At 39.8% G+C, this 144,179-nt stretch overlaps 3 protein-coding genes across 6 annotated transcripts in view; 1 reads left to right on the plus strand and 2 right to left on the minus strand.

Annotated features, from left to right (window-relative positions):
• Nucleotides 1–594: 594 nt before the first annotated feature.
• On the plus strand, nucleotides 595–42,161 carry LOC130924038 (GPI mannosyltransferase 3-like). Of its 4 annotated transcripts, none has more exons than XM_057850387.1 (14): nucleotides 7,799–8,322; nucleotides 11,871–12,067; nucleotides 14,654–14,801; nucleotides 14,884–15,007; nucleotides 18,899–19,015; nucleotides 19,082–19,187; nucleotides 19,263–19,393; nucleotides 20,927–21,067; nucleotides 21,151–21,202; nucleotides 22,903–23,114; nucleotides 26,602–26,666; nucleotides 35,158–35,362; nucleotides 39,639–39,816; nucleotides 39,886–42,161. In XM_057850387.1, exons 2-14 carry the CDS (start codon nucleotides 12,053–12,055, stop codon nucleotides 40,039–40,041), a joined length of 1,650 nt encoding a protein of 549 aa, XP_057706370.1. In that variant the 5' UTR covers nucleotides 7,799–8,322; nucleotides 11,871–12,052; the 3' UTR covers nucleotides 40,042–42,161. The 4 variants fall into 4 exon arrangements, with proteins under 4 accessions (XP_057706600.1, XP_057706370.1, XP_057706526.1 ...); XM_057850459.1 differs by having other exon boundaries at nucleotides 7,801–8,322; nucleotides 14,650–14,801; XM_057850617.1 differs by lacking the exons at nucleotides 7,799–8,322; nucleotides 11,871–12,067 and adding an exon at nucleotides 595–725 and having other exon boundaries at nucleotides 14,650–14,801.
• Nucleotides 36,260–83,753, minus strand: ccpg1 (cell cycle progression 1). The gene is made up of 10 exons (XM_057850124.1): nucleotides 83,675–83,753; nucleotides 74,754–74,836; nucleotides 68,946–69,063; nucleotides 62,289–62,374; nucleotides 62,085–62,217; nucleotides 61,193–61,483; nucleotides 61,025–61,107; nucleotides 51,534–51,656; nucleotides 44,068–45,095; nucleotides 36,260–40,831 (listed from the first exon to the last, which is right to left on the minus strand). The coding sequence occupies exons 2-10, from the start codon at nucleotides 74,811–74,813 to the stop codon at nucleotides 40,663–40,665; spliced, it is 2,091 nt and encodes a 696-aa protein (XP_057706107.1). The 5' UTR covers nucleotides 74,814–74,836; nucleotides 83,675–83,753; the 3' UTR covers nucleotides 36,260–40,662.
• Nucleotides 83,754–91,442: 7,689 nt separating this feature from the next.
• The window catches only part of prtga (protogenin homolog a (Gallus gallus)), a 72,103-nt gene continuing 19,366 nt past the window's right edge, over nucleotides 91,443–144,179 (minus strand). Inside the window, exons 3-19 of the mRNA XM_057853215.1 lie at nucleotides 142,306–142,450; nucleotides 142,043–142,176; nucleotides 140,006–140,302; nucleotides 136,120–136,279; nucleotides 135,777–136,024; nucleotides 130,371–130,535; nucleotides 128,949–129,254; nucleotides 124,536–124,724; nucleotides 114,765–114,860; nucleotides 111,925–112,111; nucleotides 111,715–111,842; nucleotides 109,717–109,887; nucleotides 105,216–105,395; nucleotides 102,349–102,472; nucleotides 102,144–102,285; nucleotides 99,769–99,882; nucleotides 91,443–97,791 (exon numbers count right to left, since the gene is read on the minus strand). Of these exons, the coding sequence (XP_057709198.1) occupies nucleotides 97,393–97,791; nucleotides 99,769–99,882; nucleotides 102,144–102,285; nucleotides 102,349–102,472; nucleotides 105,216–105,395; nucleotides 109,717–109,887; nucleotides 111,715–111,842; nucleotides 111,925–112,111; nucleotides 114,765–114,860; nucleotides 124,536–124,724; nucleotides 128,949–129,254; nucleotides 130,371–130,535; nucleotides 135,777–136,024; nucleotides 136,120–136,279; nucleotides 140,006–140,302; nucleotides 142,043–142,176; nucleotides 142,306–142,450 (3,185 nt within the window). The 3' untranslated portion in view covers nucleotides 91,443–97,392. The remainder of the gene's footprint in view (nucleotides 97,792–99,768; nucleotides 99,883–102,143; nucleotides 102,286–102,348; nucleotides 102,473–105,215; nucleotides 105,396–109,716; nucleotides 109,888–111,714; nucleotides 111,843–111,924; nucleotides 112,112–114,764; nucleotides 114,861–124,535; nucleotides 124,725–128,948; nucleotides 129,255–130,370; nucleotides 130,536–135,776; nucleotides 136,025–136,119; nucleotides 136,280–140,005; nucleotides 140,303–142,042; nucleotides 142,177–142,305; nucleotides 142,451–144,179) is intronic.

The following is a 144,179-nucleotide window of genomic DNA, read 5'->3' on the forward strand; positions in this document are numbered from 1 at the left end:
GGGTGTCCTAACTTTTTCCTCAGAATATGCATTTTTGTTGATATATTGGATTTATTGAGTAAAGAAAACCAAGATCAGACATAGATATGTGAACATTTCTTAATAAAGAACTGAATATTTTATGGGGTGTTATAATTTTTTCACATGACTGTATATGGCGGAAAACAGACAAGACTGAAAAAGCAGTTTCTGCTCTTGCACCCCTCTTTAAAATAAACTGCTGTATTGTAAGCCAAAAGAACTGTTGTGTTTGATAGAAAAATGTCTATATGCTGCAATAGCAGATTCATGGCGCAATAAGCACCCGAACTATTTTTAATTTGTCCGTTTTACCCTGGAAACCCCTGTTTACAGATTTCGCGCAACAGCTTTTGTTTCAACCTAGCCATAAAAAGAAGGTAAGTTGTCATGTAAGAATGTTTCAGCTATTAATGTTTCATCATATTGCATGTATTAATGTCGCAGCTATTAATGTTTCAGCATATTGCATCACAAAGCTTTCGTCACATGTTACTGTGTACCCTTTATTATGTCACAAAGAACAACTGAGAACACTATATAAGCCTCGAGCAGACAACATCCAGTGTCAGGTCGTCAGCGATTAAGCATATGTTTGCATGCCAACTAGCCATTACCTCTTGACCTAATTGTTTCCTCTGCCTGTCAAAATCAATAAAATCCTGTGTCTGCGATACGCAACTGGTTCCTCCGTCTCGTACATGACAGTACGACCTGACCATAATGGAACCAGCGTATCAACCCTCTGCCCTGGACAGTCTTCACCAAACGGAAGAGGATGTCTCCCGGATGTCTGGTGACATCGCATCGTTAATCCAGATCGGCAACAAACACCAGCAACGGCAAGAACAACTGACTCAGGTGATCCAAACTCTCACCAAACTGGCAACTCCATTGTCACCACAATCCAATGGTCTGGTTCCAGAAGCCCCGGTTCCGGTGAACCCAGCCTTGGCTATTGACGCTCCCGAGCGCAAGATTGGAAACCCCGAAGCTTTAACGGCGACCCAACTCAGGTACGAGCCTTTCTGACAAGTTGCAAAGTCCAATTTTCCCTGCAACCCCGGACCTTTTCAACCGAAGGGGCCAAAGTTGGATACGTCCTCACCTACTCGACTGGTCGGTTTCGGCTTTGGGGAACAGCGGAATTTGAGAGGCAAACACCAGCTTGTAATAACTTCAAAGCCTTTGCCGATGAAATGATCAAAGTGTTCGACATGGGCTTTTCTAACTCCCGAGTAATCCCGCGCCCTTATGACCATCCGTCAAGACAATCAGTCAGTGTCTGAGTATTCGATTGAATTCTGAACTCTGGTGAGGCGCAGCGACTGGAACATGGAAGCCGTGACCGACGCATTCTATCACAGCCTGGCGGACTTCATCAAAGATGAGCTCGTCTCCTATGATCTACCCAGCACCCTTGATAAAGCCATTGCCCTGGTAACCCGCATTGACCGTCGGATTCAGACCCGACGGCGAGAGAGAGGACGTCGGAATACACCCTCTGCCTCGCAGCCTTTTCCAGTTGTTACTCCCACTCATTTAAACCGGCCTGTGCCCATGGAGATTGGCCGTGCTGCCCTAACTCCTGAAGAGTGCCAGCGATGTTTCACCTCTAACCTGTGCCTGTTCTGCGGAGGTGAAGGTCATCGAATCACAACCTGCCCAGCAAAAGCCAGAGCTCACCAGACGTCGGGGAGATTCGGGTGAGCTCAACGTGTCTTCAGTCTCCCCCCATTCGTAAACCCTTGCTCCAAATTCGCCTCCTGCTGACTGGCACCACCCATTCCTTGACCGCTCTCATCGACTCTGGAGCGGAGGCCAACATCATGGATGTGGATCTGGCCCAGCAGCTCGGTATTCGGCGTCACCAACTTTCCCCATCTGTTCCTGCACAAGCTCTGGATGGACATCTACTCGGCACAGTGACCCACATCTCAGCCCCGGTGACCATGCTTCTGTCCGGAAACCACCACGAGTCCATTTAGTTCCATCTGCTCCGCTCACCAGGTCAGTCTCTCATCCTTGGTTATCTGTGGCTGCGCCAGCACAACCCTAACATAGATTGGGAGACTGGAGTGGTACGAGAATGGGGCAGGAGATGCCACCAGACTTGCCTGAAGGAGGCGGTCATACCCACCAACCCTGAATCTGTCAGTCCTGTTAATCCTAAACCTGTCAGTTCTGTTTCAGATATCTCCAACGTGCCTGCCTGCTATCATGGACTCCGTGAGGTCTTTAATAATACCAAGGCCACTTCGCTACCCCCTCACCGACCATATGACTGCGCCATAGACCTCCTGCCTGGCACGGTGCCACCAAAGAGCCGTCTGTATTCCTTATCTGCACCAGAAATAAGCGCCTTAGAGAAGTACATTAATGAATCACTAGCTGCCGGGTTAATCCGTCCGTCGTCCTCGCCTGCTGGAGCTGGATTCTTCTTTGTACCGAAGAAGGATGGCTCTATCTGCCCATGCATAGATTACCGTGGACTCAATGACATAACCATCAAGAACTGCTACCCCCTGCCACTCATGTCATCTGCTTTTGAACTTCTCCAAGGTGCCACTGTGTTCCCTAAACTGGATCTGAGGAGTGCTTATCATCTGGTTCGAATGAAAGAAGGCGATGAGTGGAAGACTGCATTCAACACGCCCTCAGGACACTATAGGTACCTAGTCATGCCCTTTGGCTTAACCAACGCCCCTGCAGTATTTCAGGCTCTGGTAAATGATATCCTGCGAGACATGCTCAATATCTTTGTGTATTTAGATGACATACTGATATTTTCTCAAACCATGCCTGACCCTATCAATCACGTGCAACAGGTTCTGCGCTGTCTCCTGGAAAATTCCCTGTTTGTTAAAGTAGAGAAATGTGAATTCCACGCCAGGTCGGTATCACTTTTGGGACAGATAGTGGCAGAGGGAAGGCTTCAGATGGACCCTGCAAAAGTGACGGCAGTTATAGCCTGGCCTGTACCGGAGAACCGCAAGAAACTGCAACAATTCCTGGGCTTTGCCAACTTCTACAGACGATTCATCCGGAATTACAGCACAGTGGCATCTCCCCTCACTGCGCTTACCAGCACAAGGGTTCCGTTCAGGTGGACTCCGGCAGCCGACAAGGCCTTCGAGACTCTTAAGGCACGTTTCACTTCTGCCCCAATCCTCCAAATGCCCAACCCAGAGCGACAATTTGTGGTAGAGGTGGATGTGTCTGACGTGGGGGTCGGGGCAGTGCTTTCACAGCGCGCAGCATCGGACGGCAAGTTACATCCGTGCGCCTTCTACTCTCGCCAACTGTCCCCGGCAGAGCGGAATTATGACACTGGGAATCGCGAGCTGCTGGCTGTGAAACTCGCTCTACAGGAATGGCGACATTGGCTTGAAGGATCAGCAGTTCCGTTTCTGGTGTGGACCGACCACAAGAACCTTGAATACATAAGAACAGCTCGGTGGTTGAACCCGCGGCAGGCCCGGTGGTCCCTATTCTGCACACATTTCAATTTCACCCTCTCTTACCGCCCTGGTTCCCGGAATGCAAAGCCCGAGCCTCTCTCCCGAGTATTCTAGAAGGATGAAGCACTAGTGGAGGATTTTGAGCCCATTCTCCCGGATTCCTGCCTAGTTACCACGCTGACCTGGGACATTGAGGAGCAGGTTAAAGAAGCCATCCGGGATCAGTCTGGCCCCAGCGCCTGCCCCACTGATTGCCTCTTTGTTCCTGATAATCTGAGGTCCCAGGTGATCCAGTGGGGCCACAACTCCCACCTGGCTTGTCACCCTGGTGTCACACGTACCATCCACCTGCTCTCCCAGCGATTCTGGTGGCCATCGTTGAGAACAGATGTCCAAGACTTCGTGAAAGCCTGCCCCACCTTTAGCCAGAGCAAGACCACCAGCCATTGCCCAGCCGGCTTGCTCCAACCCAAACGCCAGTCCCCAAATGCCCCTGGTCCCATATATCAATGGGCTTTGTAACTGGACTCCTTCCTTCTGAAGGAAACACTGTAGTCCTCACGGTTGTGGACAGGTTCTGCAAGATGGCCCACTTCATCCCGTTGCCAAGATTGCCCACTGCTAAGAAGACGGCACAGGTGGTTATGGAGCAGGTGTTCCGAATTCACGGACTACCAAGGGATGTCGTATCATACCGGGGTCCGCAGTTTGCATCCTCCTTCTGGAAAGAGTTCTGCCGCCTCCTGGGAGCCACAGCGAGCCTCACGTCAGGCTATCACCCCCAGTCTAACGGCCAGTCGGAAAGGCTTAACCAAGAGCTTGAGACATCCCTCCGCTGCATGGCTTCACGCAACCACCATTCTTGGGCGCAACATCTGCTGTGGGTGGAATACGCTCAGAACTCCCTGCCCAGCTCTGCCACTGGCCTGTCTCCCTTTCACGCTGTCTTTGACTATCAACCGCCCCTGTTCGCCAGCCAAGAGGGAGATGCTTCCTGCCCTTCCGCCCAAGCCTGCGTACAGAGATGTCGCCGAATCTGGTCTCAAGCTCGTACCGCTCTTTTAAAGTCTGTTTCTGGTTATGCCATCAGAGCCAACCGACGACGGACCGCAGCCCCTGCTTACCAAGTGGGCCAGAAGGTATGGCTTTCTTCCCGGGATCTGCCACTCCGAGTCAGGGGTGGACTGGGACTAAAAAGCAGCCCTGGACTTTGACTCAGCCCAGCCCAAAAGAATCGCTGTACGAAGGGAAACACAGACCCTCTAGGGGGGTCCGGTTTTTATGTTTAATTGTAAAATGCATCAATTTCGTGCACTTTAAGAGTAAAATGAAGAAAATGTGTCTAGACTGTGACTGTCTGACTTGGGGCGCTCAAAGTACAGCAAGGCTGAACTGGAGTTGGATTCATCCTCTGCCCTAGCTCTATGATCAACCTGAATAAACAAATGAAAGAATTTATTTTTTAAAGCAAGTTTTATGTATCCATTTTAAAGCAAGTTTTATGTATACAATTAATTATAATAACACCTATCCCGTGTCTATAAAATGACTTCATTGTTTATGCCATAATTAATCTTGCCACACAAATAATACATTTCAATGAAAATAAAATAAACATTTCAAGACAAATCCTGTATACATAACCTTCATAGGAAAGTATTAACCAGAAAACAAAACGATGTATAAATGGTTAAAAATATATATCAATTTAATTACCTAAACTCTAAAGTAAAACCATTCATTTTATTAATATTTTGTTATATTTCTTCTGAATTAATATTGCTGCTGCGTGTGCATGCGTTGTTTTACAGCTAAAATAAGAGCCCTTTAGTTGCCATTTATTTCATTTAAATTGTAACTACCTGGTGGATAACAATTGCCAATATCCCTAACAAGTAACCCTCTTCATTCCATCTCAGCCCGGTGGCAACTAGAAAGTCCGCCAAAGCTCTTATCGCTCTCTCCTGCCCCTTTGTGGGCCACAGCAAGTCTTTCAGAGTCACAGTGCCTTGCAGTGATGGCCCACTTCTTCGTTCTCCTCCTATCACATTGGTGGTTAACAGCCAGGCGCATTGCTGCCACCTGTCGGATTAGGTGCGAACTGTAGATAATCATAGAGGATAGGGGGATAAAAACAGTGATGTGTGTATGGCGGCCGCTGGCCGTCCAGAGCACCGGCCATTCTGTGATCCTCCAGAAGCTACAGATTACCAGTCCGCCCCTGCTCCAAGTGGAATCACGTAAACCGGCACCCAGGTTCGCTGGTCCGTTTCCCATGGAGAAGATCATCAGCCCATCAGCTATCCGACTCAAACTACCCAGGTCTATGAAGGTTCACCCAACCTTCCATGTCTCCAAACTAAAGCCAGTCCATGAAAGCCCCCTGGTCCCCAATGCAGCACCACCTCCCCCTCCTTGCCTGGTGGACGGGGGTCCTCTCTACACAGTTCGCCGCCTGCTCAAGTCACGCCGCCGGGGCAGGGTCCTCCAATATCTGGTGGACTGGGAAGGTTATGGTCCTGAGGAGAGGATGTGGGTTCCAGCTGGGCAGATTGTAGATCGAACCCTCATATCAGACTTCCACCGCCTCCATCCGGGCCAAACGTCCTTCCGGCGGGGTCGACCTAGAGCGGCCTGCTCTCAGCCCATGCCTACATCTGACTCTGACTAGTGTTGTATCGGTCGCGAACGATTCGTTCTTTTTGAACGAATTGTTTGGGTGAACGAGACCGAACTAATCACCATCTGCACTGATTCGTTCTATGAAGGTGGTGCTTGTTCGCTGCGTGGGAGGGCGTTGAGCAAGCGACAGCGTCTTCTGACATCGCACACAACCAATCAGACGCCAGCCTCATCGCGGGCAGGGGAGGGAGCGGAAACAGAATCAGGGCGTCTGTCACTCACGTCCATGTGTGGCCAATAAGCAGCCAGCGTGCAGGCAGGGGGGCAAGACTGAGTTTTGTCACTTCCCGTTCAGTGACTCGGTCCTCCGGTTCCTGACCTAGCTTGCTGCTAACTTGATTTTCCAGTAATGACTATGCGGTGAACGAATCAGAAAATGAAAGGAAATGACTTTGTCACATACTTGATAACGTGGAGCCTATCAAATGCTGCTCAAACAGACAAAAACACCACACAAATCTAGCGAGCATGGTTTAGAGTAGTACTTTTCTCAACAAACTCGTGACTGCCTATGACGACATACTATCAAATTTACAGTAGTTTAAAACACGGGTAGCTACGAGGCAAGCAAAAGCTGAGCTGCGGTCGCGTGACGGCAGTGAAGCGGGCAGAGAACTGTCACTATATGGAGGCTTCATGGCAGCGATATTTACCTCATATGTGCACAGAAAAAAATATTTAGTATGATCACCATAATACTGATTTGCAATGAAACTGTAAATACATGTCAATTTTTTCCCGAGTGTTTTATTTTTTTTTTTCGTGTCAGAGCGTGTCGGTTGGTTTGACAAATTATGTCAATCCGTCCATCATGTGCTACTCAAGCGCCCAAAAACAACGCACGCGGACACGGGAGATGTCGCAATATGTCTACATTTTTCTTAACAGGCTAATGAGAGTAGAAAGGCGACATCGTAAAGAGCTAACAATTATTTCTCGTCAGCATTTGACGATCTGAGATGCGGGGTTGACAGGGGAGCTGACCGGATTATTTTATTAATACCAGTGCAAAAATTCAACACAATCATCGTAATACTAAAAAACAAAAATACAACAGAGCGAGATGTAAATATGATGTGTTGGTCGTTCCATATTTAGAAATTAAACTTTCGATGTATTTTTATTTTCGTGACAGCAAGCATGCTGTGTTGGCTGGTAGCAGCAGCATTGTATATGTGATCAAGAACATGCTAAAGAAAGTCCGTGCGCCCCCGCCCCCTACTCCCCTCACAAAAGGAAAATGTTTAACCGTGTCCTAAATCGAAATGCAACCACGAGCCATGACTTTGAGCCCATAGAATTAGGACAGACGACGCGGAAGTTCTCCCTCGCTTTTGCAGCAGCAGGAGGGAGACGAGGCTGTCTGTGAAAGCAGAATGATACCGCCTGTCACTCATTTCTGAAACTACGACGAGCGGTGCCTGTGTGCAAGAGAGGGAGGGACCAAGCAATGTCACTTCTCGTTCAGTTATACTGTGAAGCGGTCTTTGGTGATTCGTTCGGCAACGTCACTTCCCGTTCAGTAACCGAACGATTCGTTTGGGCGGGGAGGGAGATGAGGGGGGCGAACGATTCGTTGAATGATTTGTTTGAACGAATCTTTTTACTGAACGAACCGGAATGGATTCATTTACTCAAGTGAACGACAGATCCCGTCACTAACTCTGACTCTGAACCCGACCCTTTGCCATCGGTAGTTGATTCCTCCACTGGCGAGGAGGAGATTGAGCCAATGCCCACAGTGGATGAGGCCATGGACTCTGATTAGTAGCCCTTGCTGGGCTCAATCCTTGGGACTTCTGGAGCCGTCCTTTGAGAGGGGGGTTCTGTCATGTATTAATGTTTAAGCTATTAATGTTTCATCATATTGCATGTATTAACGTTGCAGCTATTAATGTTTCAGCATATTGCATCACACTCATGCATCACAAAGCTTTCGTCACATGTTACTGTGTACCCTTTATTATGTCACAAAGAGCAACTGAGAACACTATATAAGCCTCGAGCAGACAACATCCAGTGTAAGGTCGTCAGCGATTCAGCATATGTTTGCATGTCAACTAGTCATTACCGCTTGACCTGATTGCTTCCTTTGCCTGTCAAAATCAATAAAATCTTGTGTCTGCAATACGCAACTGGTTCCTCCGTCTCGTACATGACAGTAAGTAATGTATTTATTATTCCAAATGGCTGTCATTTTTAGCTTAGAAACATTAATTGATGTCTAATATTTAGTTGAAAAAAAAAGACTTCAAAAAATTATTCACTCGCATATTTTAAACTTTTAAACAAATTCTGTCACAGTGAAAAAAAATGGCACCTGTAAAAAAGTCAAGGATATCGACCTCATATCAATCGCTTAATTGTATTTTTTTCGTTTCTGTCGCATTTCCCCCAATATTTTAGATGATAAATAATCGGTCCAAACAAAGAAAAATTGAAAAAATAAAAAACGTTTAAAAGGGTAAATATATGAAAATGAAAATCTCAATTACTCCTTGATGTCTGCGATTTATGCATCGCGACCTTTGTTGTATTACCATGTTTCACCCATAAAATCCCCCCAAAATCCAGCTCTGGTCATTTACAGCTGTGTCTTGACACTCGGTGTTTTTGGATCGAAAAGAGGTAAGTACGTGATAATACAGTGCCCTCCATAATTATTGGCACCCCTGGTTAAGATGTGTTTTTTAGCTTCTAATATATACAGTATATTTTTTTCTAAATAATATGGGACCTTAATGGAAAAAAAGAGAAAAATCCAACCTTCAATACAAGTGCATTTATTCCGTGGGGAAAAAATCCCACATAAAGAAATAATTATTTGACATCAAATAATGTGTGTCACAATTATTAGCACCCCTAGTGTTAATACTTTGTACAACCCCCTTTTGCCAATAAAACAGCACCTAATTTTCTCCTATAATGTTGCACAAGATGGGGAAAAGACAGAGGGATCTTCAGCCATTCCGCTTTGAAGAATCTCTCTAAATCATCCAGAGACCTGGGTCCTCTGCTCTGTACTCTCTTCAGCTCTCCCCACAGGTTTTCAATGGGGTTGAGGTCTGGGGACTGAGATGGCCATGGGAGGAGCTTGATTTTGTGTCTGGTGAACCATTTCTGTGTAGATTTGGCCATATGTTTAGGGTCATTGTCTTGCTGAAAGACCCAATGACGACCCATCTTCAGCTTTCGGGCAGAGGGCAACAGATTTTGATTTAAAATGTCCTGGTATTTCAAAGCAGGGTCTCAGAGCGGAACTTCAAGTCACCTGTTTTCCGCCATATGTTAATATTTACACGAGTGAAACTTTGCAGACCAAAGAAAAAAAAGAAATCAAAACCAAGATAGCTAAAATTTTCGCACTGAATGACCAACATCTTATTTTTATATGCAAAACAAAATAATTAAAAGTACTTTGTTTGCAACCTTATTTTGTGCTGCATAACTGATTTGATAAAAAAAAAAAACAAACGCTGGGATTTTTTTCTTCTTCTCCGCTTCTATGAAACTACTGGTGTACTAAAAACTTTTTGTATGGCTCTAGAGTTGGAAAAATTCAAATTAGGAATACAAAGTTTCCCTCCTCCCTTCTTGAATACATAATTGAGGTGAAAATCGGGTGACTTGGACTCAAATACAAAATTATGTTATTGGGATTGGGACATCCCCAATACAGGTATAATGAAGACCTGGCATCCATATACAGTGGGGCAAATAAGTATTTAGTCAACCACCAATTGTGCAAGTTCTCCTACTTGAAAAGATTAGAGAGGCCTGTAATTGTCAACATGGGTAAACCTCAACCATGAGAGACAGAATGTGGAAAAAATAACAGAAAATCACATTGTTTGATTTTTAAAGAATTTATTTCAAAATTAGAGTGGAAAATAAGTATTTGGTCACCTTCTTCTAACAAGGTCTAATGAGGCTCCACTCGTTACCTGTATTAATGGCACCTGTTTTAAGTCATTATCGGTATAAAAGACACCTGTCCACAATCTCAGTCAGTCACACTTCCAACTCCACTATGGCCAAGACCAAAGAGCTGTCGAAGGACACTAGAGACAAAATTGTAGACCTGCTAGAGAGCATTTGGATGATCCAGGAGAGGACTGGGAGAATGTGTTATGGTCAGATGAAACCAAAATAGAACTTTTTGGTAGAAACACTGGTTCTCGTGTTTGGAGGAGAAAGAATACTGAATTGCATCCGAAGAACACCATACCCACTGTGAAGCATTGGGGTGGAAACATGCTTTGGGGCTGTTTTTCTGCAAAGGGACCAGGACGACTGATCTGTGTAAAGGAAAGAATGAATGGGGCCATGTATCAAGAGATTTTGAGGGAAAATCTCCTTCCATCAGCAAGGGCATTGAAGATGAGACGTGGCTGGGTCTTTCAGCATAACAATGAACCCAAACACACAACCAGGGCAATGAAGAAGTGGCTCTGTAATAAGCATTTCAAGGTCCTGGAGTGGCCTAGCCAGTCTCCAGATCTCAACCTCATAGAAAATCTGTGGAGGGAGTTGAAAGTCCGGGTTGCCCAACGACAGCCCCAAAACATCACTGCTCTAGAGGAAATCTGCATGGAGGAATGGGCCAAAATACCAGCAACAGTGTGTTAAAAGCTTGTAAAGAGTTACAGAAACCGTCTGGCCTCCGTTATTGCCAACAAAGGGTACATAACAATATTGAGATGAACTTTTGGTATTGACCAAATACTTATTTTCCACCATGATTTGCAAATAAATTCTTTAAAAATCAAACAATGTGATTTTCTGTTTTTTCTGATGTGTTTTTATCCCACATTCTCTGTCCTGTTGAAGGTTTACCCATGTTGACAATTACAGGCCTCTCTGTAATTGTCCCTAATTGTGCAAGGGAGAACTTGCACAATTAGTGGTTGACTAAATACTTATTTGCCCCACTGGAGATCACATTTTGGGTCACGTAGGGCACATTTGGCTCTGTGGTCGGCATTTCCCTGGACTCTCTGGTGACAGTGGTAGAGAAAAGATCCATGAGGTAACTCCTGGCTATTATGGAAAATGCCAGTCACCTTCTACACACCGTCATCAGCGCACAGAGGAGCTCGTTCAGCAATATGTTGCTCCTTCCCTGGTGCCGAACCAACAGACTGAGAGACTCATTTCTCCCACGAGCCATCAAGCTCCACAACTCTACTTTAGGTGGGAGGGGGAGGGTCAGCAATACACTTTAGCACCTCTGTAACTCTGTTCTCATGCTTGTGTCTGCCTGGTGTGTATTATTTATTTAATGTACTTCTTAAGTAATAGCATATTGTATTCATTTCATTTTTTTAAATTTAATTTTATATTTTTAATCCTTTTTACTCTAGCACTTTTTTTACTATCTTGCACCCTTTACTTTTATCTTGCTGCTGTGGTATTATGGGCACTGGAAACTAATTTCCCTGAGGGAACTCTTCCAAGGGATAAAGTTTATTGAATTGAATTGTATACCAATGGTTAATATTTTTGCCTTGGTTGTTGTATGTGGATGCCAGGTCTTTATGCGGTTAAGTCATTTTTACATTAAAAAAATAATCACATACCCATTATCAAAGAAAGGTGATGTAAAGGTTGTGGGATGTGATGTTCCAGTAAGCCCCACCGACTTGGTTGGAAAGTTGTTTATTTTTCCAAGAAACTATTGAGTCACGCATTCGCTTTTGTTTCGGTTAGGGTGAACGACACGACACACACCTAGGACTGACACACCTTCCTACCTTTGTTCCCGGACAAGTAAGGCACCAGATTGTTGCTCAGGTGCTGCTGACTGTTGCTTGGACGCTGTCAGTTGATGAATCCCCTATCTGGCACTTGTGACTTCGCCGTTCTCCTTTGGGTATTTTCAAGACGTGTGCATGGTTTTGGCTGCCGTAAGTTTTTCCATCTTCCTGAATTGCAACCTCTATTTTGCCCTTGTCTGCAGACCGGTTATGGCAGTGCTCGCTTTGTTTTGCTTTTGCAAGTATTCTCACTGGCGCATTTATCCAATAGGACTTTGTTTTCAACAGTCTTCTAAGTTCTTTATATGAAGAAATGAAATTCTTTTTTTTTTTTATTATTATTTACATTTCATTTATTTATTTATAACAATGTATTTTTTCATTCAGTGTATAGTGTAAAATATAGATGGTAAATTTATGGTATAAAATACTGGTAGCTGTGGTTGCCAGAATTTTACCAATAAATAAATGGGAAAACTAAAATAGACATTAAAAACAGTATAGTGCTTCGGTTTTTAGATTTTGAAATCTTTACTCGTTCATTGCCTGACAGTGGAAAATTGGTAGTGAAAAGCCACATAATAACTGTCCTGTCTCTGTCCCTAGCTTGGTGTTACGCAAAGTGTCTTTATAGTGCTTCTTCTACCCCCGTGAGTACATTGGCCATCCTCTATCTCTGATTACATGGTCTGCTTTGGCAACTTATTGTCCTTCATTTGGACAACATGCCTTGCCCATCTCAGCTTGTTCTTTATTATCATTGCCTCTGTGCTGGTAGTGCTGGCATAGCCAAAGACGCTGGGTTGATAGCACAATAGTTTTGTACACCTTAATTTTGGTATTCTTGAAGATATCTTATTGTTAAAGACACGGAACCGAAGCTTTCCAATTCTCAGTATTGGACTTCCGGGCATTAATGACGTCACCAGCCACAACAAAGCGTTGCCATATTGAAATGGGGGCAAAACACGAGTCACAAGCAGTTGCTCTGTCATGCATTGTAGTACAAACGCGTTGAACTTTTCTCTGATTTGCGGTCTTTTTTTTCCTGTCGGAATGACTAAAAATTGCCGTGTTGCGGGGTGTAACACAAGGAAGAGTTCGGAGCCGCATTTGAAGTTCTTCATTCTTCCTCGTGAGGAGAAAAGGACAAGCAAATGGCTGAAAGCACTCAGTCGAGGAACAATAAAAGAAGACTGTTCCGTGGACCATTTTCGCCAGGGGAACCTAAATCCAGGCACATTTACGTTTGCTGCCGACATTTTATTACTGGTGAATATCCTTTAATTATTTTTTTTGCCCCAATTAGCTGCTGGGATTCAATAGACTAGGCAGTGGTTATTATTACCGTAACCGACAACTCGCAAAGCGTCAATTTTTTTTCCCGTGAACTGCTCCGATTGGTCAATCGGTATATTATTGGCCTGGTGGGAATTGGTTATTTTGCTGTGACGTGACACATGCACTGCATTCTTGCCTCGTTACACCCCATTTAGTTGTACTACCACGGTTCATGGCTAAATAACGCTTGGAGGCGAATTACCGGTTACGGCAGAAATAATCACTCTGTATATACTACTAATTTTCTTAGTTCCACACAGTACATATTCCACATAATTGATAAAAGTCAACTTACTGGGTGACATTATGAGGTAGTTGTAGATGTTTCCGAACTCCACTGCAGGTCATTCCTTTGGATTGTTTATCCAGCTATCAGCTGCAACTTTGTATGGGCAGATTTGCAAGCCAATAAACGCTAATTTTAAGTTGTATCGCCTCCTCGCGCCTGTTGGCAGTGACTTGTGATAATAATAAGTCATGTTTAAGACGTTTTTATGAAAAAAGACGCAAAACACAGCTGAAATTTATGACTTTCAGACAACATTTGTCTACGGATGTTTACCTGTGCATGCCCCCATCTTAAAATGGCGACACGTTGCTATGCGAGATGACGTCATCGTGACATCACGCCGACTGCGAGAATAGCGGTTCTGGCTGATTCTTATTCGTCAGGTGATTTTAGCATCAATATTGGCTTTAGATGAAAGACAACTTCCCAGGTAGTTGAAAGTCACCACATTTTCCAAAGTCTGCCCATTGACCTTCATGGAAATGTCTGGTTTTCTCTTGAGTTGGGCTGAAGGTTATTGCTGATAGAGGACTTGTGTTTTCTTGGTATTGAGTTTTAGGTCTAATACGGTGTACGCATTGTTAAATGTATCCATTGCCGGGATCTTCTGTGTGGGCTACAATGGCATTACCATCAGTGTACTGCAGTTCACATACTGAAGTGATGGAAGTCTCGGTTTTGACTTGAAGTTGGAGGTTGAAGATGTCCCCAAACCTGTACCTGACTTCTATTCCTGCTAGCATATTCTCCCTGGCCAAGTGTAAGATTGCAGTAAGTGCCTGTGAAGACAGCATGAGAGTGGATGTATCCACATGTCGGTGGAAATTAAACAGTTTTAGCTGAAAGAAAACTTATTCTCCGTCAATTATTCCTACGAATGCAACGGTAAGCTGCAACCACCTCAACAGTAGGGCAGACCTTTTACAGTTACAAGATGTAAAACAACAATTAAAATATTTTTTTTTCATGGTACTTTGTTGTTAATTTGACAGTTAACTTTTTACTTCTTTTTTTTTTTTTTTTTTTACAGATTTTTTAATGGTATAATTCTGGCAATCACAGCGTATGCTTCTTTTTCAATTTGCCTCAAATTCCCTTGCAGACAGGTATACATCAACCACATTTTAGGACACAATACCTGCATGGACAATTTGAGACAGCGCTGGCGCTTGGGAAGGAACGCGGACGATGTGAAAGCCGGGAGAAACGAGTCACTACTCTTCAAAAAAGAAGACAACCCTCCACTCAGGAAAGGTGACTTTCCCGGTTGTAGCGATATTATCGTATAACTCCCTTGTGGTTATTGTTTTGCTTACTCTCTTCACCATCCCTACAGAATGGCTGACAATTGCAGTGTTTTCTGTGATTTTCCGTATGGTCAACTGTTTCCTGGTTCAGAGCAGCTTCGTTCCAGATGAGTACTGGCAGTCCGTGGAGGTTGCCCATCACATGGTCTTCAAATATCCTTTCGATACAGTTCATTTTTGCACCAGATATCCAGGCATTTTCGGACTGCCAGTTCACAAATATACGGAACCGAGTACAAAGTAAAACAAAAAAAACAAAACTCTCACAGTGGCACCACCCATATTCAAAAAGCATGTTAATCAAAAGCAGGACAGTTTTTATTCCAAAAAAGAATATAGTATTTAACTCAATGGCAGTTACTTTTTTGGATGCCATTGAAAATGATATCCATCCAATCTATTTTGACTGTGAGGGGCTGGCAGTTAATGAGTTAAAATGTTAGACTTGCTCTGCCATACTCTAGTCTTTCCTGTCCTCTCCTTTAGATTTCTATCGCAGTCAATGGCACTGATTGAGTTGATATCTGGTATTTTTAATAACAGCGTTAGAGTATAACAGCATTTCTACCGGCGTTATTTTTTTCAGTAGTGAGTAATCTAATTATTTACTTTTCCCATCCTTGCAACGCTGTTACCGTTAGGGGCGCGTTACTACAGTTTGGTTGAATGAAGTGCAAGTTGTCTGATTTTGTCACACATCCGCCTGCCTGCCTGCCCTTGAGAGTGCAGCAAATATATACTGTATCTATCGCAAGACCATCAAATAAAACAATAAATAAATCACCAATAATAAACACATTTAAAAACAAACATACAAACAAGGAAATAAATGCAGACCGGCCTGGACCCTTATTCCCAAAGGCAAAATAATGCTTCCTGCAAGATTCGGTCCTGAACAAAAGTAACGTCAGACCTTATATTGTGCCTATGCAAATAAGCAAGTTAGAACAAGCCCATGGGCACAACAAAGGTATAACATGATGAATGGAAAATCACTGAGCGCCTGTAGCTGGACAACATCTACATCCTTATCTGCTTAAACGACAATCTAGGCTTGAGGAAAATCCCCTATTGCATACATAGAAAAACAGCCACTCAGCAACAGAGCAACCACTGATAACAGAATACTGAATTTGTGAATGAGCTAGAAATTAACAAATAGATGTCATTAAATGAAAACATATCTCTTGAAGACCCACTTGAAGTTTTTTTTTTTTTTGTTAAACTCATGAGAGCATAGTAGGGTACCAGCCTGTTTATGAAACAGCTCCGCCTTGGAGCAACTAGCACCTGTTGAGTCCTTAACATCACTGCTATACAGTCAAGAAGAAAAGAAGGGCTTTTTTACACTAGCCTCAGGCTACTGCAATAGTCGTCAAAAGTTTACTAACTTAATTTACACATTGAGTTATATTTTCATGTGCTGTCGAAATCTATGCCAGTGCCCGTCTGTACCCAGGGAAAAGGTTGGGTAATTAGTAAAACTAATTTTCTTCATGAAAGTGTCGCAGCACTAGGCATGTGCCGGTATGAAATACTGACGGGATGATAACCTTAAGCAAAATATCGCGGTATCACAGTATTGCAACTACAGCTCTAAAATGTGTTACTTCGAGATATCTGGGTTAAAAAAAAAAATCCATTGAACAGGATTTTTATTTTTCAAAACATATTAGCAAATTGGAACATAGTATAATGTTAAGTTACAATAAATGAAAAAATATCAAGTATTCTAAACAAAATTAAAATAAATGTGGTCCTTTAGGTGAGCGTAAACCCACAGTCACAGCTTAATATTATCATCAGAACAAAAATAATAAAAATATTTTCCAATAAAAGCACGTGTGTATGACTCGTATCATGTTTACATTACACACACACTCAATACAGACAGTTGTCAGAGAGAAAACGTTTATGATAGTGTTTACTAACCTTTAATTTTGTATGAATGCGAAATCATGTCAGCAGCCACCCTCCACAAACATGTTTTACATGTTGGTTGGCCTTCGTCCTCAAGGACGCGGCCGTCTGTAATTTTTCTGCAGCTTAAGTTTTCCCATACCAGCGATTTTGGTTTTTTCAACGGGGGGAAAAAGTTCAGCAGTTTCACCTCCTCCAGCCATCGTGTAGCATGGCTGACTCACTGACACTGAGCAACAACCAGTAGGAGAGAGTTGAGCCTTGCAGCTGCGAGAGATTTCTTCCTGCATTTACGGTACATAAAGAATAGGTAATACCTTAGGGACGGTATGACGGAAAATTTTTACGGTTTTGAAACCGTGACATTTTCATAAAATGCCTACGCAGCATACACGTCCGATAAATTATCAGCGCCGCACCTGTACGCCAATATAATTATCAATAATAATTAGGGCTGTCAAAGTTATCGCCTTAACAGGCGATAATTAATTTTTTAAATTAATCATGTTAAAATATTTATTAACGCATTTAATGCACATGCTCCGCTCAGATTAAAATGACAGCACAGTGTCATGTCCACTTGTTTCTTGTGTTTTGTCGCCCTCTGCTGGCGCTTGGGTGCGACTGATTTTATGGATTTCAGCACAATGAGCATTGTGTAATTATTGACATCAACAATGGCGAGCTACTAGTTTATTTTTTGATTGAAAATTTTACAAATTTTATTAAAACGAAAACATTAAGAGGTGTTTTAATATAACATTTCTATAACCTGTACTAACATTTATCTTTTAAGAACTACAAGTCTTTCTATCCATGGATCGCTTTAACAAAATGTAAATAATGTTAATGCCATCTTGTTGATTTATTGTTATAATAAACAAATACAGTACTTATGTACCATAAGTTGAATGTATATATCCATCTTGTGTCTTATCATTCCATTCCAACAATAATTTACAGAAAAATATGGCATATTTTATAGATGGTTTGAATTGCTATTAATTACGATTAATTAACTTTTAAGCTGTAATTAACTTGATTAAAAATTTTAATCGTTTGACAGCCCTAATCAGTGGGTTACTAACGCCGTTATTTTTTTCAGTTGTGAGTAATCTAATAAATTACTTTCCTCATCTTGGCAACGTCGTTACCGTTACAGAGGCGGGAAAGGGGTATGTTACTATACGTTACTATGTTGGTTGAATCACGCGAGAAATGTCTGAGAGAGACAGACTAACGGAGACGAGAGATCAGACCAGGAGTGGGGAGCAGGCAAGGGAGTCGTGCTAGGTAGCTCCAATAATACAGGGTGACCCAAAAAGATGCGTACCCATGAAAATTTCAATTGTGACTTTGATTAAAAAGCTATTTATTTCAAATTACAACCACACATTATTCAGTTTATGGAAGACCATTCACCAGATCCCGAAAGAGGAGTGTGTAAAAGTGATTGACAACTTTGTCAGACGAGTACAGGTTTGCTTGCAACGGAATGGTGGACATTTGGAACACATCTTGGGAAAGCCATAAATTGACTAAAAATTGACAGAAATAGCTGAAACTCTGGTGAATGGTCTTCCATAAACTGAATAATGTGTGGTTGTAATTTGAAATAAATAGCTTTTTAATCAAAGTCACAATTGAAATTTTCATGGGTACGCATCTTTTTGGGTCACCCTGTACCTGACTGTAGCCGATAGCCTACAAACGACGCCCACATAATGCTACGATAGATATCACATATAATACGAACAAGACATGAAAACTATCACCAGTTACTTTGCCAAGTAACTACCGGTAATTACTCTTACATTCAGGTAACTGAGTTACTAACGCAATTACTTTTTGGGAGTAGTAATTTGTAACTGTAATTAATTACTTTTTTAAAGTAAGCTTAACAACACTGATATTAATATACTGTTAACTTCACTGTAACGAAAATACAACAGCATTGCGTTGTCTAGAAAGAATAAGCACATTGTGGTCCAGGGGTAGGGACACCCCCCCCCCCCCCCCCCCCTCCCCCCAAGCTCCGCTCCTGCACCAGTGCGCACCCATGCTGTCGGGTCATATTTGGATTCTTTCTTCTCATTTTTATTTTTACAACCTTAACATCTTGACTTATGGCCACCTGACATGGGAATGGAAGGAAGGCATAAGAGGCTACAGCTATCCTCTCTGCTTTGCAGTCATCTATAAAATACTACACTGGATACACTGTGACTCTGCTTATCTCCTGGAAAGTGGTTTGTCCGTCTATATTAGGTAGGATTTCTTATTGAGCATATTTGATTTACCCCCGCAGATATGGCTACCCCGAGTACTTCATGCGCTCGTCACTGCATTTGCAGAGTTCAAATTCTTCTTCCTTGTCAGAGAACTGGAAAAACGAGATGTCGCAAAGTGGACGGTAAATGCAAATTGTTTACCTTGAGGGAGTGTCTGTTTAACTGTGCCTTGATTTTGTCGGTGCATCTGTGTGCAGTTTTTTGCTCATCTGTGCTCGTGGTTCACGTGGTACTCTTGCAGCAGGACGCTGAGCAACAGCGTGGAGGCTGCCATCACCTGCCTGGCTCTGGCCTATTTCCCCTTGCCAGCATCCAAAACACATAGCAGGTCTTTTTAAGACATTTACTTGTATGAGGCGAAATAATTTTATGCAGATTAGCTAACCCTAACCTTTTGGATCCATTGGTAAACTGAAAAAGGGCACTCATTGAATTTATTGGCTGCCAACCCAATCCATTTGGACTTAGTGAGACTGGCAATGAATGATCACTGCCAACCCTTCTAGTCAAAAGGGATTGGATGCATAGGAGGAGTTTGACTTTTGGGCCGGGGGGGCACAACATGTTGATGACCCCAAAACGCAGTGCCGACAATAAAATTAACTTACAAGAATATTTATAATAATAAGTTGAAAATTAGCATTTTTTTCCCCCCATCATTCTTGAGGGGAATTGTAAATCAGGCTGCTTAGGACAGCTAAAATTTTCGGCAAGATCGTCATCCATTGAATATTGTTTGCCCGCCAGTGTCGTGCCAATGTAGTTACCCCAGTCAAAAATTGTATCCCCTGAGCGGAGCCATATTGAGGTAGTTTTGTGTGGTGGTGGTGGTGTTATACTTATATAGCGCTTTTCCCTTGAACCTTTCAAGGTGTCTTCATTATTTGATCAAAAAATGTGTTTGAATGCAAAAATAAATTTGAAATTAAAAAAATTGAATTTGAAAGCAGTTTTTCTTTTTTTTTTTTTTTGATTGAAGTCTTTTTTTTTTTTTTTTTTTTTATTGAAGCAACTTTTTTGATTGAAGTAATGTTTAGTATTTGGGCCATATTTTGGCTAGGACATTTGTGTCTTTATTATTTAATCAAAAAATAAGTTGCTTCAAACAAAAATATATATTTTCAAACAAAAAAAACACTTCAATCAAAAAAAACAAAAACAAATTCAATTATAGAAAAAAGTTATTGAATACGAAAAAATATTTGAGACTGAAATATTTGCATTTGAATACTTGATTTTTAATTTAAAACGTTTTCTTTGATTTTAGCAATCCTTTTTGTGTTCATGCCATATTATGGGTAGGACATTTGTGTCTAAATCATTCAGTCCCCAAAAAAGTTGCTTCAATCAAAAAAAAATATCTTAAAACAAAGAAAAAAATCATTTGAAAAATAAATTGCCCTCCTCTTATTATTAATATTTTTTTTAATAATATGCAAAGCAAATGTCCGTCTAAGGTGCTGGTCACAAGATCTGTTGGAAAAATAATTTTGACCCATTATAAAAATATCATTTTTTTGTTCATTTCATTCATTTTTGTTGTTTGCTTTATTGCTTAACAACTTTTAGTCAAAGTCAATTACTTGCAATGACACTTTTCGGCCACCGAGGAGGGGGGGGTGACCCCCCTGGCTCCCCCTTAAACTCCACTTATGATTGGATGTTTTGCTGACTCATTGGCTGCCACTGACGGCGCTAGTTGATGAGGGTCGAATGAACATTCATTCATTCAATTTCTCATATCATAACAGTTGTTTATTCTCAGCTGACCACTAGAGGTACGCTTTAACATGACAACCCTGTCTCTCCTTTCTATGCATTCTTAACTGATGCCTTTTTTTTATATAATTCCCCTCCTCAGCAAAAAATATTTGAGCCTGGTTGCATTGGCGATCATTGTTCGCCCGACGGCCTTGATCGTCTGGCTTCCGCTGTTGCTGTACCATTTCTGGCAGGATGAAAACAAAGTGAGGCTAGTGGTTCACAACTACATTCCCATAGGGTTAGTTGGGTTTCATATTCGCAGCTTCATATTTCTGTGTTGTTGACTATATAATAGCCACATTTTTTTCTCCTCCCATTTAGTGCTTCAGCCATTTTGATTTCAACAATAATTGACTCCTTCTTTTATGAAAAGGTGAAATGCTTTAAGAGGTGGGACATAATATTTCAGAATGTTTTTGTCATTCATTTGTATTTCTCTGCAACAGAGTGAACTTATCAAATACTCAAATACACATATGATTAAAACGATGACGGGTAAAGAAGTGTAAATATTTACTCTGCACCTCTACACCACTTCAGGCTCTATTGAGGAAAGACAATATATAGGTAGTGATGTTGCTGAAAATATCTCTGTATAGGGCAAATGACTATTTTTGGTCATTTAAAAAAACAGGCTCATAAAGACCTGGCATCCACATACGTGGGCATCACATTTGTCCAATGTTTACAGTTGGTACGACTAGAGCCTGGGTAACCCAAAATCGGATTTCCAAATTTGTGGATCACAGGTATTTTTATGATTAATCTTGATTTTCTTGACTGAATAAAATGATGAATCAATAAAATGTTAATAGGAAAAGTTTAAAGGAATATACACAGAAATACATGCAGAGTTATGGAGCCACCAATAACACTCTAAAATGAATAAATAATCTTTAAAAACTAGCCTAAATAACAACTTTTTTTTTTTTTTTTTATTCCCTCATTTAGCTATTTTTAAGCTACCGTATTGGCCCAAATATAAGACAGCCCTGATAATAAGACGACCCCCTCTTTTTCAAGACTGAAGTTTGAAAAAAAGACTTTTTGAACACCAAATTAATTTTTATACAGAAAATAATTACAGTACATCCGAAACAAATGATTATAACAACACATTTGAGAGAAAAAGCATGTTATCTTGCCTCATTCAAATCTTAATATCTGTACATTTAAAGATGTAAACTAAAGTTCAATCACATTCGTGAATGAATGGCTTCTGCTTTTTGAAATTTAAATAAACCAATCTATTGTGATAAAACAACAAAATTGCAATAGCTGCATTAACCATCAAAGTGAAGTCTTAACTGTAACTGTAATCTTGAAACAAATCTGAATAAGGAAAAACATTGCAATAAAATAATGCAAACTGGTTAAACTTGAGAGTAGCTGACATCTGTCATGACAGAACATCGCTTCAATGATATCTGGCGCCATTTAGCGTCATGAATGGGTATAATGTCTAAACCGCGAATATAAGACGACCCCCACTTTTTCAGTCCTTTTTCAATGCAAAAACACTGTCTTATATTCGGGCCAATACAGCGTTGTTGTTTTTTTTAATAAGAAAAGTAAAACAAATTTATAAGTATACTGTTGGTTCCCCTCTTGATTTTTTTTTTTAAAGAAAAAAAGTTTTTAAAAAAATAGGATGAACAAACAACATTTTAATTAAAAAAAAAATGAGTAAGACAATATTTACAATTAACTCATTGCCTGCAATTGACAGCGATAAACATCTAATTCATATAAACTGTGAGGACTTGCTGTGAGTGCTCATTCTTCAGTGCCATTGACATCTAGCGCTGTCAATGGCAGCCAGTTAATTAAACAAGTGCTCTGTGAATAAAAAAAAAAAAATCAGACGTATGCTAAAATCTATCTTACCTGGGAGTCTTTCCAGTTCTAATGGCATCGACATGTCGTGTCAAATGCCTGCAAATTAATTCACTGAAAAAAATCAGTTGTCAAATAAAACAGCATAATTAGATTTTAGCTCAGCTCTACTCATACAATAGTCCTGTTTGCTACTGATTGTAAACAAACTGCAGTTTTCTCCTTTTTGTTGCGTAGGCGATCCTGGTGCAGTTCAACTTCCTGAAGGTGAATGTCTTGGATGGCGTGGCCGACTTATACGGCACCTACCCCTGGCACTGGTACCTCACTCAGGGCTTCCCGGTAATCATGGGCCCCCACGTGCCATTTTTTTTTCACGGATGCTACCTCGCTTTCAGAAGGTACAGAATTCTCTTTGTGGCCATCGCCTGGACCATCGCCGTCTACAGGTAAACCATTGGAATTCTCTCATTTGTTCGTTGGTCAGATCGACTAATATTAACTTTTTGGCTGCCCTTGAGTGTGATGGATATCCAATCCATTTGAAATGGGACAGCTAGCAGTGAGCATTTCTTGAACACGAATGTTTGCAAACCACCAGACAGCAATTATGTCCCTTTGAAATATTGACTGATTATCAAGGATTATTAAAGATTATAAACCTTCCTTTAACCATTTAAAGGGCATGTGACTTTTGTGCATGTAAACAATCTCATAAAGATTTGGCTTCCACATACCGTCATGTGAAAAAAATAGGACACCCTATTAAATATTCACTTCTTCATTAAGAAATGTTCACATATCAATGTCTGATCTTGTTTTTCTTTATCTCTGGAAACAAAAGTGATTTAATTGCAGGTAAACAATACAAATTAACATTGTTTTACTCATTATAACAAATATATCAACAAAAATGCATATTCTAACCGAGGAAAAAGTTAGGACACCCTACTAGTGTTACCCCCTTGGCTGAAATAACTTCAGTGAGATGCTTTTTGTAGCCATCTAGCCGTCTTTGACATTGGTCTGAAGAAAGTTTGCCCCGCCCCTCAACACAGAATACGCAGTGAGATGTTTGAGTGGTTTCTTGCATGTACAGCCCGTTTCAAGTCACCCCACAGCATCGCGATGAGATTAAGATCTGGGCTTTGACTCGGCCATTCCAGGACTCACCATTTCTTCCTTTTCAGCCAGTCCTTGGTGGATTTACTGGTATGTTTTGGGTCATTGTCATGTTACAGGGTACAAATTTGCCTCTGCTATAATTTTTTTCACAGATGATTGCACATGTTCCTCAAGCACCCTCTGATACACGATAGAATTCATGGTTGATTCTATGATGGTGAGCTGGCCAGGTCCTGTTGTAGCAAAGCATCCCCAAACCATGACACTTCCACCTCTATGCTTCACAGTTAGTATGAGGTTATTTTCCTGGAATGCCGTAGTGGGTTTACGCCAAACATGTCCTCTGTTCTGGTGTCCAAATAATTCAATTTTAGATTCATCTGTCCAAAGAACATTATTCCAGAAGTCCTGGTCTTTGTCTACGTTCCCTGTAGCAAACTTCAGTCTGGCCTTTATGTTATTCTTGGAGAGCAAACTTGTGAAGTCTCTTTCTGATTGTTGAGGCATGCACTTTCACATCAACAGTAGTAAGAGCCTGCTGAACAGTAGCAAGAGCCCGCTGCAGGTCCTGTGGTGACATTGTAGGGTTTTTGGAGACATCTTTTAGAACATTGCGGTCTGCTCTTGGGGTGAACCTGCTTGGAAAGCCAGACCTGGGCATGTTGGCAGTTCTTTTGAATGTCCTCCACTTGTAGACTATTTTCCGGACAGTGGAATGGCTGATTTTATCCCTTACAAGACTCATAAGCATCTACAATCTTCTTCCTAATGGCCTCCGACTGCTCATTTGATCTCACAACGGTGTTTTCTCTCACTTCAACAGTCAGTCACTGTTAAAAGTATTCTGCGTGAAGGAGTGGGGCAAACTTTCTTCAGGCCGATGTCAAAGACTGGTAGATGGCTACGAAAAGTGTCTCATTGAAGTTATTTCAGCCAAAGGGGGTAACACTAGCTATTAGGTGGTAGGGTGTCCTAACTTTTTCCTCAGTTAGAATATGCATTTTTGTTGATATATTTGGTTTAAGGGTAAGGTGAGTAAAACAATGTTAATTTTTGTTGTTTACCTGCAATTAAGTCACTTTCTTTTCCAGAGATAAAGAAAAACAAGATCAGACATTAATATGTGAATGTTTCTTAATAAAGAAATAAATATTTAATGGGGTGTCCTAATTTTTTCACATGACTGTACATGGGCACCATGATTTGGGTTCTGTAGGCTGCAATATTAGGCATACGTGACCAAAAAAGTGATGACCACATACAGTATGTTAGCCTGGAACTCCAGACTCATCTATAGAGTCTGGGACCCAGCTCCTTATTGGCCTCTCGAGCCCGAATGAAATTGTCCGTGCAATCAGATTTGTTTATTCACGTGACGTGTTCTTAACGAGCAAGGTCACTGTTGTGCATCGGAAGTCGTCTCCACAACAACACAGATGGCGAGCGGGAGAGCCGAAAATATGTTCCTGTCTGCGGTAAATTCAGTTTTAAAAGACCAAAAACACATTGAGTCGCTAAAACCAACAGTCTGTCTCGCGCTAGCCATGTTGAATAAACAACTTCATTCTCCGCTCTCTTCGTATGTTTATGTCCTTGCGATAGAGTTTCATGTCGCTTTACCAATGTCACATCCGCCCGTCGCTGATTGGTCCACTCCGCTGTCTGTTTGCTGTGGCTTGCTCCGCCCTGGGATTTTGATCCGCGGAACAGTCGCTAGACTCTATAGCTGGAACAGCGGTGAGTCTGGAGTTGTAGGCTAACAGTATGTATGTGAGTTCAATTAAAGATATATTGTTTTTATATTATTATTAATCATTATTGTGCTTTTAATACTATTTTTATCATTCTTTCATGAATAACTACATTTATGAAATGATTAAAGAAAATTAAGGAAATTGAAATAAAGCAGAGGAGCACTGAGAGAGACCTACAACTAAGCAGCCCAATTCAAAACATTGTATTCCTGAACCCCATGACCTTTGACCTTTTTCTTTTCTCAACATATAACCGACACTACAAATGTGAGTTAAACAGGCTAATCCATGATCAAGTTATCATGAAATTATTTTTCTTACATCTTTGACCTTTGACCTCATTACTAAATTAAATAACCTGTTCTGTTTTATATTGTACACATATGCTGCTTGTTGATACCTCTTTTATTCTTTGGTGAGTTATCCTGGATACAAACATAAAAATCTCTGTGACCTTTGACCTCATTATGCCAAAAGGTCATAATTTCTTTCATTTCATATGACTAACAGAATTTGCAAGTTTGAAAATAATCTATTTAATCAGTCTTGAGGTATCTTAAACACAAACATATGAACAAACAAACATACAGAATTGAATACATAACCTCCGCCTTCTGTCGGTATCATCTATTGGTGGGGATAATAAAACAGAAACTCACTCTGGTATGGCCCTAAAAAAAAAAACTAAATCGGATTTTTTGGGGGGAGGGTGAATTCAAATATACATCCAATTCATTAGAACTGCGAAGAGTTGCTGTGAATGTTGGTCGTTTAGTGCCAATGATTGTGCAAGATGTCCAATCCATTTAGACTGGGAGGGGCGAATAAACGTCAGTCCAAATGGATTGGCCGTCTAGCGCCGTCAATGACAGCCAGTGAGCGCCCAGTAAGGGTTAAGAATTTGAAGAAAAACTTTTTTTATTTTTTAAAATTTTGACTCATCAACAAAGTCCTCGTTCGCTTCTCAGCCCAAACGGATTGGTTGTCTATCGCAGTCAATGGCAGTCAATGTGTTAATCCATCCCATCACCTCACACCATTTTTGGATATTTTTCAGTTTGCTTCCTCACAAGGAGTTTCGATTCATCTACCCTGTGCTTCCCTTTTGTATGATCTTCTGTGGTAAGTGGCACACCTTTAAAAAAAACATACGATTTCATACAGTATATACAAACCATTTAGCTGGATATGGCTGTTGTTTCCCATTTCATCTTTTATTCACACAGAGAAAGGCATTTTAAATATTTGACATGATAAGCCTAGATCTGTGGGCAGACAAAAATTCTAATAAAAGAGGGGATTAATCATGATCCCAGACCTGCCTATAATTCTTGTACGTTTCCCTTGAAACTGCAACCAAACTCTGGCTTGACGAGACAGGAAGACAGGATGATATTACATTGAAAACTCTCAGGGGTTAATTTGTGCTGGAACACGCCGGAACATGATCCGCCACCTCTTGATTTTGGCGTCCCTGTGTTCTGGGACTTATTTGGGCGGATCCGGTACCTCTCGTGCGTATAGAAAATAATACAAAAACTTTTTTAAAAAATGTATTGTATTGTATTGTAACGTTGACAAAGAGTCAAACGCTTAGCTACAGCCCCTTTCACATACTCCGAAACAACGGGAATGTCGCGGGATTAACCCGTGTAGCAGTTGTGTGTCGAATGACACGGAGATTACACGGACATTTCACCCGGGAAGTGGTGTGCGTGAAAGCAGGCGTTAAATTCCAGGGTCACAGCACGATGGCTCATAAAGGTAAATATCATAGCGGGCCGATCGTCACTTCCTCCCTCTTCGCAGTAAAACGCAAAGTGGTAAACAAACATCGCAATTACAAACGTAGCAAGCAGGAAATAGCTGAATTGAACTGAAAACATAACTAATTAAAATGTCCAAATATTACGTTCAGTTCGGGTCGGGCAGGACCGGAGTTCTCACTCGCTAACTTTTTAAAATAAATGTAAATTTACATATGTATACTTAAACGATTTATGGATGTTAAACTAAGAAATACTCGCTATAAGTAAATAATTTGGATAAAAAAGCGAAGGCGCTATATGCTCATTGCATACAGTATAAGTGCAGAACCAGAGCGTGCCATGCCCCCTTTTTAATCTTTCCCTCTGTGTGTCCGCAAAACCGCATCTGTTTATTTATATTTAACAGACTTTTCCAGCTTTATTTCATTGTTTAAATGCATTTATAATCATCATAAAAATATGCAGACTTTTTTAGGGCTGTCCCAAACGACTAATTTTCTCCCGATTAGTCAGCCGACTATTTTTATGATTAGTCGACTTATCTAATAATTAAATTTTTATTTTATTTATTTATTTTTAAAAAAAAACTAATTTAGCAATGAAATTTTTGTTGACGCTTATCAATTAAAAAAAAAACATATTGGAACACTCAAATCATTTATTAAAGTACAAATAAACAAGTAAATAACAATAAAAAATCACAAATAAACAATGAGTTCAAATGCTGATAGAATTAACTAATGTAGCATCCCGATTGAAAAGATGGTCTCTTAAACTGATGGTTTACAACTTTTATTCCATCCTTGATGTAAACACACCGTAAGAGCTACGGTGCACACAAATAAAGCAACACAATTAGAAATTAACAAAAACTTTTCACCTTTTTCCTTTTAAACCTTATTTATATATCAATGAATTGCCTATATGAATTGCCTTTACCTTATTACCTGATCATTGACAATCTCTCCCTTGAGTGCAATCACTGTATATACTGTATATATTTATGACCTTTTAACCTTATATAATTTTCTATACCATAAAATAAACCATAACATGAAATAAACCTTTCAATTAGCATTAAGAACAATACTAATAGCACTTATAGGCCCATTGTCAATGAAACATTATTATTTAGTAAGGCGACAGCACCCTCTGGTGTACAAAAAATGAAAAAAAAACAAAAAAACAAAACCTCACAAACTGCGTGAAGGCGTTTGAGGTGTTTATTCACGGCCGACGTGCAGCCAAGCTTGGCACTGAAGAGACAGGACAGAAGAGTGTACTCTTTGTTTCTTTGAAATAAGTCAATGTTTTGGACACTCTGGTGCGCTTTTTTTTGGCTTTGTGCCGCTTTCCCTGCTTGCAAACAGAGCATCCGACATTCTAACTTTCCACGCATATATTTTTTTAACCCTTCATTAACCGTCGACTACGTCGACTAGTCGGGACAGCTCTAGACTTTTTAAACATTAAGAAAACTTAAGTTTTTTTTTTCTACCAACTGGGAATTCGTTACAAAAGGCACAGGCGTCGTCACAAATGTGATCACACAAAACGCAACCAGTCCATTTTCCCAAGCAGCAAGCAGTGCTGACCAGGTCTGACTGGTGCCTCCCATCCTTTTCATCCTTGTCCTGAGTCCTCACAAATAAAACATAAAATTTCGGGGGTTTGGGGTTTCGGGCTTGAGCCTACAAATGAAATATAAAATTTTGTTGTTTTTTTTCGGTCCGGAGCTTATAAATAAAAGATAAAATTTCGGGGGGGGGGTTCGGGCTCGGGCCTACAAATCAAGTTAATTGACTGGGCTCGGGCCAGGTCGGGCTTTAATGCCCACAGACCGGCTTGGGTTGGGCTGTATTTTTTAGGCCCCATTTTACCACTTGCCACCACTTACAGTCTTGGTGAGCTTAAATTGGCTGGAGTTATGACGTTGGGAACGCTCCCTCCGGAACAAAACATGATTTGACCAACGTTGTGACAGCCGATGCCGACCAAAAATGACGTATATGTCCGGTTTATAAAATCGCACCAGCAGCCCTCCCCGCACAGAGAGCACCAGTGGGCAACACGGGACAAGTCTGTGAAAGCGTCCAACCCGCTTCATTCTCGGGACATCTTTTCATGCGTGAAAGCAATGACCCAAGCAAATCCCGCGTCACCTAAAACGAGAATTTCACTGCATATGAGTGTGAAAAGGGCTGTAGTTATACATTTAGTGATGAGTCCCTAGCCATGGATTAATCATCTATAGCCAGGGGTGAAAGTGGGCCAGAACAGTCAGGAATGCAGTTCCGGTATAAGATTCCGGGTCGGAACTCAGTTCTGGTATAAGATTCAGTGCCGGTATGCTGTTCTGGTACACGGTGCTTTGATTTCGAAAATATGACGGCAACTGTCAAAACGCTATGTAAAAAAAAAAAAAAAAGAAAAATGCTAAGCTGTCACACACGCATTTCATCTCCAAAAAGAAAACCATCTAACAACATAAGATTTACAAGTGTTAACAACCAGCATAATAAAGTGCTTGTGTAGCATAATCCGTTTCCACCGATATTTATGATTGATTTTATTCCACGGACGGCATGGAGTTTTCCTCAGCTGCTGCAGTTATCTGACTTTGACGATAATAAGTCACATCAATGTGCGAATGCACCCAGCAAAGCAAAATGCCTGGAGTCATTTATCCGTTCAATTGGCTGACATACTGACATGTGATCAGCAGAGATACAGTAGTTAGCTCTGATTGGTTCAAATGTGCATGTTTTCTGGAACAGCAAAAAAAAAAAAAAAGTTTGTTGAATTTATGCGACAAAAAAGGGAAATGCAACAGAAAATGGATCAAATCTTTAAGTGCAGAGAAAGAGTTGAGGAGGCTTATTTATCATATTTAGTTTTATTTCCTCTGATGCGGAGGTTCAGAGCATCTTATCCGTCCATGTGCACTTTGGACTTATATTTGTTCATTTATGTTAGGCTACTTATTCATTTCCTTATGATCTAAAAAAGTAAATGTTTGCGCAATCTTCAAAATATATTCCATTTCACTCTGCATAATATACAGTGCCCTCCATAATTATTGCCACCCCTGAAAAAGATATGTTTTTCAGCTTCTAATATATATATATATATATTTTTTTCAAATAATATGGAACCTTAATGGAAAAAAAGAGAAAAATCCAACCTTCAATACAAGTGCATTCATTCAGTGAGGAAAAAATCCCACATGAAGAAAAAAATTATTTGACATCAAATAATGTGTGTCACAATTATTAGCACCCCTGGTGTTACTACTTTGTAGGGCTGTCCCAAACGACTAATTTTCTCCCGATTAGTCAGCCGACTATTTTTACGATTAGTCGACTAATCTAATAATTTAAAAAAAAAAAAAAAAAAAAATATATATATATATATATATATATATATATATATATATATATATATATTTTTTTTTTTTTTTTTTTTACTAATTTAGCAATGAAATTTTTGTTGACGCTTATCAATTCACAAAAAAATATATTGGAACACTTAAGTTATTTATTAAAGTACAAATAAACACGTAAATAACAATAATAAATACAAATAAACAATGAGTTCAAATGCTGATAGAATTAACTAGTGTAGCATCCCGATTGGAAAGATGGTCTCTTAAACTGATGGTTTACAACTTTTATTCCATCCTTGATGTAAACACACTGTAAGAGCTACAGTGGGGAGAACAAGTATTTGATACACTGCCATTGGGAAAACCCATTGGCAGTGTATCAAATACTTGTTCTCCCCACTGTACGGTGCACACAAATAAAACAACAAAATTAGAAATTAACAAAAACTTTTCACCTTTTTCCTTTGAAACCTTATTTATATATCATTGAATTGCTTATATGAATACCTTAAATTATTACATTATCATTGACAATCTCTCCCTTGAGTGCAGTCACTGTATATACTGTATATATTTATGACCTTTTAACCTTATATAATTTTCTATACCATAAAATAAACCATAACATGAAATAAACCTTTCAATTAGCATTAAGAACAATACTAATAGCACTTATAGGCCCATTGTCAATGAAACATTATTTAGTAAGGCGACAACACCCTCTGGTGTACAAAAAATGAAAAAAAAAAAATTACAAACTGGGTGACGGCAATTGGTGTTTATTCACGGCCGATGTGCAGCCAAGCTTGGCATTGAAGAGACAGGACAGAAGAGTGTAGGAGTGGGAACCTCAGGGCACCTCACGATACGATACGATTCGCGATACAAGGCTCACGATAACGATTATATCACGATACAGCGAATATCGATATATTGGTCAGAAATTGGATACATGACATTCTACGATACAACTGTTGAAACGAAAAAAAAAAAATATTTAAAAATAGAAAAAATACTGTTTAAGTCATTTATTAAACAGTGACACCTTTTCTGTGCAACATTGCTGTAAAATATAAATCTACTGCAAATTGTGCCCCTGCACATATAGAGGAAACCAACCACGACCACTGATATCGCTTGGAGAGATCATGATGAATGGCACCCTTAATTTCTTTAAAGTTTTAATCTTAAAAAAAAATACATAAATAAAAAGTGCCGTGGGTGTCAGCAGTTGAGCTTGGAGTGGGGCAATAATAAAATTGGTGGGTCTTTTCTTCGTATATGACCTTTGTTGCTTGGTTTGAGCACTTCCGCTATCTGCTTCAGCATTTAAGATGTCAGACTTGCTCAGTCACAGTCTTCCTCACCTTAAAAACAACAAAATAAAACAAAAAATATTAGCTACTTCATAGTGTTTGAGTTGAAATCCTGATTTTTTTTTGTGTTGGAAGTATTGAATTTAAAAAAATATGAATTGAATGTATAGAAATTAAAAATTCAATAATTACCTATTTTTAATATGTAGGCTACATCAATAATAACCTATTTTTAATATGTAGGCTACATTAATTATCATGCACATCACTTTATATATCTTGGAACCTATTCAAACCATTTTTATAGCTTATTGTATCAAAATGACAGTAATACCAGTTTGTGTAGTAAACTAGATGGAAATTGGTTCTCAAATAAATCGGTAAATTCATGTGGGCTTGTTCGATATTCATTTTCATCCAGTTTAGGGTCCTGGTTTATTTTATATCATTCAACACCAAATGTCATCAAAATAATACATGTAAATTAAAAAGTCAATTACATTGCAAAACTTTCTTACCTCAAGTGATGAAAGCAAAGCTCACAAACTCCAGTGTCCACTACGTCACCAGCTCCCAGTGAAACTTATTTTTCTTAGACAATTCTTGCATACAGCAAAGTCCTTGTTCACCTTACTTCCTTTCTTGTTGGTGTAAAATCTAAAGTGTGTCCCCATGTGTGATTTGTAGCAATATTTTTCTCATTTTTTCCTCCACCGTTCTCACGGAGCTTTTTTATTTTTTCAACCAGCTTGGAGCTTCCTCTTCTTCTTCTCTAGACAACTTGTGCGCACTTTACCCTCACCGCCACTCCCGAGCGCCCCTAGTGGACCGCCAAGGAATTGCTCAACAAACATTGAGCAGTTTACAGCGTCCATACTCCATTGTATGGCCAATATGTTAAATAAAAGTATCGATTCTTGGCGGGAGCTTATCGATAACCCATCGGGTTGAAAAATATCGCGATATATCGCTGTATCGAGATATTGTCACACTCTTAGAAGAGTGTACCCTCCTTTGTTTCTTTGAAATAAGTCAATGTTTTGGACACTCTGGTGCACTTTTTTTTGGCTTTGTGACGCTTTCCCCGCTTGCATACTGAGCATCCAACATTCTGAACTTTCTACACATATATATATTTTTAACCCTTCATTAACCGTCGACGGGATGTTGTGCTCGTCGACGGATTTACGTCATCGATGACGTCGACTATGTCGACTAGTCGGGACAGCTCTACTACTTTGTACAACCTCCTTTTGCCAACAAAACAAGGTCTGGGGACTGAGATCTCACACAAAAATACACACGGTCCCAGGCTTCAATTGGGACCGTGTGCTTTGGTCAGATGAGACCAAGATTTAGCTTTTTGGCAACACAAGTGGGTCTGGCGTGCCACGAAAGATGCACATGCTGAAAAGCACCTCATACCCACTGTGAAGTATGGGGGTGGGTCAGTGATGCTGTGGGGCTGTTTCGATTCCAAAGGCCCTGGGAACCTTGTTAGGGTGCATGGCATCATGAATGCTTTGAAATACCAGGACATTTTAAATCAAAATCTGTTGCCCTCTGTCCGAAAGCTGAAGATGGGTCGTCACTGGGTCTTTCAGCAAGACAATGACCCTAAACATATGGCCAAGGCTACACAGAAATGGTTCACCAGAAACAAAATCAAGCTCCTTCCATGGCCATTTCAGTCCCCGGACTTTGTTTTGTTGGCAAAAGGGGGTTGTACAAAGTATTAACGCCAGGGGTGATAATAATTGTGACACAGGTTATTTGATGTCAAATAATTTTTTCTATATGTGGGATTTTTTCTCCACTGAATGAATGCCCTTGTATTGAAGGTTGGATTTTTCTGTTTGTTTCCACTAAGGTCCCATATTATTTGAATTAAAAAAAAATATTAGAAGCTAAAAAACACATCTTTTTCAAGGGTGCCAATAATTATGGAGGGCACTGTAAGTCATTTGTACTTATTTTTCTGAATGCATGTTACTTATATCTTTATTATTATTTAAAAAAAAGAAAAAGTAAATGTTTACATTAACTTCAATTTTAATATACATCCTGTGTTCTTAAGTAGTTAAAATTTAAATTTGGCATTTAGTATGTGAGGAAATGAGGGAAAATAAAAATTAGGAGATGGGGGTTGGGGTTATTGCTGTTTTGTTGTTGTTGCTTTTATTTTGCAAATCATTGACAAAATACAATTTTGAATGAAAATCAGTTTTTGTATGTGTTATAGCAATAACTGCCCAAAAAAAAGTTTTCTTTGCATTTCAGTAGTTTTAGGAGGTTTGACCCCCCCCCTCCAAATAAAAATAAATAAATAAATTAATTAATTAAAAGATTCTGGCTCCGTCACCCCTGTCTGTAGCCATGTTATATCACTGACTGTTTACTGTAAGTCCCACCTGTGTTTATATGGGCAATTGCCCGTGCTGTGCAGAGTATAGCCTAAAAAATTTTGTAAATTGTTGTCATAGCATTTATACCATGGATATTATCTGAAATTGATGCTTATAAGTCCCACAGCATGGCAAATGGGCATTTGCGTGTTGTTTCAGCACAATTTTCTCTATATTCCGGGACCTGTGTCCGTCTCGTCATCCCTGCGTTGTCATTTGTACTTTGCGTTCCGGCACCATATGATTTACAAATTAAGCACTGCTCAAGATTGACCGGAACTCAAACCAGTGGTTTACAAACATTTTACGCCAAGTACCACCTTTGATATTATTCGGCTATCCAAGTACGGTACCACCATCCTCACCAATATTTAAATACAATATTGTAGTAACAAGACAATGATTCTTATTTTTTAACCCAGCCTGAACATTAACAGTGTACTTAGATTTCAGAGGGAAAAACTGGTATTGTAGTTAACCCTTTGTAGGGCAAATAACTATTTTTGAGAATCAAAAAAATAAAACGTCCACCTACGTAGGTGGACATCACATTTTTAGCCACGTAGGCTATAATATTACCATGTTGTAAGTGTGGCCTACATAACCCAAAATGTGTCCTCATGAGGACATCAGGTTTCAATTACATATTATTACTATTGTATTTATTATTAATCCTTATTTTACATATTTATATGGTCGCAATTTTATATTTTTCGCACACTGTACATGTATTTCCAGGTGTGTCACTGGCTCATATGCGAGCGTGGCGTCAAGCAGCTGCTTGGGGTCTGTTGGTGTCCAACCTGATCCTCGCCCTCTACACGGGCCTGGTTCACCAGCGTGGAGTTTTGGACATTATGAGCCATGTCCGCGCACTTTGTGACAACACGTCAGAGGCGGATGTCCTCTTCGCTATGTCCTGCCATTCCACGCCGTACTACAGGTTAACAACTTCACCAAAGTTTTCAGAGTGTTAACTTTTTCATTTTTGTTGTGATTCAGCCTAAAAGCATGACAGAGGCCATGAATGTCCATAGACTTGTATCTAAATTTAAAGTGCTTTTATGAGGGCAATCATTGGCTTCCATTGACATTTAGCACCATCAAAGGCACTGAAGGATGAGCATTCACATACAACATGAGAAAAAAAAATCTAGTGTTAGTTAAGCCTGTCGCAATATGCAATAATTCCATTTATTGCACGATAAATAAAACTGAAGGCGGTAATTTTTCCGCTGCGATTTATCGCCTTGCGTGCACATGCGTGCGTGCGGCAGATGTGCTGTTAAAAGTTCGGATTCCTTGTTACCAACTGCGCAAAATGCATCTTCGTTCCAGGTCCGTTGTTCTGACAAATTTTGCAATACTTTGCGGTTCTGCGCATGCATGTTGCTGACCATGTCCATTCATGTATGACCACAATGTACCCAACTTCTGATGGCTACTTTCAGCAGGATAATGCACCATGTCATAAAGCTGGAATCATCTCAGACTGGTTTCTTGAACAAGACAATGAGTTCACTGTACTCAAATGGCCTCCACAGTCACCAGATCTCAATCCAATAGAGCATCTTTGGGATGTGGTGGAACGGGTGATTTGCATGATGGATGTGCAGCCGATAAATCTGCACCAACTGTGTGATGCCATCGTGTCAATATTGACCAAACTCTCTGAGGAATGCTTCCAGCACCTTGTTGAAACTATGCCACGAAGAATTGAGGCAGTTCTGAAGGCAAAAGGGGGTCCAACCTGTTACTAGCATGGTGTACCTAATAAAGTGGCCGGTGAGTGTAGTCAAGTCATTGACAAGGTTAGAAATAAGGATTTTTATTTGAAATAATACTTTTCTCCTTCATACTTGCTCTCATCCAACAAGTAACAATTACAGCTTTGCAGACCAATGACGTACTAGCTGTTAATTTGTTGAGGTAATCTGGAGAAATTTCCCTCCACGCTTCCAGAAGAACCTCCTACAAGTTTGATTGACTTGATGAGCACTGCTTGCATACCATACGATCAAGCTGCTCCCACAACAGCCCAATGAGGTTGATATGCTGGCCACTCCATTATAGATAGAATACCAGCTGCCTGCTTCTGCCTAAATAGTTCTTGCATAATTTGGAGGTGTGCTTTAGGTGATTGTCCTGTTGTAGGATGAAATTGGCACTTTCAAACGGAGTGATAGCCTTCCTTAGGGGTGTAACGGTACAGAAAAATCTCGGTTCGGTACGTACCTCGGTTTTGAGGTCACGGTTCGGTTCATTTTCGACAGCAGACAGCAGTAAATCAACAAAGACAAGTCAACTGTGCCCCGATCTACCACTCAAGAAATCTGATGGGACTCAAAAAGTGGGTTACGATTGCATATTAGTTTGAAAATCGACCGGATCCACCGTATTTTTACACGAGTGACTTCCGGTCTGCCCGATCCTAGCTATCGGTAGTAGTATTGACACAGGAGGGTCGCGTCTCGCGTCAAACAATAAACTCTGCCGTTCTTTTCGCGTGCGTCGTGTTGAACCGCTTCTGGGTCGCGACTGGTTTGCATTGGCTGATTGACTTTAACGCTCGCGTTTCACTGCGTTCTCGCGGCAGCCACGTTGTCGCGCCGTTGACGTTTCTGGGTTATACTCTCCTACGGTGTTGGTCCTCATTATAGTAGAGAAGACAGAGTAAATATAAACTACACAAAGAAACTGTAACCCGATCGACTCACAGCCTCGAAAAGTAAGGGTTACCTTACGTCAGAAACTCGTTCGGTACGCCTCCGTTCTGAACCGAGCACCACGTACCGAAACGTTTCAATACAAATACATGTACCGTTACACCCTTAGCCTTCCTTATTTAAAATCCTGTTTACCTTGTACAACTCTTCCACTTTACCAGCTCCAAAGCAACCTAGACCAACACATTACCTCCACCATGCTTGGCAAATGGCATCAGGCACTCTTCCAGTATCTTTTCAGTTGCTCTGCATCTCACAAATGTTCTTTTCTGTGATCCAAACACCTCAAGCTTTGTCTGTTTGATTTGTCTGTCCATAAGTTTTTTCCAGTCTTCCTTTGTCTGCATTCTTTTGCCCATATTCATCATTTCTTTAATCATTTTGCGGGTATTATTTAACGAAGCTGCTAGATGAGAACCTGTGAGGCATCTGTTTCTCATACAGTCTCTAATGTACTTGTCTTCTTGCTCAGTTGTGCAGCATGGCTTACCACATCTCTTTCTACTCTGATTAGATCCTGTCTGTGCTGCTCTCTGAAGGTTGTAGGAAATATTCAATTTCTTGGGAATTTCTCTTATGCAATAGACAGTCAAATTTCACATGAAAGTTCTTTTTACCCACCAATTTGATAGTTGCAGTGTATCACAAAAGTGAGTACCTCCCTTGCATTTCTGCAGATATTTAAGTATATCATTTCATGGGACAACTGACAAAATTACACTTTGACACAATGAAAAGAAACCCCGCAAACAGTTTGCTGAAGACATGTCAACAAAGCACATGGATTACTGGAACTGTGTCCTATGGTCTGATGAGACGGGCGGGCTTTCTTGTGTACCGTCTTCAGGGGTGACAGCCATGCACACCAATTTGATGTATAGTCTGAGCACTAACAGGCTTACCCCCCACCTCTCCAATCTCTGCAGCAATGCTGACAGCACTCTTGTAATGAGTCACATGACAGTTTGGAGGGAAAATGACAAGCAGTACTCAATTTGGACTTTTAGGGATGTACGTTTTTTCAAAGGGGTGTGCTCAATTTTGTTGCCAGGGGTTTAGATATTAAGGGCTATATTTTAGGGGAAAATAAATTAACTCTATTATATAAGCTGCACACAGACTACTTATCATTGTGTCAGAAGTGTCATTTTGTCAGTGTTGTCCCATGAAAAGATATACTGTACTTAAATATCTGCAGAAATGCGAGGGGTGTATTCACTTTTGTGATACACTGTATACTAATATCAATCAATATTGTGGCTTACATGAGCCAAAATGTTATGGAGCCAAAATGTTATGTCAATGTATATTGTCTTTGTTTTTTCTAATTGGTCAAAAAAAGTTAATTTGCATTAAAACTAGGGTTGTCAAAATTATTGCGTTAACGCGCGGTAATTAATTTTTAAAATTAATCACGTTAAAATATTTGACGCAATTAACGCACATGTCCCGCTCAGACAGTATTCTGCCTTTTGGTAAGTTTTACAGCAAGGCTTTTTGTGCTGTCTAACAGCGAACTCTTGTGGTCGCTTCGCGACATGGTTTATTGTTTACTTGCCAGTTCAATATGGCTGCACGACGTCTCGGGCTGATAATGTTGTGCTTATATGATCCTTGGACAAGATTTGTCCGTAAGTATGGTTGTTGTAAAGAATGTACATATTATGTTAGTAAGCGAAATGTAATATTTTTTGTATGAGACACTTTTTTTGTTTAGTGAACCTGTATAGCATGCTAAGCTAACGTTGTTGCTAATGCAATGCTTGTGTACATTTTTTTGTTGTAGTTTTACGACGGTCTAAAGAGGACAATAGTTTGAGGCCATTTTATTCATAAATCAGATGAAAAAGGAAGAAGTCTGATTATTAAGGCGTCGTTCACTAGCTGTCTAGCTTTGGAAAAAGTAGACGCTTCGGAGTGAGGACAGCATAGACAGATTTAAATGACAGTAATGTGAAATGCCCACTACAGTCCTTTGTACTGTATGTTGAATGTATATATCCATCTTGTGTCTTATCTTTCCATTCCAACAATTTATTTTACAGAATATATAATTTACAGAAAAATATGGCATATTTTATAGCTGGTTTGAATTGCGATTAATTACGATTAATTAATTTTTAAGCTGTAATTAACTCGATTAAAAATTTTAATCGCTTGACAGCCCTAATTAAAACCCTTTATAGGCCACCTCTCCTGCTAATTTATGAGAACTCTATACTGCTTTTTTAAATTTATTTTTTGCTTTTGTAACTTGAACAGTGGTTTCTTATCAAAATCATTTGGGAATGGCTGCCGATAGCAAAATAATATGTTTAGCAATAGACATGCAGCGATGAGCGGCGCTAACTCAGCAACTGGCATGCCAGTACCTCCGAAACCCCCAAAAAATATGTAGAAAAAAGCGAACCCCTCTGAATACTTTGCGTTGCCTGTACAGGAGACCTGGATGAGTTTTTCTTCTTTAAGCTTCTTTTTCTTCTCCCCTTTCAGCCACGTCCACTGCCCACTCAAAATGCGGTTCCTGGAGTGCCCGCCTGATCTGGGCCAGCCAAACTACGAAAACGAATCGGACAGATTCAACGAGAACCCCCTACTTTGGCTCAGGATTTCGTATCCGCACGCACATTCTCTTCCGACGCATCTGATTCTCTTTGACGTTATGGAGAAGGTAAGACGAGCGTCGACGGATCCGCCAACAAGCAGACGCGACTTGACGCCGCTTTGTCTTATATTGTAGAAGATCTCAACATTTCTGCACAAAAACAACTACACCAGGACAACAGACATTTTTCACACTCATTTTCCCGAGGGAGGAGTTGGAGGAAGAATCTTTATTTATGAACGACACCGTCAACTGTCCAATGTCACGCGAAAGCTGACCGAATGGGTCTAATGGTAAAGTGCAAAAAATAATTTAGAATCCAGAAAAAAAGTGAGAGCTAGCAGTTTTTTTTCTCCCTCCACATGCACATGAACTCCTTCACTTCCATTGATGAGCTGGCAGTGAATTTTTAAGAATGAAAAATAAAAGGAATGTAAGAAAGCAATTGCGTCAAACAAACTTACCGTTGGAATCACACATTTCCCCCCCCTCAGAGAATTTAGTTTGCAACTGGTAGATGTCCAGTCCATTTGAACTGTGAGGGTTGAAATGGATTGGACGTCTATTGCTGTCAGTGTCACCCAAAGTCAAATCAGGTCAGACCAACACAACGTTACAATTAAAGAACATTTGAAATTCCAGACTGGACTCAAAAAACAGCATGTGAACAATAATTGAAGTACTATTTTTCAAGGCTTTTCCCTACAGACCGAATTTTGTGCCTTCAAACAAAGTTGCTCATTCCAAATCCACATGAAGCCAATGTCAAGACATTTAAAGTGCGTCTGAAAATGTTCCCACGGAAGCAACGCAAAACCACCCATAGGACAGTCAGTAGCATTAAAACATTAGAACATGGTGCAAACTAACAAAGAGCGCAGTACAATTCCTCCCCAAACAGTCCAGAAGTGTTCAGTATTTGGGACCCAATGGCACGGGGCCCAGTTCGATTTTGACGTCAGCCACGGGCCCGTTTCTCCGCTCGCTGTGATGCCGCGCCCTTTGTCTCTGCTGCCGACGACCTTGATGCTTGGTCCTCGACTGCTCCTTGGTGTACGGGCCCGGTCGTTCCAGAGGCCCGCTGTAGTATTACATGGAAAAATACAAGGAGAGGACAGTCATTGCCCATGGTTGTTTGAACCCTTATCAGGCAACTCAGAACGTGTCTACGGCGACAAGTTTACGCATATCATCTTTGAAGCCTCATTGTTTCATTTTTAAAGATTTTTTTCCCAAATCAGAGTGGAAAATAAGTATTTGGTCACCTACAAACAAGCAAGATTCCTGGCTGTCAAAGAAGTCTAACTTCTTCTAACGAGGTCTAACAAGGCTCCAACCGTTACCTGTATTAATGGCACGTGTTTTAACTCATTAACTGTATACAAGACACCTGTCCACAATCTCAGTCAGTCACACACCAAACTCCACTATGGCCAAGACCAAAGAGCTGTCGAAGGACACCAGAGACAAAATTTTGGACCTGCACCAGGCTGGGAAGACTGAATCTGCAATAGGTAAAACGCTTGGTGTAAAGAAATCAACTGTGGGAGCAATTATTAGAAAATGGAAGACATACAAGACCACTGATAATCTCCCTCGATCTGGGGCTCCATGCAAGATCTCACCCCGTGGCGTCAAAATGATAACAAGAACGGTGAGCAAAACCACACAGGGGGACCTAGTGAATAACCTACAGAGAGCTGGGACCACAGTAACAAAGGCTCCTACTCAGTAACACAATGCGCCGCCAGGGGCTCAAATCCTGCACTGCCAGATGTATCCCCCTGCTGAAGCCAGTACACATCCAGGCCCGTCTGTGGTTCGCTAGAGAGCATTTGGATGATCCAGAAGAGGCCTGGGAGAATATGTCAGATATCAGATGAAACCAAAATAGAACTTTTTGGTAGAAACACAGGTTCTCGTGTTTGGAGGAGAAAGAATACTGAATTGCATTCGAAGAACACCATACCCATCATGCTTTTGGGCTGTTTTTCTGCAAAGGGACCAGGACGACTGATCTGTGTAAAGGAAAGAATGAATGGGGCCATGTATCGAGATCTCCTTCCATCAGCAAGCTTTCAACATGACAATGATCCCAAACACACAGCCCTTCGTAAGAAGCATTTCAAGGTCCTAGACTGGCAGCCAGTCTCAAGATCTCAACCCCATAGAAAATCTGTGGAGGGAGTTGATAGTCCGTGTTGCCCAACGACAGCCCCAAAACATCACTGCTCTAGAGGGGATCTGCATGGAGGAATGGGGCAAAATACCAGCAACAGCGTGTGAAAAGCTTGTGAAGAGTTACAGAAAACGTTTGGCCTCCGTTATTGCCAACAAAGGGTACATAACAAAGTATTCAGATGAACTTTTGGTATTGACCAAATACTTATTTTTTTTATAAAAATCAAACAATGTGATTTTCTGTTTTTTTTTTTCCACATTCGGTCTCTCGTGGTTGAGGTTTACCAATGTTGACAATTACAGGCCTCTGTAATATTTTTAAGTGGGAGAACTTGCACAATTAGTGGTTGACTAAATACTTACAGTGCCCTATTATGTGTCTTTTAGCTTCTAATATTTTTTTTTCTAAATAATATGGGACCTTAATGGAAAAAATGAGAAAAATCCAACCTTCAATACAAGTGCATTTAATCAGTGGGGGAAAAATCCCACATAAAGAAATAATTATTTAAATCAACAAAGACAAGTCAACTGTGCCCCGATCTAAGAGATCTGATGGACTCATAAAGTAGCTTACGATTGCATATTAGTTTGAAAATCGACCAGATCCACCGTATTATTACACGAGTGACTTCCGGCCCGATCCTAGCTAGTAGTATTGACGCTGGAGGGCCGCATCTCGCGTCAAATAATAAACTGCCGTTCTTTTCGCGTGCGTCGCGTTGAGCTGCTTCTGGGACGCATCTAACACGCGGCCGCACTGCGACTGGTGTGCATTGGCTGATTGACTCTAACGCCCGCGGTTCACTGCGTTCTCACGGCGGCCACGTTGTCGCGCCATTGACCTTTCTGGACTGTCCTACCGTGTTGGTCCTCATTTATAGTAGAGAAGACGGAGTAAATATAATCTACACAAAGAAACTGTACCCCGATCGACTCACAGCCTCGAAAAGTAAGGGTTATATTACGTCAGAAACTCGTTCGGTACGCGTCCGTTCCGAACCGACTACCACGTACCACAACGGTTCAATACTATTACATGTACCGTTACACCCTTAATGCATGGTACGAAAAATATGATACCTACCCTGAATCCGAGACAATCCTTCCTATTTGTATGCGGGACAGCTTTCGTACTTTTTTAACCTAAATCTGGTATTGGATCGCTGCATGTGTTTGAGAATAACTTCAACCGACCGAAGCAGAGTGTGGGACGCCCCCCTACTTGAAGGCGTGGTGCAGTGTCTGGGGAATGAGTCCCGTGAATATCATGATAAAGTCTTTGTATCCGTTAATATCTTTTGTTGTAAATCTTCGAAAGGCCAGAATAAAACTTGGAAACGTCGCTCGGTTTGGGTTAGCATGTCGGCTAGCTGTCACGCCTCCTGGTTTGTTTACGCTCTCCGGAACAGGGAAATGACAAAAGCCAGACTAGCTCCGGTTGCATAAAATATCGTTCGGGAGGTGGAAGAAGTTGACAGTTTTGACCATTATGGAGTAATGTTACCAAGTCGTACTGAATAAATGCATTTTTAATACTTCATATTCCATTCAGCACAAGACTGTTATTTGTCACGACCATACCATTTATTTAAAAATTGGGGAAAATACTTAGATAAGTAAAAATATTGGCGCAGAGAGATTGAAACAATGACATTTTGGTGATCTTTTCGTCGCATTTTCCTCGTTCTGAATAATTCCCCCTCATTGGGCTGAATTCTAAATCAGATTAAATTGTGACCCTGCCGAAGTCATCTTCCAACTGGGGACGCTAGAACGCTATAATGACAGGTAGGGACTAAACAGCAGATTAAAAGACTAATTTCTCGTCATCTGCGCTTTGCCAAATTGTTGTATGTAGTCGAATCGTCTCAAAATGTGATTGTAATTCACATAATAATGTTATTTAAGATTTTTTTTATGATGTCAGAGGCACTTTAAATCTGTTTTACATTAATATGACTTCATCATGAGGCTAATCCAGAAAAGAGCAAACCAAATTAAATTTGATTTGTCACTCGTAGATCCATTTGAACCGGGAGTGATGGCAAATGAAGGAATGTTCATTCACTGCCATCCTTGCCAGTTTAAATGAATTGGACGTCTATTGCCGTTAATGGCAGAAAATGAGCTTACCGTGGCGCGTGGCCGTGAGAGTGCGGCTCCCCGAACAGATTTCTGAAGATGAAGTCGTCGACGTCCCCGAAGACGTCGTCGTAGAGGCCGCGGTACTCGGGCATGTCGGCCAGGTAGCGTTCCAAGCTGCTGACAAAGTCGGCGAAGAGCATGCGGTCGTGGACGAAGAGGCCGTCGATGAAGAAGCCATCGATGAAGCTCTCCAGTTCCTTCCAGTGGGAGAAGTGGCGGACTTCCTGCCGTAGGTAGCTCCGGAGTAGCCGGTGGACATCGTCGGCTCGCACGGGCTCAGCTGCTCGGTCGAAGTCTCTGACCGACTCCTGGTAGGTGCAGTCGAAGACTCTCTGACAAGCTTTGGGCCCAGAGGCTCGCTCTCCTGATTTGCGAGTGTCGGGTCGAGCTTTTTTTTTCTCTGTTGACTCGTCTCGGTAGAACCTCTTGCCTTTTCTCTTCACGTTGTCTATGAAGGTGGACGCCGAATCCTTGAAGCGGCGGAAAGTCGATTTGACCGAATCGGAGAACTTGCGCAGGTTTTCCTTCACGGCTTCCTTAGCGTTCTTAATCTGCTCTTTGTGATGGCGGACGAAATCCTTGGTGGAGTTCTTGACTGCGTCGAAGGTCTTCTTGATCATCCCTGGCTTACGTGCATTGTCGTCTGTCGTGTCTCCTTTGGCCCGCTGGTCTTTGGTTTCCAAGTAGAGCCTCTCCCACATGTCGGAGCGCTGCTGCTCAAATTCCAGCCTCTTCTCCAACTGCCTCAGACGCTGCTCCGCTTCGGACGCCAGCTCCCTCTCCTCGTCCAGCTGCTTCTTCAGCTCCTCCCCTCGTTCCAGCTCACCCTTCAGTCTCCGGTTTTCCGCCTCCAGGTCTCGCTTCCTGGAGCGCAGGCTCGTCAGCGTCTTGCGCAAGGTGGAGAGGGACTTTTCTTCTTCCCCCAAGGTTCTTTGCAGCTGCTCATTCATGACGGTCAACCTCTGCTTCTCCTCCTCCGCCCGTCTCACTTGTACTCCGTGGCCTACTCGTAGAGCCTGGTTAGGATTAGACAACATCGAATGGAACATGAAAACAGCTTCTTCACTCAAGTCACTAGTCATGACAACAAATTTCTTGTAATGTGTGGTGTTTAAAAACTAAATTAAAACACTTTAAATGAGTTTATCCATAGTAGACGTCCAATACCACTTCAAATGGATTTGACGTCCAACGCCGTCAATGGCAGCTAATGAATTCACCAGGATAATGCAGAAATATTAAGTGTTAGCTGAAAAAAGCATTTTAAAATCACATCGGATAATATCGACATCGGTCTTTCATTATTTGTTTTAGGCTAATATCTGTGAATGGCAATGCTCTCATGTCCTCTTATTGCCTGCCTGTGTTTCTGATGTTTTTTTGCCCCCTGCTGGCGCTTAGGTGTATGTACATTTGACAATCCCATCACTTCTGCTGACGTAATCATACGTCGAAGGCAGCTAATTGCGAATAGAGAGAGCTAAATAGACAAGCTAACGTCTGCAGCCACTGTAACATAGCAGTTCTTGCCATCTCACCACGTTGTTTGTGCCTTATACAAGCATCGCTTATATTCTTCCTTTGTTATAAATTCATAGGCGTTGTGTAGTATATTGGAGATGTGCATATTTCGTTTTGTTTGCATTTGTGTTAAAGTGCATGTGACACAAAAAAGCATGTTTATTTCATAATACACGCGGTATTTTATGCTTCTGAATGATATGGACCGCTTGGATGTGTGTGGAAGCGATCGCTATATTTATTTAGTTGTTTGAATCTCGCGCCATGAAAATGAGTGACTTCCGGCTTCGGTCTTGCATTGATTGAGGAGGAGGGCGCTGTGACGTGTACGGTAGAAGGCGTCCTCTTCACTCTACAGCGTACTGTTGTGTATGAGGACGAAGGATTCAGCTGATTTTGCGGATTAATACGTTTATTTTTCGCATCACGCCAGCCAAACGGCTGCAGAAAAATCATTCTGTATGAGGGAGAGGCGTATGCGCCTTTTTTGAGTTTCAAAAGGTTCCCATTCACCGTGGATATTGTCTAAAACAAGCCCGACTACAGTGGGACCATTGGACTTACGAGGAAGTGAGTAAACATCTTGTTTAGTATTATGTCAAATATTAATAAAGCTATTACAAAGTAAACACTAAAAACTTTCTTTAAATGAAGGACTACTTATGTTTGATCATTGATAGGCATGTAAAAAGCTCCCCTCATGCACATTAGAAGCACGTTAGCTGAACAACAACTGCAGCCACCCTCCTCTGGGGAACGAACTGTAAATTGTTCTCCGCTGGGCGGTTTGCCGATCCACAAAGACAATCAACAACCCAGTCGTCATGTCAAATAATCCAGGCGAGTTATGTGCGATTTTCCGCTTCGAAGACTTTGAAACATCACTCGGTTCGGGTTAGCATGTCGGCTAGCTGTCAAGCCTTTTGATTTGTTTACATTCTCCGAAGCCGGGGAAGGGAACTGACATATGTCCGATTTAGGTGTCATAAAATATCGTTCGGGAGGTGCGACAGTAAAGGTGAAGTCGACAGTTTTGACCATTATGGAGTAATTTTGCCATGTCGTCCTGAATAAATGCATTTTTATTATTTCATATTCCATTTAGCACAAGACTGTTATTTGTCATGACCATGCCGTTTATTTTGCAATTGGGGAAAATACTTGGATAAAAAGAATATCCAGTAAAAATATTGGAGTAGAGAGACTGAAACAATGACATTTTGCGGCTCTCTTCGTCGCGTTTTCCTCGTTCTGAATAATTCCCCCTCAATGGGCTGAATAGTAAAACCGATGAGCCCAGTCTACCGCTGATGTCATCCACCTGTTGGAGACGCTAAAGCCCTATAATGGTAGGCGTGGCTAACCGGCAGATTAAAAGACTAATTTCTCGTCATCTGCGCTTTGCTAAATTGTTGTATATAGTCGAACCGTCTTAAAATATGATTCTAATTCACATAATAATGCCATTTAAGACTTTTTTTCTCATGTCATATGCTCTTTAAAATGGGGTTACATTATTTCATTGCCACGGTTGCTATTCAAATCGACATGTGTTGTATACTTTGCTTTTGATTTTATTTCATATTATTGACAATGTTTTGTTTTTAATTTTGCAAAAAAGTATCAGTGCTCTTGTCAAGAGAAAAATGACCGCGGTAAAGCCAATTCAGCTTTACTTCTCTTAAGAGCCTGATTCGTTCACTATCTGTCCATTTGTGTACCTCCACACTTTGTAATAGGGACGGAGAAACCAAGGCTTTCCGAAACAAACCACTTTTGAGACAATTGCCTTAAATTGAGTCACTGCTTCGAGGCATTTGACACACTGCAAGAGCTCTATCTGCTGGATAAACAGTGCAAGTTTCTTTTTAAAACTAATGTTCTTAAATTGCCTTAGCATTACAATATCTTCAATAGAATTACCATAATTTTCGGACTATAAGCCGCTACTTTTTTCCTTGATTTTGAATCCTGCGGCTTATAGTCCGGTGCGGCTTATTTGTTGATTTATTTAAATTAATAGGTAACACATGCCTCCTAGCATGCATTGCAGCGCTACAGATGTAAAAAAAAAAAAAAAAATCAAAATTCATGTTCTGTGCTAATTATTTATTCAGTTACTGTTCCAGTTGTTTCATTAATAGTTAGTTATGGTATTTGGTAACACTTATTTGACAGCGGCATCATAAGACTGTCATAAAACTGTCATAATTATGACATGACACTATTCTGGGCATTACTGAATGCTCATGACAGATGTGATTACGTGTCATCCAGCAAATTATGTTACTAACTCCAATTTATGTCCAGCTCGGATCTTTTACATCCATTCAAAAGAGGTAATTTGCCAGATAACACTAAAAACTAACATGTTATTAGCATTTATTAATGCTCGTGACAGTATCATGTCATAATTATGATTGTTTAATGAAAGTCTTATTGCGCCACTGTCAAATAGAGTGTTACCAAATACCATAACTAGCAATTAATGAAACAACTGGAACACTACCTGTATAAAATATTAGCACATAACATGAATTTTGATGGCGGCACGGTGGCTGAGTGGTTAGCACGTCTGCCTCACAGTTCTGATATCAAGGGTTCAATCCCGGGCTTCGGCCTTCCTCATGCATGGTAGGCTGATTGAACACTCTAAATTGTCCGTAGGTATGAGTGTGCGCGTGAATGGTTGTATGTCTCCTTGTGCCCTGCGATTGGCTGGCAACCAGTTCAGGGTGTCCCCTGCCTACTGCCCGTAGTTTGCTGGGATAGGCTCCAGCACCTCCGCGACCCTCGTGAGGAAAAGCGGCATGGAAAATGAATGAATGAATGAATGAATTTTGATTGATAATTATATCTGGAGCGCTGCAATGCATGCTAGGAGGCACGTTGGATAACAACAGTGTTGACAGCAGGTGGCAGCAGAGGTTGACTGTCTCCCCCAAGAGAACAGTGATGGCCACATTGAAGCTTCTTGGAGCATAGAAGCTTGATTTAAGTTAGGCATTAAGTGGATGTCGTAGATCTCTTTCAACTGTGGGATTGTGTTATTGTTAAGTGTGATTTACATAATTAAAGTTGACCTTTTTAAGTGTCATTGCTTTGTCTGTGAAGATGTGTTCAAAGTAGGGCTGTCAACATTATCGCGTTAACGGGCGTTAATTAATTTTTTACATTAATCCCGTTAAAAAATTTGACGCAATTAACGCACTTGGCCCAGCTCAGACAGATTTAAATGACAGAGGAGTGAAAGGCACACTTGTTAATTGTGTTTTGCGGAGTTTTGCTGCCCTCTGCTGGCGCTTGGGTGCGACTGATTTTATAGTGTAAGTAATTATTGCCATCAACAATGGCGGGCTACAAGTTTATTTTTTGATTGAAAATTTTATTAAAACAAAAACATTAAGAGGGGTTTTAATATAAAATTTCTATAACTTGTACTAACATTTTTCATAAAGAACTACAAGTCTTTCTATCCATGGATCACTTTGGTTGGTTGGTTGGTTGGTTGGTGTTATGCTTTTAACAGAATGTTAATAATGTTAATGCCATCTTGTTGATTTATTGTAAAATAAACAAATACAGTCCTTAAGTACTGCATGCTGAATATATATATATATCCATCTTGCGTCTTATCTTTCCATTCCAACAATAATTTACGGAAAAATATGGCATATTATATAGATGGTTTGAATTGCGATTAATTGCGATTAATTACGATTAATTAATTTTTAAGCTGTAATTAACTCGATTAAAATTTTTAATCGTTTGACAGCCCTAGTTCAAAGCAGTATTTGTAATACATGACAGTGCGAGTCTTGTAAGTGGCTCGTCCTAGATGTTTGGGAGTAACTCCGTAATGTTAGATTTTTATAAGTAGTACAGTACAGTAAGCACAGTGCTTGGGAACAGGTATATTATTTATTGCATAGTATAAGGATTTCAAAAATCATAACATGGAAATAATTGAGCCGAATATAATGAAGAAAATGTTAGTGAATTAATTTTTTTAAGTATATTTTCTGGGGGGCCTTGTCGTGTCATATGTATGTATCTATTCTAAATATATAATCTACTATCACCACCTAGTGTATAACATTGTGAATGAATTTAATGAAATTAAAGTGATAATGATATTCTCACGGCTGACTTCGAAGTGAGAAAATGTTTGTAGCACTCGCGACAATTCCTCCTCTAAAAAAAAACGCCGAATAACCGCGTTACGCTGCCACTTTTTAATGGGTTCCCACCGATTGAGCCAGCCCGAGCGGGGCGGGCTCCCATCGAGTTTTAATTTTCTTGTTGCTGCTGACACGTCTGTAACGTTCGAGGCCTCGTCTGCAGTAGTCACTAGAGGAGTTCCAAAAAAATCGATTATTACATGCATCGCGATTCGACACGTGACGATTCGATTACGATTCATAAAGGTTCAAAAACGATATTTTTCCCTCATAACTTTATGGCAGCCGCTCGTAGCAGAACAAAATTCAAGACACGTCTGCCGCCAGGGACCGTTAACAGGCGCGCGCACGTTATGATGGATGCTGCCGGTTACTGAGAGAGAGATTAACTCCTTTTTAAAAGACTGGAAAATGAATTTGTGTATGAGAGAAGCAGGTACAGAAGCGCAACCCGGTGGTCGCGCTTTTAGAGCAAGAGGGGAAGAGAGTTCGTTGCTCCTTGTCATTTAGATGTCCAGCAGTAGTTTTAAGGCATTTCAATTGAAAAATGTCCTGAGTGTGTTGCTAAGACCCGTGTGCATTTAAAAGAGGTGAGTACACGAACCCCTCTTGTACTGTTTAGCCTTTATTGTTGTTGTTTTTGAGGTGTTAATAGTTAGCGCCGAGCGCTAAGCTAATTAGCTAATTCGCTAACGTGCATTTCATATGCAGAATGTGTAAAACCACGATTAAATACAGCGGTAACGCTACAAACATGCGAAATAGTACAGAGTTCTGTGAAAACAAAGTATATTGGTTAAAAGAAGTTTTATTTCCAAAGACACTTTGTTTCCAGAAAATGTGGAATTCATTCCATCTGCGTAAATTTTATTGTATTGTTGAGAGAAACAAGTACTCCCTTTAAAATGGTTAATGTTTTTTCACTTTCTTGTAAAAAATAAATAAATTTTTAAAAAGCAGCTTAAGGGGAGCTTTTTGTTGTATGAGCATGTTTCCATCGTTTCTGTTGAATGATTAGGATATTTTAAGTAAATAATGGACATAAATTTGTTTGGCTACTGTATTAAGTAGTAATGTACGATGTATCGATAATCGCGATAACCGCAATCATCGTCAATACCGCAATCATTGTTTAATAATCGGATCGTAGCACCCTGAATCGTAATCGAATCGAATCGGTGGGTGTCTAAGATGGCACACCCCTAGTAGTCACGTGATTTTTGGCTGGCTCAACGCCGTTTTTTGACACGCCTCTACTTCATTTGCTCGAATCAGATTCGAGCAGGAAGGCTCCAGCGTAACATCTCTACTTTGTACTAGCACTTGATACAAAAACGGATGTTTGCGCTATTTTTATTTCAACAATAAATATAGTGGTGCAATAGACTTGACAAGGACAGTACAATGACGTATAATACATGTTTTTGGATAGTTATTTTGGGATTTTTATATTTAGGGGGTATTAGGGGTATTTAAAGGGTTCATTCCGATTTACACAGAAATTTGGGTTACATGGCAAGCATAATAACGGAACTTGTTCGTAATCCGGGGACTACCAGTAAATTTGCATCTGATGGATGGGGGGTCAACGCCACGGTGGTGTGTGATTGTGGTAAGTTGTTTGTGTACGTGTGCCCTGTGATTGTCTGGCAACTATTTCAGGGTGTTATCCCGCCTCCTGCCCGATGTCAGCGGAGAAATGCTCCATTTCAGTGGTATTCAAAATAAATGAAATCAGGGAATGGAAGTTACCTGAACGGTTTCCTGCTTGAAGGTAAGCTCCTTATTCTCTGCACTCATATTCTTGATGACTTCTGTGAGCAATGATATAACATTCTGTTCATTCAGTTCGTCCTGGGCAAGGTCGCTCTTGACCTGCAAAAAAAGGTATAAATAAAAATCACCTAACAATATAAGAACGTAAAACTTATCTCCATTTTTTAAAAACAATTCTTTATGTGAGGAATGCAAAACTGAATTCGTTTTTTTCTTATCATGTCAGGTTTAACCCTTAATTATGGCAAGTGATGTATGATGATATTTGGCTAACATTCGCTGCCAGCCTCTGCGAGTCAAAATGGATTCGATGTTTAGCGCCATCAATGGCAGCCAGTGAGTTAAATAAGTGCCCTACAGAGGGTTGAAAATATGAAAATCACTATTTTATGTGCTTTTTTTATTGTTCAAAATTTGACATTCAATGAAATATGGAAGAAACAGGCATGAAAACAATGATTAACACTGTTTTTCCAAAAGATATGGCTAGTTGTGCACATAATGTCAAAACTAAAACTTAAAATTATTCACGCCAACTTAAAGGGAACCACGGGCTTAAAGACTTGTAGGCTTTAAAAAGCCACAATTGTTCTCTTTACTTAAATATGTTATTAGAATCATATATTATTGCCATTGATTAAAAAATCTAAATATCTTGTAAATGTTTTGACCGCCATGTTTACGCGCGCAATGCATGCTGGGTGTGATGACGCAGTTGGGCTGACTGGGAGAATGGCTGTGCTCTATAAATGCGAAGCTAGTATGACGACTGGCATGATTTTTTCACATTATGCTGCTGGTCAGATTGTTTTGTTACAGAGCTGTGGGATGATTTCCCGACATAGTAGCTGCATCCAATTCCAGCTCATCAGCAGTGTCTTTAAACCGATCCTAGGCGGCTTGCTGAGATATTGACTTGCTGCCATTTGACAGTTTGTATACCCCTTTGTTGGTTGTTGCACCCTTCCCTTGGATTTTTTCGTTTGTCTGCGCCTCACCGGGTTTTTCCCCCATTTTTTTTTTTTTTAAAGAGATCCCGACCTACTGTCACGGACCCTTTCTTTGTCTCCCTTTTTGCGATCGCGTGTTTTTTTTGTGTGTGTTCAATAAACCCTTTTACACAATCCCTCTGTTATTGTTGTCTGTTTGCTTCCACAGTCACGTACTGTAACAGATTTGTTGGTTTTCATCTGAGGACCTGTTACTGATTGCAGCTAATAGATAAAAAACAATACACATACTACCGATGTAGAAAAAAAATAACATGGTCCTTGTGGTGTTAGTTAATGTTACTAAATGTTGTGTTCTTGAACGCTACCTGCATGCAGCGACAGTGCAGTGTCCGCAGCTGTCACAAGACAAACACTAAAGGGGTTCAGCAATTCCTTCCTACGAGGCGAGTCTACACACAAGTGCGCACATCGGTTAAAAGCGGCGAGTACTTGCTACTTACTTTGAGTTTTTATTGAGTCTTTTATTCAGGCATGAAAATGGGTCAGGGGTTAAAAAGGTGAGAACAGTGTGGAGGACATACAGTATGTTCCGGCATTTTGCCAAAATGTCTACATCGGCGATGAGGCAAATTTGACACACCAAGTACCACCATGTGCTCTTAACTTGTTTTGTTTAGATGCATAGAGGCAGAACGTACTAAAAAATGCCTTAAGAAAGACTTAAATGTAGTTATATCAAATAAGGACGGTTTAAATACGCTTCGTGACTAATGTGGTCAACTGCTTTAAAGCTACCACAAAAAAACACAATGGTTAAAAGTATGGGAGGGTAATACATGCAAAAAGTATTTTTGAGGGAGTGAAAAGTTCATAAAAAAACTCAGTAAAAACAAAAATAGTGAGTACTTGCCGCTTTTAACTGATGTGCGCATGCGTGCGAATGTTTGCGTAACTGCGCTGAGCATTGTGTACAGCGATATTAGAAAGAAGCTTACGTATCTTTTATATTACCGTTAAATACACAAGCTTGACGCTAACTTAATGGGAGCTATTTTTTTACTGGAGATTTGGCTAGCTCTGGCAGTGTTCGACGCAAGTTGCAACAAACGGCAGTAACTTTGTTATACAGCCAAATACGAAAAGGATTGAAACCGTTACTCACCAAATCCAATATGCTGGCAAATGCATTCATCTGAAAAAAATATTGGGAGTGAGACCTCCTCTCGTCCAGCGAACGTGAAATTTTTTTTTTTTTTTTAACCTGTCCTGTTCATCTGTTTGACACAGAGAATGGAAGTCTAAGTGCCCAGGTTGTCTGAACAGTTTTAATGTTTCACATTGAAAGTCTGATATACTCCCAATGTGATCATTCAAAATACCTTTTTATTATGACAAAGCAGCGAACAGGAAGGGCTTATGGGGGAAAGAAGAAAAGCAACACAAAAGAAGAAAGAAAAGAAACACATCCACAAACAACAACAAGAAATACATAGAACATCTAGACTAATTATTAATATGCTAGTGCCATCGTCAGCGAGATGTATTTCCGGTTTACACCATGTGGGGGCCTATTGGCCAGTGAAAGAGGGGGACGGGGGTGGGGGTGTCTATAAGCTAAGTGATTGAAAGAGAGTGTACACAAATCAGTTCTGTGATCTAGAACCCAGTAATCATGTGAATCTCTTATGAATGTAAGCCCGTTGGCGACCAACCCTACGTCGCCCCATCGCCAATCCCGGCACCAGGACCCCCCAACCCGAGCATGCCCTACCGCATCCAGCAGTACGCGACCCCCACCGGGCGCACGACAGCCACGCAGACGGGCAGAGAAGCCGCGCGGGCGCCAACCCAGGGCCACGGCCCCCACCCAGCCAGCCCGGGGAGGGAAGGAGGGCAGGCGGGGGGTCTTTGGGGGGTCAAGCGCAGCCCATCCCTCCTCCCGCCGCCCAGCAAAGGAGCCATCGCGGGATCCAGGGTGGTCCCCTGGGCCACCCGCGCACCCATCAACCGGCCTTCAGGGATGGCAGGAGGGGACGCACCACCAACCCCACGTCTGCCCCCACGAAAGCCCGCCCCCCAGCTGGCACGGCACGCCACGGGACCCCCAGCGGCCCACCAAGCCCAAGGCAGGGCAGGGCCCCCCGCCGGTGCAGGCAACACCCAGCTGATACACCGGACGTGAATTTGTGCTTAGGGCAAGATCATCTGTCGCAATTAGCGATCTTTGACGCTATCCGTTTTTCCACTTCAAGCTTGTTTCTCACTTAGCGGTTGTGAGACTTAAAACCTCGACGAAGTTGCTCTTCCAGCTAAGCCTAGGCTAACATTAGTCTTTGTAAGTTTTTAATTACAGTGGTACCTCTACATACGATCGCTTCAACACACGAACTTTTCGACATCCGACGTAAAATTTGACTCGCCATTTGTTTCTACATCCGACGACGTGCTCGAAATACGACGACAATGGCAGCACCGCAGACGAATGCACGGCGGATTTTCTTGTGTGACAAATCAACACAGGTTTCAGAAAAGGTTGATACAGGTGGGGAAACAAGGAAAAAGTTGATGCTTACCTTCTAAATGAAGATGCAAATGACAGAAAAATATGAGCGTGGGGTGGGCATCCGTGAAATGGCTCAACAATACATCTCCACGGTCCTCCTCCGACCATCGTTCGCCAGTCTTTATAAGTTAAGCTGACAATTCTTATTGTGGTAACATCTCCAAAGAAATCGCCAGCTTCGCCACGTTTTCATCATTTCTTTCACAACTTATTCAACACAAAACGCCTGCTGTCTGCCGCAATTGACGGTGTTCTCAAGAGAACATTCAAAGTGAAAGTGAAACTCAAGCTCACCGGTCCGTCTCTGGCACGTCAGCGCCGCGGTGCGTTCAGGTACACAAAAAAACGTCCGCCTTATTAGAACCCGATTCGTTACACTATTACAGGAATTCTTCTTCTTCTTTTTATTATATTATTCCAATTTTGATTTATAATTTATTTGTTTTGCTACGTGTAATTGCCATTTGTAATAGCACCAGCAGTATTTTTTAAGGATTTAGTGCAGGTTTTTGGGCTGTGGAACGAATTAATGGAATTATAATGTATTCCTATGGGAAAATCCTGCTCGACATACGACCATTTCGACTTACAAACAAGGTCCTGGAACGGATTAACTTCGTATGTAGAGGTACCACTGTAGTTTGTATTGTGAATTTGAAAGGAAAATGTGTTGTTTTTGGTGCTTTTTTTTTCATAGTGCTAATCAGTTGAAGCTACTCACACATGGAAAAATACTATTGTACAACCTTTTAAATGTATCCATTTCGTATATTTCAGTTACCACGATCTGAGAGCTCAATAAATTGAAGACATGTACGCCTTGTGTTTTGTTTTTGGGTTCGCTGGAATAGCGTCACTGACACACAAAGCAACAAACAGGGGCAGGGGTGAGCGCTGCCGCACCACTTTTGGCTGCATTTTTGACACATGAAAAATAATAGCGAATCATGTACTACGGTGTGACAGATAATTTTAGTGGTTTTGAAAACTCGACATTTTTATACCATGGTAAACCGTGACACCGGAAACCGGCACATGCCTACTCCCGACCCCCCACCCTCCTTAAAAAGTTTCTCCTCGGATCTACACGATTCACGTAGGTCACCCTTTCTGACTTCAAAACGGCGAATCTCGCCGAAAGGTGAGAGATTTTCATGCCTGTTTATTACCTTTTCATTGCCTCAAAATACTTTTAGCTTTAAAGCAGATTGTTGATCTGTTGACCACATTAGTCACGTAGCGTATTTAAACCACTCTTATCTGATATTACTACCTTTAAGTATTTTCTGAAGGCATTTTTAGTACCTTCTGCCTGTATGCATTTAAGCAAAACAAGCTGAAAGAGCACGGTAGTACTTTGGGTGTCAAATTTGCCTCTTGTAGAACATTTTTGCAGAACACCGGTTTTGTTTACTCTCGTCTTTCCTGTTTATTTTGCTTCTACAGCTCGTTTTGTGAAATATCGACAGCGCTGTCCTTCTTATTAATGTTCCTACCGGGTTCAAATTGAAAGAGCTGAATGGATGACATGTTTATGTCGTTAAGAGTCTTACCCTGAAAGCGCGGCAGAACCACCCGTTAATGTCAACACCCACAGTGCATCGCGGCGTCAACAACAAGGGCGACCTACTTGTTAAACTAATTTTACAAACTTTATAAATATGAAAACATCAAAAGGGGTTTTAATATCAAATTATTATAAGTCACACTAACATTTAAATTTTAAGAACTACAAGTCTTTCTATCTGTAGTTCCCTTCAAGATTTTAATACCATATAATTGAGACTATAAATCACACCTGAGTATGAGTTGCACCAACCAAAAAATGCGCAATGAAGAGAGAAAAAAAAAACATATATAAGTCTCATTTTGGGGGGAAATTTATTTGATAAAATCCAACACCAAGAACAGACATGTCATCTTGAAAGTCAATTAAAAAAAAAAATACAATAGTGAATAACAAGCTGATATATGAGGGGCCGTACAAGACATTTTTCATTCTGGCCCTCTCACACACATACATTCTCCTTTCACATACATATATATTCATTCTCACACACATACATTCTCCTCTCACATGCATACATTCTCCTTTCACATCCATACATATTTACTTTCACATTCATACATTTTCACTCTCACATTCATACATTTTCACTCTCACATTCATACATTTTCACTCTCACATTCATACATTTTTACTTTCACATTCATACATTTTCACTCTCACATTCATACATTTTTACTTTCACATTTATACATTTTTACTTTCACGTTTATACATTTTCTCTCTCACGTTCATACATTTTCACTCTTATATTCATACATGTTTACTCTCACATTCACACATTTTTAGTCTGTGAAATGTATGTTTGTATAAATAAAATATATGTGTATAAGAGTGAATATATATGTATGTAAGGAAAGATATCAGCCAGATTTTTTTTAATCAATTTTTGAAATCAGGCGAAATGACAGCTAAAATAGGCAATTTTCAAAGTACTTTTGTTTTGAAATGATACATCAGAATTTTATCAGAGTACTTTAGTTCGAGTCTTGGGGTCGTCCAGTATACCCCAGAAGTGGAACCGTCCCGGGATATCAGCCAGATTTTTTTTAATCCATTTTTTAAATCAGGCGAAATTACAGCAAAAATGGGCAATTTTCAAAGTACTTTTATTTTGAAATGATACATCGGAGTTTTATCAGAGTACTTTAGTTCGAGTCTTGGGGTCGTCTAGTATACCTCAGAAGTGGATCCGTCCTGGGATATCAGCCAGATATTTTTAAATTAATATTTGAAATAAGGGTAAATGACAGAAATAACTAGCAATTTTCTAAGTAGTATTACTCGGAATTCCTAAATTATTTTTTATATCACAATACTTTAGTTTTGGTCTCGGGGTGCTCGAGTGCCTCTCTCAAGTGGACCCGCTCTTGGGTGGCTTCCCGTTTTTTATTTATTCATATTTATTTTTTTCAATAAAGGGACTAGCGCTGTGAAGCCTCCGGGGGACTTGCGCTGTGAAGCCACCGCGTTCCATTATGAAGCCAGCGCGTTGCATTACTGTAATGCACACAATGCAAACAATGATCCAAATGAGGGGCGGCTAGCTTGACTTCGTTTTTACGAGTGGAAGGTGGCTTGACCGCAGTAGTTTACGAGCGGGTCATATTAGCTCTCGCTTGGACAGTTGAAGAGGTTCGAGAGTTGCTCGGTCTAAAAATGTCTCTCATTTCACTTTCAACTGCGTCATAATTAGCATTGTTGGGTGCAGTTGATTGTGTCCTTTGCCGCCGCTCGAGACAGGAAGCCAAAGAAGTTACAGTTTCTAGGGTCGACAAAATGTTTTGCAAAAGTCCAACTGCTTGCCGAAGTGATTGTGCGTCCTCTTCCATGCTTGCTGACCCTTAGTTGTTATTTTATGAACAGTAACCCGCGTCAGGTTCTCAGCCAATCAGAGCTTACCAGTCAGAGCTAGCCAATCAGAGCTGGCTTCCGCTTCAACTAGACTCCTTCCGTTTTCACTATACTTTCACTCATACATACATACATTCTCCTCTCACGTTCATACATCCTTTCCTCACATACATATATATATTCACTCTTATACACATATATTTTATTTATACAAACATACATTTCACAGACTAAAAATGAGTGAATGTGAGAGTAAACATGTATGAATATAAGAGTGAAAATGTATGAACGTGAGAGAGAAAATATATAAACGTGAAAGTAAAAATGTATAAATGTGAAAGTAAAAATGTATGAATGTGAGAGTGAAAATGTATAAATGTGAAAGTAAAAATGTATGAATATAAGAGTGAAAATGTATGAACGTGACAGAGAAAATGTATGAACGTGAAAGTAAAAATGTATAAATGTGAACGTAAAAATGTATGAATGTGAAAGTAAAAATGTATAAATGTGAAAGTAAAAATGTATGAATGTGAGAGTGAAAATGTATGAATGTGAGAGTGAAAATGTATGAATGTGAGAGTGAAAATGTATGAATGTGAAAGTAAAAATGTATGAATGTGAAAGTAAATATGTATGGATGTGAAAGGAGAATGTATGCATGTGAGAGGAGAATGTATGTGTGTGAGAGTGAATATATATGTATGTGAAAGGAGAATGTATGTGTGTGAGAGGGCCAGAATGAAAAATGTCTTGTACGGCCCCTCATACTGATAAGTGTAAGGTATGCTAACGTTACATGACGCATAAACAACGAACCCGGTATGTTAATGTAACATAGCAATTAACAGTTATTCAGATAACTATAGCATAGGTTAATGTTATAAACTTAAAATTTTGTCAACTTAAAATGTTGTGTCCAAAAAACTTAACAGAATAGAATCTAACACTCTGTTTTTGAGCATACCTAACTCATTTATCAAGTTAATATTATAAACTTAAAATTTAGTTTACTTAAAATGTTGCATTCTAACAATTAACAGAATAAAGAATATAAATATTAAGTGTTAACAGATAATTTGAGTTTTCCATTAAAAGGGTCTTGTTATTTTGAGTATTCCCATGTCATGTAAAGGAAATCCAGTTCCCTTAATATGCAGTTTTAATTAGAATTTTAGTTTGAATTTTCTTTTTGTTGAGTTTTCCATCATAGTTGAAAATTCAAGTTATTTTGGTTGACTTGCAATTTCAAGTTGTGCCAATAGTTTTTACAGTGTTAAAGTAAAGCCCCTTTCACACACATATACCGGTAAATTCCCGTTTAAGGTGACACGGGATTTACTCGTGTCATTGCTTTCACACATGGAGATATATCTCATGAATGACAGGGGGTTGGACACTTTCACAGACTTGTCCTTTGTTGCGACTCGGCGCTCTATGTGGGGACTCTGGGGACGGCTGCTGACGCGATTTTATAACCTGGACATGACGTCGTTTTTGGTCGGCATCGGCCGTCACATTCTGTTAGTCAGATCCTGTTTTGGTACACTTTGCAGCCAAGTCAAGATCATCAAGACTGTATTTAAGCCCAGGCGATCCAAGAAAAGGGTGCCGAGATATTAACTTGCTGGGTGCTATTCGACACCTTGAACTCTCCAATTTCGTGCATTTGCTAGCTTGTTCGTCTGCCACCCTTGTTTTGAAATATCTTACGTTGTGCTGGCATTTGAGTAAATTTGTTTTGTTGTCTTATCGGCTCTCTGCCAACCGCTTTAGTTAGTATTATTGATCCCCATCGACTTACTGTTACGGACCCATTTTTTTATTCCCCCGCTTCCGCGACGCATGTATTTTTGTTTGTATTTGATAAACCCTTGAACGCGTCCCTCCATTGTTTTTTGCTTTGATGTACAACCTTGTTTCCACAGTTGCGGACCCCAACATCGGCAACAAAATAAACCACACATTTCCAAAGATGGTCGATGGACTCTCTTCCTCGGCTCTACGATCCAGTAGCAATTTAATTTCGTTCTGTTTTCACTTTAATATTGCCATTTCCAGTTTGCCATGTTGATGGTTGTGATGTTTGTTTACCGCATTTAGTCTTACTGCGAAGAAATAGGAAATGACAATCGGTCCGCCATGATATTTACATCATCAGCCATCGTGATGTTACCCGGGAATCAAACGCGTATTTTCACACATGCCTCGTCCAGGAAAAGTCCTGGACATCATACTAAGATGCGACCCGTTAAATGTCCGCGAAATCTCCGTGTCAGTCGACCTGGGAAATTGCTTTCATACACAAGGGCTACCCGTTTAAATCCTGGAATTTTAACGGTGTTCAGGTAGATGTGAAAGGGGCTCAAGTACGCTATAGGAGGGAAAATTACAAGATTGAGAAAATGGCAAAAATTTGTGAATCAGACCTCTAAAATATCTTTCAAATTTTTGCCCAGTATTTTCCAAGAGTACAATTCCAGCATTGTACTTAAAATAATTATTGTCAAAAGAATGAAAGTTCTCTTACATGATATTGAAGCACATCCCGCACACTGTCGAGATCACGTTCTCTGACTTTGTTTGCTGTTTTCGGCCTCTCTTGCATGGTACCTTTAAATAAGATTAAAAAAATGCTTTTCCATTCATTCCTCAAATTAAGCTCAATGTGTAAAACTGCAAAATGGTTTAATCTTACCGTAGTAGTGTCCAAGGCCTATGCTGAGTGCGAAGAGGAGGACGAGCAAAATGTAACCGCGGTGGTTTTCGTCGCCATTGCCTCGAATGGGTCCGACATCGGTCCGCTCCACCCGTCGCTCCTGGTCTTCGCCGACTTCCGCCAGCGTCGTCTCATCCTCTTCGCAAGACTCTGTACCGGCATTTGCTGTACTCCTCCTGACCCTGCGTCTTCGCACCGTGACGTTGGGGTTGGTTTCACTCTCGCTACTGCTTGAGTTTGTAGCGGCGGCCGGTCGTCCGGCAGGTAAAACTTTGGGAGACACATGCAAAGATCACACGTTCAGTATCGGTGTGTAAACAAAATACAAATACATACATGCATACACACGCCAGTTTCTTCATGCAAAATCATGCATTTGTGCCATCGACTATCAAATTAGTCAACGACTACTGTATTAATTAACACTGTGAACTATTTTAACTGCAAATTAACCCATTGTGAGTGATTACAGCAGCTAATCATGGAAGCTGCCATCCCTCCCACTTCAAATGGATTGGACATCTAAAGCCATCAATGGCAGCCAATGAGTGTCCTTCAAAGCTTTGTTAAAATAAATGCATAAAACAAAGACAAAATTAGTTTGTGTACGTGACTTGAAATATTTCCCGTGTCAATTAGTTGTTTGTGAACAAGCTTTTAAATGTCACACTTTGAATGGGGCCACCTGTAAAAGTGTAGCCGCCCGTGAGCCGACGTTGCAGACGGCAGCCTAAATTCAACAGGCTGCGACCAACTTTCCAGCGACTCGAACTCATATCTGCGTCGGTACCGTAAAATGAAGGAAAAAATAACCGAGAAGGGGACATTTTTCGAAGAAAGGCGAAGAAAAGGCGAGGCCTTGAATTCCTACCGGTCTCTGCGGCGGTGAAGGTGTACTGGCTGCTGCAGGACATGCCCATGAACGAGCCCTCGTCTCCTGTCGCTGCCGCGCCCTCTCTAAGCTCCTGTAGCGTCACGATGTCCGAGTGGTCGCTAGCTCCAGCCTGTAGGTGGCGAGGTAACATATGTAGATAAAGTTCTGTGTGGCTGCGGGGTTTTCACGTGATGTTCTCACCTCTGAGGCGCGCAGAGTATTGTCCTCGGTTTGTTCTCCCAGCATATCGTCCAGTAAGACGTCAACTTTTCCATCCTTACATCCAGCTAAAAATGTGTGATATGTTGAATTATACCCCAATGTGGATTTACAAGCGAATAAATTACAAAAGTACATCTGAAATAAGTATTCAGGTTTATACAGTTTGGAGTTATTAAATATGGATACAATTATATGGTTGAAAATTGCCACTTGTCTAATTATTGTATTAATGCAACACTAGGTAACTTTTCAACCTTAAAATGAAAAAATTAAAAGAATATTTTCATAACATTTGTGCTAATATGTCGACTGACAACTAGTTAAATGACACCTTTTAGTTCTTGAGGGGTCTGTATCACTTTCCCCGGCACTAATTAACTTCTGAGGAGGGTGGCAGGAACACTGCCTCACAAAAAAAATTACAAATGTGCTGACTGCTTTACGGCATACATGACTTCCCCATATCCCCATTCATTGTAAAGACGGAAGTCGATGCGAACGCTTTCACGCGATTTCTTCAAAAATGGCAGAGTAACAAAAGAGACCAAAAAAAATTGTCCGAGGAGGAAAAAAAGGGTAGGCCACCAGAATATACAGAATAAACATTGCCCCGGCTTTCACTCGCTGGCGTCACGCCCCCCCAACCGAAGTCGTCAGGGCTACACGGTTGCTAACCGTCATATGCTATTGTTAGCCACGTCTGGACTGATTAGCTTATTATTATTAATCCTTCATACAGCCGCTGAAAACAGAAATATTGTTTAATCCATCTGCAGGCGACCGGGAGATTCGTTTTTAACCGATTGATGATTTTATGACACTGTGCGGGTGTACGCTGGTCCCCATGGAAAAACAGCGCTGGTCCTCATGTAAAACACAAGTCTTTCTTAAAGTGCATGTGACACGAAAAAGCATGTTTATTTCATAATACACGCGGTATTTTATGCTCCTGAATGATATGGACCGCTTGGATGTGTGTGGAAGCAATCGCTATATTTATTTAGTTTTTTTAATTCCGCGCCATGAAAATGAGCGACTTCCGCCTTCGGTCTTGCATTGAGGAGGAGGGCGCTGTGACGTGTGCGGATGAAGGCTTCCTCTTCACTATACAGCGTACCGTTGTGTATGAGGACTAAGGATTCAGCTGATTTTGCGGATTAATACGTTTATTTTTCGCATCACGCCAGCCAAACGGCTGCAGAAAAATCTTGCTGTATGAGGGAGAGGCGTGTGCACCTTTTTGGAGGTTCAAAAGGTTCCCATTCACCGTGGATATTGGCCAAAACAAGCCCTACTACTGTGGGACCATTGGACTTAGGAGGAAGTGAGTAAACAATTTGTTTTGTGGTATGTCAAATACGAATACAACGATTACAAAGTAAACACTACAAACTTTCTTTAAATAAAGGACTACTTACGTTTGATCATTGATAGGCATGTAAAAAGCTCTCCTCATGCACATTAGCTGCACAACAACTGCAGCCGCCCTCCTCCGGGGAACGAGCTGTAAATTGCTCTCCGCCGAGCGGTTTGCCGATCCGCGAAGACAATCGACAACCCAGTCGTCATGTCAAATAATCCGGGTTAGTTATGTGCGATTTACCGCTTCGAAGACTTTGAAACATCACTCGGTTCGGGTTAGCATGTCGGCTAGCTGTCGTGCCTCTTGGTTTGTTTACTTTCTCCGAAGCCGGGGAAGGGAAATGACATATGTCCGATGTAGGTGTCATAAAATATCGTCCGGGAGGTGCAACAGTAAAGGTGAAGTCGACAGTTTTGACCATTATGGAGTAATTTTGCCATGTCGTCCTGAATAAATGCATTTTTATCATTTCATATCCCATTTAGCACAAGACTCTTATTTGTCATTACCATGCCATTTATTTAGCAATTGGGGAAAATACTTGGATAAAAAGAATATCTTGTAAAAATATTGAAGTAAAGAGACAGAAACAATGATATTTTGCAGCTCTCTTCGCGTTTTCCTCGTTCTGAATAATTCCCCCTCAATGGGCTGAATAGTAAAACCGATGAGATCAGTCTCCTGCTGACGTCATCCACCTGTTGGGGACGCTAGAGCCATATAATGGTAGGCGTGGCTAACCAGAAGTTTAAAGACTAATTTCTCGTTAGCTGCGCTTTGCTTAATTGTTGTATATAGTCGAATCGTCTCAAAATATGATTCTAATTCACATGATAATCCTATTTAAGACTTTTTTTCTCCTGTCGTATGCTCGTTAAGGCAAAACACTAGTGCTTTTGTCCACCAGCATCGCAAAAATCGACCAAACCCGAAAGGTTACCAAGTGTTGCTTTAATAATATTAATAATATATTAGGGGTGCAACAGTACACAGTAAAATGTAATTTTGTTTCCTTTTTTTAAGTGCCTGGTTCATTTTCGGTACAAAAAAAGGCAGGTAAAAATACTTTTAACGCTTTTAGTCTTAAAAATGTAACCTATAGAACAAGGTTCCCTAAATCCGGACCTTGGTGCCATTTTTTCTGTCGTGTTTTCCATGTCTCCCTCCTCCAACACACCTGAATCAAAATAATCAGGATCATTATCAGGCTTCTGGAGAGGTTGCTGATGACATAATCATTTGATTCACGTGTGTTAGGTGAGAGAGACATGGAAAACACGACAGGAAAAATGGCACCGAGTTCCAGATTTAGTGAACCCTGCTATAGAACTTGTGTAAATAAATGGTAGTGACCCTTTTCAGGTGATATTTGAAATAAACTACACTCAGTGTTCTTAAATAATAAATAACACAATTGTAACTGTAACAAATGTAATTGTAGAAATAAACAAGAAAAACTAGAAACTTAACAGCAAGAACCTGAAAATGATAGGTGTAATTGTCTATGTTCATGTTTTTTTTCCCTAGAGATTTACATAACCACATTTTCTGCAGAAAGCACATATCTGGCTGTAGTGACAATAATTTTCTAATGTGAAGGTTCAACATTCATTGTTGGATTAAGCCGTATTAAGGGGGTTAAAATATCCCTGCAGCAGTTTCAATATAGCTTTGGATTCATCCACCTGTCTTTGTCCATTGCGAAATTTAATGGGCAAGCAGTGTTGTTTTCGTCAACGATGACCATTACGAAAATAATTGGTCGACAAACAGTTTTTTTCATGAGGATGACGAGACGATAACAAGCAAAAAGGGTCTTGGGAGACTAAAACATAGCGAGACAAATGCCAGTTTTCGTCTGAGAGGAGAATGAGACGGAATGTGCCATAGTTTCTATCACATGTTCTCAATGTATGACATAGTTATGCATAGTTAACCTGCATTGTAGCAGTGTCTGATTGTGTCACTCATCGGTATCCTTTCCTCTCCAAGCTTGCTTGTTTTGCAGCACACAGCGAGATTTGTTTTCTATCTTGGCAAGAGAGAATATGCAATGTTACTTTAGGCTTTAAAGGTCTGTGCCGTGTGATCATCACACATTAAATGTAACTCGTAGCATTAGCATAGCAGTCGCGTTAGAATTAGGGTAGTGTTAAAGGCGTCCGGCCTCTTAAAACTCTCTGAAATGTTTTTTTTTTCTTTTTACACACAGTACAGTTAGGTATAATTAATTGAAAATAATGAACTGTTTTTCTGCCGAGTGCGTATTATCACCAGGAAAGTGACGAAAACATTTTGCGTAAACGTTACGTAAAACTAGACGAAGCCAGACATGTTTTGAAATGACTAACATATGACGAAGACTAAATAGTATTTACATCCAAAAGACAAAAATTAAAAGGGCTGCCAAAAATAACATTGTAGGAAAGCCAAAAAGCGTTCCCTGTGCTGCCATCGGTTGTAGTGTCTTTGGCCGGGCTCAGCCTGGGTGTCCGTTGCAACGCCACCAGCCAGTTTGTGCGGAAAGTCTTAATAATAAAGCGCTAATAATAATCTTTATGAGGGAAAAAAAATCATAAAACTGAAACGGTACGTAAGTGAACCAAACCGAAAATGCAATACCGAAACGGTTCAATACATTCATGTGAACTGTTACACCCCTAGTACACTGCTGGCCAAAAGTACTGACACCCCTGCAATTCTGTCAGATAACGCTCCATTTCTCCCAGAAAATGATTACAATTACAAATGTTTTGGTAGTAATACCTTCATTTATTTTGCTTGCACATAACAGATGATGGCAATAAGTAAATCACACTTGCAACCGGTTAAAATGGATTTAAGTTGACTCAACCTCTGTCCTGTGTCCTTGTGTGTACCACATTCAGCATGGAGAAAAGAAAGAAGACCACAGAACTGTCTGACGACTTGAGAAGCAAAATTGTGAGGAAGCATGGGCAATCTCAAGGCTACAAGTCCATCTCCAAAGACCTGAATGTTCCTGTGTCTACCGTGTGCAGTGTCATCAATAAGTGTAAAGCCCATGGCACTGTGGCTAACCTCCCTAGATGTGGACGGAAAAGAAAAATTGACGAGAAAGTTCAACGAAAGATTGTGCGGATGGTGGATAAAGAACCTCGACTAACATCCAAACAAGTTCAAGCTGTTCTACAGTCCGAGGGTACAACAGTATCAACCCGTACTATCCGTCGGCGTCTGAATGAAAAGGGACTCTATGGTAGGATACCTAGGAAGACCCCAATTGGGACCCAGGGACATAAAAAAAGCCAGGCTGGAGTTTGCCAAAACTTACCTGAGAAAGCCAAAAATGTTTTGGAGGAATGTTCTCTGGTCAGATGAGACCAAAGTAGAGCTTTTTGGGAAAAGGCATCAAAATAGAGTTTACAGAAAAAAAAACATGCCTTCAAAGAAAAGAACACGGTCCCCACAGTCAAACATGACGGAGGTTCCCTGATGTTTAGGGGTTGCTTTGCTACCTCTGGCACTGGACTGCTTGACCGTGTGCATGGCATTATGAAGTCTGAAGACTACCAACAAATTTTGCAGCATAATGTAAAGTCCAGTGTGAGAAAGCCTGGTCTCCCTCAGCGGTCAGGGGTCTTCTAGCACAGGGGTCCCCATCTGCCGGGCCGCGGACCGGTACCGGTCCGTGGCGCATTTGCTACCGGGCAGCACAGAAATAATAATTTAATAACGACCGCATTCTGGCCGAATTAACCCTGTGCCCTTGCTTAACACACCAATACCTCTGTCTACTCTAGATATAATACTACGGGATAGATTACAATGTTGTCATAGAAGTCCATTGATTGGACAGCTAGCAGTACATCTTGTTTGTGTATGTAATATATCTATGTGCGCTTGTCCTCTATAATAACGTATTACTAGGCCGCGGGCGTGGCACAGTTGTTCCCAGAAATAATTAGCCCCCACACGAGCGAAGATAACTGGAAAACAGACGTCTTTGGACATATTTTTAAGGCGAAAAGGATATTTTTACGGCGAAAAGGGCACCTGACGAGCCTACAACCTCGAAGACCCACGAACTGCGAAGGAGTGGATTCGTGACCCGTTTGTGAATAAATGGAGAGATCGCAAATGACGGCGACCTTAATAAACGTACATTTGAGACAACAACTCTACCGAGGTTCTGGATTAAAGTCATTCTGGAATATCCTGACATCGCGACAAGAGCATTGAAAACCTTGCTACAATTTCCAACATCGTATCGTTGTGAACCGGGGTTCTTTATTAATGTTTAACAACAAGTCGAAGTCGTTAATGGTGAGCGCGGTGTGCAGCTGTTGTGTGCAGCTTACATGGCAGGATGAATCTGAGGAGAACTTTTCTACAAGACCTTCCATGATCAAACGTAAGTTAATATTCCTTTCTTTCAAGAAAGTTTGTAGTGTTTACTTTGGAATCGCATTTGCGCATTTTGCGGCTATGTTTAACGTTACGCGCATGCGCAGAACCGCATCGTTGCAATTTTTGATGGGTTGCAAAATTTGTCAGAACACCGGTCCGTGAAAAAAAAGACCCAAATAACACCGGTCCGTGGTGCAAAAAAGGTTGGGGACCCCTGTTCTAGCAGACCCAAAACACACTTCAAACACTACTTGAAAATGGTTTGAGAGAAAGCACTGGAGACTTCTAAAGTGGCCAGCAATGAATCCAGACCTGAATCCCATAGAACACCTGTGGAGAGATCTGAAAATGGCAGTTTGAAGAAGGCACCCTTCAAATCTCAGAGACCTGGAGCAGTTGGCCAAAGAAGAATGGTCTAAAATTCCAGCTGAGCATTGCAAGAATCTCATTGATGGATAGCGGAAGTGGTTGTTCGCAGTTATTTTATCTAAAGGTTGTGCTACCAAGTATTAGGCTGAGGGTGCCAATACTTTTGTCCGGCCCATTTTTGTAGTTTTGTGTAAAATGATAATGATTTCATTTTTTGTTTCATTTTCTTTTGTGTTTTTTCATTGCAAGCAAAATAAATGAATACATTACGAACAAAGCATTTGTAATTGCAATCATTTTCAGGGAGAAATTGAACATTATCTGACAGAATTGCAGGGGTGCCAATACTTTTGGCCAGCAGTGTATATACTGTATAATGTATGAAGGACCAGGAGTAGCAAAATACAATACATAATTTAAAAAATAATAAATAAATAAAACTATATAATCTGGTCATTCCTAGTTCTGCATAAAAAAAGTCATTATTGCACATCATATAACATGGAGATTCCTACAGGTAAGAACTGAGTCTTGAGAGTCTTGCAGTTCTGCTTCTACTGCAGTAGGAAGCTCTGGGCTAACACTTTCATGCTGTGCCATGGCCTCCGCCACCAAAGTCTCAATATCTGAACCCTGTTAGGGTGAGAAGAAATGGAAACACAGGACATCTCTTTACAGGGTTAAATACATGGTTCATTTGATGCTGTATCGGGACACTTATGGTTATTTCAATTTACTTTTGTATGTGTTTAGCAAAGATTAAAGAAAAAATAAATACATAAAAATAAATAATTAAAAAAACAAAGATCACAGCACTTATATGTGGCCCCATTTTATACTGAGCCACCTGACCAGTGAATGCCGTCATCAAATTGCAAGTTGCGGGCTCTCAAAGAAAGGAAACACGAAGCTAAAATATTGATGACGTAGTTCACAAACCCACAATTGTGGCTGAAAAAGATTTTTCCCACTCTGATTTATAGAAGTTGCTCAACGTTTTGTTGAAAATATGTGCTGTACACTTTTTTTTCTTAAAGCTTTCATTTCACGTTCATATGCGAGTTGTCTGTAAACTATGAATGCAATCGTACAGTTTGAACATAATTTACGAAGCGACGCAAAACCTCATTAATTCCTAAAATGGTTTGGATAAATGAAATCATGGAACATCGAGAGAAAATAATCTTCCCTGATTCTGCTTTAAATAAGGAGGGGCAACAACCCTAGAAGGAAAACTAGAACACAATGCTATAGGCTGGCTTTTGATGAAATTAATTAAGTGTTAATTACTTAACAATTGTTTGATACCAGGAATCAAAAGCAGAGATAAGCACTATTATTTCCTGAAAGTTTAAATTTTGGTCGCACTTTTCTTTAACTAGTAATGGAGAAACAAGTGACGAATACAGTGAGATTCATCAAGTTTTAAAGGTTTTGATTGGCTCGTTCTACACAAAAAAAAAATGAAGCATGGTATTTATGCAATAATCTTATTTCAGGTGGTTTAACACAACTGATTTAAGTAACTATTAAGTTATGTCGTTAAATGAAAAATGCCTAAATGATTTCAGTAAGACTTAATAAACCACAGTGGTACCTCTACATACGAAGTTAATTCGTTCCAGGACCTTGTTTGTAAGTCGAAATGGTCGCTTGTCGAGCAGGATTTCCCCATAAGAATACATTATAATTCCATTAATTCGTTCCACAGCCCGAAAACCTACGCTAAATCTTAAATACTGCTGTTACTACTGCAAATAGGAATTACATAGAGCAAAACAAATACATTATGCATAAAAATCGGAATAATAATATAATAATAGTAAGGGTGTAACCGTACATGTATTTGTATTGAACCGTTTCGGTATGTGGTGCTCGGTTCGGAACGGAGGCGTACCGATCGAGTTTCTGACGTAATTTAACCCTTACTTATCGAGGTTGTGAGTCGATAGGGTTACAGTTTCTTTGTGTAGATTATATTTACTCCGTCTGCTCTACTATAATGAGGACCAACACAGTAGGACAGTATAACCCAGAAACGTCAACGGCGCGACAATGTGGCCGCCGTGAGAACGCAGTGAAACACGGGCGTTAACGTCAATCAGCCAATGCACACCAGTCGCAGTGCGGCCGCGTGTTAGACGCGTTCCAGAAGCGGCTCAACGCGACACACGCGAAAAGAACGGCAGAGTTTATTATTTGACGTGAGACGCGACCCTCCTGCGTCAATACTACTACCGGTAGCTAGGATCGGGCAGACCGGAAGTTACTCATGTAAAAATACGGTGGATCCGGTCGATTTTCAAACTAATATGCAATCCTAACCCACTATTTGAGTCCATCAGATCTCTTGAGTGGTAGATCGGGGCACAGTTGACTTGTCTTTGTTGATTTACTGCTGTCTCTTCTCTGCTATAATAATAACCAACACGGCCCCGTGTTCAATACAAAAACCCTCCTACAACAACAAAACAAATAGGAACTAATATTCACATAGGGACTAAAGTTATACAACATAAAATATACAATATAAATGAATGCTACATCACATTTGTAAAATATAAACATAAAATAAAATACATAATAGCCCATTTAAATAAAATAAATTGAAATGCGCTAAAACACCTGTAATTAAATAATAAGAATAATACACAGATCCAGCTTACATAATTAAATTTATTCATTTCTTTGTGGCGCTTTAACTTGAGAAAATCCACCAATAAAGCTTTTGAACATAAGAAAAAACAAATGATTCACTGAGGCATTTCATTTGTAAAATACATGTTAAAATCTTTGTAATTGGGATTGCTTTTCTCTTTAGCACTGGACCTCTTTTTTTCCTCTTTCTTTCAGAAAGAAAGCTGACTAATACGCGGGGTCTGAAAGGCAAATTGTTGTTGGATTATCTTTATGTACCCGCTACTTTTTGAGCAGAATTCAAGCTTTGTATAGGCTAATGTTCCCATTGTTGAAAGCACAAAGGTGTGTAATAAACAACCAGCACATTTATATTTTGCATTTTGTTTTCTTACTGTAACGAAAATGAACCGAACCGTGACCTCACAACCGAGGTACGTACCGAACCGAGATTTTTGTGTACCGTTACACCCCTAAATAATAGTAATAATAATACCTGTAATAACCTAACAAATCGGGTTCTAATGTGGCAGTTGCATTTCGTGTGGTGTACCTGAACACACCGCCGGGCTAACGGCAGAGTGAGCAAGTGTGGTTGAGATATAGACCCCAATTGCGTGACAACTCCGTCCCCCGACTGGTTCCGCCATATTGTCCGTCAGCTCGTCGTGCTTACATATTACGCTACGTACATTCCTCCTATTACTGCGTGTTTTTCTGCTTGTCTAAGGAATCACCGGCTAGTGAACGAACCCAAAAACCTTCCTGACAATCGTTAACATTGATTAATCAAAATGGTGAAGGCATGTGTGGCGGTTGGTTGCAGTAACAGAGAAGATAAACGGTCATTTTAGAAGTTGTTGTGTGCCCATTGTTAAAAGGGCAAATATCTAAAGCAGCACGGTTTGTTTATCTCGGTCCATGATGCGTTTGTGTCGACAGCCGTCAGACAGCGACGAAAACATCAATATGATGCCAACACGATCGCAGACATCATCAGACGGAGACTACGAAGCTCGTCGCCACGATCACAACAGGTGTTGTGCCGAAAAATAGCCACCCTGCGTGAAATGTCCCCACTGACGGGAGCGCCCACACGGAAACGACTTTCTTGTACCGTGAATATCTATTATTTTACTCTGCTTGAACTAATAAATGTCATACCTGTGTGATTGTCATTGGGATATGGTCGTGAAAACCTGTAGACTGATACATTTCTGTTCAAAGATGGTTATGTGGCCCAGTCCACGATTTGTTACTAAATACAGTACTAATATTTTGTGTAATTTAATTATTTAAAACTGATCTTACAGTCGTAAATCCATTACTGTAATGCGTCCATGAAAACATTTGATGTTTTCACGTCAATAAAGCGTTATAAATAAGCGCTCCCGTCAGGGGGGACATTTCACGCGGGGCAGCTATTTTTCGGCACACACCGGCCTGTTGTCGATCAAGTTTCATTTTACAATCGTGACAACGGTGACGCTCAGCTGACCAAATGTTGGTTTATATTCAAACCAGTGCCGATTTTGGGTACCCGACTTCTCATCGTGACATAAACTGGAGTATGATTGGAAATTTTGTGGTCTCAGGACGAGCTCTGACGCACGGGACGGGACCGGACGAGAGGAAACATCGGTTTGGGCATCAAATATGGATCTGGTGACTGGATCGACCAAACCTTTTCCAAATAACGGCTTTTATGCAACTCATCCAATGAGTTTACAGCGTCTGAAAGCACCGGGGCTTCCATAATTTGCAAGTGAATCCACCTTTAGAAACTACGATCATTGACAATACGGACACACAATGACGGACAATATGGCGGCACAATACAGCGAGCACGTGATTGTGTGACGTTGGTGATTGGGGTCTAGTACTTTCACTGTTAGCGTCCATTTGCCTGGTATACCAGACTCACCGCTGTTCCAGCGATTGAGTCTGGCGACCGTCCGGCGGATAAAATTCCGAGGGCGGAGCAAGCCACAGCAAACAGACAGCAGAGTGGACCAATCAGCGACGGGCAGACGTGACGTTGTTAAAGCGACAAGTAATTAGCGTGAGCGGAGAATGGAGAAGTTTATTCAACTTGGCTAGCGCGAGCCATGTTGACTGTTGTCAATGACTTGTTTCGATGTGTTTTTGGTCATTTAAAACTGGTTTTACCACGGATTGGAACATATTCTCGGCTCTCCCGTTCGCCATTTGTGTTGTTGTAGACACGACTTTCGGCACGCAAGAGTGATGTTACTCGTTAAGAACACGTCACGCCAATAAACAAATCTGATTGGACGATTGATTTTGTACCTTGCTCGAGAGGCCGTTAATGGGCTGGGTCCCAGACTATTTCTCACAATGTTTGAAAAATACAGGGAGAATAGTCTGGCTGTGCCAGGCAAGCGTCCATTGTTTGCTGGCAGTTGGCGTGTTGTGTTGCACAAGTTCTGAAATAAATGATTAAAAATCTGACGAATCTGGTGATCACTTTGGCGATGGTTGTCACCTTTACTTATAAAGACTGGCAAACGGAGATCGGAGTATTGTCAAGCGGTTCACAGACACGCACCCCACGCTCATATTTTTCCATTGGTAAGCCTCACCTTTTTTTTCATTTTTCAGCACCTGCTTTAACATTCTTGGAACCTACGTTGATTTCTCTTACAAGAAAATCCGCTGTGTCTTGCGTTGTGTTGTCTTGCGGGAAAACAATGAAATTGTGACGCTGTCATAAATCGTCGTATTTCGAGCATTTCGTCGGATGTAGAAACAAATGGCGACTCAAATTTTACGTCGGATGTCGAAAAGATCGTGTGTCGAGGTACCACTTTACTTGAACAAGTTAAGAAATTCCTATTCAAACCTTTTACACACAAAATGTGTAACCACTTTTTGTCTTACAATAGGAGTGTTAATTCTAAATATTCATTGTGATGTTAATATTCTGGATTAGTGGGGGACCCTAGTGCAGAATTGTAACCTACTGTTGCGCTCGCGAGAGGTAACAGAGGGACTTTGCATCAATGTTATATACTCAGTATTACTCAATATTATGTGTTTTTTCAACCGAACACACTCCAGCTATTTACAGACAACACTACTTACAGTCGTGGTGTCACTTCACCCACAAGTCTTTGCGCCTCCTTTGTTTTCTGACACATGCACTTCAACTAGGTACTCTGCTAGTACATTTAACTCTGCCAGTGGTGTCTATGTTCAACTCACTTAATTGACACCACGCCAAAAGCGATCTCAATACTACTAGTGTTAAAATAACACCCAAATCAACACCAATCAACTGAAACATAATTTACAGAAATAAATCAACTCCACAGATTTTGCTGTGTATGGCAACCTCAGAGTGTCAAGGCATGCAATTTGTGCTACGTTACAGATATAAGCAATGCTTTTAATAAGTGTTTGAATTGAATCTCTTCCATGATAAATACAACAATGGATTCAGTAATGTGTAAAAACACAAAGCTAATGTGTATATACAATGAAAAACACCTATTTAAAAGTTATAATAGTGCATTTGTGTTTTTTTGAGCGTATTTGCTGTTAATTTTTAATTTCATCAACTTTCTCATTTTCAATCCAAGTACGGTAGTGCCTAGATGTAACAAAGTATGTTTTCATTATATGTCGATGATTCAAACTGAATCGAATGTGGTGTTGTAGTTTACCTCCACGCTGATGATGCTCCAACCACAGGACGACTCTGTATCACTGGATGTGCTCGACATGATGCCAGTCTGTCGGCAACAATCTACAAAAAAAATGTTTATCTCAATCTCATCTCAAAACACCACCACACCTAGTCATGTGATTCTTTTCATAAACTTTAACCGTTTCATGCACAATTTAAGGTTTTTTATGGGTCTCAAACCGTACCGTACAAATGCTATTTTTAGACCGCAAGGCAGCGTGATGTCACCATCGTGAACCGGAAGGGGTCAACATAAAAGCCCGCTAGCAGACAACCCATGCTAATACAGCTTGTTTTATGCCGTTTATCTCTCAAAAATAACTTGCTAAGTAAACACTGCTGCTATGGAACTTGTAGAAACGATTCTAGACATTATGACCGTCCACATATGAAGGATGTGTTTCTTCATTTGTTTTCCGAAGCCCAAAACTCGAATAAATGTGAACGATGGATCAACTTGTGCAGACGTCGAAGAGACCAATTTAATACCAGCAAGGTGAAGCCATTCACCTTCATGTGAACTAAGCATTTTGTTGGGGGGGCATGGTCCTTCAGATGACAATATTAGCAGTGTATCAAATACTCCCCACTGTACATAGCCTGCTTGAAAGAGGTAAGCCAATTTGATATTTTTACTTATTGTTTAGCTTGGCGTTTTGCTGTGCTGCTTCTGTCTGACAGTGAATGACCTGAAAAAAAATGGTATCTGACTGCCACTGTTCTGACCTGTGTTGTCAACAGTCAGATTGCTTCACACATCAATTATGATGTGTCTTTTTTATTTAGTTGTTGAGAATTGGGAACTAAGAATTAGTTGAGAACTAAGGCCTCACCTACAGTGACATGTTTGAGAAGTTATTACCGGTAGGAGTTAACAGAGTTTCTGTAACGTTTGTAAAGAATTTTGGTTTATTGTTGCAGATTGTCAGGCACAAAAGAAAAGCACCAAAACCACGGCCACTTGCAAGCACTCCCAGTCAAAAAGAAGGAAAGTGGTAGACTCAGCAAATACTGTTCTCGACGCAGCAAACATCTTGTTGGATCAATATAGAAAAGTTACCGAGGTAGTTCCGCTTTACGTCCTTATGTCTACCAGCAACTTCCGTTTTAGAATTTCTCTTTTCAAAACAAGTGGAGCTGGAGCAACATTACTCATCAAAGTCCCTTAAAAAAGACAATTTGGAAATACCGTATCCATCTGCCATCATCGCGACAGGGGAGGACAACATGTTCATGAAGGCAGATCACACTAGAGGTGTGCATCGGCGCTGCCCTCACAATTTGATTCGATTACAATTCGGAGGGCCACGAGTCGATTCGATTCAGAGGGTCACGATTCGATTCGGTTCGATTCGGCAATGCATCGCGATGCATTAAAGCCTGGGATGCATTAAAATTCTAAAGCAAAGCATATTTTTCGTGAATCATGAGGCAACTCAAGCGGTCAGACATTAAACAACTTTTTATTGGCTCTTGTGTCACTCCTGGTTGAACTCAAATGAAAATACTTTCATATATACGTATATATATATATATATATATATATATATATATATATATATATATATATATATATATATATATATATATATATATATACATATTAAAAAAAAAAACAGATCACAGCATTTAATTAGTGCTTTAAATGAGACCAGGGCTCTCTCTTTTTTACACACAGTAGCAGCCTTTCACACAGTGCAACATCTGAACTCCTGTGCAAAATCAGTAATAACAGTCACTTTATTTTAGTCACAACGACCCATCAATAAAAATATTCAAGCAAATATTAAAGAAAACGACAAAGAAAATGTTGTAGTGCAGCAGCATCTTTATCGCAATATCAATCCAGGGATCAGTTCAGTTGCAAACAAAACATCAACTAAATTGCAATGTAGAACAAAAGTAAAATGTAGGCCTAGCCCACTATATATGTGCAATAGAGGTTAGATCGGGCCTAAAAAATCCAGCCCGACCCGACACGGCCCGCTGGTATTGAAGCCCGACCCGAGCCCGATCAATTAACTAGATTTGCAGGCACAGCCCGAAAAACCCGAATTTTTTATTTATTTTTTGTTGGAGTGACGCGGAAAAAAAAATACAGCAGCAGCAATTTATTTTCATTTCTTCGAGTTGGCAGAAAAAAACACAAGTTTTCTTAATGTGTAAATGGTCTACATATTTAAAGCATTTACACAACGAAATAACGCTGGGAAAGTTTAATAAAAAAAAAAAAAAAAAAAAAAAACCTTGGGTTTTGCAGACACACAGAAGATTCAAAAGGATCACATTTCTGTTGCCTTTGTGTGCATAAATAAAAGTGTCCTTCGTAACGAATTCTCAGTTGGCAGAAAAAAAACGCAAGATTTCTTAATGTGTAAATGGTCTACATATTTTTATGATCATTATAAAAGCATTTACAAAGCGAAATAACGCTGGGAAAGTTTAATATAAAAAAAAACAAAAACCTTGGGTTTTGCAGACACACAGAAGATTCAAAAGGATCACATTTCTGTTGCCTTTGTGTGCATAAATAAAAGTGTGCTTCGTAACGAATTCTCAGTTGGCAGAAAAAAACTCAAGTTTTCTTAATGTTTAAATAGTCTACATATTTTTATGATCATTATAAAAGCATTTACACAACCAAATAACGCCGGGAAAGTTTATTTAAAAATTTTTTTAAAAAACATGCGGTTTTGCAGACACACAGAGGAGAAGATTCAAAAGGATGACATTTGTGTTGCCTTTGTGTGCATAAATAAAAGTGTCTTTCGTAACGAATTCTCAGTTGGCAGAAAAAAACGCAAACTTTCTTAATGTTTAAATAGTCTACATATTTTTATGATCCTTATAAAAGCATTTACACAACGAAATAAAACTTGGAAAGTTTAATATAAAAAAACATGCGGGCCACGGCGTTCATGTGCGTGTACAAGCAAATGCACAATACAGAGAGCCTGCTCTCGGTTTTATCCTTTTTTTTAACTTTTTTTTTTTTTTTTTTTAAATTATTTATAATTTATTAGTCCGGCGCGGCGGGTCGCCCAAAATGTTAATCGGGTTCGGGCACAAGATCTAACCTATGAGATAGGACATAACAAAACAATGGCTGAAGCAGAGAAAGAGGGAGCGAGAAAGATTATTGATGCACCTAAGACATTGAAAGCAGACATCTGGAGACATTTTGGCTTCTACGAGGTTGGTGGGAAACTTGACCAAAGTTATGCGGTGTGTAAAAAAATGAAACATGAGAATGAGAATACAAATGGGGAAACCAAATCCGTTGCATCACCGGAATTGCGCAGGGAAGATTTTTGAACGTACTTATATATTTCAAAATGCGCTGAATTGATTCGGCTTGCTGCCCGCATCGAATCGAATCGTCCATGCCCCGCATTGGGATACATCGCCGCATCGATTATTGTTCACACCACTAGATGCCAGCACAAAGACCAGGTGTTTTTGTAGCCATGTTGGCGTTGTGGAAGGTATGTTCTTCCTATCTCTGCATTTTCATGTCCTGTGCTCAAAAAATACTAAAGCTAAAATCTTGCGCATGAAACGACTCGTTGCCTTTGATATTGTTATTACGATGATGATTGTAATTATGATGATCTTTAAAATGATTTACTACAACTACTGTAGCTGCTTCTAGCTTGTTACTAATCAGTACGTGTGGATGCCACAATTATGTCAACGCTAAATGCAAGTGTTACAAGTTTTTTTTTTTTGTTTACAGCTAGAAAACGCTGTTAGGCAAGGGAAGACGACTTGTACGTTGATGGACATATATCGAGACTACGTGCGTTCTACTTTGATTAATGAAGGCTCAAGTCCCCGGGGTGGCCGAGAGGCAGGGGCTTGGATAGACAGTGGCTCGCCTCCTGGCGGACCATCAGCTCGATCTCGAGATCCAACTACGAGCTTTTTAACTGCAGCAAATTGAAGATACGCTATTGGAGCTGGAATTACCGAGGACAGCGGGAGAAAGCCCACCCGTAGAATTTCCTTGTAACAACAAAATCCGTGTCAGCCCTTCTGCATTCGGCAACTGTAACATAATTTGAAATTTCACCTCATTTTGGTCACTCAAGTGGCCGGCGTATTAATCTACATATCATGTCAACATAGGCTGACAGGTTGTTATAATTTTGTCCACGAATGATCAACGAAGTGATAAGAACAATTATACAAACTCATCTACGTCTCATCTAAGTCGTGCTGAATCCATTTTTGGAGATTCCGTGAGTTCCTCTGCTTTAATTTTGCAGTTTTAACCTTGACAACACACTGCTTAATACAACCGTAATTCATGTTTTTTCTGAACCGGAAGTTCGAGGCAGACATCGTCCAAGATGGCGCCGCCCATGTTTCGCACAGGTGACTTGTCTTTGATGTCACCTCTCTATTTTACTGACACAGAAGAAAATAAAAGTGTTCAAAGATATTGTTTGATGATGTAGTGTAAATCTGATTGTCATATTTATTTAGCAGATAGAAGAAGAGCTCTATCTGCTGCATAAAAAGTGAACCTTTCTTTTTAAAACTAAAGTTCTCAAATTGCTTCAGCATTACATATCTTCAATAAAATTAAGTGGATGTCGTCTATCTCTTTCAACCTTGGATTGTGTCGTCATTAAGTGTGATTCACACAATTAAAGTTGACCTTTTTTAGCCTGTGTCATTGCTTCGTCTGTAAGATGTGTTCAAAGCAGTATTTGTAATATTATATATGTAATATACAGTGCGAGTCTTGTAAGTGGCTCACCCTAGATGTTGGGGAGTAACTCTGTATTGTTAGATTTTTAGCAATATTACAGTACAGTAAGCACAGTGCTTGGGAACAGGTGTATTATTTTTTGCATTGTATAAGTATTTCCAATATCAAAAGATGGAAATAATTAAGTCGAATTAAAGGAAGGAAAGGTTTGTGGAATATAAATATTTTTTAAGTATAATTTCTGGAGGTGGTGGTTGGTGTTATGTATGTATTTGCATCTATTCTAAATATCCAATCTAATATCACTATCTAGTGTATAACTATTTGAATGAATTCAATGAAATTAAAGTGATAGTGTCATGATATTCCCATTCCTGACTTGAAAATGAGCAAATGTTTGTAGCAATCAAGGAAATTCCTCCTCTCAAAAAACCCACCGAATAACCGCGTTATTCTGCCACTTTTTATTGCGTTCCCACCGATTGAGCCAGCCCGAGCGGGGCGGGTTCCCATCGAGTTTTAATTTTCCTGTGTGATTCGTTGACACGTCTGTGATGATCCAGGCCTCGTCAGCAGTAGTCACGTGATTATTGGCTGGCTCGCAGCGGTTTTCGGAACAATGCTTTGACACGCCTCTACTTCATTTGCTCGAATCGGATTTGAGCAGGAAGGCGTAACATCTCTAATTTTGATGTGTGAATACTTTTATCTATCAAACAACAAATCGGGAGTATTAATAAATTGGCCCTCTTAACATAAACTTTTACAACAACCTAATTAAGCCTGAACGATATATCGTTTAAACATCGCCATCGCGATGTGTGCGTGCGCGATAGTCCCATTGCAAGGATGTGCGATAGTTTTTATTTTTTTTAATCCACATACGCCCTGCTTTCTGCTCTGCGCAGAGCCTCACACACTCTTTGAACCTCACAGTCACTGCAGCACTTGCTTATTAAAGTTAACGATGCTGGTATCTTTGATCTTGCCATAGAAGCGGACATCACAGTGCAGCAGCTGTCAATCATCGTTTAAATTGTTTAACAGTTTCTGCAAGGAAGCCGCTTTGGAATGAATGTGTGTGTGTGTGGAGATGTTTGAGACATATAAATTAAATGCCAGAAGTGATCATGAGGAGTTTGTAATTTCTACATGTCCACCAAGAGTCACAGCTAAGGTAGATAAACAGAAGTATTTAATAAAGCCCAGCATTTTTCTACTACAGTACTTTATTCTTGTTCAAAAATGATTCGGTCAGACAGTTATGTTTAAAACTGATCGTAATTATTACATTTGAAGTGCTTAAAACCATTTATTAATATATATATATATATATATATATATATATATATAGGTATACATACACATTTTTTAAAATCATACTTTGGGGAAAAGGTGAGAAAAAAACATGCCTTATATGTATCTCTTTCCAATGCTAAATCTGAATAAATACATTGAGCACACACACAAAAAAAAAAATTTGGGGGGCGGGGTGCACAACTTCTCGGTTTTTCACTAATCGCGGCGGGTTCTGGTCCCCATTAACTGCGAAAAACGAGGGATCACTATACACTGGTCATTGTGAGTCATCCAAAGTATTTCCAAACAGCTATTCAAGTAATCTAGTGAAAATTCCTTTAAATTTTTTTTTTTTTTTTTTTTTTAATCGCAATATAATATCGCAAACCCCCCAAAAATCGCAGCAATAATTTTTTTCCAATATCGTTCAGGCCTAAACCTAATGTTTAATAACATCAGAATAAGGTATAGTGTAGCACTGTACATTTCAGTAATCACAAATTTAATGGCCACTGAAGTTATACATACATGGACTAGATAAGGAATTGGCTTGAAATATGCTGTTAAAATAACAGCACAGCGTATTTCAAGCTAATCCCTTGTCTAGTCCACTTAAATTGAAATTTACCAAGTAAGATACATTTGTAAGGTATATGGTGGTAAAGAATAGCTCTTTGAAACAGGAGAATGTCTTTGTCAGTAACTTAAGGCAATGCTAGTAAGAAAAAAAAAATGGTGTCGATAAAAAAGAATCAAGTCGGCTCTTTTTCCCGTTTTTTTCAGCCCTCTAGCTCAAGCCATCTCTTTAACTGAACATTTTTTTTGTTCTTCCACATCTTTATCACTGAATTTGGCAACAGGGACATCATTTTCAGACATGACTAATAGGTTTAGCTCAGTAGATAGATATCTCGTTCCTACACTATTTACATGCGTCTAGCATGAGTGACACGGGTGAGTTTGCCCCTCCAGCAACAGTTGCTAGCTTAGTAGCTTCATGAATATTAATGAGCAAAGATGACATGTTACGTGTGGTACGCTGTTGCAGCTCGCGGAACAATATTTGACATCCAACTGGAGTACAATATTAGTTTTACTTGGGTATTGTGTATATGTATTTTGTGATGGTCAATAAGAGAAATATTTAAATAATTTTCAATAAATTATTGAATCATTTGAAGGATCCATTGAGAGGGGAAAAAAAATCAAGTTTTTAAAAATAGCAGTAAGTAAAAAATAAATAAATAAATAAAAACAAACATTAAAAAAATGAGCAATAAAAAAATAATTCTAAATGGAATCATAGACTTAATATATTTACGTGACACATTCCCCAGTAACTGAGTCACGCCATCTCAAAGGGGGCTGTCCCGCACGCCGCTTCATTTATTAGCAGTCGGTCACATGCAGCAATCTAACGCCGGATTGAGGTTGAAAAAGTATGAAAGCTGTACTGCTTACAAACAGTTCGAGGATTAAAGGTAATTATTATATTTTTCATACCATACATGCATTTTGAAAGGTTGTGAAAAAAATCAATGGGAGAAATTAGCCGCTACAGCATTGGCATTATACTTCGCAATATTTATGTAAAATAACTGCTAACGGCCCAGCTTTTTGCTTTTTACCAAGAACCGAGACTGTTTTATGTTCATATCTATAAAGAATTCAGGGATTTAAGCATTTATTCAAAGGAATTTTCAACATAAAAGGGGGCCGCCACAGTGACTTGAAGACTAGCAGCACATTCGACATATTTACGTAAAATAAATGCTAACTGCCCGTTTTTTTGTTTTGTTTTTTGTTTTGCTTTTAATCAAGAATCGAGACGTCCATATCTATAAAGAATTCAGGGATTTAGGCATTTATTCACAAGAATTTTCAAAGGAAAAAGGTCTTTGTTTACATATGGCAGCTGCTAATTTGCTTACTGACTAGCATCATAGTTTGCATGGTTTTTTTTTGCTTTTAACCAAGAATCGAGACTGTTTTACATCCATATCTATTAAGAATTCAGGGATTTAAGCATATATTCACAAGAATTTTAAACAGAAAATGCTCTTTGTCTGTTTCCACTCGGTCAGCTTTGACGGAGATAAGCCCATATGAATCAGCCCCGCGCCCCGTCCACACATTATATGAAGTCTATGATGAAATAAATTTTATGAAAAAAATAAAACTTAAAACAAAATTAAAACAAATTGTAACTAATTGGAAAAAAAGAAAACAAAAAGACGAATTTAAATAAGTCCATGTGTATTTTACACTAAGAATTATATTTACTTAGTTTTACCTCAGAGCTTCACTCTTTCATTACCGTTGACAGCAATAGACGTCCAATCCATTTCGGATTGGACGTCTATTGCTGTCAATAGGTGTTTTCAATATCAATTTCCCTATTTTACAAGCTCCACAACACATATTCTGTAACCTGGGCTGGCAGTCAATGTGTTAAGCTATTAACTCTTGAATCATTCATTATAGAGATCACTGTCACGGAAAGGGTTCAACTTTACTTCATACATGCAGATTTACCGATTTTAATAAGCAAGACGAAGGACAATTTGTTGCAGAAAAGAGTTTAACCCTATCAGTAGAAAAAAAGAAAGCAGTTAAGTCTCTTTTATACTTTTAAGACCTACCATTTAAATAGGCTTGGCATCGACTATGACGCAGAGAATAGACATTTCTATTTATTTAAAAAACTCATCACAAAAAAACATAAGCGACGTTATGCTTCCCCAATGTTGCATTTTTGACGTGATGTTACCTTAATCAAATCGTGTTTACGTCGCTAATACACAACAACGACGTTAATTTTCAGTGTCGAGAAACTATCAACAATAATGACTAAATGAAAATGTCAAAATAAGAAAGTATACCTCTGTTTTCAAGCCCAGCGACGACGGTGCTGTTTGCAGGCAGGCCGAAAATGATTGCACTATACACATGCCAGGGTTGACGTCACAACAAAGCTTGTAAATAACTGGGAAATGTAGTTTAAAGTATGGCGGGAAGCAGGGACTGTGAGTTATTTTTCCTGACTAATAAAACATCATTTCCCATAAGGCAATGCGGTTGACAAACTGGTCCAGCCAGTGCGTCTCAGAAGTAGGACAACGTTGCTTTGAAAACATAAACAAGAAAACGTGATGAAAGAGACGACAGACTGCTGTCGAATGTTATTTTTTGAAAGCTTTTAAAAACATCGTAAATTAAAATAAATAAATAAACAACTGTTACGGTGGCCCTATGACAATTTCAGCCAGCGCAGTTATTCATAGATAGAGAGGTTTATTTTTAAAATTGTTAAGGTATAGTTACAACACCGCAGGTATGAGAGGAATGCTATTTCAGGTATGGTTTAAATTATAGTACAGCACGTCTGACCATAATGTTTCTTAAACTTGATTATCTCTTCCAGAGGATGGAAGTGAGACGGCAAACTGGCTTTAATGTGTTAGATTTCACTTTGTTGTTGGCTTTTCTTTAAATAAAGACGTGCCTTTCTTCGATCCTGACACACAAGGCCTACTACAACACTTGCAATTCTGCTGCAATTCTGTCATACAATGCAGAAAATAATTGCAATTACAAATGCTTTGGTACTAATATCTTCATTTATTTTGCTTGCAATGAAAAAAAAAAACAAAAGAGAATGGAAAAAAAATAATTAAATCATTATCATTTTATGTGAAGCAGTGGCTAGCACAAAACTTTTTACATCTTAACAAAAGCAAAACTGAATAGATTACTTTTGGCAGGCCTTCTATGTTAAATGCCCTTGAGCCCAACTCTGGCATTCCGGCTCCCTTTTTTAAAACACATGTTAAAAATCTCGGAGTGATATTCGATAGCAGGCTCAACTTTGAAAAAACAGATTAGTTCTGTTGTAAGAGCAAGTTTTTTCCAGTTCCGTCTCTTGGCCAAAGTGAAGCCTCTTCTTACTCGCCACGACCTTGAAAAAGCAATTCTCGCTTTTATAAGCTCAAGGCTGGATTACTGCAACGCACTTTGTGTTGGACTTCCAAAGTCCTCAATTTCTCGTCTCCAACTTGTTCAAAATGCTGCTGCTCAATTTTTAACAGATACACCTAGACGTGAACATATTAACCCCATGCTATCATCGCTCCACTGGCTTCCAGTCCATTTTAGAATTGATTTTAAACTTTTACTGTTTGTTTTTAATTCTATTAATGGCCAGGCTCCTTCTTACGTATCGGAAATTTTAACCGTCCGTATTAATTCTGGCAGGACTCTTCGCTCTTCATTTGCACGTTCCGAGGTCCAAACTCAAACAGTGGGAAGACCGATCTTTTGCGGTTGCTGCCCCCAGGTTATGGAATAGTATTCCCCCTGAAATCCGCATCACTACGAATTTGGGCCTTTTTAAATCTCGTTTAAAGACACACCTTTTTAGACTCGCCTTTCCCCCAGATTAGTTTAGCCTGGTTTTATTTGTTAAGGGTTTTTAATGTTTTCGGACTTTGTTTAATTGTTTTATTTGCTGTCTGACTTTTATTGTGATGCGTTTTGTTTGGTTTTTTTCTCTCTTAATATCATTGCATAATACTTTCCTGCCTTTTATTTAATATGAGCCATGTTTTTCTTTGTTGTAAAGAACTTTGGAGACCTTTCAGGTTTTCTAAAGGGCTATATAAATAAATGTGATTTGATTTTACACAGAACTCCAAAATTAGGCCGGACAAAAGTATTGGCACCCTTTGAAAAATCATTTGATGCTTCTCAAAGGCCAGCACTGTTTTGTAACTATAGTAAGAACCCCTGGTGCTAGTTGCTGATGTAGCACAATTGGCCCTCTACAGCAGTGTTTTTCAACCTTTTTTGAGTCGCGGCAAGTTTTTACATTGGAAAAAAATCTCGCGGCACACCACAAACCAAAAATGCTCCAAAATTATTTTCTGTACAGTATATTTAATTATAAAATAATTTCCGATCATGTTTTTTTGCTCCCGATCCGATCCCGATCGTTTTAGTTTGAGTATCTGCCGATCCCGATATTTCCCGATCCGATTGCTTTTTTTTTGCTCCCGATTCAATTCCAATCATTCCCGATAATTTTTCCCGATCATATACATTTTGGCAATGCATTAAGAAAAAAATGAATAAAACTCGGACGAATATATACATTCAACATACAGTACATAAGTACTGCATTTGTTTATTATGACAATAAATCCTCAAGATGGCATTTACATTATTAACATTCTTTCTGTGAGGTGACTTTGTATATTGTGACTAAATATTGCCATGTATTTGTTGAGCTTTCAGTAAATGATACTGTAGCCATGGGCAAATGCATGATGGGAAGTGGAACCATGACTGTGCGTAGTCCTACCAATTCATATATCTTCTCTGCGTTGGCAAATGACATAAGGTGTTAAAAAAAAGATCAAGTGCTACCTTGCTTCCCCACATTGCTTCCCATGATATTTCTAATCGTAGGGAGAGGGATTGTAAGGCTTTAGCCAATTAAAAAAGGCTCCAAAGGCTGCCAAATTTCACTCTACTCATTTTACGCTGTCTTTTATCTCTCTATATAGGTAAAATGGCGCCATTACAGATTGAGCGTGACAATGCGTGAGTGGGTCGTGCAGCGCATGCATTAATTGCGTTAAATATTTTAACGTGATACATTTTTTAAAAAATTAATTACTGCCGTTATTGGGATAAATTTGATAACCCTACCTTAAGCCTAAACTAAAGACTCTTGCAGAGTGTAACATATTATGTCTGTAACGTTAAATACAATTAGAAAACGATTTAATTAAAAATATATATATATACAGTATATATATTGAAAAAAGGCATGGCCGATATTTTTTTGCCGATTCCGATACTTTGAAAATGACGTGATCGGACCTGATCGATTGGCATCCCGTTCGATCGGGACATCTCTACTTAGTGTGAAACTTGAGCCTGTTTAGATGAACGCAAAGCCGATATCCTTACTATTCAACAGCTCTCAGTCTTTCTCTGTTTTTATTTAAAATTTTTTTAAATTTTTTTTATAGCAGTTAGGCTTGAATTATCAGACAGAGGGACTTGAGCAATGTCTTTAACCGCATCAGGGCCGAGCATCTCGCAGACAATGGCTTTGCAGGCGGTAGTATTAATGTCTCTGTCACGGTGTGGTACTTTTTTAATTTAGCAACAAGTTCAGCAACAAGGTAACTGGCTTTGAGGGCTTTCTCATTTACCTTTGTAGTTTTTCCTCAAAAAAGTTGCCTGTTTTTCTGCGTTTTCACAAAGGCGAACAAAATACTCCATCGACTTGTTTTGAAGTGACGGGTGTTTCGTTGGAAGATGACGTTTGAACTTGCTTGGCACCATGGCAGTGTTGGATAGCTGCTCATGTCGTGTTCAAAAACTGCTCAGATTTCTAGCCATTAGCCACCTTCCTGTACTCAACAATGTGTTGGCATAAAACACAGAGAAGGATTGACGGCCGTCACATTATCACATATGGATAAAATAAAAAGTACACTTTTGAGTATATCGACATGATGAGTCTAACCAAATGATGTGCAGTAGATGTGCTGGGGTCCTAATTGTCGCGGACAGCAAGGCTGCTGATGGCTAGAAATCCGAGGAGTTCTTGAACGTGACACGAGACATACCTCGCTCATCAGCACACCGGTTGAAAAACACTGCTCTACAGTGTCTCTTCTCTACCCCTACAAGTACAGTATTTGCCCCTTTACCAAATTCTTAGTTTTTGTATAGTTTCCTCGCTTTATTGTTAAAGATCATCAAACAAATGTAAAAAAACAACAACAACAACAAAAACAAAACAGACAAAGACAACTTAAAAGTATACAAAAATGCTTGGCCCTGTGTGGAAAAAGTATCACTTTTTGACTAATATGATTAGTCAGTTACCCATTTATAGGGGTACTTTTGGTCATTTAAAAAAAAAAAAAAAAACTAACTCGACTTAAATATTATCTATAATGTTTTTATTGTCGATCATACAGTGCCCTCCATAATTATTGGCACCCCTGGTTAAGATGTGTTTTTTAGCTTCTAATATTTTTTTTAATTCAAATAATATGGGACCTTAATGGAAAAAAAGAAAAATCCAACCTTCAATACAATTGCATTTATTCAGTGGGGAAAAAATCCCACATAAAGAAATAATTATTTGACATCAAATAATGTGTGCCACAATTATTAGCACCCGTGGTGTTAATACTTTGTACAACCCCCTTTTGCCAACAAAACAAGTTCTGGGGACTGAGATGGCCATGGGAGGAGCTTGATTTTGTGTCTGGTGAGCCATTTCTGTGTAGATTTGGCCATATGTTTAGGGTCATTGTCTTGCTGAAAGACCCAGTGACGACCCATCTTCAGCTTTCAGGCAGAGGGCAACAGATTTTGGAAGCCTTTGGAAGCGAAACAGCCCCACAGCATCACTGACCCACCCCCATACTTCACAGTGGGTATGAGGTGTGCTTTGGTCAGATGAGACCAAGATTGAGCTTTTTGGAACCAAACACTCTAAGTGGGTCTGGCGTGCCACGAAAGATGCGCATGCTGAAAAGCACCTCATACCCACTGTGAAGTATGGGGTGGGCCAGTGATGCTGTGGGGCTGTTTCGCTTCCAAAGGCCCTGGGAACCTTGTTAGGGTGCATGGCATCATGAATGCTTTGAAATACCAGGACATTTTAAATCAAAATCTGTTGCCCTCTGCCCGAAAGCTGAAGATGGGTCGTCACTGGGTCTTTCAGCAAGACAATGACCCTAAACATATGGCCAAATCTACACAATAATGGTTCACCAGACACAAAATCAAGCTCCTCCCATGACCATCTCAGTCCCCAGACCATGTTTTGTTGGCAAAAGAGGGTTGTACCAAGTATTAACACCAGGGGTGCTAATAATTGTGACACACATTATTTGATGTCAAATAATTATTTCTTCTTGTAGGATTTTCCCCCACTGAATAAATGCACTTGTATTGAAGGTTGGATTTTTCTTTTTTTCCATTAAGGTCCCATATTATTTGAATTTAAAAAAAATATTAGTAGCTAAAAAACATCTCAACCAGGGGTGCCAATAATTATGGAGGGCACTGTAATTAAATATTCATATAATTTTATATGTAATTTTCCTCGTAAATGTATAACTTAATAAAATGGTAATAGAACAAAACTAATCAAATTAAAATGAAGTAAAACAGAAATGCTCTCTGGTTATGGATCTCAAAAACACTCTAAAGTTGATTCCCCCTGCCACTAGTATTCTTCATCCATTGTCATTCTAAACTCATTGCCTGCGTTAACAACGATAGATATTCAGTTCATTTAAAGTGGGAGGACAGGCTGTGAATGCTCATGTTTCAATGCCACCGGCAGTGCTCGTCCAATCCATTTTTAATTGGAGGGCTAACAGCAATCACTGCTGTCATTTCCCACTTTGACATCTAATGTCACCTAAGGTAGACAATGAGTTCAAATGAGTGCCCGAAAGGGCAAGTTGTTTCCAAAGGATAACGTTTTTTCTTTGGATGCCCTCAAGCGTATTAAAAAAAAAAAAAGTTAAATGTTTTTTTTTTACTTTTTTGACTTCAAATCAAGGTCTCTAGTGCTCAAGAGAGGGAAAGTAGTGGACAGGTTCCGCTTCTCACTGGCTGGAGCCACCATTCCATCCATCACAGAAAAGCCAACTAGAGAACTAGCAGAGAACTTGAGGACTGGCTCAGCCAGGTTGACAAGTCAGGTCTTCCGGGGAGGTTCAAGGCCTGGATTTACCAGCATTCCATCCTGTGGCCTCTGCAAGTGTACACAGTACCTATAACAACAGTGGAGGGCAGGAGAGAAAGATCAGCGGCTCTATCTACCACGCAGCCTAAGCAGCTCTGCTCTGTATGGCACCAGTAACATACTGCAGTTCCCAATCAGTGGCCTCACTGAAGAATTCATGGTGTCCAGAACACAGGAACCATTACAATACAGAGAATCCAGGGATCCAAAGGTGGCATCAGCTGGTATCCAGGTGCAAACAGGCAGGAAATGGAACGCAGGCAAAGCCATAGATGTGGCTGAGTCACGGCTGAGGCAGAAGGCACTGGTGGGGTCCATAGCAACAAGGCGTGCAGGTATTGACTACTTTCCGTCAACCAGAGTTGACAAAGCCCAGGGCAAGGAGTGTCGCCATCTCATCCAGGAGGAAGTGCGGGCAGGCGTGGAGGAAGCACGAGCCAGTAGGATGGTGGGAATGGGGCAGCAAGGAGCATGGACTAAGTGGGAGAACATTCTGCAACGGAAAATCACCTGGTCCAACATCTGGAAAGCAGACTTCCATCGTATCAGGTTCTTAGTCCATGCTGTGTACGATGTCCTTCCAAGTCCAGCAAACCTCCATGTCTGGGGAAAAACGGAAACACCATCCTGCCCGCGCTGCTCAGGACGGGGCTCCCTGGAAAACATACTCAGCAGCTGCCCAAAAGCCCTTAGAGACGGGCGCTATCGCTGGCGTCACAACCAGGTGCTTAGGTCTGTCGTTGACAGTATTGCCACCACAATTAACACCAGCAAAGGCCACCGCAAGCCACAGACCATTAAATTCCACAGAGCTCGAGAGAAGCCCAGTATACCACCATATCCATATCTGCCAACGACTGGCAACTGGAGGTGGACTTGGGCAGGCAACTGAAGTTCCCTTCCAGGATTACATCAACCGGGCTCTGCCCAGACATTGTCATTTTTTCAGATTCCACCAGGCAGCTGATAATTCTGGAACTGACTGTGCCATTGGAAGAACGCATGGACGAGGCAAATGAGAGGAAGTGTGCCAAGTACCACGAGCTGGTGGAAGAGTGCAGGAGGCAAGGCTGGAGACAATCTGTGAGCCTCTGGAGGTGGGCTGCCGGGGATTTGCAGGGCGGTCACTCTGTAGAGTGTTTGGCTGGCTAGGACTTGTCGGGGAGGCAAAGCGGAAGGGTGTCAACTGAAGCCACAGAGAAAGCCACAAGATGGCTTTGGATTAAGAGGGCAGAGCCGTGGGCAAACGCTGCTGGGACACAGGCCGGGGATTGATCACCCTGGTCGGGTCACCTAGGCTGAGGGGGTCTGATGTTGAGAGACCTGAAACCCCCGATGACACTAGGAAACATCACTGATGATGTGTCACAGCGTATCTGCAAGATGTATCTTTCACCTCGCCTAAGGTAGAAAATGAGTTCAATGAGTGCCCGAAATGGTAAGCTGCTTCCATTGGATGATATTTTTTCTTTGGATGCCCTCAAGCGTATTTTAAAAAAAAAATTGGTAATGTTTGTTCTTTTTTGACTTTGTTGGTTGCTCTTATTTTTGGTGAAATTGTTAATACTGCTGCAATGGCAACCTAATTTTCCTCATGGAATGTAAGAAATGTGAATGGAGCAGAAGAGAATTTCGTTGAGTTGCTGTTGGAAAAATAAAACACATCAACTCGTTTATGCATTCTTAAGTATGCATCAGCAATTTTGAAAAATGACACAGAAAAATTAAAGAAGGAATAAATAAAGCTGAAGGTCTCAGGCAAGTGAAAAATATGTATCGAACAAAATAATTTGACAAGTTTTTTATATTTGTACTTTTATTAAGAATCAGATCTTGCATAAGACACCACATTCTAAAATCTCCTAAAAAAATGTTTGGGGTAAAAACAAATGCAAACAATTTTGACAACAAAGACAAAAACACTAATAAAAGCATCATAATTTCAAGGGATACATTCAATCATCATAACTTTCTCTTCTGAGGAGGAGTCCGGGGTCCCCCTGAGTTTATATGTTAAAAAAAATAAAGACCCACGGCTCTCGACGTCATCATCACAACATTACTGCCGAAAGGGAAAAAACGCCTGATGTTATTTCAATCCCTTCCAATTCACATGATCAGATAGAAACACATGAGAAGTGAACAGGACAACACACAAGGTTGTGCTTGTGGGAAGAAGTTGCATTTGGCCAGATTCCCACAAACCTAAAGCCAAAAACTAAAGAATAAGAGGAGACAGGACAAGGACAAGAAATCACCAATAAACAATGCATTTGAACTGATCCCTTCTCGCCGATAAGCAACGGTGACCATTTAAAAAAAAAAAATCTTTGGTTTATAATGTTTGCACCTGAAAACAAAATGTAACTGATTGTGTCATCCAAAAACCACCCATGATTGAGTCCTCTGATTAAAAGCAGCAATGTAAGAACATCCGTGTGCCCGCTGAGCTTTCTGCAGTCTTTAAAAAAAAAAAAAAAAAGGTTTCATCCCCATTTATTAATTGTCACCATGGTTGTTTTCTTGCTTTGTGTTGCAAGCAAATACTTGAATGAAACGTCCTTAGTTTAATAACATAATATCTTAATTCAGTCATTATTAGTGGTTTAAATAACACTGGTGGTACTCACTCCCTCTAGTGGCACACAAATGAATAGCTATCAAAGTACAGTTCAGTTGTATTCGACTTTTTTAAGTACTGTATATTTGTTTGCATTTAAATCACTGTCTACCATTAACGGGAGATGAATGCTTTAATATTATTTAAGAATTTAAATATTTTTATGTATTTTTAAACTTATTTCCTATAATGCTAAATATTTTGCTTAAAACATTTTGACTTTCTTTGAAATAATTTACTCTTATATTCGTACTGTACTTTTATAAGCTACGTATGTTTTAAAGCATAAAAAAAAAAAAAAAAAATTGCCCCCGCATTTTTAATCATGGTTTGTGTTCCGAGCAATGTTGACCCTTTGTCACGGTTTGCACAGTTCCAGGTAAACTAATGCTGTAGGACATTGAGGCAGGTTTATTAAAAAATACAGTGGAGGGAACAAGTATTTGATACACTGCCAATGTTGTTCTCCGCACTGTATATATATTAATGAATTAAAACTACCTGATGGCAGAGTTAATGCATAGTCTTGTGAAAACTGCATGAAAGAGTTTGCATACCACCAAAGCGCTCAAACTGCACTACCATTTTAACATAAAGCATGTTGCAGCGAGCACAGAAGACAAGAGCTCATGGGCTAGATGTCTTACGGCCTAACAAAATGGCAACCATCCTGTGACAAAGGTTTCCTCTGGCGGGCTCTGTTGTAAACAACTCTCAACTTGCTGAAAATAGTTTTGTTTATAAAAAACAATATCAGTGTGGCTTTGACTGAGGCTTGATGTTAAAATGTTTTTATTTTACCACTCTTATAATGGCACTTTATGTTCTGTAACCGTCTTCATATTTGGCCAGGGATATTTTGTTATTTTTTTTTGTTTTTGTATGTAAATCATTGCATGCATTAAGTGTTAACAATGTTTGTGTTATTTTATTTAGTTATTCACTAAGTTCTACTTAAATTTATAAAAATAATTATTTTCTGGATAGTGTTGTGCAATTAAAAATAAGATCAATCAAGATGAATTACAGTCGCAAATTAGTTAGATTTTAAAAAAAATTTGAATTCTGATACTATACAATACATATGGCGGAAAACACAGACGAGACTGAAAAAGCAGTTTCTGCTCTTGCACCCGTCTTTAATATAAAGTGCTGTATTTTAAGCCAAAAGGACTGTTGTGTTTGAAAGAACAATATGTCCATATGCTTCCATAGCAGATTCATAGTGCATTAAGCCCCCAAACTACTTTTAATTTGTCAGTTTTACCCTGGAGACCCCCATTTACAGACGTCGCACAACCGCTTTTGTTTCAACCCAGCCATAAAAAGGTAATTAATTATATTTATTATTCAAAATGTCATTTTTAGCTTAGAATCATTTATTGATGTCTAATATTTAGTTTTTTTTTAAAAATGACTTTAAAAATTATTCATTCACATATTTTAAAGTTTTAAACAAATTACGTCAGAATGTAAAAAATGGCGTCTGTAAATAAGTCACCGATATCTACCTCATAACTATCGCTTAATTGTACTTTTTTTGTTACTTCGCATATTCTCCGTTATGTTAGAATGATAAATAATCGATCGAAACAAAGAAAAATGAAAAAAAAAAAATTTTTTTAAAGGGTAAATATATGAAAAAGAAAATCTTGACCACTCCTTGATGTCTGCGATTTCTGCATCGCGACCCTTGTTATATGACCATGTTTCACCCATAAAATCCCCCCAAAATCCTGCTGTGGCCATTCACAGCTGTGTCTTGACACTCGGTGATGCATGCTACATGAAGTTTTTGGATCGAAATAACGTAAGTATGCGATAACATCTCGTTTAAATCATGGGGTCTTTAATTGTGCTCTTTCATGCGCCCACCTCTAGTTAAGGTTTCCCCGGTAATTATTTTTTTTTTTTAAATGCCCTCCTGTTCAAATTTTTTCCTCCCCCAGAAAAAATAGATTTTAAGCTTTTCAATGATGTATCACACATGCATATTGGACAGATTTGAAATTTGTCCAAATTGGGGTTTTCAGAGCAGAACTTCAAGTCACCTGAGTGTTTTCTGCCGTATACTATACAATTAAAGTAGCAGGTCAAGTTACAACTACTGCATTTGGACTACAGAATGGACAAGTGGCTGCACTTCTGAAAGCACATTGCTGCACTGTTGCAAACCAGATGACTAAGAAACAATACACTTTTCACCTACAATATACAAACATCTGATTGCATCAGTTGTGGAGGAACTCAGCATGAGGGTTGTTTTTGTGAGCAGCATGGACTGATTATGAATTGTCACACACATGGGGTTTGGGGGGGTGAATGCTGCTGGCACTTCCCTGGAGAACTTATTTGGAGTTCAAGGCCACAAACGTGCATTAAAGGCTTCATTTTGAGGACCAGCACCTCGGCTGATCTTCATCTTTGGTCTCATGTTTCTGATTATTCCACATTTTCTTGTCAACTGACAAGTTTCAAATCAAACCAAACGTCAGGTAGGCAAACATGTCTTTGGGGGTTAGCGTCGGTCACCGCTGCGCATCAGCCTGCTAATATAAAACTACTTAGCAGACAAGTGCTAATTATTATCTACACTAAGGCAAAAAGGGGAAAACAGATAAAAGGCGCTAGATTCGACTATATTGTGTACTCAGTAGTACAAAGCTCACAAAAATAGACATTTGCAGGAAGTCGAATGGCACGTCGTTCGTTAACGATTCTTCACTTTCATCCCTGATTATGAAACTCGGTGTGTTAAGACTCCAATCGCTCTTCAATCTTCTACCTGAGAAACACGAGGCCGCGCCAGGCCTTTGACGGACGCGTCCACGTTAAGGCCAATTATCAGGCGCTTCACCACCTGCTTGGATAGCAAACCGTTTGAGCATTTGATTGACTCATTTAAAGCTTTCAGTACCATTAACTTATCTTCTGCTGTTAGTCGTCACTATCAATGGCTTAAATATTATGACACTAAAAAAAAAAAAATTAATCAACACTAGCACGGCTAGCAACTCTTCCTACCGGCACGCCAAAGAAATGCTCAAACGGCTTGCCGCGCACTTGCTGACAAACAATATTAAAACACAATCGTATAAGGGTCAGGGTACTGTGTGGGAGGTCTCAGTTACTGGCACAGAGATACATTCATAGCGACTCTATTAAGCAATTACTCACACAGTTTAGTACTGAGAAGATACCCTGTCAGTTCAGCATGTAACAATAACACTACACGCCTTTTCAAATGTACTAAACTTTGTTCCCTGAGTTTAGGAAAACCAACAAAAGAAATCAACGGGAGGTAGTATAAAAGCAGGAAGCGCAAGGGCAGCTGCACATTGACATAAACATACAAAAAAAAACAACAATATGCATGGCTTGCTTCCATGCATCACTCAATAATGGATCAGAAAACACATATTAATACTGGCTCGTGACCTCGGCAACACCCGTGGAGATAAATGTGTTTTGCATCCAGCACGACAAGAGAATGGAAGCTGCACTGCCCTTACATTCCAGTAAATAAGGAAAGGAATTAATCAAGACGAAATGGGATGACGCGTGTAAAAACAAAAAAAACAGGAAGTTTCACAGACTATGTCAAGTCGAATAAGACAGTAGTTATTTAAATATACAGTGGCGGTTTCACTCGCAAGCGAACCGAGGTAGATAATCAGCGAAAAGGACTTCCCTTTCACTCCAGTGATAAACTCTCTTAAATAAAGTTTTGACAATCTTTTTTTCTTTAGACATTCATGGTGGGTGAGAATTATGACATACAAAAGTACGGAAGTGTATTGCTGCTGTCACACCAGGACAAAAAAATTCTAAGTGAGGTAATTGTGTGGTAAATTTCACATTTTGACATGGGGTGTTTAACAATAAAACATGATATGTACCATGTTTTTACATAAAAAGTTATTACGTTAAAACTGGATTTTGTTTTTCTGAACAGTATTATGCAAGAGCAGTGTTTTTAGGTAGCAAGTAAGTTTGATCTATACAAGACAAAAAAGGACACCAATGGGAATTGTATTTTTGCTAACTTTACCATGTTATATATCAAATTAACATAATAACATGTTGCTTAACTGTTTCCCCCCTGCTGTGACAGCAATACACTTCCATGCAAAACAAAGACAACATATGAAAAGCCTGTAGAAATAAAAAGTCTACAAATGTAAAATAGTAAAAACTGAGCAGGCTTAAGGATAAATGTTGGATTAAAAAAAAAACACTCATACACACTGCAGTCACATTCAAATGTGAGGTACACTTGTGACTCATTTAAATAAAACTGCTTGGAGTAAATTTGGATCCAGTGGAGTTTTGTAAAATAAAACTTTGCTGTATGTATACCGTCTCATACACACACACACACACACACTCAAAAACACACGGAAAACCATTTGAGCATATTTGATTGCACTGATATCCAGTTTAAGTTTTATGTACTGTACGATATACTCTAGTAGGACAATTCGGTGCGCTTGAAGAACAACACTTTTCTACTAATCAAAATTTTTCTACTACTATATATTTCTGCATACTGGTAAATGAATACGGAGCACACACTCTAAAAAAAAATGAGTAAAAAAAAAACATGAAATTTATGGGGGGGGGAAAACAACAAACTACAGTAAAAAGAACTTTATTTTAACTGTTTTACATCTGTTAAAAGTTATGTATGTGTAACCCATCTTATGGTAGTGGTGACATCACTGTGTCTTTTCTCATTTTTTTTTCGAATCCAACCGGTTTTTAGTAGCTCAGTAGACAGCACGCTCGACTGCCCGGATATTGACGTGTGTTGGAAAACCAGTTGGAAAGGGGGGAGAACAGGTAAAGAAGCGGAGTGACGTTACCACCACAATCAAGATCATTTACATATGGATCCCAGGATAAATAATAGTTATAAAAATCTACCGTAAAATTTATAGTTGCAGAAGCACTATTCTATTTTTACGTGTATTATACTGTTTTGCTCTTTATATGACGATAATATTCTATTTTAGGAAAAAAAAAAAATCACATTGTATGTATTCCTAGGGCTCCATTTTGGAGCTGCTGTGACACATGCCTGCCAACTTACTCCCTGAAGGATCTGATTAGCAAGGCCAAGGATTTCGACTTGGATATCAGAGATATGCAAGAAATGCTCAATTGGCTTTCCAAATTTACACACATTAGACTCACACAACCTCACACACTGACAGCAAAGGCTGAGCACTTTGGACGTCCTGATGAGAGCAGGGCTCCTCGACAGACTCCACCAACCTCAAATCCGTCTGACAATCTGGCCGACATGATTCCTCCACACCCCGGTCACCGCTTCCTTCCTCTGCCGACACAGACGGCTGTCGACTGCTTGAACTGGATGATAGGTTGGTCATCTCCGTCTCATCTTGTGAGAAGCGACCAGAGTCGGCAGTAGCGTGGCTGCCCTCGCTGCCGGAGGAGCCCTCCGAATCTCCGGGACGCCCCAGCAGAGCCTGCAGGGAGGCGGGTGGTTCCGTGGGAACCGACCGCTCAGCTTCGTATGTTAGCACAGTGGAGCCGGGCTGGTAAGAGGCCGTCAAGTTCCTCGTCTTCTACAATACAAAAGTTTTAATCACTGTAATTTTGGACTATTAGGTGCATGGATATTCATACCTAAAGAGTACTGTCCTGATTTTGATACTTCAAAAATCTTGATACTTTATGCCATTTTCTATATACCCTACCCACCGACGTCACAAAATCACGTGACCCGCCATCTTGGCCGTCTGTCTGTGGCTATATTACCATTAGTGTCAATGGAACGAGCAAATTAAAATGCATTTTATGGAAGACCCAGTGCTTTCCGACGCCGTAAACTCACTGGATGTTTTACACAAAAGGCGTTATGTGGAAAAGCTTTGTTTTATACAGTCGCCGGATCCATATTTGATGCCTAAATCGCTATTTTTCGACACGTTCTCTTCGCCGTCTCTGCCTGACATCTGCTATCCAGATATCTATCACTACCTAATCCACACAAAGTCGGCATATTCTCACGAAAGTTTAAAAAACTTTAAGAGCTTGGAGGCTTATAAATACTTTGTTGCTGGTTGGGTGAAAGAAGTCCTCGTCCGTGAAAATTCGGCAGGAATCTATCTTGTGCTCGGGAAGGTGAGTTACGACATTTTCAATTCAAAATCTTTTATTCTCGCTAACATCCACTGTCAAGTCTAATTTATTTCATGTCGTTTGTCAATGCAGTTAGGGGTTTTTATGTTTATATGGTTTAGCGATAGTACTAACTACATACATACGTGTATGTTGTCGGCGATTAGCCTCGCAGTGATCTTAATTGTGGTTATTTGTCAGCCCCAAACCCTCTAAGTATATCTTAAATGCATCTTACCTGATATAAAATGACTACTACATAGTCGGTGGTGATTTTTTGGTGCCCAGTTTTGGCGTCGAATAGCAGCCGTCCACATTGCTCTCCTCTCAGGATCTTTCGGAATACGGTAAAACTTTATGTCTTTCCGTCCACCTTCTCTGTTAGTGCAACCAACAGCCACACATGCCTTCACCATTTTGTTTAATCGCCGTTAAGTAGCAGAAAAACGCCGTAAATAGGAGGAATGTATGTAGCCTCAATGGGGAAAAACGATGTGTTGCCGGCCAACATGGTGCGGGGGCGTGGTTTAGGGCTGTGTGTGACGTCACGTGGGTAGGGTCTATACTACTGTTCTTCCTCTGGTCAAAATGCACCCTCCCACCAATTTATTTATCTCTAGTAGACGTCCAATCCATAGGAAGTAGGCCCTTACCAAGGGGCTCCTGAAAAGACTTTACCGGGGAGGCAGAGGAGTGTGATCCCTCTATGATTGGAACACACCCTCCGGTCCCGCTTCTTAAAAAGGGGGACCACAACTCGGGTCTGCCAATCCAGAGGGACTGTCCCCGATGTCCACGCAATGTTGAAGAGGCGTGTCAGGCCATGACAGCCCCACAACATCCAGAGCCTTTAGGAACTCCGGGCGGATCTCATCGAGCTTTCCAACTATCTCAGTGACTTCAACCCCAGAGATCGGAGAGCCCACCTCGGAGTCCCCAGACTCTGCTTCCTAAAAGGAAGGCGTGTCGGTGGAATTGAGAAGGTCTTCGAAGTATTCTTCCCACTGACTCACGACGTCCCGAGTCGAGGTCAGCAGTACCCCATCTTCATTGTACACAGTGTTAATGGTGCACTGCTTTCCTCTCCTCAGACGTCGGATGGTGGACCAGAATTTCCTCGAAGCCGTCCGGAAGTCGTTTTCCATGGCCTCGCCAAACTCCTTCCATGTCAAAGTTTTTGCCTCAATTATTCAATATAGTTATTTTGAATTAGTAAGCCTGATATGAGACTATAAATTTGTTCTGTAGCAGCTTTGATATGTTCACATTCCTGTCTACAACCTTTAACAATAACCATACCTCCTTTTAAATTCCTTCAACCCAAGTGAGTCACTGTGGTACTACCAGGCAGGGGGTACCCCCAGTTATGCAAAAACTTGACAGTTATCACAAATGTTTGATATATTGAGTTATTAACTTACCTGCACCTGTTGAACACTCTTTTCACCATGGCTACTGAAGGAAAACCACTTGTTTTTCTTCTCAGCACATGTCTGAACTGGACCGAGAGAATTGATGATGAGATTTGTTCCACCCTGCGAAACCAGATAAAATAAGCATGAGTGCGCTATGACAAGATGCAAATACGGGGATTTCAATCAAGTGCACTCCAATGCAACATGAGAAAAAAAATCTATATATATATATGTATATATATTTTAAAATTTTGTGACACTGACCAATGGTACAGAAAATGGTTTAGTAAACGAGTCACTTCCGTGTTAACCCTTAATAGCTGGGGTCTCCAAACCGGTACTCAAGGGCCGCTCTGGGTCCTGGTTTTTGTTCGTACCGACCGAGCACAGAGAGTTTAACCAACGAGGTTTCTGCTAAAACAAGCAGCATCTGACTGCAATCAACTCATTACACTTGTAAAACACCGGATTGGTGAAAAGGTGTGGTGTTGTTTTGTTGGAATGAAATGCTGCACTCACTGTGGCGCTATGTGGAATAGTTTGGAGACCCCTGCTTTATAGGGCAAGTGACTATTTTTGGTAAAAAAAAAAAAAAAGTAAGTTAACATATGTGGACATCTTATTTTGGGTCATGCGAGCAACAAAATGCTACACTAGTGTAACCTACATGACCCAAAATGTGATGTCCACATATGTGGACGGCAGCTCTCAATTAGAATTACACATGATTTCCCCCAGAAAACTTGCAAAGCCTGGATGGAGGTAGAGAAGCCCATTGTCGATTGCCTGGCACGGCCAGACTGTTCTCCCTGTGTTTTTCAAACACTGAGAGAAAGGTCTGGGACCCAGCCCATTCACGGCCTCTCGAGCAAGTACAAAATCAATCGACAAATCAGATTCGTTTATTTGCGTGATGTGTTCTTAACGAGCGACGTCACTCTACCGCGTCGGAAGTCGTCTCCACAACAACACAGATGGCGAACAGGAGAGCCGAGAATATGTTCCAATCCACGGTAAAATCAGTTTTAAATTACCAAAAACACATCGACACAAGTCATTGACAACAGTCTGTCTCGTGCTAGCCATGTTGAATAAACTCCGCTCTCCTCGTATGTTTACTTCCGCGCGCAAGTCCCTCGTCGCTGATTGGTCCACTCCGCTGTCCGTTTGCTGTGGCTTGCTCCGCCCTGGAAATTTTATACGCTTAATGGTGGCCAGACTCAATAGCTGGAACAGCGGTGAGTCTGTTGCCTGGTCACCAGACTCACCGCTGTTCCAGCTATTGAGTCTGGCCACCATTCACGCGGATACAATTTCCAGGGCGGAGCAAGCCACAGCAAACAGACAGCGGAGTGGACCAATCAGCGACGGGCAGACGTGACGTTAGTAAAATGACGAGGGCAGGACGAGGGACTTGCGCGCAGAAGCAAACATACGAAGAGAGCGGAGTTTATTCAACATGGCTAGCGCGAGACAGACTGTTGTCAGTTACTCGTGTCGATGTGTTTTTGGTCATTTAAAACTGATTTTACCGTGGATTGGAACATATTCTCGGCACTCCCGTTCACCATCTGTGTTGTTGTGGAGACGACTTTCGACGTGGTAGAGTGACGTCGCTCGTTAAGAACACGTCACGCATATAAACGAATCTGATTTGTCGATTGATTTTGTACCTGCTCGAGAGGCCGTTAATGGGCTGGTTCCCAGACCTTTCTCTCAGTGTTTGAAAAATACAGGCAGAACAGTCTGGCAGAGCCAGGCAAGTGAGTCTGGAGTACCAGGCTACATTGTCGACCCACCATGTTTTTGGAAGAAAAAGAAAAATTGTCACCTTCAAAAAATAACGGCCTAAGTAATTAGAAAAATTTTGTTTAACAAAATTACCGTATTTTCCAGACTATACTGTAAATCGCAATTTTTTTCATTGTTTGGCTGTTCCTGAACCCTAAACTTACATGCGACATATATCTTTTTTAAACTGACAGCCGCATAATGGGTGCTTTAGGTGTGCCCGATGGCGAAGTTGTTCAGAAGTGACACTGAAGACGAAGAGTTAAATGGATTTGGTAGTTTATTTGGAGTGAGACTGAGAGATCTGTAAACCATCCATCCATCAATTTTCTTCCGGTTATCTGAGGTCGGGTCACGGGGGCAGCAGCTTCAGCAGGGAAGCCCAGACCTCCCTCTCTGCAGCCACTTCATCCAGCTTTTTTTATTTATATTTTTCAAAGCTAAAGGTACCTGAATAACTTCATATTTTACGTTAACAGATACCTATCGAGCCCAATTAGTGATTACTACTGTACTCTATAATGTAAAACGTCTAGTGCAATCAATGGCAGCCTATGAGTTAAATGAGTGCCCAATAAAGGGTTTAGTACCTTGCTATCGATGAAATGATTTGTGCTCATCGTGGCCACGCTCACTTGGGCGTCCTCAGGCAAGCTTTCTGAACCTTGGCGTCCGGCAGCAGAGGCGAGTGGGCTCCTTCCTTCTCCGTGTAGTTTAACAGCTGACGGTTTCCTTATGGAACAAACAAGTAACATTAAACTAACTGAACATTGTCAAACAACCAGTATAGCTTACCTGTGTTTGCCTCTGCACACTATGATGAAAGCACAGATAATGATACACATAAGTGCGATAGAGACCCCCACTGTGATGCCCGTCATTGATGTTTGGTCCAGGTGGTAGAAGCCATCGGAAAAGACTGCAAAGACCAAAATTAGGAGGGTACATGAATCGGCTGGGCTCTTGGCTGGCAATTTTTAGGAAACATTTTAGCAATGTTAATGCAATTGTAAAGATTCTTCCAAAAGGTCAAGTGGGGGTTTTGGTAAGATTACTAATATATGCTGTTTAGATGTGTAGTACCTTTTGGCACCACATTCCTACCGGTAATGTTTAATTCTTTGTTATTTACGGGACTGAATCTAACAATTAGGGTAAAATGGGTTTCATCCTGTAGTTCTTAACTCATTTGCTGCCATTGACGGGGATGGATGTCCAATCTTTTTTAATTGAAATGGGAGGGCTGACAGCACATAAACGTATTACAAAGAGTTCTTTTTTTTCCAAATCATTTCGTTTTAGTATGAAAAAACAAACAAAAAATCCCATTAATGAAGACAATACACATGATGAGTCCTCGAAAGAGTGGTAATTAAACAGCTCTGTCAGCACCTATAGGACAATAGTTTATTTGAACATTTTCAGTCTGGCTTTCGAGCTCATCATAGCACGGAAACTGCATTAGTCAAAATGACTAATGACTTGTTACTAGCCGCTGATGTTGGATTAGTCTCGATCCTGGTTCTGTTGGACCTGAGACAGCCTTTGACACAATCGACCATAATATCTTATTGCAGAGACTAGAATGTGACATAGGCATTAGAGGAGCAGCCCTCTGCTGGTTTAAATCATATTTATCTAATAGGTACCAGTTTGTCAATGTAAACCAGCAATCATCACTGTACTCTAGAGTTAGTTATGGTGTGCCGCAAGGATCGGTCCTTGGGCCCATATTGTTTACGCTGTATATGCTTCCTCTAGGTAATATCACCAGAAAACATAGCATTAACTTTCATTGTTACGCTGACGACACACAACTGTATTTATCAATTAAACCTGAGCAGATCAGGCAAGTGGACAAACTAAGCACCTGCGTCCAAGATATAAAGTGTGAGAGACTCTTTAGCTGCCCAGATTGTCACTCTGGACAATGTAAGTGAAGCCTCCAGCACCCCAGTTAAAAACCTAGGAGTTTTATTCGACCCTGACTTATCGTTTAAAGCTCACATTAAACAAATCTGCAGAACGGCCTTCTTTCACCTGCGTAACATAGCCAAAATTAGAAATATTTTATCTAAAAGTGATGCAGAAAAATTAATTCACGCGTTCGTTACATCGAGATTGGATTACTGTAACTCCCTACTTGCAGCTTGTCCTAGAAGTTCTCTAAAAGGTCTTCAGCTAGTCCAAAACGCAGCAGCAAGACTTTAAACAGGAACCAATAGAAGAGAGCACATCACCCCTGTGCTCCAGGCCCTTCACTGGCTTCTAGTCGAGTTTACAATTAAATTTAAAATCCTCCTTCTTACATTTAAGACCATTAATGGGTTGGGGCCATCTTATCTCACCGATGCTCTGGTTCCATACCTCCCCAGCAGAACACTCCGCTCTCAGAATGCAGGTCTACTGGTAGTTCCCAGGGTTTCCAAAAGTACTGTCGGAGCTAGAGCCTTTAGTCACCAAGCCCCTGTTTTATGGAATCAGCTTCCAGCTAATATTAAAGAAGCCGAGACAGTCTGCACATTTAAGATTAGATTACAAACGTTCCTATTCGACAAAGCTTATGGTCAGGCTAGTTGAAGTTGGAGGAGACTCACAGTTTAGTCTAAGCTGCACTAGAAGCTATAATGCTGGAGGAAGTACAGCCACTGAGTTCTATCTCCTTTTTCTCATTCTACCTACCACTTGTCTTACTTTATTTCTATTTTCCAATGTTAATATCTAGTTGTCTAGTCTCTTCATCACTAGTCACCCGGTGTCCCCTTTCCCTCCTCCCCTCTGGGGAGGGGCTATTTTTCAGCTGCAGCCTCCTGACTGTCCGGACCCCTGGCTGGATGGACGTCCTCGTTGCTACCCCTGTCTCATCTGGCTAGATGGACCTCTTCTTGTTCCTTTACTCCACTGCATCTTTACGGACTGTAACTTCGCCTGCTAATTCCCATTAGCAATCCTGGGGCTTCCTGTCTATCCGTCCTGGGAGTAGATCTCTCCTGACTGTGGTACTCCCCAAGGTTTCTTATTTTCTCCCAAAGACTCTGTGGAGTTTTTCGAGTTTTTCCTTGCCGACATGGAGGGTCTAAGGATGGGGGATACACAGGACTTGAACTTTATTCATCTTTGTTGCTTCATTTGCTGTTTCTGATTGTGGATCATATTGCCTCTGCAAAGCCCTTCGAGACAACCTTGGTGTGATTCAGGGCTATACAAATAAAATTGAATTGAATGATTTACTACACAATGATGAATGTTTGGTAAATAAAATAATCATTAAAAAACTGCATGTTATATTTCATTGGGTTGTCTCGGTGTGATCTTAAAATTAATTTGATGTACATACTAAAACCTTTGTGTGTGATAAATGTTAAAAAAAACACAGAAATCAAAAGGGGTTAAATACATTTTCACTGCACTTTATAGAGTGCAACTGTCTTGTTTTAAACTCTGCAATTTGTAAACAAAATTACGTTTCAGTGGTTAAAAAATGAAAATGAATCATTATTATCAACTAATGCCATAAATCGCAGTTTGAGAAGCGATTAAAAACCCAAACAAAAAAAAAAATCTGAAAAACAATATTTGTTGCTACGGACAAGCCGAATACAATCAAACAATCGAGCCTTGCAAAAACGGTAGACGTGAAATGAAATGGATACATCACAGACCGTTGGGCCGTGCAGAGTCATGCGAGAGCCGAGGGCCATGACCAGAGGAGGGATCCGCTCGCACCGTCAGCTCCACCATGTGCGAAAAGGGCCCGTCGCCCATGTTGTTGGAGGCAGACACTTTCACCAGGTAGAATTGGCCGGGTTTCAGATTCTCCAGCAGCGCCATAGTGATGCTTCCTGTCGGCCACACAGAACCACCATATTGTTTGTTTTGTTTTTCTCACACTGATTTCGCATATTTCGCTGAGCCATTCAAAATAAAAGCTCTGTGAATCAATATCAAGAGTAGAAATTCTCAAGCATTTTTAGTACTGACCATAGACTTCATAACCTATTGACTGGACACTTCGTCATTCTTTGCGTCACGCCTTACCACAGGGGGCCGAGCTTCATTAAGTAATAGTCAGCCGAAGACTGCACACGCTCATGTCGGATTTAAGCTTGGATTTTTGAAGAACTACGAAAGCTGTACCGCATACAAACAGGAAGGATTGTCTCAGGAGTGATTTGTTCGAGGAAGGAAGGTAAATTTTATATTTTTTGTACCATGCATGCATTTTGAAAGGTGAAAAAAATCAATGGGAGAATGGGAACCGCTACGGCATTGGCGTCATTCTTTGACATATATACATAAAATAAATGGGTAACTGCCCGGTTTGCTCTTTTAACAAAGAATCAAGACAGTTTTACGTCCATATCTATAAAAAATATAGTGATTTAAGCCTTTATTCACAAGAATTTTGAATGGAAAAAGCCATTGTGGTAGCCCCCTTATCATAACGAGCTAACAGACTAGCATCATTCTTCGACAGATTTACGTAAAGTAAATTCAAACATCTGTTGTTGTTTTTTTTTTGTTTTTTTTTAAAACCAGGAATCGAGACAGGGTTTTAAGTATTCATTCACAAGAATTTCAACATAAAAAGCTCTTTGCCGTGGACTTGTGGTAAGGTGGCGCCACATTGAACTTGAAGACGAGCCGCACATTCGCCATATTTACGTAAAATAAATGCTACCTGCACGGTTTCTTTTTATTTTAACCAAGAATTGAGACTGTTTTACGCCCGTATCTATAAAGTATTCATATATATATATATATATATATATATATATATATATATATATATATATATATATATATATATATATATATATATATATATACAGTGCCTTGCAAAAGTATTCGGCCCCCTTGAACCTTGCAACCTTTCGCCACATTTCAGGCTTCAAACATAAAGATATAAAATTTTAATTTTTTGTCAAGAATCAACAACAACTGGGACACAATCGTGAAGTGGAATAAAATTTATTGGATAATTTAAACTTTTTTAACAAATAAAAAACTGAAAAGTGGGGCGTGCAATATTATTCGGCCCCCTTGCGTTAATACTTTGTAGCGCCACCTTTTGCTCCAATTACAGCTGCAAGTCGCGTGGGGTATGTTTCTATCAGTTTTGCACATTGAGAGATTGACATTCTTGCCCATTCTTCCTTGCAAAACAGCTCAAGTTCAGTGAGGTTGGATGGAGAGTGTTTGTGAAGAGCAGTCTTCAGCTCTTTCCACAGATTCTCGATTGGATTCAGGTCTGGACTTTGACTTGGCCATTCTAACACCTGGATACGTTTATTTTTGAACCATTCCATTGTAGATTTGGCTTTATGTTTTGGATCATTGTCCTGTTGGAAGATAAATCTCCGTCCCAGTCTCAGGTCTTGTGCAGATACCAACAGGTTTTCTTCCAGAATGTTCCTGTATTTGGCTGCATCCATCTTCCCGTCAATTTTAACCATCTTCCCTGTCCCTGCTGAAGAAAAGCAGGCCCAAACCATGATGCTGCCACCACCATGTTTGACAGTGGGGATGGTGTGTTCAGGGTGATGAGCTGTGTTGCTTTTACGCCAAACATATCGTTTTGCATTGTGGCCAAAAAGTTCAATTTTGGTTTCATCTGACCAGAGCACCTTCTTCCACATGTTTGGTGTGTCTCCCAGGTGGCTTGTGGCAAACTTTAAACGAGACTTTTTATGGATATCTTTGAGAAATGGCTTTCTTCTTGCCACTCTTCCATAAAGGCCAGATTTGTGCAGTGTACGACTGATTGTTGTCCTATGGACAGACTCTCCCACCTCAGCTGTAGATCTCTGCAGTTCATCCAGAGTGATCATGGGCCTCTTGGCTGCATCTCTGATCAGTTTTCTCCTTGTTTGAGAAGAAAGTTTGGAAGGACGGCCGGGTCTTGGTAGATTTGCAGTGGTCTGATGCTCCTTCCATTTCAATATGATGGCTTGCACAGTGCTCCTTGAGATGTTTAAAGCTTGGGAAATCTTTTTGTATCCAAATAAACTTTAAACTTCTCCACAACAGTATCTCGGACCTGCCTGGTGTGTTCCTTGGTTTTCATAATGCTCTCTGCACTTTAAACAGAACCCTGAGACTATCACAGAGCAGGTGCATTTATACGGAGACTTGATTACACACAGGGGGATTCTATTTATCATCATCGGTCATTTAGGACAACATTGGATCATTCAGAGATCCTCACTGAACTTCTGGAGTGAGTTTGCTGCACTGAAAGTAAAGGGGCCGAATAATATTGCACGCCCCACTTTTCAGTTTTTTATTTGTTAAAAAAGTTTAAATTATCCAATAAATGTTGTTCCACTTCACGATTGTGTCCCACTTGTTGTTGATTCTTGACAAAAAAATTTAATTTCATATCTTTATGTTTGAAGCCTGAAATGTGGCGAAAGGTTGCAAGATTCAAGGGGGCCGAATACTTTTGCAAGGCACTGTGTATATATATATATATATATATATATATATATATATATATATATATATATATGAATACTTTATAGATACGGGCGTAAAACAGTCTCAATTCTTGGTTAAAATAAAAAGAAACCGTGCAGGTAGCATTTATTTTACGTAAATATGGCTTTTGAGATTTTAACTTATCATGCACTGCAAAGGGAAATGCTCCACAATTTCATTGTACAACTGTATAAAGACAATAAAGGGCTATACTGTTCAATAAAGAGTTGTGATTGTACATATAATTTATTCATAATCTATTTCTAAATTATTTACAATTGATTCTGCATGTTTTCCACAAGTATCAAGTTTCTGATGTGAAAATTGAGTGATTTATTAGGTGCTGAAAACATGCAGTAAATAAAAGAAAAGAAGTTGGTATTTTGGGCAAAAACTTATATGATGTGTTAAATATCGCTATTGATCCTGAAAATACACTGTAGGTGATTATCTCTGCATTTGGTGATTTTTGTGCATTTAGTGTAAAACCTGAGAATTTTATAGCCATTTTAAGTTTTGCTATACTTATATAAAAAAATAATCGGGATTTTATTAGGGAATGACTTTGAATTTGTTGATGCCGCTGCTCATGGAGACCCTTACTGTATATGGCTAAGGTAGGTGCCTGTTTTGGTTTTAGGTCGGCAGCAGCTTTGGTTTTGAAAACATTTGAAGTTTTTGAAAATAGGCTCCCAACGGATCGGCCCCGTTTCCCATGTCATGTCAATAGGTTATGAAGTCTATGTACTGACAGCCTACATAATGACTTCATGTAGTAGTCTTGATCAGGGGCATCAAATACATCATTGTCACAGGCTTCTTTGTAGTTATGGTTTCACGTGGAGGACAATTAGGGCTCCTACAATGAATCAACCAATCGACAACTAGTCAATTATCAAATGAATCAACAACTATTTAAGTCAAAGAATCGTTTGGAGACATTGTTGACTAAATATTGTCTTTTGTATTTAGCATTTTAAAAATTTTCATTTACTTTGAAATTAAAAAACTAAAAAGATTTTGGGGAAAAATGAATAAAAAAGAAAAAGTCAGTAAATACTATTTTATTTATTTCTTTTTCAGTCTTTATTTCTTGATTTTGTTTTTTGATTAAAAAAAAGGGAAAAACATCAATGTTCATTTCTAATGAATCTAAAAAAAAATCTTATCCAATTTTGTTTAAAATTTAAAATTGGAAAAAAGCCAATATTATTTTGTTTTTAAAATTTCAAAAAAATGTCTAATTATTCATTTTAAATTTTAAAACGAAAAAAAAAAATCTCTGAACTAAAGTATGAACTAAAACACAAACAATGTGTCAAAAATTCATTCATTGGTAGCAAAATTCAAAATTGTCTTTATATTGATCGGTCAGTGTACACTCAATCATCATTCATCATCATCACTTTTTTGTTTTGCTAGCAAATGGTCACATTCCATTACTTGCTTGTAGCTGGCTCAAAGGCTTGTGAGTAAATAAGGTCAAGCAGAGTAATTACATCAGGACGATATAGGCAGTGAACTCAAGCTGTCACGCTTCACAAACCAGGGAAGAGAAAGTGTCAGTGAAGATGAAATGAGTTAGTGATTTCCAATGGCCTGTTTATCTAGAAATGGAGTTTAATAAATACTAGACTAATGCACCTGTGTCTCTTATCATACTGTACATACACACATCCTTACCTTCTCTTTGTACCACCTTCCATTCCCCGGTGAGCCATTCATTTCTGGAGGCATACAGGATTGTGTAGTGTGTAACAGATAGTTTGGATTCCTCCGGGGGCTTCCATGACACCAGGGCTGTGTCCTCCTCGATCAGTGTCACCTTGATGTTGGTGGGAGGCAGTGTGGGAGCTGGGATAGATTGATGAGAAGTGAAGAGTACTGTCATAGTGTCAGTGCTATGATAAAAGTATTTGCCATCTTATCCAATTCTTATTTTATAAACAGACATGAAACTTATTGCCACTAGTTAAATACCTATGTATTTGGGTAAATCACAACAAATGTGTTTGTTCATACAGTAGCCTGCTCACTGCTGTGTCTATTCTGTGTTTTCCAGTATCACCTCTAAGTGTCGCTAAAGTATTGTGACCGTATAGTGTAGTGTAAAAATATCTGTACACTATGCCTGAGGCACTGAGGCACATCTGAACCCTGCTGTAAAAAAGCCTTATACCACATTACTGTGCGTATGCACCCTCTGGACATGAGGTCCAAGATCTTTATGAGATAAAGTTTTTTACTTTGTTTTATTAATATGACGTATAATACATTTGCTTGGATAGTTATTTTGAAATTTAGTGGGCATTTAGGGGTGCTTAAAGGTTTCATTTCGACTTACGCGGAAATTCGGGTTCAACTTGTTTGTAACAAGGGGACTACCTCTGTACCATGTTTTCAGTGGTGGATGAAATACTCACTTTTATTTTTACTTAAGTAAAAGTACATCTAGAGGGGCAAAAAAATACTTAAAGTACGTAAAAGTACAAGTATCTTATAAAAAATTTAAAAGTAAAAGCACTGTTCAAATGCTTAAAATTTACTTTACAAGTAAAAAGTAAACGTATTTTCTCTCGACAGAAAAATGTAATATATATACAGTACATATCTGATCTGAGCCAATATTCAAAGAAAGACCCAGAAAATTCATTGACTGCTCAATTTTATTTAAAACTACAGAATGGAAAAAAAAGGCAATAAAATTGACTAAACTGTAAACAAAAGCTTAACAACTTTCCGTCATCGATGACGTCGACAACGTTGACTAGTCGGGACAGCTCTACTATTCACGTTCATAAGGATAAAGATATCTGGCCAATATATCATATTTGTGGACTAAAAGCTACTAAAAGCTTCAAATACAGTACAGTAGCTTCCTAGGAGTGTCCTTTTATAATTGTATAATCATGTACTGCATCTAGTTAAATATGACATGTATTGTATACTTTGAATGATGGGTGAATAAACTAAACTGAAGTACAGTAACGAGGTACTTTTACTCCATTACATTCCACCACTGCATTTTTTGGCTCCTGATATCGATTCCGAGACACGACCGGCTATGTGTTATCTGCCGATGCCAATTCTGTACCAATATTACATTAAAAATATATATATGTTTTAAAAAATATACACTTAATTAGCGGTACTTAAATGTAAAGTAATTGCAATCATGGCTTGGTCAGACACTGCTTAACTCATTGTCTGCCATTGACGGTGGCACTAGACGTCTAGTGCATATGGACTATATGTCTAATTCAAACGGATTGGATGTCTGGTAGTGATAAAGTAATTTAAATTCACAGCAGGAGAATGACTGGATGTCACGAATGGACATCTATCATCATTTTATTAGGGGTGACAAGCGGACCTTTTTATAGCCGCGTGCGAACCACCTTGGGTAAGGGGACCAGTGGTTAGAAACAAAATCGGCAGAATCGGCTCGTTTTTTTTCTTAGTAGTCCCCAAAGCCGATGACATCATTTGAGTCCCGTATCGGTACTGACACTGGAATCAGTGTAACACTACTTTTTTCATGACAGCCTACATGCTAACTCGACACAGGAAGACCAGAGCACCTCTAATCTAGAAACTGTGCGCTTACCACGGATTGCATACAAAGGATTGTTACAATTTTTTTGATTTAATATAAATGATTTGCAGATAAGATGCACTCACCCTCAGGGAAAGTGCTCTGGTAGACCACAGGGCTCCAGGGGCTGGATAGCAGGTCAATATGAAGTCGGATAGCAAATTCATACTTGGTGTTAGGCTGCAGATCTCTTACTAAAAGGCTTTGCTCATTCCTGAATGAAAGATTTAAAAAATGTAACTATTGTAAATAGTTACATTCCTCAGGTACCACGCTCATGGAGAAGAAGCCCTTACGTCTGCAGGTAGAGCACCAGGGAGGCATTCTGCAGGCCAACAGGGTTACAGCGGATGGTGTAGTTGACTGCGTGGCTGGAGGTGAAAGCTGGTCGCCCCCAGTGAAGAAAGATGGAAGACGAACTGTTGGTTTTTGCATACATGTTGTGGGGAGGTGGAGGAGGTGGCACCAGGCGATCCCGGACAGCTGAGAAATACAACGAGGATAATGTTGATTTTTCACCATTAAGGAACGCAATTAATTACTGTACAGCATATCACAAGGTAAAACGATTAGAATTGTTTAAGTAATCAATTTTTTTTCTCTTCCAATTTGGCGAAATTTAAGATTGCAAAATATGAGAAAATGGCTTATGACTCAATGCTTATTAAAGCACTCAAAGTCATTGGTTGCGATTGACTGTGCTAAGCGTCCAATCCAGTTTGACTGGTTCGATCACTGCCAGCCTTTCCAGTCAAATTGGAATGGACGCCTATCACTGTCAATGGCAGTGAATGAATAAAGGATTCAAATCCTGGTGTAAAAGCTCTTGGGGTGAGAGTTTACTCACAGATCATTTTGAAATAAACAAGAAAATATTTTTGACAAAATACTCACATTGCCTCTATAGGGTCTCATATCTCATTTTGCGTTGATACTAGCAAAGGACTGCAAAATCAAAAGTATTTATACAGTGGTACCTCGACATACGATCGCTACGACACACGATCTTTTCGACATCTGACGTAAAATTTGACTCAGCATTTGTTTCTACATCAGATGAAATGCTCGAAATATGATGATTTATGACAGCGTCGCGATTAAAGTTGCACCGATACCGATACCAGTATCGGCAGGGGGCGCCGATCCGGCCCGAATTGGTGGTATCGGTATCGACGAGTACCAACATTTAGGGCTCCGATACCATCTACTGGTATCACTTGAACGCAAATGTACTATCCTCCCTACGTGAGCTAACTTGCCAAATTCCGATGCATGACATCTGTATGTCTTTGTCTCGAATTTACCAAACGAAATCAACACCTTCGTCTTCAATATCAAGGATGTAAACTACAACGCATATCAGCGATATTACGCTGCTCATCTAACATGGCATTCAGAAACGATTAGCATGCGTAAGCTAACACCTGCAGTTGTGGCGCCGATGGGATCAGAAAGGTTAAGACCGTGGGAGACTAAGCAAACTCATGGTTTCATGATGAACAATGAGTGGCAAATTAAGAGCGCCGTACTTCAAACTCGTCCTGTTTATGGAAGTCGTTTGTCATTTGCTGGTGTTGTCGTGCAGTAATGACCAGAAGTGACTTCTGTGGCCAGAAAACACTCAAGCGGCGCAGTGCGCACACTAGATATCATCAAATAGCAACCTAGATGTCCTATGTTAGATCCCATGCCAACTCTCACGCGCACACACTAGATATCATCAAATAGCAACCTAGATGTGCTACATTAGATCCCATGCCATTAGCTGCGTGAGCCCAGAGCGACGCGTAGTCCATATACTACATTGATGAAATAGAAACCGCCATGACTGAATGGAAGTTAAGCAGGCCAAATCAATCCATACCAGTGACTATAGATAATCCTGCAAATACTGTTAATTCAGTACATTTACAGATGGACTCGGACCACAAATAGGATGTTTTGCTTATATGGTAAATATAGCTGCTAAGAGAGCTGCAGCAATCAACAGTGTGCCCCACTTTACAAACAGTTAAGATTGTTCTCAGCACTCATATACAAAATTTCTTCAGATCAGTAAGAAGTAAGCACATAAATATTATGCACTAAAATGCTTGTTTATATGATGGCACTGTTATTTTTGCTTGTTAGCAATTAAAAAAAATAATAATAATAATAATAACAGTTGTATTTTCTGTTTCAGAGCATTAAATGTATTGAATTGTATCGAAAATCATAGCGAACCGTGACTTAACTGTATCATTGCATCCCTTATACGTACATATATATATATATATATATATATATATATATATATGTTGTTGTTTTTTTTGCAAACAGAGTGGTATCGGAATGGTATCGGTATCGGCCGATACTGCACAGCCAGGTATCTGTATCGGTATCGGGCCCAAAAAATGGTATCGGTGAAACACTAGTTGCGATTTCATTGTTTTCCCGCAAGACACACACACGGCAGATTTTCTTGTGAGACAAATCAACGTGGGTTCCAAGAATGTTAAAGCAGGTGGTGAAAAAAAGAAAAAAGGTGAGGGTTACCAATGGAAAAATATGAGCGTGGGGTGCGCATTGGTGAACTCCTTGACAATAGTCCTCCAACCTCCGTTTGCCAGTCTTAATAAGTAAAGATGACAACCATCGCCAAAGAGATCGCCAGCTTCATCAGGTTTTTATTTCAGAACTTGTGCAACACAACACGCCAACAGCCCGCAACAATAGGACGTTAAAAGTGAAAGGAATATCTCAACTGCACTCTCTCACTCTGCCGTCAGCACCGCGGTGCGTTCAGGTCCACCACACAAAATACGACTGCCACATTAACAATTTGTTACATTATTACAGGTATTTCATTATTATTATTATTATTATTATATTACTATTCCGATTTTTATTCATAATGTGTTTCTTTTGCTCTTTTTAATTGCTATTTGCAATAGTAACAGCAGTATTTATTAAGGATTTAGGGTAGGTTTTCGGACTGCGGAACAAATTGATGGAATTATAATGTATTCTTATGGGAAAATCCTGCTTGACATACGACCATTTCGACTTGCAAACAAGGTCCTGGAACGAATTAACTTTGTATGTAGGGGTACCACTGTATTTTTGTTCAGTTTTTTTTTTTAATTTGTATACTTACAGACACATCCAGGGGTGCTGATAGTTTGATCTGCCTGGTAACCATCTCCAATAAAGTTGTAAGCCAGAAGTTTCACATGGTACTTCTTCCTTGGGTCTATATTTAAAGACAAGAAAAACTCCATGTTAGATAAATAAGTCCATGTGAGGATTTATTTGCGAATGTCAATAAAGAGCGGCAAAGATTTCTGCTTGTCATCACAGAAGAATGAATGTATACCTATTCACACTGACTGTGTAGGCGTGGAGTTGGACAGATGTTCACTATAAGACTGACTCAATCCATCACCCCGACACCCAGCTTTTGAGTGCAAAAAAAAAAAAAAAAAAAAAAGGTCCTTTTTCCAGGTCAGGCTCTGCTGCTCTATGGTCAGTGGCCACTTCTATTCACAAACACAATCTGAGGGCATAAAGGGAGGGAACTGGACCAATAAAATCCCCTAGGAGAGACATCGGTGTTGTTCAACAGCAGTTGCAGGCCAAAGTGGCCATTAGGTCACAAGTTATTCGAGTAAATCCAGTTTAACTGCCAGAGTAGTGATCAGCAAGTCCACAATTATTTTATGCTACTCCAACTTTCGCTGAAGCAGCTTTCCTAAAATATGACCATTAATGTCCCTTTCTGTGTCCAGCAACAACAAAGAATCCCACAAAGTTATTTCATATGACTGTTACTCCTCAAACTTCGAGACAAAGTGGGATCTGGAAAAAAAATAATTGGCTCTTCAACTACCACTAAAATGACCAACCTTCAAATACAGGAGTATATTAGGCCCAACTCATCAAAAAATGAGGCACAGATTATACCCAATAAATATTATCTTGTTCATTGTCATTGACAACTACAGTATTGCTGTCTAATCCAATAGGTTAAATGCAAATATGATGAACTTCAAAGTTAAATACAACTGAATTGTACTAAGACAGCTACTCATTTGTGTACCAATAGAGGGTGCCCAGATAACACCGGTGTATGAGCAGAATCATCAAAGAAGAAGTCGGGTGCATGTGTTTAGCTGGGGGAGGAGTGGCTCTTTTTTACCCCGCCCCCACACAGGTCTAAGGAGTTGCACTGGAGCCAGAGTAGGGCCAAGAGGTCAGCCTGAGATAAAACTTGGGGAAAACTCCTGGGTGTGGAATATGAGAAGAAGGATTCTTATTAGTTGGCCCAAATATTTCACCAAAACAGTTTGAAATCCTATATTTGGATGGCAAGCTCAGGCACCTGGAAAGAAAACAATCTTAGTACAACGGGCCTGGCATATTTATGCCACAGAGGAACTCTGACAGAGTTGGTGGGGGCTCGGGGCAGGGGCGAGCGTGAGTTGTGACATCTGGGCCGTGACCTTTGACACGGAATCCGGGCAAGCTAAATCCTGCAAAAGATGGGGATATAGGGCTCTTTGGAATGGGGGGGAGGGTCAGCACAGGAAGTGAGTAGAAATACAGGGCAATGCTACTGAATCCAAATGCTAAACTTCAAAAATAGGTCACTTTTTATGGGTTCTTATGTATTTATGTTGTTGTTTTACACACATAAAATGTGATTCTCTTTGCCTGTTTGAGTTTGACAGAAAGTTTTAACCCAAAGTAACAAAGACTGCTTAAAGCCTCTGTTTTTGAGCAATTTGACAAACAATTACTTGCTGTGAAAAGAGCTGAGCTGCATTCACTGCTACCATCTTGCGCTCGAATCTTGAAATTTTGCACCAAAATAAAAGCAAAAAAATATATTTTTTTAAAATCAACCTTTCATATTGGTAATGTTTATATCATTCAGTGGCATGTTTCCTTTTTAAAAAAAAGTAAATTATATTATTTTTTTTTAACTAAAGAAAAAAAATAATTGCATGATAAAATAGATAATATCCGCTGTATTTGTCTTTTGTTTTTTCGTTTAAAAAGATAAAGAGAATATTTGCTTTTTGCTTTTTTTATTATTTGAAAAAGTAAAAATCCATTAAAAAAAATAAATAAAAAATTATTAACTCTTTGCTGCCATTTTCAGAATTAGAAATCACAAAAATGTAACAAAGATAATCCAAGTAGGCAAACTTGCTGCCAGCTTCTCCCGGTACAAATGGATTAGACGTCTATCGGCCTTAAAGCAGACAATGAGATAAAATGTCGCACTTACTCTGCCGAATCATATCCTAGTCTTTGCTTTCCTCCCTATTAGATGTCAATGGTTGTGAATGGCAGTGAATGAGCTAAAAATAAAAAAAAATACTATTAAATATATATTAACTGTACTGCATAATAAAGCTTTTGTAATTTCCTTCCTCAATCCATGGTAATCAATTAAATTCTCAAATAAAGTTCTTCATATAATAATTCATTGGCCACTCAACGCAATAATGTCTAGATGACAACAAATTGTATTCTTAGAATACCACATTCTTCTCTCCATTGACATTCCTCGAGTGAAGAATCTTCCTGTCCTTCCCACTGGTGTAAATCTCTCCCGGCTTGACTCACGTAAATCACCGTGTTTGTATTAAAGGGCATATTTGGGCCATTAGTGGACACTCTTTTTTTCTTCTTTTTTTTACTGCCAAAATGCAGATCCCATTGGCTTCTGAGGTTTTGTTCTACCCTGTGAAAGGCCCCCCAGGCCGTAAGCGAGCCTGACCTGAACAGGGGCCGTAAATGTCAACTCTCCGCATGAGCCCACGCCCGGCATCTATCATTTCGCTCCCCCTCCCCAACACACCAACACACTCACACATCCCCTCACTAACACGAAAAAAAAACTAAACAAATGTAAATCAAAACTAAGGACTAGAATAACATCATCATGTAGACTGGCCTTGAATCGATGAAAAAAAGGGTGTGATAGTGTGTTACTGCGAGATATAAATCTGCAATTGAGTATAAAGGACTGCCTGATGCCAAGTCATTCGAGCTCTTCTCCACAAGTCAGTTAAAGGGCACACATATGAGGAAAAGGTCACAGGTTTTAAACACGCGCGGAACCTCTGCAACACATTCCTGTCTTTCACGGTGCGCTTTGAAACGTTTTGAATTGTCATACTCTACTTGACCAGACAGCTCACAGTGCGCTCTCGTGCAGTCGTACACACAAGGCTGAATCAGCAACTTTGGTCACAGCTGGGCATTACAAAATCAATTCTATTGACAATAGCGAGACGGCTGAATAGTGAAAGACATTACAGTATTGGAAATGCCATTTACAGTACAAGAATATTTAAATGATAAATATTGAATGGCCATCAGGAAAACAAACATGTCTGCTTACATTACAGCCAAAATACATAGAGGAGCACAAAAGACAAGGCATTCTAAGTGGTAATTTCCCAAATACAGCAGTCTGGCAAAATGCTTACCGTAATTTCCCCAATATAACGCGCACTTTTTCCCCCAAAAATCAACTTGTAAAATCAGGGTGCGCATTATAAACGGGTACATGGATGGAGACAGAAATATATATATTACATGTATATATATATATAAACCGATTTTTTAATTGACACGGCCACGTTGTGTTGAAGAAACGTATGCGGCGACCCGTTGCCGACCATTACGGTACGTGACGTCACCATTTTGTTTCGGTAATACTTCACTCTAATCAGCCGAATGATTTCGTCTGTGTTAAATTCAGCTTTTTTCACTCTTCATAAAGCACAGAATTTAGTTTCTTGAACTCATTTGATTCAACGTTTATTGCAGCTCCGCAACTCTGACCATAACAAATGTAAGCACACAGACTTCCTGTGTCCGTCAACTATATCTGTCCCTCGGGAAACTCAAACCCAAATAACAATAGTTCCTATTGTTACTGTCGTGTTGACAGCGATGTGCTCTCACGGATTTCCGACTTACATTCTCACTTTCATTTTACCGTATCAATCCATGGAAGAAACATTTATTCATCATGATGAAACGAGCAATTTATACAGCAGCCTTTAAAAGAAAAGTCACATCTGTTTTGTTTTCTCCTAGATTCTGGTAAATTGAGGAAGTTGTCAAATCATATTACTACCGTAAATATTGTCAGTTTATGGTAATGTTTTGAACTACCAATGTGCTTGCGCTGTGTTTCACCAGTCAGTAAAATGACATTTCTGTAACAGTACACGAGTTCTGTTTTCTTGTATTCTTCTATTTATTGGTGCTAAAGTTAGGGTGCGCGTTATAAACGGGTACAATAATTTTCCCTAGATTATACAAGTAAATTTGGGGTGCGCATTATACACGGGTGCACCTTATATTCGGGAAATTACGGTAATCTGAGTGAAATGACTACTCCAACTTCTGTATATCGCACCAAAAATGTTAAAAATTGAATGATGATTTTTTTTTTTAATGTCAGAAAAAAGGACCTTTTGATGGATTTTATGTGATAATGCTAAAAATGCGATTAAATAATATAAAATAATTAAAATACATATATATAACTCAGATCTAAAGAACAGAAAACAACTCACAAACATTAGAGAAGCTAACAAATGCAACAAAAACCTCTCGCACACACACTAAACACTCTCACACCCAAGTAAAAAGAACTTGGAAAGGCTAAGCTAAAACCTCTCACACACACATTAAACATTCTCACATGTAACCCAAAAATCTTGGAAAGGCTAAGACTCGTTTTTTTTCCTGATGCATCCAATCACATCCAATCCTTTTTATTTTCCTGTTGTGTGTTTAAATGACTTTATTATTAGTAGACAACTGATCCATTTGAACTGGGAGGGCGGCAGCGAATCACTGCAGATGCTCATCTTTCAGTATGGCAACCAATGCTACACTCACACTCTCCTAAAATTGCATTTTCTAGTAGAGGTGTGCAAAATTTCCGATTCTTAGATTATTCGTGATTTGGCCGTGGAAGATTTGAGAACGATTCACAAACATCCAAATTCCGATTATTGAAATATGCCACGTAATGCGGAAGTAAAACACACTCAGCGCGCCACGCGGTCTTCGGGACACAATGAGGAACAGAGCGAGAGTAGCTAAACATCATGCTTCTCATTACCCGGCCCCTCGGGTAATCCCAATGCTCAACTCACGGCTCTAGCTCAACTCATGCCACGAGATAAAAAAACACAACATACTTGACTTCTGCCGACAGCTACTACAAAGTATATCCACATAATGTTACGGTAGATATCATTTATATAGGACTAGATGCAATATAGATTCGGTAGCGTTAGCAGCACATCTACAGAAAGCTAGATGCGGGCGTTAGTAAACGGCCGCCATCTTAAAGCAGTACACTTCCCTGCAAGGCTGTTGTAGCGAACCTTCCAAGCGAACCTAATTAACTTTGTATCTAAAATACTCCTAAATCGGTAAAATATTGACTTGAATCTATCTTTAAAATAGTTTTAAAACTTTCACATGTCGAAAGTAAACAAAAGGGAAATTATGGTTTAACGGAAGCAATTTTAACAACTTTAACGGTTGATTCACAACATTAAATTAATTGAATGTAGTTTAAAGCTGCTGATACAGAATGAGGACTGGAGTTTTTTATTTACTGTTATTTTTGTATATTTGTTAACTGTTTTATGTTAACTTGATACTGAAATAGTAGTTTGGTTTAGCCTGAGAGTAGTTTTGAACAATTTTGGAACTAATTTACAAAACATTTAAATGAAAAAAAAAAAAAAAAAAAAAAGGAGGGGGATGCATCAATAATGGTTTTATAATCCAATCGGAGCCTCTGAATCGTAATCGAACCGTTAGGTGCTCAAAGATTCCCAGCTCTATTTTCTAGTAAGCCAAAGTTATTGGGTGGTCAGTATAACAACTGTTCATTTTTAGAGCAATTCCGGTTCATCTATCGGCAACCATCTACAGCGGCCAATGAGCTAAAAAGTATTCAAACTGTGTATTAATGCCACTACATAAAGAGTGCATGCCTCTGAGCAATGCTAGCCCATTTGAATACTAATAACGATAAAAAAAGGCTGGTAAAACTTTCAAGACGTTATTCACGTTAATGAGTAGTTTCGCAGCCCACCAGGACTTTCACTAGCACGGTTTGTGTTGTTGCCTTACAAGACAGATGTTGTGTCATGAGAAACAAACAACAAGATATAGTAAAACAACAACATAAAAAAAAACCATCAACAATGAGCTGAATGCTGCCATTAAATTTTAATACAAGACAAGACATGACAGTCTCCACAAAATGGGAAGGAAAAAATACTTTTACTGTTAAATTCTGCGTGCTTTTATTTTCATGAATTTATAATTGCTTGTGTCATCTGTTAATCCGAGTGTGTTAATTGAACTAAAAGTCGAACATGGTGCAGTTAAAAAGATTTCTTTCAACAGATTTAACGCAATAGTTGAGTTTTATTTAGAGCATGTAAACACGTCGATTGTTTGGCCTTAGAGCTTAGCCAGCGAGGGGCTGCATTGCTTTCAAGCTCCGGCCAATAAAATGGCTTTGTGACTCCGAAAGCTAAACACAATGAGAGGCTTTGATGTCAGCAACACTGCTACGGCGGCCATAAAGCACACAGTAAATCTGCCTCAACTATAGGCCGTCCCCACTCTTCAAAATGCCACAAAGACACTCCTTTGGCAAAGAAGAATCTTTAGTTAGCTAAAACTTACGTTATAGTCATTACGTTATCTGCAATTTTCCAAACTGTGAATTCATTATTTAAAGTGTTGAAAGACATTAACAGGGTTCCTACAGGGTTTATCAAGTGAAATTTAAGACTTTTTAAAGACTTCTTAAAACCACTCGGAATTGAAGTTGATGCCAATTTCCAGGGCAAATTTCACGCCTAACCTAACAAAATAAATGAACAAAAAACAAAACGTTAATCCTTGAACACAGGTGTCTAATATGTAGCCCGGGGGCCAATTATGGCCCGCAACTTCATTTTAGGTTGCCCATGAAAGTAAAGTAAATCGACTTCATTGTAAAATAAAATTTCAATATAATTTCTGTAGTACTCGACGAATCAAGGAATCCAGAAAAATATTCAGTTTAGCTTATCAAAAAAACAAAAAAATCAAAAAGCAATTTATCCTTTCATGCACATATTTTTTTTTCAACCCTTGAAGAGCACTTATTTAAGTCATTGGCTGACATTGACAGCGCTAGATGCCCAATCCATTTTGACTAAGGCGTCAATGGCAACCAATGAGTAAATTTTCATTGGGTTGGCTGACATAATGGCCCTTTGAAGGAAATCACAGGGTGGTTTACATGTTGACGCTCTGACAATACGAAAATTTCATGTTTGCATTTATATGGTTCCATCTCCCTTCAAACGATGTCGCAATTCCGTTTGAAAACGAAGTAATATTCATGCCAGGCCTTAGGGGGCAATGTAGATTTACAAGATGATAGCCAATGATGAATTTCCTTGACACCAATAACCTCCTCAACACGGAAGACAACATACTCGCCCATCCCAAGCAAAGGCATTTTTCTTTTGCTCCAAAAGGCACAAAAATGCAAACATTAAATATATTTCAATTAAAAATATTATAAAAACAGTCAATTAAAGCTGACTTTCCGCTGTGTTTGCTGTTTTTAATGTTTAATAACAGCGCTGCGCACAGCCAAAGTGACGTGTGCGAGTGCTGACGTCATCGGCGCGAGAGTTTTCCATTTTTATATGGTTGCAGAGTAAGCCCCGCAATCGGATCCTTTCACTTTGGAGCGCATAATCAAAGGTTTGCATCTTGGGATTCCGTTTTCGTTGTCACCATATAGTACTAAAAGCTAGGCCATTCCACAACACAACTGTTGCGTCTTGGTGTCGCTGCGACACCATATAAACGGCCCTCATAACTAGTATGTGGTCCATGACAAAGATGAGTTTGACACCACCTTTGCGTCATAGCAGAAAAATTCTCAAACACCATATCATGCAACACAGTACAACTGAAAATGTATTTAATTATTTATTTGTTTTTTTAGATCATTTGTTAATATTGGTAAATTTAAGACTTTCCAAGACACTGCGGGAATACTGCATTAAATCATTTGCTGCCATTGATGGAGACAGATGTCTAGTCTATTTGAACTGGGAGGGCCGGGACTGCCAATGAGTGAAGGGCGAAAAATATTAGATTTTCATGCGATAAAAAGAGGACGAAATTAAAAGTGACCACTCAAAATACGGGTTTGACATTTGTTTTGTTTCATTTCTCTTTGGATGAAATCAAGCAGTAAACCATGAGTCACACATAGCGGGAAAAATGTAAAAGTTCGGAGCAGCTCTGTTTTTAACGCCAAGTAAATTAGAGTACCCGCTGGTCTCTCTTTGGATGCTGTGGAAGCATCACACAGCCTGATTTACAAGTCAGCTGTTGGCCACCTGGTTGACCCCCCTCCGGCCACAGATGGTCAGTTGTCCACTGCAGTGCGTGAGACTTTCTTTCCTCTCCCAATGAATGTAAGTGACCTCAAGGGCCAGAGGAGCTGTGATGTGCTCCCCCCACACATTGTACACCCCCACAGTCCATCACAGAGGTCATGGAAGTGGGATGTGGTTCTTTTCTATTCTACACAGAATGTACTAAAACCCCCGCCAATATGACAGTCATAAAACAGGAGAAAAGCCATCTTTACTTTACAATAAAAAGTACAGTGAGAAAATCTAATATTTTAATATCATATTAAAATTGTGACAAGAAAGCTTCATCAAAAGCACAGGGTAGGTTCATTGTATCCATGTGAGACAGAAAAAAAAGACTAACCATATTTGCGTCCGTAATATAAGTTATCAGTGTTATAAAATAATGCCATCATAATTTCATGATGAAATTTAACTCATTGGCCGCCATTGGTAGGAATAGAACATCCACAATTGAACTATTTTTGAATTGAACTATTTCTTTACAATGACCATGCAGTCACTTATTAGCATATTAACACCTATAACACCCAAACTAAGGAAACAAATCCACTTTTCTACTGTTGTAATGGCTTTTATGTTATTTCATGAATTAAGTCATTGTTTGCAATAGACGGTGTGTAGTAGATGAACCAGAGTTGTTCTAAAAATTAGCTGAGCGATAGAACAACAAACTTCCTACTGTCTGCTCGCTGCCCTGTCATTCAAAGCCAGCTATCCCAGTTATGTTTTAAATTAACCTATCACTAGCATGAAGTCTAATTCTCACCCCCCCCCCCCCCAAAAAAAAACACTTTAAATGGAATCATAAAAAATGCATTTGTATATTAAAAAAAGTACTGTTGTTTCGAGTTGTCCAATATTATGGTTCGATAAAAGCATTTTAAAATGATATTGGATAATATCGACGTTTGGTTTTTCATTATCGGTTTTGGGCCAATATGCATGTTGCCTTTAAAGTGAATGTAGAATCCTTCTGCCTTAGTACAAGGGCTGATCACAGCTTAGCACAGCAGTTATGTTTATTGACCCTTAGATGTCTCCAAATTAAGATGCCAGATGCTTGGGATTTGTTACGTGAGCAGACCATTTGCATTCATGGTGCAATAATTAAATGAATAATAAATTATTCAAAAATAATGAATTATAAACTCATTAAATACAGTATAACTACTGCTTTAGCAGAAAGAAATAGGCACTAAAAAAGAAATAAAATACAAAAATCTGTTTATCAAGTCGGGTATTACAATACAATTAGCCATAATATGTTTAGTACATGACTACATTTATCGGTATCAGATTTTTTGAGTACAATATTGGGATAACGGTTAAAAAATCATTACCAGACAACTCTAGTGTTTTTCCTGGTTTAAGCAAGAGTTCAAGTAATCAGGATGAACTTCAGGCCAACTCACCAAGACCTCCAATGGTGTACGAGTGATCCGAAGCACGCAACCGAAGCGGGGCGCTCTCAGACTGGCTCTCCTCATGGTAGAAGAGTTTGTAGCCTTGCACGCTGGCTGAATTTCTCTGCACCAATCGCCAGCGCACTGAAATTGTGGTGCAGTTCAAGGGCTCCAAATGCAGCTCAGGAGAAAGAGGAACTGGGGGGAAAAGGCATGACTACTTAGAATTTTTCTACTAATGAATGACATTTCTGCACATAAGTAGGACACTTAAAAACTTGACATCAGCATGCTCCTAGTACCCCTTTGTTCACTTGTAGAATTTAACAATTTCAAATGTACTACAAGCAACATGTGGTTACTAATATATTTACAATTTTGACTCACTGGTACACAGTTGCCCAGAAGTCAGGCAATTTTCAAAGCGAGAATGTTGTAGCTCTGACGTTAGCCACTAACGTTAGCCAGTCAGACATAAGTGTGAGCTTACTTCCGTGTTGCAGAAGATGTTCCGTTTTAAAGTTTACTACAGAAGTGCTTCCTCTACAGCGATGTACAGTATATAGTCACACGAGAAACGCAAAATGATGGAAGTATAGACTTCCAAAGGAAGTACACTTAAAACAGAAGCAGACTAACAAAGGAAGATACACTTTGGTAGATCTTGCATTGTGACCATTTCTACTCATACAGTGGGGCAAATAAGTATTTAATCAACCTCTAATTGTGCAAGTTCTCCCACTTGAAAATATTAGAGAGGCCTGTAATTGTCAACATGGGTAAACCTCAACCATGAGAGACGGAATGTGGAAAAAAAAAAACTGAAAATCACGTTGTTTGATTTTTAAAGAATTTACTTGCAAATCATGGTGGAAAATAAGTATTTGGTCAATACCAAAAGTTCATCTCAATACTTTGTTATGTACCCTTTGTTGGCAATAAAGGAGGTCAAACGTTTTCTGTAACTCTTCACAAGCTTTTCACATACTGTTGCAGGTATTTTGGCCCATTTCTCCATGCAGATCTCCTCTAGAGCAGTGATGCTTTGGTGCTGTCATTGGGCAACACGGACTTTCAATTCCCTCCACAGATTTTCTATGGGGTTGAGATCTGGAGACTGGCTAGGCAACTCCAGGACCTTACGAAGCCACACCTTTGTTGCCCTGGCTGTGTGTTTGGGATCACTGTCATGCTGAAAGACCCAGCCACGTCTCATCTTCAATGCCCTTGCTGATGGAAGGAGATTTTCACTCAAAATCTCTCGATACATGGCCCCGTTCATTCTTTCCTTTACACAGATCAGTCATCCTGGTCCCTTTGCAGAAAAACAGCCCCAAAGCATGATGTTTCCACCCCCATGCTTCACAGTGGGTATGGTGTTCTTTGGATGCAATTCAGTATTCTTTCCCCTCCAAACACCAGAACCTGCGTTTCTACCAAAAAGTTCTATTTTGGTTTCATCTGACCATAACACATTCTCCCAGTCCTCTTCTGAATCATCCAAATGCTCTCTAGCGAACCGCAGACGGGCCTGGACATGTACTGGCTTCAGCAGGGGGACACGTGTAGCAGTGCAGGATTTGAGTCCCTGGCGGTGCATTGTGTTACTGATAGTAGCCTTTGTTACTGTGGTCCCAGCTCTCTGTAGGTCATTCACTTGGTCCCCCCGTGTGGTTCTAGGATTTTTGCTCACCGTTCTTGTTATCATTTTGACGCCACGGGGTGAGATCTTGCATGGAGCCCCAGATTGAGGGAGATTACCAGTGGTCTTGTATGTCTTACGTTTTCTAATAATTGCTCCCACAGTTGATTTCTTTACACCAAGCGTTTTACCTATTGCAGATTCAGTCTTCTCAGCCTGGTGCAGGTCTACAATTTTGCCTCTGGTGTCCTTCGATAGCTCTTTGGTCTTGGCCATAGTGGAGTTTGGAGTGTGGCTGACTGAGTTTGTGGACAGGTGTCTTTTATACCGATAATGAGTTAAAACAGATGCCATTAATACAGGTAACAAAGGAGCCTCGCTAGACCTCGTTAGAAGAAGATAGACCTCTTTGACAGCTAGAAATCTTGCTTGTTTGTAGGTGACCAAATACTTATTTTCCACTCTAATTTGGAAATACATTCTTTAAAAATCAAACAATGTGATTTTCGGTTTTTTTTCCACATTCTGTCTCTCATGGTTGAGGTTTACCCATGTTGACAATTACAGGCCTCTCTAATCTCTTCAAGTAGGAGAATTTGCACACTTGCACTTGGTGGTTGACTAAATACTTATTTGCCCCACTGTAAGTAGTCACTCAGTAGAGATTGTTGTAAGATGTTAGCTGCTAGTGTTATCATCCAGTAGGAATTGTGGTTCTTAAAATGGAAATGCTTCCATTTTAAGGCTTACAAACAGGAGTAAACACACACTAAAGTCTGAATAATGTTAGCTGCTAAAGTCAGATTACAACAATCACGACTGGATGATAACATTAGCAACTAACGTCATACCGAGTCAGAGATGGGATTTCTACCAGTGTATCTACTGCTGTAATTTGTAAGTCTTATTCTATTGTAAGTCTATACTTCCATTGTAGTCACTTTGCATTCCTGTTGTGGTGGCTATATTCAGGTTTTTTTCTTTAGCAAAGCTTTTGCAATTTGCCTGACACTTTGTGGCCACAGTACTCGTAATGCACTAGCTATACCAGCATGACAAAGTTTTCCTTACTTGTGCGAACAAAAAGTGTATTAGTACACCGACATTAACTCTTTCAGTGCCATTGATGTGAAAAGTCAACTGGTGTCCAAATATTTACTGCCATTGACGACTTTTATTGCAAGTGAGCGGCTTAGGTAGAGAAACAAACTGTTCTGATGTTAATATATGTATTGTCAGAGTCATTGTATTTTTATGAAAAAATCTATCTAAAAGACATGATTTGGTTGAAAACAATCTGTGTTCTACTTTGTGTTATCAAAAACCGGAATAAGGTAGAAACAAACCGATGTATTCTGATGAAAGAAGAGTCTTATATTTTCTTTGGTAGTCTCCATGTTTGCATAGTCCTAAAAAAATATTAATTGAGCTTTGAAATATCAGCTCAAACGTTCTAAATCCGCTGGCACTCTGAAGGTGGTCTTTTTTTTATATGGCTGGCATTGAAAGGATTAAGATGATTATGGAATCAATTCTCAAATGGCTTTCCATAGTGCCATACAGGAGCTTTTTCTCCACAGGAAGCTATGCACTCCCTGCAGGAAGCTGTTTCAAATCAGAGGAGTCCTCTTTGAAAAGTGAAACCCATTTGATGTTCACCAGCTGCTTCACACTTAATACACAGCAGGCACAACCTCTCTGACGACAGAAGGAAAGATTTGACACGTTCTTACGTAAGGAATGACGTTGACTGAATGTCACCAGAATACAACCGACAAATAGAATTCCACAACATCCTACCACACAGCTTCTAAACGGTCATCCACTCTTTCCCACCTCCCACCCGGAGGCTTGAGTGACTCACTTTGTGACCCATGACTGAAACCTTTCCAGTGTTCTTGACAGTGTAGGGCAAAGGTCACTGAGTAACACACGCAATGCCTTAACAAGATTATTGGCAAAACTCTCAAAGTAGGCAGACAGAAGGCAAGGAATGCAACTTGGCCCTTTCATGCAGAGGTACCTTGAGGTAGGAGTTTGAGTCGTTTCATGATCATGCTCAAGTCAAATTATACATCTCAAATCAATGCTGCTTATTATTGACATAAATACCATTCATCTATTTCAGAATGTTTTAAAAACAAAAAATGCAAAAAAGTTTAATTTTTTTTTTTTTTTTTTTAAAGTACCAGTCTTGATAAAATGTCTGCCTGCACAAAAGTTTTTTTTATCCACTATTACACATTAGAATAATGAAATTCTGTTGTTTTCAATTTGTTAGAGAAGATTCTTTTACACTGGGATGCACATGATAAAGGTGCAATCTGCACCTTTAAAGGCGAACAACTATCAGATTAAAGCTGGTTTTGCCATCCTATCTGAAGAGTTCTGCATTGTGTGTTAGCATTAAGCTAACAGTTATCTCTATGATAGTTACCAGTATGTGATTTCGTTAAAAAATAAAACAGAGGCTTAATTTAACAGTATTCAACAGTGACCATTTTATCTTCACTACACTTACACTGCAATGTATTTTCGTATTTTTTTGAAAGCCTTTTTTCGCTATGGTCGCTCATATTTTATCATTCGTAAATTGCGACAAGTAGAGAATCTAAAGCTCAGCCTCGGCACAGACCAAAATATTTTTGAAAAATCACCTTAATAACTACCTCTAACTAAAAAAAACTTGAAATCTGAAGTACAACTAGTAAAGATAATGTGATTTTTAAGCTGCTTGCTAGCCCCAGAACTCAAGAGGGCATGTCTTTCCTGTGTTTTACCTTGGGCGCTGGATGCCTTGGGGGTGCGGTGAGAGGTCCACGCCGACTGCTCTCCCCAGCCAACACTGGTGGAGGCAGCGATCCGCAAAAGGTAGATAGTGTCAGGCTGCAGGTTTTCTAGGAGGTGCTGTGTCTTTTCTCCTGGAAGCTCGATCTGAAAGACCGTGCTCTCAGCGCTGGCTCGATGCGACAAACGATAGGCAGCGACTCGGCCGCGGCTCAGCTTGTCAGGGAGAGGTTGCCACGACACCTGGATGTCGGTGGGGCTGCGGCTAGTGAGGCTGAGCTCGGGGGCACGAAGGGGAACTGTGAATAGAAAAGCAGGAGAGATCAAATTATCCAGTAGGTGTCAAACTCAAGGCTAAGGGACCAGATTGGCCTGCAACACCACAGCGAGAGTAAATTATATGCATCGACTTTGTTTGTCGCTATGATAAAATTCAATTGAATTGAATTGAATTGTAGCCCTCAATAAAAGATGGAGGACGTAAAGAAAAAAAAAATTAACATTTAATATCAATCACTAAAGATTTTTAGAATTTTTAAAATTGAAAAATATTTAGATTTTTTTTCTTTACGGACTTTCTAATTTAAAAAAATATAATTATAGAGAATACACGTTTCCCCTTCTCTGTCTATTATTAATAAATAACTCAAAAAGTAGACTAAATAAAAATGAATTTGACAACTTTTAGAACTACAATGTCTAAATGATTCATTCACTGTCAAAATAGTTGTTGATTCATTTGCTAATCGATTAATTGCCAATTAGTTGATTAATCGTGGCAGCCTAAGCTGGCAGAGATAATTGCCCTCCGAAGGAAACCATAACAACAATGTGGCCTGTGACAAAAATGAGTTGAAAACACCTACATTGGTGGGGACAAAGACTACAAGGAACATCACAAACAGCTGAGGCAGCCATTAACATGCTTGGCAAGAGATAAAACGAGTTTCTCCAAGAAGCTAAGAGAATGAGACATTACCACAAACAGCTATAAATGAGCTTGTGTATACAATCAGAGATAAACACTAACAAAGGAACTGTGATATTTACCAAAAAACAACAATGATACTAATTAACACATTCAGTGCCATTGACGGCAATAGACATCCAAGAGGAAGGACAGGAAAGACTAGGATATGACGGGAGCAAGGTAAGTGTGACAATTTACCTCATTGGCTGCCATTGACAGCAGTAGACATCCCACTTATTTTGACTGCAAATAACTGCTGCTAACCCTCCCAGTCATACTGGATAGGACCTCTACCACCGTCAAAGGCAGTGAATGAGTTAATGGCAGTAAAACAATTTATTACCAAACATGACAGTCAACCACATCCCAGTTTCATATTCTATATTCTGCATAGAAGTTGCTTTAATGTTCTAAGGATATATAATGTGGTTGTAAGATTCCTCACCATCCTCGAGTGTGTGCTGGAACATGTGGTCAGACATGCGACTGGCTCCCATGGGCATATAGGCCACCACGTAAAACGTGTAGTTCCGAGCTGGTTCCAGGTCATCAATAATATAGCGGGTCGTATCATTTCCAATAACAACCTGGTACTCCTCGTTGTTTAATCCTGGACAAATGATGATATTTAAAACCAGGTAAATGTCAAGTGTCTACACAAAAAAATAAATGAATAAATAAATAATTGGGAAAACTTTAACTTTTAAGTGAATCTATTTCCCTTGAATTTTCAAGTTTTGATTGAAAACTCAAAAAACAAACAAAAAGAAGTTAGAGGTTAAAACGAAATATTTTAAATAAAGGACTTTTAGTAAGTCGTTTGAACTCAATATTTTAAGTAAACTGGACTGCAGACAACAGCGCTAAAACCCTTGACTGACTGTCCAGTTGCCAGTGTCCTCTTTTGAAGACAGTGGATTTGGGAGTTGGATTATGCACAAGATTCACACAATTTAAGATTTCAAGTTCAGTTTACTCAAAAGTATAAGTGTGGTTCACAAACTCAACCATGCTAGTAGTTCACAATATTAACTTGATAAAATGAGTTCCGATTGTATGAATACCCAAACTAAGTCACATATGAGAACGAACTGAGTTAAATTAGCATGGATAATAGAAAGTTGTTGTTTTTTTATAGAGTAAATGTCACACTTTAACTAACGCATCAGCAAGTGTATGTTACATTCTATGAAACATGCAGTTGGGTTTCAACTTTCAAACCATTTTTGTTGTTTTTACGACATTTTAACAACTACATTTAATATCCGAGCTTGTCCACTAGTTTGCATTGTTAGAATAATAATGCATAGGCCTGTCGCGATACCAAATTTTAGTGTGCGATAATTATTCCCATAAATTATTGCGATATGCGATATTATTGTGCCCCCCCCAATTTTTTTTAACCAATTTACAATAACACAGTGAGAATACAGTATATATTAATAGAGCAAGTACACCCATTTACACGCGATAAATATTTACTCTTAAATTCAAAAATACTTTTTAAGAAATCACAACTAAAAACAATAGACCATGCCTCTTAAGTAAAAAAACAACAATATTGATACCGCACAGAAACACAGAATAGATCAAATGTGTTTTAAAAAAAAATTGCACTTAATAACTTCAGCATTTAGGCAAATGAAAACTTTTCCCGTCATAGTTTCTGCATTGGTGTTTCATAAGGATGCAACGATACAGTTAAGTCACGGTTCTGTACAATTGTTGATACGGGGGACACGATTTTCGATCCGATTCAATACGTTTAATGCTCTGTAAAAAAAATAATTAAAAAAAAAATTGTTTCGTTTTTTTTGTTTTTTGTTTTTGCTAACGAGCAAAAATTAAATTGCCATCATATAAACAGGCATTTTAGTTAATAATATTTATGTGCTTACTTCTTACTGATCTGAAAAAAATGTGTATAAAAGTGCTGAGAACAATCTTTACTGTTTGTAAAGTGAGGCAGGGCACACTGTTGATTGCTACAGCTCTCTTAGCAGCTAGGTTTACTACATGAGCAAGACATCCTATTTGTGGTCCGAAACCATCTGTGTCACGTACTGAATTAACAATATTTGCAACATTATCTATAGTCACTGGTATGGATTGATTTGGCCTTCTTAATTTCCATTCAGTCATGACAGTTTAGAATTCATCGATGTAGTATATGGACTATGTGTCCCATAATCACTCTGCTCTCACGTAGCCAATGGCATGGGACATAGCACATCTAGTTTGCCATTTCATGATATCTAGCGTGTGCGCGCATTAAAAAAGTTAGCAAGCGCCGCTTGCCGCTGAAGTCACATTTGCTCATTACTACACAACACCAGCATATGACAATCGACTTTCATAAACAGGACGAGTTTGAAGCACAGCGCTCTTTATTTCATTCAGCTGTTCGTTGTCAAAGCGAGGTTGTTCGTAGCAGCCAAGTCGGTAACAATGTTTTGGCGGACTTCGTTGTAAATATCCGACGTTGTGCCGAAAAATAGCCGCCCTGCGTGAAATGTCACTCCTGACGGGAGCGCCCACACGTCAACAACACCGGCGCACCGTAGATGGTCCACAGTCACTCCGGAGCACTGATGCGGCCGGTATACGTTGAACAATAGGATATAATGGGAACGATTTGCTCCGGCGCTAGTTTTTGCCGGACCTGGAACGAAGATGCATTTTGCGCAGTTGGTAACGAGGAATCCGAACTTTTAACAGCACGTCTGCTGCACGCGCGCACGCACGTGCGGCGATAAGTCGCAGCGGAAAAATTACCGCATTCATTTTTATTTATCGCTCGATAAATGGAATTATTGCATATTGCGACAGGCTTAATAATGCATCAACAACTAGTGTGTTTGAGTCACGCTTCGAAAAGTAATTAGATTCCAAATTTGGCAAGCAAAGTTAAAATGTTTTGTCCTTCCACTGAATGCCTCTTTCAAACATTCCTGAGAAGAGTAAAAAAATGAAGTCTGCTTCCTTTTCACATTCACACCCTCCAACTGGCTTCCCAGGACACATACTTTTGGACACTCAATCACGCAGGCTAATTAGTTTTCCTTTTATTGAGACTCTATTTTGTGCTAGTACTTGCTGCCTCAGGTGCAGGGCCGACTGTGTGCTGCACACTGACAGCTATTCTCACAGCCTGTGGAGATGCCACTGCATCTAAATCACAATAAGCATGACTGATGCCAACAATTTAACAATGAATACCTCTTCTTTTCTAGGCTTGATCTCCTTCAACATCTAGCAGGTGTTCCTTGCCTCCTCAGTTGGATCCTGTACATTTCACCTCACTAATTGAAGTCAGAGGCATTCTAATGAAGTGCAGCATTTGAATGAATAAGTTTTTTTTTCTCCTCAAGGTGCAACATTGTTCCACTGTGACTCTTGTTGTCATTAGCAAGAGTTCCCAGGAAGGCTGAAAGTAATTTCTCTTCAAACAATAGAATTCTTGTGAGTTGTTGAATAGTTTTCTTTGCTTCCTGAATGCTATCAGCCAAAAGAAGGGCCCCAGGTTCTTGAAACTCCACTGCTCAAGGATCTATCTAATCCTGTTTGTCAAGATAAGGAGGTTTTCCCTTTCTTTTTTTTTTTCTTTCTTTTTTTAGATTTTCTTTGTCTGGCCTAATGTCTTTTAAGCATAATAAAAAAAATTTGCGTGATTAAAAATAAAATAAAAAGTCACCTCATATAGACAACCTGGCGTCCACATATGTGAAATCACATTTAGGATCATTTATACAAGCGTGGCCTACATGACCCAAAATGTGATGTCCAGTTTTGTAATGCCAGGTCTCTATAATTAGATTTATTTCAACTATTATGTATAATTTTTATACTAATTTTACCTGTTTTTATGAATACATACAGTGGCATGAAAAAGTATCTGAACCTTTTCGAATTTCTCACATTTCTGCATAAAATCACCATCAAATGTGATCTGATCTTTGTTAAAATCACACAGATGTAAAAAAAGAAATAAAGTGTCTGCTTTAACTAAAACCACCCAAACATTTATAGCTTTTCGTGTTATAATAAGGATAGCATGCAAACAGTGACAGAAAGGGGAAAAATAAGTAAGTGAACTCTTTGTCGAAGGAGACTTAAAGAGCAAATGAAACCAATTTTTACCAAACAATTTAAGTCAGGTGTGTACCCTATCACTGATGAGTGGTTTAAAGCTGCCCTGCCCACTATTAAACACACACCTGGTAAGAATAGATGAGAAGCATAGTCAGATATGCATCATGGCTCGGTCAAAAGAGCTGTCTGAAGACCTGCGATCAAGGACTGTTGATTTGTATAAAGCTGGGAAAGGATACAAAACCATCTCTAAAAGTCAAGATGTTCATCAATCGACAGTCAGAGAAGTTGTCTACAAATGGAGAGAGTTTGGCACTGTTGCTTCTCTCCCAAGGAGTGGCCGTCCCCCAAAGATGACGCCAAGAGTTCAGCACAGCATACTCATAGAGGTAAAAAAAAAATAACCCTAGAGTGTCTGCTAAAGACTTACAGAATTCACTGGCACAGTCCAATAACTCTGTGCACACATTAACTGTATGTAATACTATGGCCAAGAATGGTGTTCATGGGAGGACTCCAACATCAACACCTCATCCCCACAGTCAAGCGTGGTGGAGGGAGCATCATGATTGGGGGCTGTTTTGCTAACTCAGGGCCTGGACAACTTGCAATCATTAATGGAAGAATGAATTCAAAAGTTTATCAGGATGTTTTGCAGGAAAACCTGAGGCCATCTGTTGGACAGTTGAAGCTAAAAAGAGAATAGACGCTGCAACAAGACAATGATCCAAAACACAGAAGGAATTCAACTTCAGAATGGTTTCAGACGAACAAAATACATGTTCTTGAGTGGCAAAGTCAAAGTCAAGACTTGATCCCCATTGAGATGCTGTGGCATGACCTAAAGACAGCGATTCATGCCAGAAATCCCAGGAATCTGACTGAATTACAGCAGTTTTGTAGAGAAGAATGGGACAAGATTAGTCCTGGTCGAGATGCCAAACTGATCTGCAGCTACAGGAAGCGTCTGGTTGAAGTTATTGCTGCCAAAGGGGGTGGGGGGGGAACAAAGTATTAAATGTGATGGTTCACTTACATATTTTTCCCCCTTCTGTCATTGTTTGCATACTATCCTTATTAAAATATGAAAACCTATAAATGTTTGGGTGGTTTCAGTTCAAGCAGACACTGTTTTCTCATCTGTGTGATTTTGACAAAGTTCAGATCACATTTGATTGTGACTTTACGCAGAAATGTGAGAAATTCCAAAAGGTTCAGATACTTTTTCATACCACTGTAAAATAGACTAGGCCATGAATCTTGACTTGTCACAATTACGAAGAAGAGAGATGTCGACACCATTGAAGTTGGACATATTTAAACATGTCACACTCGAGTAAAGTACTGTATGTATCTTTAAGGTAAAACCATCATATGTGTTGGGGTAGATGTTCAAAAATGTGTTTTCGCGATCATGAGAAAAGCACTAAATTATGAGTACCATGTAAAAAAAAAAATACAAATATAACAATAAAGTAGCCAAATTCCCTAAAATAGCATTTTGTATAATTTCACTATGACATTTGCTGTTGTTGTTTGAAATTCCAACTAGTAGTTATACAGCTGTTATTATTTTAATAATTATGCTTGTTGTCTTCTTTTATATACCTACAGAATAGGCAATGCATACTCTATATTCTTTCAGTGTACAGGAAGGTAACTCTTGCCTGTCAAGCAGATATTTGTGAAATTTGCCCTAATACCTTTGCTCATACACTGTATAAAAACACAATTTGTGTTCCCGTGCTTCTTCACTCACCCTCAGCCTTCATGTAGTGCACAGAATAAGCAATAACTTTATCAGAGTTGTAGAGCGGCCTGTCCCAAGCCAGCAGGATGGCAGAGCTCGACACAGTGTCCGCTCGGATATTCCTCGGCGCGCTGGGGCGATCCTCCGACATGACCACGATGAGCCTCGCCATGGCCAACACGGAGCCCTGCTCGTTCTCAGCCTGACACTGATAGATAGCGTCGTCCTCAGGAATGATCTGGTTAATGACCAGTTTGCTGTGGGACACGCACGCACACAAATTTATTTTCACGTGGATCCTTGATTTCCTTCACCTCCTATTTTTCCACCAGGAGAGAATGAACAACTATACCTGCTGTACATCTTGATTCGACCATTGGAGTGAATGCTCTCTCCGTTTTTAAGCCAGGTGATCTGTGGACTAGGAAAACCCTCAGCTTGGCACACAAAGCGAGCCGTGCCAGCACGCGGACGCGTAAGGCTCTCCGGCCACTCAACTAAGGAGGGCGGTGCTGTGATGGAAACACATCAACGGGAAATAAATAGCAAAAAAAGCAAAAAGCAAAAGCAGAGGCTGTAGTTATGCTTTAGGCTGGAGATGGCAGTTGCGAGTAAAAAAAAGTGACAAACTCTAAAGAGCACCTTTAATGTGGATTTTCCTTCTGAAAACTAAATTAAAAAATAATTTAATTAGGGTAACCAAACATCCTCTTTTCCCTGGACATGTCCACTTTTCACATCCTGTCCGGGGTGTCTGTTAGGGTTTTATAAATTCATGAAAATGTCCAGTTTTAATTATTTTTCACAGAACCAATTAGCGTGTATTGAAATTGACTGACGCTTTGCACAGAATACTACGGTACTGTGCTGCCTATGACGTGTTCCCAGGGAACCTGCCCAGTTGTTAAGACTTTTATTACGGTCAATAGGTATATAATCAAATGCTAATGTACCCAAAATACCGTAATTTCCCGAATATAACGAGCACTTTTTTTCCTCCAAAATCAACTTGTAAAATCATGGTGCGCATTATACACGGGTACTTGGATGGAGACAGAAATATATATATATATTTTATATATACAGGACTGTCTCAGGAAATTAGAATATTGTGATAAAGTTCTTTACTCTCTGTAATGCAATTAAAAAAACAAAAATGTCATACATTCTGGATTCATTACACATCAACTGAACTATTTCAAGCCTTTTATTATTTGAATATTGCTGATTTTGGCTTACAGCTTAAGAAACCTCAAAAATCCTATATCAAAAAATTAGAATACTTCCTCAGACCAAGTAAAAAAATAATTTAATAACAGCAAAACTAAATCAAACATTTGAAAATGTCCATTGATGCACTCAGTACTTGGTTGGGAATCCTTTTGCACGGATTACTGCATCAATCCGGCGTGGCATGGAGGCAATCAGCCTGTGGCATTGCTGAGGTGTTATTGATGCCCAGGATGCTTCGATAGCGGCCTTCAGCTCATTTGCATTTGTAGGTCTGGTGTCTTTCATCTTCTTCTTAACTATACCCCACAAATTATCGATGGGGTTCAGGTCAGGGGAATTAGCAGGCCAATCAAGGACAGTGATGCCATGGTCAGTGCACCAGTTACTGGTGGTTTTGGCACTGTGGGCAGGTGCCAGATCATGCTGGAAAATGAAATCCTCATCTCCATAGAGCTGTTCAGCAGATGGAAGCATGTAGTGCTCTAAAATCTCTTTGTACACAGTTGCATTTACTCTGGACTTGATGAAACACAGTGGACCAACACCAGCAGCTGACATGGCTCCCCAAACCATTGCTGACTGTGGGAACTTCACACTGGATTTCAAGCAACTTGGATTTTGCTCCTCTCCAGCCTTTCTCCAGACTCTGGCGCCTTGACTTCCAAATGAAATGCAAAACTTGCTTTCGTCTGAAAAGAGGACTTTGGACCACTCTGCAACTGTCCAGTGCTTCTTCTCCATAGCCCAAGTCAGACGCTTCTTCCGTTGTCTTGAGTTCAGAAGTGGCTTGACCATGGGAATACGGCTATTGTAGCCCATTTCCCGGACACGTCTGTGAACTGTGGCTTTTGATACCTGGACTCCAGCTTCAGCCCACTGTCTTTGAAGCTCCCCCAAATTCTGGAAGCGGCTCTTCTTCACAATTTTGTTAAGGCTGCGGTCATCTCTCTTGGTTGTGCAGCGTTTCCGGCCACATTTTTCCCTTCCAACAGACTTTTTGTGGATATGCTTTGAAACTGCACTCTGTGAACAGCCTGCTCTTTGAGAAATTTCTTTTTGTGTCTTACCCTCCTAATGGAGGGTATCAATGATGGTCCTCTGGACAGCAGTCAGATCAGCAGTCTTCCCCATACTTGTGATTTAGTTTACTGAACCAAGCTGAGTGTTTTTAAGGCTCAGGAAACCCTCGCAGGTGTTTCGAGTTAATTAGATGATTCAGGTGATTAGTTGAATAGCCTACTTGTATACTTTTTCATGATATTCTAATATTTTGAGATAGGATTTTTGAGTTTTCTTAAGCTGTAAGCCAAATTCAGCAATATTAAAATAATAAAAGGCTTGAAATAGTTCAGTTGATGTGTAATGAATCCAGAATGTATGACATTTTTGTTTTTTTAATTGCATTACAGAAAGTAAAGAACTTTATCACAATATTCTAATTATCTGAGACAGTCCTGTATATATATATATATATATATATATATATATATATATATACAGTATATAAAAAACGATTTTTTTTTTTTTATTGACACGGCCTTGTTGTGTTGAAGAAACGTATGCAGGGATCCGTTGCCGACCAAGACGGTATGTGACGTCACCGTTTTGTTTCGGTAATACTGCACTCTGATTGGCCGAATGATTTCGTCTGTGATAAATTCTGCTTTTTTCACTCTTCATAATGCACAAAATTTAGTTTCTTGAACTCATTTCAGTCAACATTTATTGCAGCTCCGCAACTCGGACCAGAACAAACGTAACACAAAACAGACTTCCTGTGTCTGTCAACTATATCTGTCCCTCGGGAAACTCAAACCCAAATAACAATAAATAGTTCCTATTGTAACTTTCGTGTCGACAGCGATGAGCTCTCGGATTTCCGACTTACGTTCTCACTTTCATTTTACCATATCAATCCAAAGAGGAAACATTTATTCATCTTGGTGAAACGAGCAAGTTATACAGCAGCTTTTAAAAGAAAAGTCACATCTGTTTTGATTTCTCCTGGATTCTGGTAAGTTCAAGAAGTTATCAGATCATATTATTACCGTACATATAGTCAGTTTACGGTAATGTTTTGAACTACCAATGCGCTATGCTTGTGCTGTGTTTCACCAGCCAGTAAAATGACATTTCTGTATCTGTACACAAGCTCTGTTTTCTTGTATTCTTCTATTTATTGGTGCTAAAATTAGGGTGCGCGTTATACACGGGTACAATAATTTTCCCTAGATTTTACAAGTAAATTTGGGGTGCACGTTATACACGGGTGCGCCTCATATTCGGGAAATTACGATGGTAATTAAGACAAAAAGACAAGACTACATTTAAATAATTAATATTTAATTCCAGTTTATTATTTATCTTTTTTTATTTTTATTTAATTTTTCAAATTTTTTTTTTTTTTGGTTGGCATTTTTATTGTTCGATTATTTTTTTAAGAATAATAAAGCCTGTTGAGTAACCTCTGAGAATTTGAATTTGGGTCTTTGGTTATATACTGTATGGCTATAATTTTTTAAAAAGTAAAACTTAATTTTTCTATCCAGATGGACGAGGCACACTTTAAATATATTAAATTGATATAGGCACCTTTGAGTGAAGTTCGAGTAAAATTCAAGTATCTTGAGGCTGGGCTGAGTATCTTCTTTTTTGGAAATCAAAATATGGTCACCCTAATTCAATAAAACTCAACATATTAAGAAAATCAAGATCTGTCAAGTAGTTTGAACTCAGAATTTTAAGCAAATTGAACTTCAGTTTGATAGTAAATTACTCCAAGAAGGATTAAAAACCGGGCCACCACATTGGCAGCGAAGTACACAGACAACTGAGCTAAATTCTGGCTGACTGCACAATTGCCAGTGCGCTCTTCTGAAGGCACCATGCATGAGACTAGGGATAATTTCACGCAATTGAATTTATCGTTTCAAGTTATAGAGCTGAACACTATAAAGCAGAGTAATCCCCTTGGTGGATGTATAAAATACAATGCATATCTTTACCGAGTACAGTAACGTTGGCTGCTGCGACAGTGAAGTTTCGCGTCCCGGGTGTAGTGGCCCTGCATACGTAGACTCCAGTGTGCTGGGGCTTGATGTCTGTGATGACAAGGTTGCCATTTCCCAGCACTTTGGTGTGGTAGACGTCAATAGATTTGCTGTCGGCTCGACTCCAAGAAACAATTGGCCGGGGGTTGCCAGTGGCCATACACTCCAGAGTGGCGCTCTGATGCACCGACACGGAGATGTTCTGTGGCCCAGCTATGATGTGTGGCCTCTGGGGAAGCCGGGGGATAGGAGCTGCAAAGAGGGAGGTGGGGTGCAGGGCATAAGTTCAGTTTTCACTTTAGTGGGGATTCAATCCACCTTTAAATCGCAGCTCTGTCAAGTCACAATTCCAAACGACCAATAAAAGATAAAACAAAAAAAAAAGTAACATAACAGAGCTAGGCATGTGCCGGTTACCGGTTTCACGGTTTACCGTGGTGTGAAAACGTCGCGGTTTCAAAACCACTAAAATTTTCCGTCAGACCGTAGGACGGTATTCGCTATTTTTCTTGTGTCAAAAATGCAGCCAGAAGCGGCTTGGCGCAGCAGCGCTCACCCCCTCCCGTTTGTTGCTGTGTGTGAGAGTGAGCTATCGGCTACACAGCCAGCTAACCCAAAAACAATTACTCCAAACATGAGGCGTACTGTTCTTCAATTTATTGAGCTCTCAAATCGTGGTAAGTTTAATATACAAAATGAATACATTTAAAATGTTGTACAATTAGATTTTTCCATGTGAGTAGCTTCCACAGATTAGCACCATGGAAAAAGTTCGCCAAAAACAAAACACACATTTTCCTTTCAAATTCAATATACAAACTAAGTAAAAGCTTACAAAGATGAATGTTAGCCTAGGCTCAGCTGGGAGAGCAACTTCGTTGAGTGTTACAGCCGCAGAGTGAGAAAAGGAGCTTGATTCGCTTCAATGAAGGGGAAAAAGTGATAGCATCAAAGATCGCTAATTGCGAACGATGATCTTGCCCTAAGCACAAATCCACGTTCGCTGGATCAAAGTGAGGTCTCACTCCCAATGTGTGTTTTTTTTTTTTTTTAGATGAAACCTTTCCACAACAATATTGACATTTTAACTAACTTATACATTTTTACCTAACTTATGAATTCCTTATGTTCTTTTTAACACAAAGGCATGACATCATGTAGACTAGAGTTGACACAGTGGCTGAAAATGGCGAAACTTCACTTAAGCTTTTCCACCCTCAAAAAAAAGTCATGCAGTATAAATTTTTAAAAATTTTATTCAGAAGTGTTTTTACTTTATAGAAATTATTTTGTTCTTGATGTAATCTTGTGCAACTTGAGCTGTGGCTGTGAGTATAGTCTATAAGTTATATTTATTTTAATTTTATTTCAAATATTTTTTTATTGATAATTTATTTATTTTAACAATATATTCATGTTCCAATTTGCAACTATGGTCTGAAAAAAAAAATCCTGTTCAATGGAAAAAAGTTTTTTTTTTAACCCATACATCTCAAAATTTTTGGGAGCTATAATTGCAATACCGTGATACCGTGAAACCGCGGTATATTTGCTCACGGTTATCGTACAGTCAAAATCTCATACCGGCACATGCCTAAACAGAGCACAAATGAACCAAGTAAAAATTCAGAATCCATTTTTGAGTAACCATGATGACAAAATTCTACATTCAAATAAAATAGATCAGACACTAGAGATGCATATTATTGAATGTGTTAACTGTGAGTACAGAACTACAGATGTGTTTTCTAATAGAACGGTTTTTGTCAGGCCAACCAATTGTGTAAAATTGCATTTTATTGTTGGAAATCTTAAAAAAGTTGCTGATCAATTTAATAAACATGATCATGAAAACATTGATTTTAGTCCAATTCTGACAAATTGCAAGGCACAACTGATCTTTTATGTTAAATGCAAATCACTTCCTATTTTTCTACTTTTGGGAAAATTCAGAGCGCACATGTGTGTGCAATGCAGAGTGTTGGGACCCACCAGAGATGACGGTGAGCTTGGCCTCCGAGCTACGGCGCCGATTCGCGATGTTGGTGGCGACACATCGGTAATTGCCACCGTCTGCCAGCTGCACACCATGGATCTGAAGCACGCCACTGGGCAGCACTGTAATTCTGGATGACACAAATACACACAATCCTAGCATGACACTAATACCAGAGATCCAGCATTTCCCCTCCTTTCCAACGAGCATGTGAAAAATAAATAGCACCGAGGTGGGGTAAAAACTTCAGAGTGCATACCTTTCAGTAGCGAGGGGTAACGTAACCCGATTGAACTCCCAAGTGATGATTGGAGGAGGGTGTGCATTTATTTTGCAGGAAAATCTGGCGACCGAGCCTTCAGTTACCACGATGGAAGTTGGATGACTTGTAAATGATGAAATAGCTGCAAAAAGAAGAGCACACACTTTTAAACTCGTTTTGTTAGATAAGTGTTAAACATGTGATGACTTTGGCTTGTAAAATGAATACTTTCCTAAGCTAGAAAAAGCATTTTTGGGTGAAATTGCATTGAAATGCTTTGCTCTCCCATCAATCACTTTCTACAGATTTTTGGTCACTTCCTTGTTAACTCATTGACTGCCATTGATGGCGCCAGACGCCCAATGCTTTCTGACAGGATGGAGCAAATTCGTCAATGGCATTGAAAGATGAGCATTCAGTTTGGGTCACCTCCTTAATAATTTTAGGGTAATGTACACTACCGTTCAAAAGTTTGGGCTCACCCAGAAAATTTTGTGTTTTCCTTCAAAAGTCACACTTTTATTTTTCAAATGAGTTGTAAAATGAATACAAAATATAGTCAAGACATTGACAAGGTTAGAAAGAAGGATTTTATTTGAAATAATAATTTTCTCCTTCAAACTTTGCTTTTATCAAAGAATGCTCATTTTGCAACAATTACAGCTTTGCAGGCCTATGGTGTACTAGCTGTTAATTTGTTGAGAAGAAGAGAGAGATGATAAGAGAAAGTTCACTAAACGCTTCTAGAAGCACCTCCCACAAGTTGGATTGGCTTGATGGGCACTTCTTGTGTACCATACGGTCAAGCTGCTCCCAAAACAGCTCAATGGGTTTGAGATCTGTTGACAGTGTTGGCCATTCCATTACAGATAGAATACCAGCTGCCTACTTCTTTTCTAAATAGTTCTTGCATAATTTGGAGGTGTGCTTTGGGTCATTGTCATGTTGTAGGACAAAATTGACTCCAATTGAGCGTTGTCCACCGGGTTTGGCATGGTATTGCAAAATGGAGTGATAGCCTTCTTTATTTAAAATCCCACTTTACCAGCACCAAAGTAACCCCAGACCATCACATTACTTTCACCATGGTTAACAGATGGCATTAGGCACTCTTCCAGCATCTTTTAAGTTGTTCTCCATCTCACAAATGTTCTTCCCTTTGATCCAAAGTTCAAACACCTAAAACTATGATTCGTCTGTCCATAACACTTTTTTCCAATCTTCCTCTGTCCAATGTCTGAGTTCTTTTGCCTATATTAATCGTTTCCTTTTATTAGCATGTCTCAAGTATGGCTTTTTTTCCAACGCTGCCCTCAAAGCCAGCATCCTGGAGTCGTCTCTTCACTGTCGACATTGGACACTGGCGTTTTACGGGTACTGTTTAAGGAAGCTGCTAGATGAGGACATGCGAGGCATCTATTTCTCAAACTAAAGACTCTTATGTACAGTGGGGCTAATAAGTATTTAGTCAACCACTAACTGTGCAAGTTGTCCCTCTTGAAATAATTAGGGCTGTAATTTATCAACATGGGTAAACCTCAACCATGAGAGACAGAATGTGGGGGAAAAAAAACAGAAAACCACAGTTTGATTTTTAAAGCATTTATTTGCAAATCATGGTGGAAAATAAGTGGTCAATACCAAAAGTTCATCTCAATACTTTGTTATGTACCCTTTGTTGGCAATAACACAGGCCAAACGTTTTCTGTAACTCTTCACAAACTTTTCACACACTGTTGCTGGTATTTTGGCCCATTTCTCCATGCAGATCTCCTCTAGAGCAGTGATGTTTTGGGGCTGTCATTGGGCAACACGGACTTTCAACTCCCTCCACAGATTTTCTATGGGGTGGACCTTGAAATGCTTCTTAC

This window comes from Corythoichthys intestinalis, chromosome 1, assembly GCF_030265065.1.
Source record: "Corythoichthys intestinalis isolate RoL2023-P3 chromosome 1, ASM3026506v1, whole genome shotgun sequence".
Lineage (NCBI taxonomy): Eukaryota > Metazoa > Chordata > Actinopteri > Syngnathiformes > Syngnathidae > Corythoichthys > Corythoichthys intestinalis.

Bases quoted from the DNA above. Each gene is read 5' to 3' on its own strand.
- LOC130924038 (XM_057850387.1), top strand. The intron at 19,394-20,926 runs GTCTTTTTAAGA...TCCCCTCCTCAG, and splicing joins GCATCCAAAACACATAGCAG to CAAAAAATATTTGAGCCTGG. The intron at 21,203-22,902 runs GTGAAATGCTTT...TTTGTTGCGTAG, and splicing joins ACTCCTTCTTTTATGAAAAG to GCGATCCTGGTGCAGTTCAA.
- ccpg1 (XM_057850124.1), bottom strand. From the start codon at position 74,813: ATGTCGAGCACATCCAGTGATACAGAGTCGTCCTGTGGTTGGAGCATC. The intron at 61,108-61,192 runs GTAAGATTAAAC...TCTTATTTAAAG, and splicing joins AGGCCTTGGACACTACTACG to GTACCATGCAAGAGAGGCCG. The intron at 40,832-44,067 runs GTAAGCTCATTT...GTAATACTACAG, and splicing joins TCTCACGGCCACGCGCCACG to CGGGCCTCTGGAACGACCGG.